The sequence below is a fragment of the Hibiscus syriacus genome, unplaced genomic scaffold, assembly GCF_006381635.1.
Source record: "Hibiscus syriacus cultivar Baekdansim isolate YM2019G1 unplaced genomic scaffold, ASM638163v2 tig00111154_pilon, whole genome shotgun sequence".
NCBI lineage: Eukaryota > Viridiplantae > Streptophyta > Magnoliopsida > Malvales > Malvaceae > Hibiscus > Hibiscus syriacus.
This window is the reverse complement of record NW_024063001.1, coordinates 1-140,999: the sequence shown is the minus strand read 5'-3', so window position 1 is coordinate 140,999 and position 140,999 is coordinate 1. Positions and strand designations below refer to the sequence as shown.

Sequence of the window (140,999 nt, the reverse complement as noted above, 5' to 3'; positions counted from 1 at the left end):
TCAATGTCGAGGGAAAACTAAAATTCAGGTAGTTTCTAAACCGAGTAGCTTTTGTTGAGGTGAATGTAGTCACTATTGTGGTGCTTGTTATGTTTGACCGGTCATTACCATGTAGATAGATCCTATATGATATGGGGTTCACTTAGAAAAATAAGGATTCAATATTGTAAGTAGTGTAAGTTATATTTTCATTGGTATGTTGATTTGCTATAAAGAATTAAATTCAAATGATAGAACTACAAATAAATAGTTAATAACATCTCACTCTTTTTAAACATACTACATATGAGACACACACAAGTAGTTTTTTTACGCTGACAGATATTAGGGATACATCCACACTGACATTATATAATCCGTTTGTTCAGTTCCGTAGGACAATAAATAAACCACTTCATATGGAATTCACAATACATAGTAATAATGTACTAACAGATGATTAATTCTCATCCTTTATTCCCTCTGAAATCCGATTTCAAACGTGAACATGGCTACCTAAGCCTCATTACCTGGAATTCTGCTTCAAGATGACCGGCTTCGATGGCACTGCCCAGGCCAAGCAGCTTCCACATAAGAATTCCCGTATTTCACGCGCTTACCAATGTGATATCTGGTAGGGATCAAGGCCTGTCCAAGAAAACAGAAACTTAGGATACCATTGTAATAGGATATGCAATTGCATAACCAAAAAACGATCAAGTATGGCCTTACCGAATCCATCGGTCAGCAGGGTGTACAGATAAACTAGATCCATGCAAATGTATGCCAAGTCCTCCTCACTGAAATCCGGGAACGCCTTTGCGTCTCCGTACTTGGTTCCGCAAGCACGTTGAGCAGCTTCTGCAAAAGCATGAGGCTAACTATTGCAACTTGATCAGCAGCTTTAATGAAACGGCCTGTATTCATGAAACGATTCGGTTAGAATGGAAAATAACTTGCTTCCATTTTTATTTCATGCAATGTGACTCTTGATCAACGTTACTGAGCGGCCCTGTCGAAGAAAAACGAGCCCGCAAAACATATTCTTCTGTCCATCTCCACCTCCGCCATTCCAAATACCACCAAATGTACAGTTCATATATGTACATGTATCGTTTATTTTAAGAGCCTGAGCGTCACCCTCCTGCATTCTTCCATGTTTGTCCCCGATGACGGAGCCGACACTTTATATTCTTTTCCGTATATGATAAGAACCTTGTTCGATAAAAAGCTCGAATACGTTAATTACATAAACGGCACATATTCGGCCATCCACAGAACATAGGATGCTACTGTATGCAAATGTTGCCAGAATCATCTGATAAATCTAACATACATACCATCAAAACCCTCCAAGATGCAAGGGTTGCCAGAAAACATCAGATGCCTCCAAACTTTCAGCTCGAGCTGCCAATAGGCCATAGTTCAAATAACTGTATGCAAAATCCCGAAGTACATCAACTAAGCTTATAATGATTATAGGATGGTTTGATTAGACTACGAGCAAACAAAAATGAAAGAGAAAAACCTGTGAACATAGAGGTATATTTTGATCCCTTTAGGTACATTGGTTTACATAATTCTCCTCTCCATCTGGTGCACTTGGAGCCTTTGAAGCAGCATCCTCGGAGATGGCATATGCCATTTGCACAGATCCACCACCAAGATCAGCTATGCCAACTGTGTCTTGGTATGTCCCTCCCAAATTCCCCAATAGGTAATTTATTGTCACCTGCAAAGGAGGATGGCGATTAAGAAGCTACGAATTCGGACACCGCCTCGACGTACGAAGATAGCAAAACATACCCACGCATAACCTTCTTTAGAGCCATCCAGAATTCTGACACCATTTGCATCCAACTTGAGAGCGCTTCTCTCTTTCAGAAGATCCCTAACCTTTAAGTAATTAAAACAACATTAGCCTGATGAAATGGAAAAATAATCAACATAGTTGGAATTTCCAAATGCAGAATTACCGCTTGCAAAATTCTGTCGGCTGCATCGCCTTCCAATGCCCTCGCCCCGTTGCCTAAGCAACAGTTAAAATCCCAATTTTCAGCAAGTTAAAGGATTCAGAATTCAAAAATATAAGCATGAACAAAGCAGCTAAGATACAACCCCCACTCTGACGGGAGTTTTTGATCGCAAATCTACAGGTACAGCGATTTCCGCCTTGTCAAGAAGAGGAACTAGTGAATTTGCTGCAGCCTGTGGATCTTCCGCATAGGAGCTCAAACCAGGTTGGAGCTGCAACAAAACAAAACCAATTAATATGCATATATACATTTTCTTCTTAAAAAGTTCAAAAATCCTACCTAATATGCTGGAAATTTTGCTTTTTTGTCCAATCTCTCAAGTAAAATTCTCTTTGAAGCGTAGAAACTCAAATCTAAATTTGAAATATGCATATATATACATTTTCCTCTAAGAAAAAAAAACTAAATTTACTAATGCAACAAAAATTATCATTTTAAAGGTACATTTCTCACGAAAAGTCCAGATTTAACGGTACAATCATATCCTGGTCGTATAAGTCCGTAAATGAGACAAGTCGAGCCTGACTCGCAAATTTTAAAATAGAGTTTGACTCAATTCGAAAACTCGCCAACCTAAATTTTTTAAGCTTGAACTCAAAGAACAAAAAAACTTGAAATAAAAAGGAAAACTTATATTTAACTCGGTGAAAGCATTCTCATCTAGGATATAACTAAAATTATTTTTTCAAGTGATGTAATATATTTTGGAGGTCATTTGGACAACACGATCTACTAAGACAACGTCAAAATCCCGCGACATCTTCTTTGTAATTGTATGCGTGAACGAAAATTTGTAACCCTGCATATCAGCTAAAAACATCCTGTCATCTGGACGACTCTAACATACACGGACGGAGGTAGGATTTTAAGTTTGGGACGAACTTGAACTTATAAAATTTAGGGGGACGAAAACAGAATTTTAATAGAAAATACATAATTATTATAAAATATATGATAATTTTAGATTTTTAGTGGAGAGGAGCGAATCCCACCCACTCCCCTAGGTCTATCCCTATCAAAATATAATGTAGCGATTATTCTATATAAGAAAATAATTTTAGATTTTTAGTGGATAGTGCTTTATTGAGTTCCTCAACTATTAAAAGTTTCAAAATAATCATCTAACTATTCCTATATTCTAAACTCCTCTTTTTATATTAAAAAATTAATGGTAATCTAAGTTGGATGATAATTTCTTGACTGAGATATGATAAACTTTTAACCTAGAATCATTTGAATTGTATAGTCGTTTGTGATTTTAGGATCAAATGTTATTATATCCCGGACAACATGTTAACGTCTAGCTCAGACTACCGTAAAATTTTTAACAGAAAAGTAAAATTTTAAACATATAAATAGTTGGGTGACTATTTTGTAACTTTAAATAGTTGAGAGACTCAACAAAGTAGCATCATATAATTAGTGAACCACTTTATAACTTTTAATAGTCAATGGAGTTAACAATATAATGTCATATAATTGAGGGATTATTTATGTAATTTATCCAAAAAGTAATTATTAAATCTAAGAACTTTGACCTGAAGTTTTCTAAGGGTCTGTTTGGTAATGCTCTCTAAAAGTATGTGTAGCTAAAAAGCATGTTTTGATTGCAAAATCAATGTCAAACATGTAAAAATTAAAAAAAAATATAGTGAAAATAGTGTTTTCAAATCAACTGCAAAAGCAATGATTTTAACTTTTTTATTTTCATATTTCCGTTTGGAAGCAAATTATAATTTTACCCCTACTAGCGTTTGGGCTCTATTTAATCATGTATTTATATTATTTTAACAATTTAATACTAATATCCTTACATAATAATTTATTACTTTTAATAAATTATTTTAATTATTTAAAAATAATAAATTCATGATTTATTTAAATATTAATATTGAGTATTAAATATAATTTTATTTTTATATAATTTTATTATAGTTTAAATTGATATAATTCATACATAATATTTTTTTGAAGTTATTGTAGTTTAAATTGATTATTCATATATGTATAAATACAACTTAAATGTTATATTTTTAATTTACAATATAATGTCTATAATAGACATTTTTCTTTTCAACTCATTTTTAAGAGTAATACCAACAATTAAATTTTAAATTGTATTTTTATACAATACTTTTAAAAGTTTATTTCTACAACATTTTTAAAATTTACTTTTCAAAATATATACTAAATTGGCCTAAAACAAGAATATTAGTACTTTTAAAAATCAATTTTCTATCTAAATATCATGTTAAAAATTTAATACTTAAATAATATTTATTTAATTATTTTTAGATTAACATTATTTTGTATCACGTCAAACATACTTTTAAAAGCACGTCCTATTATCAGAGGTGGTAAATAGATCATTCGGATCGAGTTTGGGTCGGGTTATTTTGGGTTTAAATTATATTTAGTTTAATTTTAAGTCGGATCTGATTTTGTTCGGATTTAGTTTCAGTGTATGATAAATCGGGTTGGATCGGGTATCAAGTAGGTCAATTTACGGGTCGGGTGATTATCGAATCGAGTTGTTTTTCTATTTTGATCAATATTGGACCGGTTGACTTTTGGGTTGGGTCAATATTTAATCGGTTATATTTTGGGTCGGGTCAATATCATATCGATTAATTTTTTAATCGGGTCAATATCGGATCGATTGATTTTCAGTTTGGGTCAACCTTTGGATCATGTTAATTCAGGTTGAATTTGTTAAGAGTCTAATCAAGTATTTATAAAATTATTGATATATTCTTGTTTGTTAATGTTATCATTTAGGCTTAACTTGATTATAAGTCTAATCAATTATATATAGATTTTCGATTCAGATTAATTTCGGTTCGGGTTACTTTCAGATCGAGTTAAATTAGGTTCGAGTTAATTTTGATTATGGTGTTTTCAATTCGGGTTAATTTCGGTTCCGGTTATTTTTGGTTCAAGTTGTTTTTCGATTCGGGTCAAATTGGATATGTATCTATATTAGGTCAGCTAAAATTTGGATCTGGTATGGTACTGGTCGGGTATGATTCGGGTTTCGGATTAAATTTGATCATTATATTTGGGTTAATATCGAGTATTGGGTTAGATAAATCGGTTCGATTAATCGGATTCGGGTAAAGTTTATCATGTCTAATTATCATGTTTTCGATCTACGTCACGATACTTAATCACATATTGAGTTTAAAATAAAAGAAAGGGAAAAAAGCTAAAAATGTGGAGAAAATTATACTAATTTCATTAAAAAATAAACACTTTTGATATGTGCCAAAAAGATTTTTTTTTGTTGCCCTCCGTGTAATATCCCAAAATTTTGGATAGTGATTGGAATGTAAAAATTTGAAAGTTGGAAACCAAAGTGTAAAGTTGTAAAAGTATATAGACTAAAAATGAAATATTTAAATGTTATATTTTGGGTTTTGTAAATAATTAGTTAAGCCTAATACAATTATTTTAGTGGGTTTTTATAATTTTAATTTGGAGTTTGCTAAAAGTTATTTAAGGATAAAGATTGGAAAGCTATTTGGATAGTATAGGATCGAATCGGAAGTATACAAAAATTGAAGGAAGGTAGTTTTGGGTTATAAAAATTATATTGATATTTTAATTAGTATAATTTGAAGCGAATGGTGTAATTTGGTGAAAATTTGTATTATAAAGTGGAATAGTGCAATTTAGTGATTAAATGTAATTTGGAAAATTAGAGGGTCAAAAAGAAAATTTGAGAGATGATATTTTATATTATTAAATAATATTAAAATGAAATAAAGTATTGGTATGGGAGATTTTAAAATTCATTAATGGCAATTTAGGCTTTTGGCCCAAAATGAATAAAAAAAATCATTTTTAGTTGATTTTAAATCCCAAATTAGTAGATAATTGCCTAAAAAATTCAAGAAAATCTGCTCTCTTCTCCTCCAAGCTGCCGAAACCCATAGCTAAGGTGAGCCAATTTTTATTTTTCATTTTTTATCACTTTTAGTAAGATTTAGGACTAAGATGTGAAATAGGAAATTATTATATACTATTTTCTCTACAAGATGGTATAATTATTTTTTTGTTTCATGCTTGAATGATGGAAGTAAGTGATTTATGTGGATGAAGGGGAGACTTGAATTCATTGAAATTCATTGAACTAAAGTTAGAAATGAATGTTAGTAGTGTTGTAGAATTGAAATCAAACATGAAAATTAATTGAAAACCGTTAGAAAACAAGAGTGAAGCATTCGACCATGAACTTGGTTGGTGAGAACTTGGTTGAATTTGATTTGTTTTGCTTTGAATTTGGTTGGAATGGATTGGGAATGGTGTGTTGATGACTAAATTGTGATTAAATCAAATATGAGACCATTAGGGAAAATTAGGGAGTTTCGGCCAAGGGAGAAAATTAAGGGAAAATTTATAAAATTTTCTAATGGTTTAGATTGAATGTAGGAATGATTTAGATGCTTGAAATGTTTGGAATCAAATTGGAGCTTTGTTAAGCTTTGAGGATCGTTTCGCATAGTATGGCAACTTAAAGGGTTAATATGCAATTATCGAGAAGTTAAGCCCTATGCTGAAATTTAGTATTAGAACAGTGAAATTTAGACTGATTTGGTAGAGTTTATAGGTCTAGGAACTCAATTGTAAGTTGGGTGATGAGATGGTGAAGTTGTTAAGGATATTTTACAAAGTTCAGAAATTTAAAGGATTAAAATGCAAGTTTTAGAAATTTGTGATATAATGCTGAAATTTTTATTAGAATGTGGAGTTGGATTGAAATGAAAAGTGGTGTAAGATTTGGAATTAATTTAAAAAGGTCTTGGAAATTAATTAGTGGTGATTATGCAAGTATTGAAAAGTTAAGTTGGTTATTGTAATAAATGATAACTTTTGGAATATATAAGTTAGTTGGTGATGTTAAAGTTGGGTTTCGATTGAATGATGGAAATTTTATCGAACATAGGTCAATAGCATTTCTTTTAGAATTTTTATATGAAATCGAGTTATTATATTAGTTAAAGTACTAATTTGTTTCGAAATTGATTATGTCGGGAAATCGTGTCGTAGATGGCGATCGAAAACAAATACCAAGTGAATTAAAGGAAAAAGATTAAGTTCGAGAGTACAACGAAAATAGCATTAAAGAGTAGTGAGGCTATAGGTGAGTGCGACGAAACTTTCTTTTATAATAGATAATACGAGGATGACTTGTTATGAGTTAACCTTGATTGTTTTTATTAAAAATGTTTTTAAAGTAGTATTTGAACATGGATTTTATTAAGTTGTTTATTACATAGTACGTGATTGAGTTGAGTATGAACTGCCTAATACAATATTTATGAGATTTTAATTTATTCGAATGTATGATTATTTTATGTGCAAAATAGTATATGATTTTGAATAAGCTCACTGTATGAAATTATATCAATATTTTTGGCTAACAATTTCTTTTGATATTTTTTATCAATATTTTTAAAGTAAGAACTTAAAAAAAATTAAAAATATATTTAATTTTAGAATTTATTTTTGAAATTATAATATATTTTTGAATTATATTTAAATTTATAACAAAAACTAAATATTGAATCACATTGCTTAACAATAAAATGACTTGTTTTCTGATATTGGAATTGTTGGATCTCGAAAATTACAAATTATAAAATTTACAAATTTAATCATAACTAAACAAAAAATTATTTAAAATAATTTAATGAATTAACAAATTCATAGAGTTATAATTTTAAAAGTGATTTATAATTTTAAAAATAAATTATGAATTACTACACATTTTTAATTTTTTTTAAGAGTTATTACTTAGAAATGTTGAAAATTTATCAAAGATAAATTTATTTAGGATTAAAGAGGTAAATGAGATTATTTTATTAATTTAATATATTATTTCACTAATTTAAAGATAGATAAAGTAATCGCATCTATTTTATTAAAAAAATAATGTTTAATATTCATTATATAACTTTTGAAAATTTAATATCTAAAGAAATTATTTTAGCATAGCTAGTTAAAAACTTGTAAGCCCATGTTCAAATACTACCATCGACACTTTTGGTGTCAATATGTAAATTCTTATATAAATTTCGATTATGTTTTAAGTATGTCTTAGTCTTAGACTGAGAGAGTCACCCCGATCTAAACTTTTTATACAAAAAAAGACTAATTAAAATTTTTATCCTACAAAATTAGTAGATTAATTATGAAACCACCTTTAAATTTTTAATGTTTATTTACTAAAAATAATTTATTTAGTGATGTATTTTGATATATTATATTAGTGTTGTATTTTAATCTGTTACATCAATGATGTGTTTTGATATACGATGCACAGGATCCTATGTACCTTAAACAACATATTTGGGTTTAAAGAAAACCTAAAAAAAGACAAAAATCAGAGGCAACTGTATTTTTGTCAGTGGTGCAAACAAGATCCAAATTGCGGTCGAAACAATAAACATGAACCCGACTCCCGGAACTCCCCGCATACTTCCTATCCCCAGATCTGAAACTCACCCCAACCTTCCTGCTAATCAGCTCCATCTCCTTCACCACCGTCGCATCATGCGCCGGTTTCCCGGCGTAGCGTGCAACACCAACATTACGAGCAACACGGGGATGGATACCACCAACAGAACGCCTCCATATCTTTGTATCTTGCCGGAGACGGAGGCGGGACTCGCCACCGTACTCTTCATCGAGGAGCCGTTTCCGCCGGGGGATATCGAGCCCCCGTTCATAAAGGGCGCGTGTAACGACTCCAAATCTTCCATTTTTTTCTGGATTGGGGAAGCTTCAAATTAAAGATTTTTAAGCTGAATTAAGAATATGAAATAACGGAAATAAGCAATCTACGAGAATTAACATATAATTTTGAGAGGAAGAGAAATGGTGATTCGTATTGGGGAGAAGGAAGGGCAGAGAAAGGGGCGGAGGGAATCTAGTGTTGCCTATCGAAGAGGGAGAATTTAAATGTAAAGTCCGAGGATCTAGGCTTTACAGGGAAATAATGGAGGCGGCAACATTAATTAATAAAATGTAATAATTGGAAAATTATTTTAAAATTTAGAATTCGATGTATGACCATCCAGCTCAGTTGGTAGAGCACAAGGTTCTAAACCTTGAGGTCGTGGGATCAAGTCCCACGGAGGGCATTTCATAATTTGGAGGTCTCCTACGGAAGCTGCTCTCAACCTGGTGTTGGGGGCAGCCTACTATCTAACCTCCCCCTTACCCCATACATATGGGAAAAAAGGGACATCCATCCATCTTACTAATTTTACGAATTTCAAAATATTAAAAACGTGCACGTATACGACAAAATGCAATCGTTGTTTGTGGTGGATTTCGCTGCACTCATGGATATGCGGATAGAAGGAGGGGATACGAGGTAGTCCTCTCTAACAATTTCAATTTTTTTATATATTTTAATTATTTTATATATTTTTTTATTTTTTAAAATTTTTATAAATATATACCCTTTAAACTTTTTTAAATTCGTTTCCCTAATATAAAATTTTATATTACTCTTTCATAATACTTGATATAAAATGCAGGAACTTGTCAAAAATAATATTTTATTAAAAATATTAACGATAAAAAAATATTTTTTTAAATTCGTTCGGTTAATAATGATTTAATATGTTGCCGACACATTTATTTTAAAATTCGAACGATTATTTATTTTTTTCAGAGCATTACCTAAAAATTTTGCCGACCAGAAACATATGGTCCATGCATGAACAGTTACCATACTAAATTTGCATTAAAAAAATGGGCACATCAATTTTGAGGGTAAATTATCATAGAGATCATTAAACTCTTAGGATGATTCCGATTTGACCATTATATTATGAATTCTATCAATTAGATCATCAAACTGTTAAAATAATTTCAATGAATCATCTTACTGTTAACCGTTAGAGGAAGGGATGGACGGAGTGGACTAGGGTCAGTCGTCTCATTTGAAAATTTAAAATTACTATATACTTTATTTTTTCTATATATTCTTTTATTAAAAATCTGTTTTCGTCTTCCTAGAATTTTATAAATTCATTCTCTCTCAAAATTTTAGAGGTCCGCCCCTAACATAAAATCTTGCGTCCGTCTCTATTCAATAAAATTATTATATATGATTAAACATATTTGTATAATATTACATTTGATATTCATTACTTGTATATTTTATCAATTTACTCTTAATTTTAAGGGTGTTCAGTTTAATTTAAGCGACCAAACCGAAATTAGTTGGGTGTTAATTATTGGAGAAGCTTCAAACCCAGAAAGCCTAAAATTGGAGAGGGAAGGGCCTCGTGGGGAATATTGAAGAATGAATAAATAAACTAGAGTTTAAGATAAATGGGGTAAATCAATGGATCAAAATTCTTAGGTGTTAATTATTTGGACGTGACCTACTGGCTTTGTATTTATACCAACTCCCTTTCGTCATTCTATCTTTTTCATTTCTTTTAAATTATAAACTTAACTTTCGTTAATGGAGTTGGCCCAATTCAACATGATTAAATTGGGAAAATATTTCTCTGCTGCCCTCATGGTATCCAATAAATTGGATTATGTTTTACTATTCATATACATTATAAGCTTTTCTTTTTATTTGGTTGACTATGAATTGTGAATGGCCATGCTTTAATTTTATGGTTTATCTATGGCCATGTTCTTTGTTTTCTTAACACAGATTCATTAATTGGTCAAGCTGTCAAAGATGTTCATGTTATCTTACTTTATATAGTCTAAAACTCGACATTTACTTTGAAAATATACATACATCTCTACTTAATTAGCAAAATTAAATTAATATATTTTTCTTCTTTTTTATTATATTTTGTTACGATCACAGTATGAGTGAATGGAAGTTTATTAACAATATTTTTTAAATTATTCAATTAATATAGGTGGAACTAGATGTATGTATCCTATCGAGTCAAATAAAAAATTTTGAGGTGACAAGTCGTATTTTATGACTGGAACTTAATTTGAAAATTTCCATGTCGAATTCGAATAGAGTTGTTTAATTTTCTATACACATTTAATTATTATTACTTATAATATGTGTCAATATGTGTGCACACCTTTATATCTTTTGCACATTATAATGTTAATTAATAAATCAAAAAAATGTAAAATTATAAAATATTTATATATTATATTCCAAAGAAGGATTTTTAGGGTGAAGGATTGGTGGGAGTATGAAGGAGTCAAGGAATTGATGGGAATAGACAATTTGCAAACAATTGTAGTCAAAATACCAAATTGAGTAAAGTGCAAAGTTAATTGACTAAATAAAAAATAGAGTAAATTTTTAGTAAAAAATACGAATTGAAGTTACATAGGTATTTTATAGTGATAGGGGAGCATGTGTTCAAATTTGGTAAAAAAAGACTTAAATGATGAATTAAAGAAACAAAGGAATCATGTAAACTTGAGGGATTAAATTGAAAAAAAATAAAAAAAATCTTGTTATCAAAAAGATGAATTGAAAGTACAACCCTTTTTCAGGATGATTTAGGAGCATTTGGTTTAAATTTAGTAAAAAAAAAGAACTTAAAATGAAGGATAAATTGAAGGAATAAGGAAATCAGAAACCAAATTAAAAATTTGTCAAAGTAATCAACCATTTTTGTTTTTTCGAATCACTAAAAATTTTGAAATATAAACTTGAATCGAACAAGAAAATCAACTCGATAATTCGAGTTGACTCAAATAACATGAATAACTCAACTCAAATAACTTAAATTTAAAAAAATCAATTTTTTAATAGAGATGAGCTGAGTTTTACTCACACCTTAAATGTAATAATAAAAGATTTTGTAGATGAATTTATTAGTATTGTGTTTGAATCTTGAACAGTAACTTCTAATTATTTTTTAGGTTAATAATAACAATTAGTTGTATTGAATCCAATAAAAAATCAAAATCTATTTTCTTTTATAAACCTAGAAAATATAATAAAAACTCACACAAGAAAAAATAAAAAAAGTCCAACCAAATACAATTATCATGATGATGACAAATTTTATATAATGATAGAACAATGACGATGACAAATTTGTAGATAACCATTTCGTCCGACTCTTATTTTTAATTATTTATTTTATTTTAACGTAAAGTTATTTTCATTTTTTCAAATATATTTAATATTAACATATTATAATTAATAAATTAAGTTACTTAATTAAATATAAATATAAATTAAATATTGTTATTTTTGTTACAAATTACACGTCAAACAATTACAAGCCTCAAGCTCAACTTTATAATATATGCCCAGCCAAGGCCAACAAGGCCCGACTAGTAGACCCAACACAATTAGGTTTTCTAAACCCTTCTAGCGCAACCAAAGGAAGAGTTGATTACAGCCGTCATATCGGACTACATCAACCGCTCCAGATCAAAGACGCGTTTAGGGTTTTGTAACCTTTTCACTCCAACCGCCGTCACCACTGTTGGAATAGACAAGAGCAGTCACCGATGTGTTTCTACTCGTCACTGCCGTCGCCATTGTTTCAGCCACCAACTGCAGAAAAACAAATCAAAAATCAATCAATCAAACAAGAAATCCACAAATCAACCAAATCAATCTAATCTTAAAAAATTCAAGGCATTAAAAAACCGGATTTTCCTCCCTAATCGGACGCCACATCCCTACTGTGAAATCATCACCCCTCCTCCATAGCCTCATCGAACCACCCCAAAACACGCAAGCAACCATTGTTTTAAATCACATGCAACCAACGAAAAAAAGAAGAGATTGGAAAAAGGGTCAAGCACAAAAAGTCAGATATTCGAACAAAAAGAAAATAAAAAAGAGAAAAAAATAGAGAAGAGAAAAAAAGAACTTCCATTTTTCTTTCAAACGGCCTCGTAAATTCCTCCATTAGAGCAGAAATCTTCGATAGGACTCTTGCTTGTGTATCCACAGTTTATAATTCTATTGATTTACACTATTTGATTTTGCATTAAATTGTCATGGAACTCCATTGGTATAAACTATATTTCAAATGTTTTTTGATATTTTTTGCAATCGTTTGGTTGATCACATGTTGAAATTTTGGTTAGTTAGTAGTGTTGGTGATTTCCAGCGGTGGTGAGAGGATTGAAATTAGGTTTTTTTCAAGATTTTGAGATTTTTTCAAGATTTTAGAAAAAATGATTTTTTTTAAAACAATAATTTTTTGTGTTTCTTTATATATATATATATATATATATTAAATTTAAACATGGTATGTGTAAGATAACAAAGTTCTTTAACGACTATTACATCATTTGTATTCAAAAGAGTAACATCGTAAATATTAGGTCAGACCCGTCTATTGACAAGTATAACATGTGGCACATCAAAGGGCCCCAAAATTTAGGGGCCTCACGCTTGGGGAAAAATCTACAAATCTAAAAAAATTATTTTTGTAATATTTAACAAAAAAAAATCTAATTTTCTCCAAAATTCATTTGTAATAAATTATTCTTAAAAAATATAAAAAAAACCAAATTTATGGTTTTTAAATGACAAAATTTTTTTATTTATGTTCATCATACTTTCAATCTTCTTAATTTTTTGAGTAAATTTCGACTTATTAGAAAACATTTTAAGGACTTTATTTAAAAAAGTAGCACATAGCCCACATATTTTTGAATGAAAAATTCTTTAGGTACCAAAAGTTAATAAAGAGTATAATTTAGACACTTATTTTATTGATTAAACCTTAATTATAAACAAACATTGTAACACTTTAAACTCAAATGGGCCAAACGTGCCACATTGGGCTACTAAGGCAACCCCTAATTTTCAAGACACGTTCATTTTCCTTTTAAACATACTGAATGGTATCATAAATAAAACATAATTGATTGTTATAAAACATTTATAAAGCGGAGCTCTATGACATATATTTTAAAACAAATAATATCTTGAGGTTTACAATTCAAATACATAAGTAAGGTTTTATGAATGCACATGTCCATTAAAACTACAATACAATACTTTAAAGGATGTTCTGGAAGTCCTGCTGCAGTGGTGCTCCACGAACTGCTTCAGGTACTAACGTGGCAACAGAAAACATCCGAAGGCTGAGCTTACAAAGTCCAACAGTATAATCGCTAATCTATAGCACCATTAAGAGCTCCATAAACACAAGTATGCGAAAGATATGCTACTAAGGAGTTGGTACATGTATGATCTCGACAAATGCTACCTACTTAGGGTTTTACTATTCTATCGCTGAAGTAGGGGTCTCACGCTTCTCTTAATCCTCTGCTAAGGGCTTCACCATGAGTACACCTCTAAAAGGGTCTCTAACCCTAATGATTGTAACTGCTACACATTATCTAAATGTGACATTGATACTCGTGCATTATCTGAATGCTAACCTGATTGTATTGTGCATTATTTAAATGCAATCCTAACTAGTATCTTGTCTCACATAGCTATCAGACACTAGTTGCTGAGGGAACTCGGTTTCACATATCATCAGTGCAATTCCCACTAAACTGTTGAATGATCTCTTGGTTCTCACATAGCCATCAGGCAGATCATGGAGGGGAACTCGATGTCACATAGCATTGGTTTATTTCCCCCTTAATTGAAGCATTGGCTCGATCTCATACACTGTTAAGCTAAGCTCTAAGGATATCTATTGTATTGGACTAATGCAACTACACATGCATACTTAAAGGCCCAAGGGCTATACAACATTGACATCGCTAGCCCACTTTTCACGAGTGTTCGGGCCTCGCACCCTAGTTAGCCTCTAAAGTGCTTCGCACACTAACAATGCCCCACTAGGGCAACTATGGTAACCTGACTACCCTAACATAGTTGAACTCACTAAAGTTAGGTAATCCTCTCACTAGTTGTTATCTCGCTCGTTCTCTCATCTAGAATATTATGCAAGGGTTTATTAGTATGTAACCCCTGTCACATTATTAAGTTTCTCTATTATAGGCATTCGTTACTTAATGATGTTTTAGTCAATTTCTATCTCTGGAGAAGTCTCTACATGTTTTGTGGTCTTATGACGATTATTGTGTTTGCTGCTTGTTGGTTATGATACTAGCTAGCCCGATATCTGACTCGAGTTCATTACTGGTTAGTGATACTTTGTCCGCTTTTACCACGTTTTCCCTCAATTTACCCTCGAATTAGAGGGATAACTGTACATTCACTATTCTATGTCATTCTTACATTACATGATAATCAATTTCATAGTTTGATTATTTTATCATACCACTTGTTGATACAAATTCTGCAATTTATTCTTAGATATTCAATAAGAGGCCTATAAGGGTAATTTGGTAATTTCAACTCCCAAGGATATTTTAGTAACCTCTCACACCTATGCTAGATGCTCGATCTTAACCGATATTAAACTCCTCACTCTTGAGTCTATTTGACATCTTGAAGTCACTCAATCACTTTAGCTATTGATATCAAGCCTTCGATATGAATACTCAATATTCGATATAGAGACCAGTCCTTCGGTATAGAGACCAATCCTTCAATATAGAGATTAGTCCATCAGTATGGAGACAAGTGATCTCGAGATCGAGCATCCAATCTCGATACCGAGCATCTTGTATTGATAATATAACCCTTAGTATCGATACTAAGGGGTCAATATCTATACTACTTCCCTCAGTATTGATACTCCTTATTAAACCCTAAATTTCATCCACTGATCATCCAATATCATACTCAAACCTATAAATAACTTGTTTAGGCTAGAAAAACACCCAAAATGCATCCCAAATGTCTTAGTTCGGTTTCTAATCATGTGATAAAGCTTTTGGAAATTATTTCTTAAAGTTTCATAAAAACACATTCTTTACACCTAAAACATAATTTGATCATGAATTTAAATATAAACCCTAAAATGCTCAAATTCAGGACCCATTGATTTTGGATCATATTGAATCTATTCTTAACTGGGTATTCAACCAGTTATGTGAGGTTGTTATGATTAAGTGTGATTTGAAACCAAGGCTAATTGATTTTGGATCATATTATAAGTACCATTAAGTAAAGGGGCATGAGATTTAGTTTTACTATTAATTTAGGGGCTTAATTCAGGGCCTAATGGACAATAAGGAAATTGAGTTATTTGATAAGGATTAGGGAAGAAAAGAAGTTAACATTTGTACATCTGAGCATTCTAGGGTTGTTTATGGAGTAGGTAAACCAGTAACCCCGAAGGTGGTAATTACTTCCCCTTCACCGTTTCCATTGAAAGATACTTGAAAGGTTTTGTGGAATTATGCTGCTAGAGTATCTATGACATAAGGATTAAGTTCTGTTATGAAAGTGGAATCAATTGAAAAGTTAGAACCTACTGCGGAATAAAAGATAGAAATGGATATAGTGAACGATATTGGTCACTTCACCAAAAGTGGGAGATGCTACTCTCTTGAAACCATAAAGAAATACGAAAAAGATATTTAGTGATGAACCTCCACCGATAATTAATAAGCCAGTAACCGAAGCTCAAGCATATGAGTTCATGAAATTCTTAAAGCATAGTGAATATAATGTAGTTGAACAGTTGCACAAACAACAAGCGATGATCTCAATTCTCGATTTCTTGATGAGCTCAGAAGTACATTAAAATGCATTGCTAAAAGTGCTTAACTAAACGTTTGTCCACGATAATATATCAGTGAACAAGCTGGATCAGATTAAGGGTCACATAGCTACCGACAACTACATCACTTTCACTGATGATGAGATCCTCAATGGTGAAATGGGATCTGTGAAAACTTTGAATATCACCACCAATGGTGGAATGAGATCTATGAAAGCTTGAATATCATTACGGATTGGCATTACCATGTCTTACCGGGGGTTCTAATTGACAATGGTTCTACACTTAATGTTTTGCCGACGAACACACTACAAAGATTACCAATAGATACGTCACTCATGAAGGCCTATCAAAAAATTTTCAAAGCATGGAACCCAAAGAGATGTGCTTAGGAAAATTGAGGTGTCACTGCTGATAGGACGTACCATTTACAATATTAAGTTTTTGGTTATAGATATTCACCCGACTTATAATTGTTTGCTGGGAAAGTCGTGGATTCATTCTGCAGGTGCAGTTCTTTCATCCCTACATCAGAAGGTGAAAGTTGTCATTGATAGTCAGTTGATCAGTTTGGGAACTGAGCAAGACATCATAGTTTATGTGACAACTGATGCCCCATATATTGATACAAATGAATAGGCTATTGATTGTTCTTTCTGAGCTCTGGAATTCTTCAATCAAACCTTTTTTGTTGAGGGGAGTAAAATGCCACGCCCAAGGTTGTCTAATTGTACAAAAATATCAGTATGGGAAACTCAGGGTATAGGAGCCAAAACTAAGAAAATTTTGAGAAAAAATTTGCAAGGAACTTTACGCTCGAATATTATCATACAAAAGAATGATCGATTTTGGCTTGGATTTAAGCCTGACTTCTAGAATAGAAGGAAAAAATGAGGAAAAAAAGTGAAGAAAGGAAAGCTAGACTTAAAGGAGGTAATATTACTTGGGAGCATATGTCTTTTCCGCACTTGAGGACTACTTTCAAATTTGGAGGTATGTATTATGTAGAGCAATAGATGAAAAATGCATTCGTTGAGTAGGAAAAAATTAAAGATCAAGATATGCTTGATGAGATTGTAAAATAGTTGTTCATCAATATCATTACTGGAGGTAGTAAGCATGGAAAGTTTTTGGATGAAATCCACCAGTCTTAATAGTGAAAATCTCAACAACTGAACAACAGAAGATCTCCCTATAGTTTTTAAGATTAACTCAGAGTAATACTCGGAACCAACTCTTATGCTTTTGCATGCGAGCATGAAGAGATTTTTTTGTAAGGGAAACTATGTTAATTCCACTTAATATTTAATGAAAGATTTTTTCTTCCGTTTCTCAAGTGGCAATCACTTTCATATTCATTATTTAGTTTATTCTTCATTCTTTAAATTCATTTCATAAACTTTAGTATCTTCGCCCAAATATCTATTATATTCCAAGTGTCTCAATTTTAATAGCATAAATATTTCCGAACCTAACCATGAGATAAGTTTCAAGTGGCTTATGTGTTTGAAATAGGTCAATGAGTGCAAGGATGAGGTAGAATGTGATGTTCCTAGCGAGTTATTAAGGATAGTGAAAAACAACGACAAATAAATCTTACCTTATAAGGAAGAGACCGAGATCATGAATCCGAAGACTAAGAAAGAAAAGAGAGAGGTGAAGATTGACACTACTCTGTCAGCAGAAGTAAGGCAATAACTAATAAATTTTATCCATGAGTTTAAGAACATTTTTGCCTGGTCTTATCAAGATATGTCGGGGATTGAGTACAGATATAGTAGTGCACATACTTCTGATTAGGCTTGAAGGCAAACCAGTTCAGCAAAAGCTTAGAAGAATGAGGCCAAAAATGCTAATAAAGATCAAGGAGGAAGTAACAAAGCAAATCGATGAAGGGTTACTTTAGGAGGCTAAGTATCTTGAATGGGTAGCCAACATGGTTCCATTGCAAAAAAAAAAAAAAAGGAGAAAAGTTTACATGTGTGTAGATTACATAGATCTCAATAAAGCTATCCCAAAGGATAATTTTCCTCTACCTCATATAAGCACCTTGGTGGAAAAAACTGCAAGGCATTCATAGTTCTCTTTCACGGATGACTTCTCAAGGTACAACCAAATAAAAATGAGTCAGGAAGACATGGAGAAAACACCATTTGTGACCTTGTGGGGAACCTTATGCTATAAAGTAACAAGTGTCGTAATTTTCAAATAATTAATCTCATTTTTTTGGATAATTATGCTAAAAACGTAGTATAAAATTTACAAATTTAATTATAACTAAACAAAAATTATTTATAAAATAATTTAATGAATTAAAAATTCATAGAGTTATAATTTTAAAAATATTTTATAATTTTAAAAATAAATTATGAATTACTACACATTTTTTTAATTTTTTTAAGAGCTATTACTTAGAAATGTTGAAAAATTATCAAAGATAAATTTATTTATGATTAATGAAGTAATGAGATTATTTTATTAATTTAATATATTATTTCACTAATTTAATGATAGATAAATCTCAATTATGTCTTAAGTATGCCTTGGTCTTTGCCCTGGACTGAGAGAGTCAACCTTGACCTAAACTTTTTTGTACAAAAAAATGACTAGTTAAAAATTTTATCCTACAAAATTAGTGGATTAATTATAAAACAACCTTTGAATTTTTTAATGTTTACTTAATAAAGACGATTTACTTAGTGATGTGTTTTGATATGTTGTATTTTAATCTGGTGTATTAATGATGTGTTTCGATATATGACATTATTGGATACTATATACCTTAAACAACATATTTGGGTATAAAGAAAACCTAATAAAAGAAGAAAGAAAACACAACAAATTCTAATAAAATTAAGGGTAAAGTATACAAACGGTCACTAAACTTTTCAGATGATTGCATTTAGATCCTCCAACTTTTAAAACTTACAATACAGTCACCAAACACTTAGTTCGTTTGCAATATGCTCCCTGACGGTCGTTTTATCGTCGTTAGGGTAAATTATATAAATGCTCACTGAACTTTTCAGGCACTTGCATTTAGGTTCCCCCAACTTTTAAAACTTGCAACATAGTCATCAATTATATTATAAACCCCAAATTCCAAAATACTTCAGTTACATTCTAAACCTCAAATTCCAAAATACTTCAATTACATGCCCAACTCCAAATTCATAATCCATTCTCAAATATGCCATAACAAACTGAACATGAAGCAACAACCCTAAACCCTCAAAACATAACCCTATATGCTAAATTTCCCCACCAATTAACCTAACATAATTAACAACATTTAGTTCATTTTGGGTCCATAACAATAAGGGATTATGCTGGATTTAGGTTCTAAAAGTTAGATTTAACCAACTATAAGTGAACAATACTCAATTTGATTTGAAAAAATGATTTTTCGACTTGAACTGATTAAAACAATTTGATACAAACTGACTTTGATTTGTAATTTCATAAACTCAACTTAAAAAAATAAGTTAAAATCGAGTTGTAAAATACAACTCAAATGGGCTACTGAGAGAACCCTAGATTTTCAAAACGTGTTCATTTTGTTTTTAAACGTACTAAATGGTATCATAAATAAAACATAATTGATTGTTATATAAACATTTTATAAAGTTGAGCTCCATGACAAATAATTTAAAACAAAAGAATGCATTTTGAGGTTTATAATTCAAATACACAAGTAAAGTTATATGAATACACATGTCCATTAAAGCTACAATACAGTACTTTGAAGGAGGTGTTGGAAGTTCTGCTGCGAGGGTGCTTCACGAACTGCTCCAGCTACTAACGTGTCAATAGAAAACATCTAAAGGCTGAGCTTACAAATTCCAATAGTATAATAGCTAATCTAGAGCATCATTAAGAGCTCTATAAACACAGGCATGCTAAGGACATAGTACTAAGGAGTAGGTACATACATGATCTTGACCAATGTAACCTACTTAGGGTTTTACTGTTCTATCACTGAAGTAGGGGTCTCACACTTCTCTTAATCCTTTTCTAATGGCCTCATCATGAGTACACCTCTAAAAGAGTCTCCAACCCTAATGATTATAACTGGTACACATTATCTAAATGTGACACTGATAATCGTGTGCATTATCTGAATGAAAATCTAACTGTATTATGAATTATCTAAATGCAATCTTAACTAGTATATGGTCTCACATAACTATCATAAACTAGTTGTCTAGGGAATCCAGTGTCACATAGCATCAGTGTAATTCCCACTAAACTTTTGAATGATCTCTTGGTTCTCATATAGCTATCAGGTAGATCTTGGAGGATGAACCTAGTATCATATATCATCAGTTTATTTCCCGCTCAATTGAAGCATTGGCTTGGTCTCACACCGTCAAACTAAGCTCCAAGGATATCTATTGTATTGGACTAATACAACTATATATGCATACCTAAAGGCCCAAGGACCATACAACATTGACATCGCTAGTCCACTCCTTACGAATGTTCGAGCCTCGCACCCTAGTTAGCCTCTGAAGTGCCTTGTGCATTAACAATGCCCCACTATGTCAACTATGGCAACCTGGCTATAAACTAGCATAGTTGAACTCATTAAAGTGAGGTCATTCTCTCACTAGCTGCTATCTCACTCGTTCTCTCATCTAGAATATTATGCAAGGGTTTATTAGTTTGTAACTGTTGTTTATTATTAAGATGCTATATTCTTCTCATCCAACTTAATGACATTTTAGTCATTGTGGTATTACGATGATTACTATGTTTACTACTTGTTGGTTATGATACTAGCTAATTTAATATCTAACTCGGGTTCATTACTGGTTAGCGATACTCTATCTACTCTTACCATGTTTTCCCTAAATTCACCCTCGAATTAGAGGGATAATTGTCCATCCACTATTCTCTGTCATTCTTACATTATACAATTCATCAATATCATAGTTTGATTATTTCATCATACCGCTTGCCTATGCACATTCTGCAATGATACTTTATTCTTAGATATTCAATACGAGGCTTATAAGGGTAATTTTATAATTTTGACTCCCAAGGTCATTTTAGTAACCTCTCGTACCTATGTTGATGCTCGATCTCAACCGATATTAAAATCCTCACTCTTGATTCTATTTGACATCTTGAAGTCACTCAATCACTTTAGGTATTGATATCAAGCCTTCGATATGAATACTCAATATTCTGTAGAGAGACCAGCCCTTTGGTACGGAGACCAGCCATTCAATATGGAGACCAACGGTCTCAAGATCGAGCATCATATATCAAAACTACAATCCTTATTATCAATACCAAGGGGTCAATATCTATACTCCTTACCTCAGTATTGATACTCCTTGTTGAAAAACCCTAAATTTTGTCTCGATTCATCCAATATCGATACTCAAACCTATAAATGACTTGTTTAGGCTTGAAAACACCCAAAATTCATCTCAAATGTCTTAGTTTGGTTCCTAATAACGTGTTAAAGCTTTAGGAAGTTATTTCTTAATATGTCATAAAAACACATTCTTTACATCTAAAACATGATTTGATCATGAATTCAAAGATAAACCCTAAAATACTCAAATATCTAAATATTAGTAAATTCTTTATATTTATGAAAGCTTAAATATCCAAAGATTAAAAATACACTACCTTGTTATTGGAAAGCTAAAATGAAGCTCCTTGCTTGACCACACTTTCTTCTCTTAAGATTTGGTTGATTTTCCACATTTTTTCTAGTCAACAAATATGCAAGGATTTCTAAGCATATCAAGGGTTATAAGATAATTTTGAAACATATTAGAATTCTAAAGGATTAATGAAAGATGTTCTTACCAAGACTTGAAGCTATGGAGACTTAGAGCAGAGGAGAAGAAAAGAAATGAAGAAAATAGAGAGGAAAAAGGGCAAACACACGTTTGTAATCACCAAATTTCACCATATATATTATATTTCATTACAATAAATAAAAAGAAAAGGTCAAAGAAAAGGGATAGAAATCCCTCCATATCCAGGCATTAAATGCCATGTTCTCCCTACTACAATCTCCACTCCACTGCTGTAACATACTCAACAGCTCTCAAAGTCAGTCATTTGCACCAATAATGTAACAACCACAGACCGATACAGTGACGCGATCCGATCCAAGATGTCACATTAGGGCCACCAGAGCGACCCACAGTAAAATCTTGAAAAATTTTAAAATTTCTGTTAAAACATGTAAAATCATAAAAAAATTCTAATTAAAATACAAGTTCAGAAAACCATTCATAATACAAACATAATTAAAATCATACACGTTTCAGACTCGGATATAAAAATAGAATACAACCTATATGCCCCTTAATCACATGCACCGTACTCCGTAAGTAACGCCAGTGGAACTCCAATATTGATATTGTAAGCTATACTTGATCAATTTAACCTAAAATAGTGAGTAACAAAGTGAGCTTTGGGAAGCTCAATAATACATAACTACCAAGTGATACCGAAGGACATGCAAATAATATGCAAGCATAATTTTCCTTATTGATTCAGACATCTATATATTTTTGTGACGGACTGAGGTCCCACTGATATTTTAGGTAGTAAAAGATATGAAGCTTATAGTTTAGAGGAAACTTTCAGAGAACCATGTTCAGGAGATCCGAATAGGGTGTCTAGTGTGTTCCCACAAAACCAGTAAAAAGGTACATATCTTTTTAAAACAGTAACAATTTAAAACGTATTTTTAAAACCATGGTAAAATCCTCTAACCAAACACCAATATGCAATTCCCCAGAATTGCATCCATAAGGACTTACCCTAGGCCTATTGGGCATATGTGACAATCTAAGGGAACACCTTGGGTCTATAATGTCTTGCCCTAGTCGAAGCGTAGGTGCCTACCTGAGGAGAGTGTCCTCAGGTCTATAAGGACTTACCCAAAGCACATAGTAGATGTGCCACCCTAAGGGAGTACCTTATGATCCATAAGGTCTTACCACTAGTCCCATTGAGCCTAGGAGCCCACCCAAGGGTTACCTTAGATCTGTAAGGAATTACTAACTCGATTGGTCTGAACCTATATAAGGAATTACCAGTTTGACCGAGCTGAACTTGCAGAGACTTCATACCAAATTCCATAGTACCTCGAAGAAAAACATTTTTCAGACAGTATCCAGTGGTTATAGAAAATCAATGTTTAGACATATCAATTTAGTAGAACGGTATCAGAGATCATTAACCATACATGCAACTTAAAACTTCAGTAACTCAAAAATCTCGGTAAAACACATTTAAGAACAAATAAAACAATTATATAACAAATATGAAACACACTAGATGATCCAATTATTTTTCAAATGTACTTGGAATTTATCAGGTAGGAAACCATGAAACTTTTGTAAACTGATTAAATTCATAAACAAGATCCCTATAAAAGGGTTTTATAGTTGTCAGATTCATTAGTTATCCGGGACGTGATTTATGAAGATCATATAATATTCAAATATTTCTCAGAGGCACTAAGTTATCATATAGGTATTAATAATCTTTTGTATTAGAGTTACTTGCGATTTCAGGTATGACCGGAGTGATTCCATTATTCAAGAAATCAGGGGCATTTTAGACATTAAGTTTTTGGAGAATTCTTAGCAATTTGATCTAATAAGGGAGAAACGATGATTCATGGTATTTAAAATTCGTTTTGATTTATCGGGATATCGAGCTAACTCGAACTAAACAAATCCCATCATTGTGATACCTGTCAACCGGTCAAATCGTTGCACTTCAAGGGTATTCATACTTTAATACTGACAACTCTTGTTGAACTGATCATCTTTAGAATCATCGCTGAATGGATCTTAGGGAGATGAACATGTATTCCTATGGTATTTATTTCATTTTTGTATTGCAATGATTTCAAGAAATGTCGATTTGCTTGATTTATGGTTCAAAACCCTTATGGACGATACAACATATAAGATCATCAGTGATTCCATACTTATCCAAGTTATCTGCTTATTCTAGGTCTTTGAGGTACTTAGGTCATTTAGTTGTCAAATTATCCCAATCACTTCGGAGTTTCCAGAGTGATTCAATCGTTTTCACAATTCAGAAACCTACAATACTTCCATTTAGTTTAACTTGGTCATATAATATAGTCATTTTACACTTCAGTGGTAATTCTATGATTTCATAATTAGGTAAATTTCTTTATTAAAGTTTTTAACAAGGATAAATAAAATTTAGAGATTCTGAGGTTATTTACTTTTCCAGATAATCACTGAACTTGACACCATTCTAATCAGTCTTCTGGTATCTATGCAGGTAGTCTGAGCCTTATTCAATTTAATTTATTTTATTCCGCAATCGGACCAAGTTTAGAATATTTAACTACACACATGTAACCATATTCAACCATGCATTTACCAATACCAATATGTTCCATACAACATTCATAAGGTAGTAATGTATTACCTTGATTTACAAGCCATACGATTGACCATTTAAACTCTTTTCAATAGCCCTTGAACTTTAATTCCACATCCCATAATGTAACAGATACATAACAAACGAATTTATGTTAGAACTGAACTTAATTGAAAAACCAAATTGAATCTGAAGATAAAACATTGAAAAATAACTTACCGAGTGTGAATATAGCAAAATGGACTTCGGATTTGGACTCAGAACGCAGAAAAACATAAAATATCACTTTTGGAAATTTTAACTTTTTTTTGTCAAAGTCAATTGTCAACAGTCAGACCGGTCAAAGTCAACATTTAGACCGGTCAATAGTCAACGGGTCAGGTCAAAGTCAACGGGTTGGGTCAAAGTCAAAGGGTCAGATCAGGTTGACTTAGTTCAGATCGGGTTAGATCGATCAAAATCAAAGAAATACATGGCGGCGAGGGTTGAAATCGACGAAACTTTGCGTCAAAAATTATGGCGTTAGGCATTATTTCACGACAATGGGTTTGAGGGGTTTTGGTCACGGGAGGTCGTCGGTCACGTTGGTGGTGACGACGCACACTAACGACGGTCAGATCGAACAGATTGAGAAAGGGTGGTGGCTATTAGGTTAGGAAATTTGGGGATTTTAGGGTTGATTCTCCAAGGGGTTCTGGTTTTGGGTATTAAAACCCAAAAATAAAATAATTAAAATATACATTTTATTATTTTAAACCTAAATAATAACCTAGGTCAGTCAGTAGGGGTATGGCCGACCATACTCTAGGTCACGGGTTCAAGCCTGGTTAGCCCCCTATCTCCAATTTTTTTATTTTTGCTGTCAGCTGAGTATGGGTAAATTATAGGACTGATCCCTGAATTTCCCAAACTTTCAAATTTAGCCCAGAAGTTTTAAAAAATTACAATTTAGTCCAGAAAAAACAATTAATTTATATTTTCTTTTTTTATTGAAAATTGGGATGTGACAAGAAGCAAGTAGATACAGTAAAGTATAAATGAAATGTAATGATTGGATTTTTTGTGGTGATATGGGTTATTATAAAACCCCAAAGAATGAATGTATAAAGGGATCTCGGTGGATTAAAAAAAGTGTAACCAAGGCTCTCTTATCTTCTTCAAATGCATGTAAAGGGATCGTTTCCATCATATTTTTGAAGTAATACAAACAACATTTCAAGGTATTTTTTTTATTTTGTGTGTGCATGTGGAAAATCGAAAGAACAAAAAATAAAAATGAGTAAAGAAGGGTTAGATGTTTACATGTGTCAACTAAGGGTCGTCGGAGCTCGTCGATGTTAGTTTGGGTGTCAAATGGCCATCGATTTATGGTGGCTGATGAAGATCATAACCCTTGGTGACTCACGACCGCCGTTAGAGAAAGGGAGAATAGAAGGTGATAGGAAAACTAAAACCTAAAAATGGTTAAGTTTCCAGGGTATTAAGCTTTAAAATGGCTTAGAATAGTTATAGTTTTAATTTTAGAATTAATTAAGTTTTATCCCTCCAACGTTTAGCGTCTTTTTTGCATTTTAGCCACTAAATAATGCTTAATTTTGAAATTTTTACGAATTGTAGGCCCTTTAGCTTATTTATTCCTTTTTATTTCCTTTTTAATTGCTCAGATTAGAAAAGAGAAAATTGTTCTCGTACCTTTGAACATTTAGCGTGTTTTTACATTTTAGTCCTATGTGGTGTTCTCTTTTTATTTTAAATTGTATGTCCTTATTATGTTATTTTGCATTTTTTGTGAATAGTTGATTATTTAGAAATAAATTTATGGTTAATTTAGGTTCATAACCTCCAATTTTAGCCGTGTTTTTGCATTGTAATCCATGATCATGAGTTTTATATTTTCATGGCATTATTGCATGATTTTCCCTTTTGTTCTTTGATTTGTTGGATAGAAATAGAAAATTTCTTTTCAATCCCTTTAACTTAGGCGTGTTTTTGCATTTAGATCATCTTCCTAATTCTATTGCTTTATGTCTAATGTCAATTAATTTTACTTTGGTCATTGTCTTGCAAATTGTGTATTTAGATTAGGTTTAGTCTCTAAACTATTTGATATGTTTCAATTTAGTCATTTATTTTATTAATTAACCTTATATTTGTAAATATTTTTTTGTATGTACACACCTAAATAGACTTTGTTAATATTTTCAAAAGGGATTATATGAGCCCACTGAATTTTTTACTTAAAATAAGAGTGAGTCGAGGGGAATTTCTTTTGTCTTAGAAGTTAGGCAAGATAAATTCTGTTGGTTTCATTTTCGTTTTGTGACAAATTTCGTTTGCTATTTTATGTGGAAAAGTATTTGAAGAGGATTTGGCTTGTCTTAGATGTTAGGCGAACCAAAATTTTCTGAATTTATTTTATACTCGCTAAATATTATTTTGCTATTAGTATTTTATAAAATGAAATATTCGAAAGGGGGCCTTTCTTGTTCTAGATGTTGAATGAGTTAGAAATTTTAAAATTTTTGGTTCATGCCTTCTTATTTAATTTATTTTAGGCATTAGAGACCTAGTTGAGGAACTTAGTCCTCTACCATAAGATCAGACAACATAGAATTTAGAACTTTAAGATGGTTAGTGAACTACCTTTGTGTTTTTATTCTTTGTATCAAGAATAAAGAAACATTTCATACATTTTTAATATTCCTGTCACGTTATTGAGACAAAGAATGTTCTAAAATTAATTTGACATTTGATATCTATCGTAACCGGTTTTCGTCCGGGCACGAAATATTAAATTTTGGCGGGGAAATTAATGTTAATAAATAATTTTGAAAATAATTTGTGAGTCGCCATCGGCCTTTTGGATCAGGTAGGTCGAATACCTAAAATTATCTTTTAAAATAGTTTTTAAGAAAACCATATTTAAAAGATGAACTGATCTGCGTTTTATAACCAAAAATTCGTTCTTTTTAATAATAAAAAGGGATTCGTGGTCGGTTACGTTTAGGGAAGGATTAGCACCCCTACAACGCCCAAAATTGGTACTTTTTAATTATAAATTGTCTCTTTTATTAAAATTTAAAAATTCAAAAATATATTTAATTTATAATCCTATTATTTCAAAATTATATAAAATATTTATTTATTTTTAATATCTGAAAAGAACTTCTAGGTGCCTTAAGACAGTTCTTTTCTTTGATATTGATAAATATTGATTTAAATAATATTGTTTACTTTTTAATTTTAAAATATCAGAATAAGACATCCAGTTGTATTAAGACTGTCCTTTTCTTCGATATTAAAAATAAATATTTAAAAAACTATTCATTATATGTATATTTATGAATATATAAAAATATTTAACAATATAATAAAACAAAAATATCACTAAAACAATATATTTTAAGCATTAAAATGAAAACATATAAAATAAATAACTAAATTATAATAAAAATAAAACTAAATCTAATTCCTAATTAATAATTAATTGAAATTATAGGGTTTAAAAAATTTATTTTCTAATTTAATAATTTAGTGACCAAAATGAAATTATTTAAAATTTAAACTTTATAATAGAATAAATTAAAAATATGAACTAGGGATAAAAAAATTATTTATTAAAATTAAGGGATTAAATCTGTCATTTATCCTAAATATATTATTTTAATAAAAAGGACTAAAATGAATAAAATTAAAATTCAAAGACTGAATTAAAATTATTATAAATTCAGTTTAGTGACCAAAATGTAAAATTTACAAATACGAAGGACTGCGGAAGGGATTTAACTTTTCCATAATTACGCGCATAGTCCTTCCCGAAACGACGTCGTTTGGGAAGGACTATAAATGATCCATACCGGCTGGCCCGAAGGGCCAGCCATTTCATTTCTTTTCTTCCCTCTCTCTCTCTTCTCTGAGAGAGAGAAATTTCTCTCGCTTCTCTCTAACACAGAGAGAAGCCCAGCCGGCCGGCAGCCGTTAGCCGGCGTTCATCCGCCGTCATCCACCGCCTAATGACGGTTCCGATGTTTTTTTTCGTTAAACGGCTCCTAATCGGAGCAAATCTTGAAAAATACCTTCGGTTTTCGAAGGTTTGCTGTGGAGCGTGGAGGCGCGTGGTTACTCCGGTGGTGGTGTAGCTTTCCTCGGTAAGTCTCTTCTTCCTTTTTCTCTCTTTTTTCTTCTGGTTCTTTGCTGCTGAGATCTTTGGTACTAGTTTGTTTTTTTTTCTTTCTCTGTATTTTTTTCGTTTTCTGTTTCTGTCTCTTCTTTCTGTCTCTCTGTCCTCTTTTTTTTTTCGCAGGTGGGTGGTGGCTTTTATAGCCACCACCGGTGTTCGTCTCGGACCGGTCCGAAGAGGGGGCTTCGGTGAGTCACCGGACTACCAGTGGTGACTCACCCCGTAGCCTTGCATGGACGGCTGGTATATGATCTTCTGGAGTCTTCGGTTGGGATGTGGCAGCGGCGGAGGCGGCGAGGGCTGTCGGCAGCCGCGTGGCCCTAGGGTATCAAACCCTAGGGTTTCCTTCTGGCATCATCTGGACCGTTGGATCTTATCAGATCCAACGGCTGTGAGCTGAGGCGGCTGATCAAATTAGGGTTAGGAAACCCTAACTGGAAACCCAAATATTTAGGGTTTCTGGTTGGATTTGGACCGGTTTTAGTTGGTTTGTAACTGGGCCGGTTTAATTGTAATTGGTTTGTAATTTATATGGATTTAATATATTTAATAATAATAGTAAAAATAATAATAATAATAATAATAAAAATAATAATAAATAATATTAATATGATAATAATAATATTAATAATAATAATAATAATAATATGGATAAAAAATAGTATCTTCAGCTGCCCCTCTTTGCCCATTCTTGTGTTAACAAGAATAGGGCAAAGATGAAAAGATAATAAAATTTTTTATCCATTTGACTTTACTTTGATCATAATGGAGATATTGAGTAAATTCTTCTCTCTCTCCAAATAAGTTCTTCTTATTATGAACTTTCTGCTGGGGATGATGATGACCTCCTTTCTGTGATAGAGTCATTCAAAAGGTTGAATAAGCTCTTGATGAGTTCTTCTCATTATGAACTTTCTCTTCTTTCTTCAGATAATATCAAACAAAGGTTGAACAAGCTCTTCTCATTATGAACTTCTTCTTCCTTCTTCAGATGAGTTCTTTTCATTCATGAACTTTCTCTGGCAATGTTGATCCATCAAATGATGAATTTAAACAAAAAGTTGAACAAGTTCTTCTCATTATGAACCTCTTCTTCTTTCTTCAGATGAGTTCTTCTCATTATGAACCTTCTCTGGTAATGTTGATCCATCAAATGATGAATTTAAACAAAAAGTTGAACAAGTTCTTCTCATTATGAACTTCTTCTTCCTTCTTCAGATGAGTTCTTCTCATTATGAACTTTCTCTGGAAAAGATGATCCACCAAATGATGGATTCAGGTAAAAGGTTGAACAAATTCTTCTCATTATGAACTTCTTCTTCCTTCTTCAGATGAGTTCTTCTCATTATGAACTTTCTCTGGAAAAGATGATCCACCAAATGATGGATTCAGGTAAAAGGTTGAACAAATTCTTCTCATTATGAACTTCTTCTTCCTTCTTCAGATGAGTTCTTCTCATTATGAACTTTCTCTGGAAAAGATGATCCACCAAATGATGGATTCAGGTAAAAGGTTGAACAAATTCTTCTCATTATGAACTTCTTCTTCCTTCTTCAGATGAGTTCTTCTCATTATGAACTCTACCTTGTAATGTTAATCTTTCAAATGATAGATTTGAATCTTTGCTAAAATCTTTGAAATTCCTGTTAAAAATTCAACAAGATAAAAATGAATGAAAATGCACCTATTTTTGTAAACACCTAAAATATGATGCATGAATGTTAAGTTATTTGATTTCAGATTGGTGAACTGAGTATTTCTTCAGTTGTAGAAACACAATAGATCTTTCTTCTTCAAATCAGAGAATCTATCATCTTTGACAAATACAAATATAGATATAATGTCACAAAACCTCTTGAGAATAAAACTCAATAGTATAGGCTCTTGAAAAGCTTGTATTCAGTCAACATGTTGATTCTGATAACAATTCATCTGATTATGAAGTGACCTTTCAAGATGATTTCACATATATCGATAGTTCTTCTAATACCGAGAAATCTTGACTTCTGATTCTGATGAAGAGAATAAATTGTTATACTTGACAAAAATGTGATTCTCAGAGGCTGAAACTTCAAATAGCCCTGGGTTATGATTTTTGGGAAAGGAATAAGCAAAAGAAGCTTGAAAAGAAACTTCTTTATGAAGACGATCATGCAGTTTATCTTTTAATTCCAATGATTGGTTCTATAAGTTCTGCCAAACCAGATCAGATAACTCAAAGAACACTTCCAGAAGATGCTATTGGGCACATTCATCTTCTAAATTCAATGATTGGTTCTGCCAAACCAGATCAGATAACTCAAAGAACACTTCCAGAAGATGCTATTGGGCACATTCATCTTCTAAATTCAATGATTGGTTCTGCCAAACCAGATCAGATAACTCAAAGAACACTTCCAGAAGATGCTATTGGGCACATTCATCTTCTAACTTCAATGATTGGTTCTGCCAAACCAGATCAGATAACTCAAAGAACACTTCCAGAAGATGCTATTGAGCACATTCATCTTCTAACTTCAATGATTGGTTCTGCCAAACCAGATCAGATAACTCAAAGAACACTTCCAGAAGATGCTATTGAGCACATTCATCTTCTAACTTCAATGATTGGTTCTGCCAAACCAGATCAGATAACTCAAAGAACACTTCCAGAAGATGCTATTGAGCACATTCATCTTCTAACTTCAATGATTGGTTCTGTAAAACCAGATCAGATAACTCAAAGAACATTTCCAGAAGATGCTATTGGGCACATATAAAAGGTTGAATTGTTTATAAACATGTTCAGGAAGTGCCGAATTGACAGAAAGGATCTGTAAGGCTTTTGAAGCTTATGACAATGAGCCACCTTCGAGTGTCCAGAAGTATGTTCTTGATGAGTGCTGAAAATGGAATCTAGTATGGGTTGGAAGGAATAAAGTTACTCCACTTGAACCTGATGAGGTGGAAATGCTTCTAGGTTTCCTAAAAACCTTACACAAGGATCTGTATAGAGATATGTTTCCCAGTAATATCAATGTCTTGTTTCTTTTTTTTTGCCGGAATTAGTGCTGCAAAGATCATCTTCTACTGTTTTAGTATATCTTTGAAAACAGATGTGCAAGAACTGAATGGTGATCGGTTGGAGCAATTGATGAGTAGATTTGGCGGATTCGACCTTGTTGTCGGTAGCACCACTTGTAACAATCTTGATGTTCATGGCTTTAAGCTAGTGATGATTTGCTTACTTTGTATTCTATGTATTTAAAAGTATTAACATAAAGTGATATTCAGAAATCTTTAAATTATTTCAAAATTATGTTAATTCAATAGAAAAGAATAAATTGAATTTTCAAAAATAAATTGAATCTCAAATAAATTGAACTTGAAATAGATAGAATTGTATTCAAAGTTATGGCAAGCATAAGAATAATAAAATTCAAATGTCTCAACAAATTATAAGCATAAGTATTTCTAAATTAATCAAGTTGACACAATTTAGAGTAATGATGTAAGCTTTTGTCTGGAAGATCTCAAACGTTGTCAAAATGCTTGTAGACGTGAAGTTTCTCCCAAACTGTCAAAATCTTAAGAGAGTTCAATTGCCAGATGCCTAATATCAACCTGCATTTGAGCCGCCTTTTCAGGTTTTCAACTCAAATCCTTCATTTGGTTACAAGATGCCCTTTGCGGGTTTTCACCTTGACCCCCTTTCTTTTTTTTTCTTTTTTTTTTCATTTTTCATTTTCTATTTTTTTCTTTTCTTTTTTCTTTTCTTTCTTTTCTTTTTCTTTTCTTTTTTCTTTTTTTTTTTCTTTTTTTTCTTTTTTTTTATTCTTCAAGCATAATATTTCTTGACAGAATCTGAGTTTATTGGATTTTTCAGAATTTTTCCATCCATTTTTGCCAAGATCAATGCTCCTCCGGAAAAGGCCTTTTTTACAACGTATGGCCCTTCCCAATTAGGCATCCATTTCCCACGGAAATCTTTATGTATAGGCAAGATCTTTTTTAATACTAGATCACCCTCTTGGAATTCTCTTGGATGTACTTTTTTGTCATGAGACTTCATCATCCGTTTCTGATACATCTGTCCATGGCAAATAGCTTTCAATCTTTTCTCCTCAATAAGGTTCAATTGATCAACTCTAGCTTGGATCCATTCAGATTCATCCAATTTTGTTTCTCTCAATATTCGAAGCGATGGAATCTCAACTTCAATTGGTAAGACTGCTTCCATCCCGTAGACTAAAGAAAACGGTGTTGCCCCAGTAGATGTTCGAACAGTAGTTCGGTATGCGTATAGAGCGAAAGGTAACTTCTCGTGCCAATCTTTGTAAGTTTCAGTAGTCTTTGTAATGATTCTCTTGATGTTCTTATTTGCTGCTTCAACTGCCCCATTCATCTTTGGACGATATGCCACTGAATTTGCATGTTTGATCTTGAACTGTGCACAAAGTTCGGTCATCATTTTGTTGTTCAGGTTCAGAGCATTATCTGTAATGATCCTTTCTGGTAAACCATACCGGCAAATTATTTCTTTCTTTATGAACTTGCAGACTGTGGACCTCTTAATATTAGTATATGAAGCAGCTTCAACCCATTTGGTAAAATAATCAATTGCCACAAGGATGAAACAATGTCCATTCGATGCTTTTGGTGTGATTGCCCCAATGACATCTATTCCCCACATAGAAAATGGCCAGGGCGCTGTCATTACATGTAAAGGAGATGGGGGTACATGAATCTTGTCTGCATATATCTGGCATTTATGACATTTCCTTGCATAATCAATGCAATCTGTGTACATGGTAGCCCAATAGTATCCATATCTCATTATTTTTCTGGCCATAGAAAGACCATTTGCATGTGTTCCACATATTCCACTGTGTACTTCTTCAATGACGTTTCGAGCTTCACTGGTATTTAAACATCTCAACAGCATTTGATCACTGCTTCTTCTATACATAATCTCTCCATCAAGAAAATATCCAGCAGCCATTCTTCTCAAGGTTCTTTTATCAAGTTCTGATGCATTTGGTGGATAACTTTGATTTTTGATATATTGCAGGATATCATGATACCATGGTTTACCATCTACCTCTTCTTCCACACTATAACAATGTGCAGGAATTTCATATACTTGCATTTTGATTGGCATCATATCAACTTTCTTAGTTGCTTGAAACATAGCAGCTAATGTAGCCAAAGCATCTGCCATTTGATTTTCTTCCCGAGGGAGATAATTGAATGTAACTTTCTCAAATTCTTTCACTAATTCGAGGGTAAAATTTCGGTATTCCAACAATTTGGGATCTTTTGTTTCCCATTCTCCTCGCAATTGATACACCACCAAAGATGAATCTCCATATATCTTGAGACATTTGATTTTTCTTTCTATAGCTGCTTTCAATCCCATGACACAAGCTTCATATTCCGCCATGTTATTGGTGCAAAAGAACTCCAGTCTACTTGTAAAGGGATAATAAACATTTTCAGGAGAAATTAACACTGCCCCGATTCCTCGTCCCAAAGCATTGGATGCTCCATCAAAGTAAAGCTTCCAAGTTGCAAATGCATCATTTGTTTTGACTTCTTCATTCATGGATATGCATAACAGATCTTCATCGGGAAAATTAAAGTTCAAAGGCTGATAATCATTTGATACACGACTGGCCAAAAAATCAGCTATGACACTTCCTTTTATCGCTTTTTGGTTGACATATACAATATCAAACTCAGATAATAACATCTGCCATCTAGCCATTCTGCCTGTCAAAGCTGGTGATTCCATTAAGAACTTTAAAGGATCAAGTTTGGATATCAACCAAGTAGTATGGTATAACATATATTGTTTGAGTCTTCGAGTAGTCCACACCAAAGCACAACATAATTTTTGTATTGGTGGATATCGAACTTCACAATCAGTAAATTTCTTGCTCAGATAATAAATAGCTTTTTCTTTCCTTCCTGATTCATCATGCTGTCCTAGTACACATCCCATCGAATTTTCGAAGACCGTCAAGTAGAGAATTAATGGTCTATCAGGTATTGGTGATACTAAAATTGGGGCATTGGATAAATATTTCTTAATAATATCCAAAGTTTCTTGACATTCTTCATTCCAGACTTCAGGATTGTTCTTTCGAAGTAATTTGAACACTGGATCACATTTGTCAGTCAATTGAGAAATGAACCGAGATATATAATTTAATCTCCCCAAAAAGCCTCGAACTTCTTTTTTTGTGTTGGGTGGTGGAAGATCTTGAATTGCTTTTACTTTATCTGGATCAATCTCGATTCCTTTTTTGCTAACCACAAATCCCAAAAGTTTCCCAGAATTTACCCCAAAAGTGCATTTAGCAGGGTTAAGCTTTAATTGATACTTCCTCAATCTCTGGAAAAGCTTCCTCAGATTTTGAATATGTTCTTCTTCCGTTTTGGATTTGGCAATCATGTCATCTACATATACTTCAATCTCTTTGTGCATCATGTCATGAAACAAAGTTACCATGGCTCTTTGATATGTTGCCCCTGCATTTTTCAATCCAAATGGCATCACTTTATAACAGAATGTGCCCCACATGGTTATAAATGTTGTTTTTTCCATGTCTTCAGGATTCATTTTTATCTGATTATATCCTGAAAATCCATCCATAAATGAAAACCATGCATGCCCTGCAGTATTGTCCACCAATGTGTCTATGTGGGGTAAGGGAAAACTATCTTTCGGACTAGCTTTGTTGAGATCTCTGTAATCCACGCACATTCGAACTTTTCCATTTTTCTTAGGTACGGGAACAATATTGGCTACCCATTCTGGGTATTTAGATGCCTGTAGGAAACCTGCATTGATTTGTTTCATCACTTCTTCTTTGATTTGCAACAACATTTCTGGCCTCATTCTTCTGAGCTTTTGTTGGATTGGTTTATATTCTGGATTGATTGGAAGCTTGTGTATCACTATATCTGTGCTCAAACCGGGCATATCTTGATAAGACCATGCAAAGATATCTTTGAACTCTTGAAGGAGATTTATCAATTCTTGTTTTATCTGGATTGTCAGAGTGGTACCAATTTTCACCTCTTTTATTTCTTCATCTGTTCCCAAATTCACAGTCTCAACCTCTTCCTTGTGTGGTAGAATTTGTTTGTCCTCTTTTTCTACCAATCTTAATAGTTCAGTAGGAACATCACATTCCAGTTCATCTTCACAACCATTGATTTCTTCCAGACATATAGGCTGCTCTAAATTTATCACTGGATTAAATCTAGGAATAAACATGCTATTAACATGGTGACACCTGAAAATTTAAGTCGGAACATTTCCGAAAGAATATAGTAAATTTATGAAATGTAAAAATGTAATAAAATGTAAAGAATGATTGCCATCTGAAAATTTTAAAGAAAGTTCCTTATATTTAACATAATTTCTTCAAAAAGTTTTCATATTTTTGAGCTAAACATAAAGATTAGTTCTGAATATTACTCTGCATTAATATTAAAAACTATAGGAAGATCTTCAGTGGTCCAATTGGTGAGTGTTTCTCCAGGAAGACATGGTCGAATCCTATCCAAGTATTTGCCATTTTTGTTGTCCTTCGTGATCATGTTGATAAATAATCCATTCATAGCTTCTTCAACTATGTCTTGATCTTTCGTCAACTTTTCTTCTTTAAAGGCTTCAACAAGCTGTTGTTCCACATTAATTGTTCCCCCTGATCTGAATGTTGTCTTCAACTGTGGGAAAGACATGTGTTTCCAAAAGATTTCTCCCCCTTTCAATTTTGTCTTTCTGTCTTCACATCTTCTTTTCATCTCTTTATTCTTTTGCTGAAAATTAGGCTTAAACCCTAGCCCAAAACAGTCTTTTTTCATCTTTATACTGATAGGAACTGAAATCCCTTGAAGATTCTTTCCTAGACCTCTTCCAGCTTTAGCTCCGATGCCTAAAGTTTGTTGTACCGTCATCTTGGTGCAATCAGACAATCTGGGATATGGAATTTTCCTTCCTTCTGCAACAAAGGTTGCATTTACAAATTCAAGAGCTCGAAAAGAGCATTCAAGAGCCTTATCATTGGTGTCGATATATGGAACATCGCTTGTTACAGACGCAATGATTTCTTCTTCAGCATTGACGCATATTAGTTGTCCATCAACAACAAATTTCAATTTCTGATGTAATGAAGAAGGAACGGCTCCTGCTGAGTGAATCCATGGCCTCCCTAAGAGACAATTATATGTGGGGTGGATGTCCATCACCACAAAATCAATATTGTACACGACTGGGCCAATTAACAACGATATTTCCATTTTCCCAAGCACTTCTTTTTGAGTACCATCAAATGCTCGTACCACATTCTGATAACTCTTCATGTGTGATTGATCCAGAGGCATTCTTTGAAGTGTAACTAGAGGCATCAAGTTGAGAGCAGATCCATTGTCAATCAATACTCCTGGCAATACATGACCATGACAGTGTGTCGTGATGTTCAAAGCTCTTACTGACCCCATTCCGCCTTCCGGTATTTCATCATCTGTGAACGTTATGTAATTGTCAGCGGCTATATGTCCCACAATTCTGTCAAGTTTATTGAGGGATATATCTTCGGGGATAAATGTTTGATTGAGAATTTTCATCAAAGCATTCCTATGCGCTTCTGAATTCATCAATAGATCAAGAATAGAAATTCTCGCTTGTTGTTTGTGTAGTTGTTCAACCACACTATACTCACTATGTTTTAAGAATTTCAAAAATTCTTGAGCTTGTTTTTCTGTCACAGGCTCATTGAATGCTGGAAGGGATTCATCTTCAAATACCTTCTGAGGTATTGCCACAGCTTTTCCTTTTGCTTTCACTTGTTCTGAAGCATTGGATGTTTCGGGAGAGTAACATCTCCCACTTCTTGTAAAGAAACCGACCTCGCCCACTGCTTCAGACGTCGATGTAGTACTCAAATTCTGTATTTTCTCTTCTGTTTTATCTAGAGAATCAGATCCTCCTACCATTGAAACATTGGTAGTATAATTCCAAGGTACCCTGCGGGTATCTTTGTATGGAAATGGTAGAGGAGTGGTAATAACTACTTTTGGCCTTATTGGTGCAGGAATCACCGTGGATGATTTCACATTAATGATCACAGGATCATTTATTCTTTGATTTGGTTTAGAATCCTCTGATGAGCAAACATCATCTTCTTTTTTCCCGGGTTCTTCTTCAAAGAATTCTATTTCTCTGTTGTTCATCAATTTTTGCACCAAATCTCTAAACTCAGGACATAGTTGAATTTTATGCCCTTTCTCCTGATGATATTCACAATAATTCTTGCCTTCATTCTGCTTTGGCCTGAATTGTTGTGGAATTATACCGGCTAAAGAAAGTTGTTGGAATATCCAAACAAACGGAGATTTAATTTCAGAAATGTCAGTCTTTGCTTTCTTTCTATTCTCTTCCTGAATTGCATTCACGTTTTTATCTCCATGATTTGGCAATGGATGACTTGATGCGGATGGTGTATTGAATTCCAACTTCCCAGTGTTGATCAAATTTTGAACCACCCTTTTGAATGCTAGACAGTTTTCAATAGAATGTCCTGTAATTCCTTCATGGTAAACACAGTGTGCCTTTGTATCATACCAAGGAGGGAATGGTGGTTGCATGGGAACCAAAGGATAGGGCCTTATAACATCTGCTTTTAACAGCGAATCATAGATCTCTGCATATGGTACTGGTAAAGGTGTAAAAGATAACCTTTCATTTTCTTTTCGAGATCCTCTGGACTCTGTTCGATTAGTGTTTGTTTCCTCTTTCTTAACCCTTGGCTGGGTTATTGTAACACTTTTCGATGAATCTTTGCTGTAAGAATTGGCATTGTTGACTTCATTCTCCTTTTTCCGGTACGTAGGTCTTTTGGAACTAGACCCCTCATTTGATTCAATCTTGCCGCTTTTCAAGACATTTTCAATTAATTCTCCAGAAATGACCAAATCTGCAAAATTTCTGGTTGCATTCCCCATTAGATGGTTTAAATAAGGATCCTTCAATGTATGGACAAACATCACTGTGGCCTCTTTTTCTGACAAAGGTGGTTGAACTTGGGCCGCAGTGTCACGCCATCTCTGGGCATACTGTCTGAATGTTTCATTATTCTTTTTCTCCAAATTCTGGAGAGTCCATCTATCAGGGACCATGTCTGTCACATGGCGTTACTGCTCTAAAAATGCTTTAGCCAAATCTTTCCAGGATCTAATGTTGGCTTTGGTCAATTGAGTATACCATTTTAAAGCCGGTCCTGTCAAACTATCCTGGAAGCAATGAATTAACAATTTTTCGTCCTTCACATATCCTGCCATTCTTCGACAAAACATAGTGATGTGTGATGAAGGGCATGTAGTACCGTTATATTTATCAAATTCGGGAGCTTTGAACTTGATGGGAAGGATTAAGTCTGGAACCAACCTCAACTCACTAGCATCAAACCCATAGAATGATTCAGTTATTTCCACGGATTTCATTCGCTCTTCTAAGCTCTTGATCTGTCTGGTCAGTTCTTCATTTACTTTTTGTTTCTCATTTAGCTCATTCAAATCTGGGATCAAATGCTCAGTATTCATATCTCCTATTTTCACATCTGATATAATCGGAATTTTGCTTGAAGAGGCAGGATCCACTTGTTGCTCTTCATGTGGTTTGGCTTCTTGTAATGCAGATGTACGAGCATTGATTTGGATAGGTGTAGTACCAGAATGATAAATTGGTTCTGGTGAAAAACCTAGAGGATATATGGGTTCTTGGTCGAAAGATACAGGATTTTCATGCATTTTTCCACTGATAGCCTGCCTTTTAAACATATCCTCTATTTTCTTCATCATACTGTCTTGTGAATTTGCAATACTGGCTTCAATTTTTTCCAACTTCATTCTCATTTCTTCTTGTTCTTTATGATGTTGTTCCTCAATACGCTGTATTTTATCATCCATAATTCTCTTAGTAGCTTGTCTAGTACCGTAGTGATGTAGTATTTCTCTTTTGGCCAGAGTAACTGCGATTGAAAAATCTTTTAATATTATTTTTTCAAATTTTAATTAATGAACTTTAACTTAAATAAAATAATTCATAGTGAAAATTATGAAATGAATGATGAATGTATGCAAAATGCATGTATGTAAAAAACATTGATCCCAAAAAGTTAACTATCATAGAACAACTTTCATCGGCATACAAAAGTTTCTTTATAATAGTTCATAACTACAGATACGGCATAGCTTTCTTATTAAGCTCTATAATTTCTTTCATTAACCATGACACCTTCTTTCCGCACTTAGAAACTAGATCAACTTGATGCTCAATTATTTCGGCTTCAACAGCTAGTTCCCCAACATATCTGGCAACCTCGCTCATTTGAACCATGGCCTCGAACACCATATTACTTCTTTCTTCACTTCTTTCAACATAGAACTCAGTTGACTTTTGCCATTGCTCATTCGTTCCTTCAAGAGTTTGCTCTAACTTAGTGATTCTGACTTGACAATTGTGCAGAATTTTTTCAAGATCTCTAATATGTCTTCGCAGTGAAGCATTTTCCTCATTACTTTCCTTGAGATCATTAGGTCCTAGACGAACCTTTTCTTGGAACAATGATTCTTCAAGTTGCAAAATGTAAGCATTAAACTCTGAGTTTTTGTTTCTAGACTGATCCAGATCTTTTTCCAGTTTTGTTCGTGCTTCTTGTGTTCTTTGATTAAGCTTCTGGATTTGAACATCTTTGTTTCTGCATCTTTGCATCCAATTGCTAGCCACTTCCTGCTCTACCTCCAGTCTGGTGTTGAAATTTTTCCTTTCCAGCTCCCATTTTTCTTTTTTAATATTGGATTCTTCCATCTTTTGGCCTCTGACTTCAAGTTCAACAATCAACTGGTTCATTTCAGATTCAAATCCCTTGAACATGCTATTTTTCTCGCCTTCAAATTTGACAAAGATGTCATTCTTCATCTCTTCTAAATCTTTGGCTCGATCCCTTTCTCTTTGCATTTCATTCATGATCTCGCGGTGTTCAGCCTTGTGTTTTATAATTCGCTCTCTTCTGTCAACCTCGAAATCTTCCATTTTTTGCTTTCCTTTTTCCAGGCTTTTGAGTAGACGGCTATTCTTTCCTTTTAGATCTTCAACTCGTCTTTTCTCAATGTTCAATTCTCTGGTCATCTGTACCGTCGATTGGCTGGGTCCTGATGCTTTTCGGGATTTGTATAACTCCTGGTAATTTTTCTGTAAGGCTCTGTACTCATCCTCACCTTTTTCTTTATCTCTTCTCAACATTGCACATTGTGATGAATGAAAGTCAATGTCAACCCCTAACATAGCTTTATCTTGTCTCATTTGCTCTAACTCTTTCGACCAGCCATCTTTTTCTGCTTCAAACTCAGCTCTCAAGATTTCAATCTCTGATGGAACCACCTTAATGCGATCTTCCATAGAAATATCCTCATTTTGATCTGGTAGAGGAACATTTTCGCGTTTTTTCTGACAGATCTCCAATCTTCGTAATCAGGAGTTAGCATTTCTTTTGCTGCTTTAGCTCGGATACAAAAAGTTGTTTTCCAAGCTGTAACGGCTTCCATGATATTTCTTTTATAATTTTTGCTGTGGAATGCGAACTCAGATGACTATAGTCCAGCAGTGACAGGTATAAATTGACGACCTTCATATTGTCTTATAACCAGAAGTGGAGCATATCCAATTCCTCCCCATAATCTGAGCAGCATTATCCAGTTGTAATCTCCACATCTGTAAAAGAATTCCCTTTGGATTTGCCACGGGGCGCGCCAAACAACGTCATTGCTTTGCAGATTTCGAAAGGCATTAATCCACATATCTTTCTTAATTTCTTTCGGCCATTCCTGCTCTAGAAATTCTTTTAATGGTGAGTAATCCGTATTGAAGCGTCGGTATGAAACCTTTTCCGTCCTCCAGAAATGACTACGGATCCAAAACATATAACAACTGGGTACACCCTGAGAATCGTCCACCTCCTAACTTTCTGCAAGCATTTAACGATCTGAAGGTCTCGGCTAGGATGGCAGAAACAGGATTAATCTTCTTCGGTAGCTGTTCAAACAAGTCTACCACTGCAGCTTCAATATATCCCAATACTTTTGGGAAGATGACCATACCATATATACCCAGAGCAAATAGATCGAATCGTACTTTAATATCTGGATGACTCTGAATAAGTTCTTTGATGTTGGTCCAAGCAATGCCTTCGCTTTCGCCTTTTTGTTTTGTACGGGATGCTACCCATTCTTCTCGTACCCCGGCAATCTTTGCTAATTTAACTCGAAAGGGTTGAGTTTTAATTGACTTTGAATATATTCGATTCTCCAAAGCACCTTCAAGATGTAACAAAGTTGTATATTCTTCAATAGTAGGGACCAAGTCCTCCTTATTGAAAGTGAAGCAATTGTATCCTGGATTCCAGAATTGAACTAGGGCTCTGAGTAATTCATCATCAACTTCAACATAGAGCAAATATGGGATGTCTCCGTAAGTCTGATAAAACTGCAATTTTTTGTTTGAATCCCAACTTTCCCAAATGCTTCGCAAATCTTGCATATCATTTCTTTTTAGTGAAACTGAAGCATAACTGACCAAGTCAGATACATAATCATCCTGCAGACTGTCTCCTTCTTGTCTTTGTAAATCTTCAGCCCACTGTCTTACTTCTGAGTTTAGAATTACTTGACTTGAACACTTTTTATCCATATATGAAGGCTTTCCAATGAGACAATTAACACAAGGATCAATGTCTTTTATCCTGTATGATGCAATGCAAACAGAAAAATAAAGAACACACAAAAAGAAAATAAATTAGTTTACATAAAAAATTCAATAATAACATTTATTTAATTTAAACATGCTTTTCTAAATTTAAATAATTTAAATGAACATGTAATTTAAACAATAAATAAATTAACAGGAAAGACATACTTCATTTCTCCTGTGTGTACACCTATTTTGGACAAAATTTCGGCATGACTTCTGATCGGAAGAGTTTCTAAGGTTTTTTATATGCAAGGTTTCAGATCTAGGAATAAAGGTACCCGAATTGTCTTTGTTAGTGCCCCCTTGGGTTGCTAACCCTCAATCCTAGTCCATCACAGACTAAAGTGGATCGAGTTCAATTCGAGGGGGATACATTTCTCTATGCCTGACACGGAGAATAAATTCTCACGAAGACAGAGAGCATATGAACCCCGGAAGTTAATTGCTAGGTCTGACACGGAGAATAAATTCTCACGAAGACGTCGCTTTCACTCCCACTTAAAAGGGACAACTCAATTATAGAGCTTTATGTAATGCAATGCAAGTGTTGTGTGTGAGGAGAAATGTTCAAACCTTTGACAGAAAAAAATAAATAATGATATAAAATAATTACAAATAAAACATATAAATATTATAAAAATAATAAGTAAATATAAAAATTTTGAAAAGAAAAAATTAAAAATTAAATATATAAATTTTAATTTTTTTAATTAATAGAGACAATTTATAATTGATTTTTTTTAAAAGTTTGACCAAATCCCCAGCAGAGTCGCCAAGCTGTCGTAACCGGTTTTCGTCCGGGCACGAAATATTAAATTTTGGCGGGGAAATTAATGTTAATAAATAATTTTGAAAATAATTTGTGAGTCGCCATCGGCCTTTTGGATCAGGTAGGTCGAATACCTAAAATTATCTTTTAAAATAGTTTTTAAGAAAACCATATTTAAAAGATGAACTGATCTGCGTTTTATAACCAAAAATTCGTTCTTTTTAATAATAAAAAGGGATTCGTGGTCGGTTACGTTTAGGGAAGGATTAGCACCCCTACAACGCCCAAAATTGGTACTTTTTAATTATAAATTGTCTCTTTTATTAAAATTTAAAAATTCAAAAATATATTTAATTTATAATCCTATTATTTCAAAATTATATAAAAAATATTTATTTATTTTTAATATCTGAAAAGAACTTCTAGGTGCCTTAAGACAGTTCTTTTCTTTGATATTGATAAATATTGATTTAAATAATATTGTTTACTTTTTAATTTTAAAATATCAGAATAAGACATCCAGTTGTATTAAGACTGTCCTTTTCTTCGATATTAAAAATAAATATTTAAAAAACTATTCATTATATGTATATTTATGAATATATAAAAAATATTTAACAATATAATAAAACAAAAATATCACTAAAACAATATATTTTAAGCATTAAAATGAAAACATATAAAATAAATAACTAAATTATAATAAAAAATAAAACTAAATCTAATTCCTAATTAATAATTAATTGAAATTATAGGGTTTAAAAAATTTATTTTCTAATTTAATAATTTAGTGACCAAAATGAAATTATTTAAAATTTAAACTTTATAATAGAATAAATTAAAAATATGAACTAGGGATAAAAAAATTATTTATTAAAATTAAGGGATTAAATCTGTCATTTATCCTAAATATATTATTTTAATAAAAAGGACTAAAATGAATAAAATTAAAATTCAAAGACTGAATTAAAATTATTATAAATTCAGTTTAGTGACCAAAATGTAAAATTTACAAATACGAAGGACTGCGGAAGGGATTTAACTTTTCCATAATTACGCGCATAGTCCTTCCCGAAACGACGTCGTTCGGGAAGGACTATAAATGATCCATACCGGCTGGCCCGAAGGGCCAGCCATTTCATTTCTTTTCTTCCCTCTCTCTCTCTTCTCTGAGAGAGAGAAATTTCTCTCGCTTCTCTCTAACACAGAGAGAAGCCCAGCCGGCCGGCAGCCGTTAGCCGGCGTTCATCCGCCGTCATCCACCGTCGCCGGCCACCGTCTTCGGTGGCCGGAAAAATTTTTCTTTTATCTAAACGTAGATCGGACCGTCCTAATGACGGTTCCGATGTTTTTTTTCGTTAAACGGCTCCTAATCGGAGCAAATCTTGAAAAATACCTTCGGTTTTCGAAGGTTTGCTGTGGAGCGTGGAGGCGCGTGGTTACTCCGGTGGTGGTGTAGCTTTCCTCGGTAAGTCTCTTCTTCCTTTTTCTCTCTTTTTTCTTCTGGTTCTTTGCTGCTGAGATCTTTGGTACTAGTTTGTTTTTTTTTTTTTCTTTCTCTGTATTTTTTTCGTTTTCTGTTTCTGTCTCTTCTTTCTGTCTCTCTGTCCTCTTTTTTTTTCGCAGGTGGGTGGTGGCTTTTATAGCCACCACCGGTGTTCGTCTCGGACCGGTCCGAAGAGGGGGCTTCGGTGAGTCACCGGACTACCAGTGGTGACTCACCCCGTAGCCTTGCATGGACGGCTGGTATATGATCTTCTGGAGTCTTCGGTTGGGATGTGGCAGCGGCGGAGGCGGCGAGGGCTGTCGGCAGCCGCGTGGCCCTAGGGTATCAAACCCTAGGGTTTCCTTCTGGCATCATCTGGACCGTTGGATCTTATCAGATCCAACGGCTGTGAGCTGAGGCGGCTGATCAAATTAGGGTTAGGAAACCCTAACTGGAAACCCAAATATTTAGGGTTTCTGGTTGGATTTGGACCGGTTTTAGTTGGTTTGTAACTGGGCCGGTTTAATTGTAATTGGTTTGTAATTTATATGGATTTAATATATTTAATAATAATAGTAAAAATAATAATAATAATAATAATAAAAATAATAATAATAATATTAATAATGATAATAATAATATTAATAATAATAATAATAATAATATGGATAAAAAATAGTATCTTCAATATCTTTCTAGACTTTGGAGGATTTCGAAGTTATTTAACGAGAGAATATATCTTTGATTTTTTTCATATAAACAATGTCATGAAAACTTTCGGACTTTGAGGAACACTTCTAATTTCCTTGGACGTTAGAAATTTTGAGGTGTTCTAAAGAGTTGTAAGTTCCTAGTTTTAGCGCAATTCATAAAAATCAAGGTGTCTTTTTGAATGAGATTAAATTTCAATATTCTTCTAGACATTGGAGAATGCTTAAAATCACCTATAAAAGACTTCGCCATCGAAATTTTCACAGATTAATTTATGACTTTTTAGGGTTTTCGAGCTTAATTTTGATTCTTTTAGTCGTAAGAGAATTCGAAGCTATTTTCAAGAAATTAAAAATTCTCTATTAATCTAAAAATACATTAACTGCATTCATGAGTCGAGATGAAATATTTGTGGTCAAGTAAGCGTTGTTTTTATGAGCATTGTGAGGGTGCTAACCCTTTCTCACTCGTAACTATGCCACGAACCCGATTTTGGTTTTCGTAGACCCTATACAATTTTTAGTGATCCAATCACACCTTAAACCGATTAGTGGCGACTCCCATCATTTTTCAAGTACAAAACCAATTTTTTTATTCCCTAGGTAAAAAATGATGCGAACAGTTTGGCGACTCCATTGAGAATTTTTTAGAGGACACAACGTTTACTTGCTTTCGAATACTTTCTAATATGATAATTTATTTGCATTTGTACTTTCTAATCCAATTTTGGTTTTCGTGGACCCTATTCAATTTATGTTATTTTAATTTCTCGTTTACATATTGCACTTGTAATACATGAGCTTTCTACTCGAGCTATATCCAAATTATGTGGGAGATAGTTGCTATGCCTTCATGAGTAACCCTTCATATGGGTTAGTAAACCACTTTCGGGGTACAAAGTACCTATACCTTCGTGAGTAACCCTTCGTACTGGGTATATTAAAATGCATCCACTCGAATTGAACTCGATTCGTATAAGCATGTAATGGGTGAGAATTGAGGGTCTGACAGGCCCGAAAGCAGCAAAAAGGACATTCGAGTACCCTTTACTCTAGAACCAAACCGAATATATAGAATATTGTAGCTAGCCTATCCTTTAAGTTTCCCTAAAATAAGTTCATGCACATTATTGATATTTTTTTATTGTACATTAACCCCTTTTTCCTTTATACATTGAATGTTTTGCATTATTCTCACAGGAACATCGATATTTTAAAAAGGAGTAGGATATTGAACCTGGACTATCGAGTAGCTTTATCAAGTAGTGGAGTGCACCAAACAAACCTGGAAGTCATAAAAGAGTCGGTGAAGCTTCAGCGAGAGAATGGGGATTCCTTAAAGTGATAATCAATGTTAAGCCTTCCTGAGCAAGTACACTTGGATATGTGTCTGAATGACATATCTGGGTTAACAGAAGCATGGAAGAATTAGGGAGTTATAGAATTGATGAGCTTCTCCAAGAAATATGGGGACATTGCCTTACTCCATATAGAAATGGATGAGAACGTTATTGGAGCTACCATTAGATACTAGGATCTAGCTTACAGGTGCTTTACTTTTAGTCAAGAAGACCGCACTCCCAACATTGAGGAATATGTTGTTTTACTACGTCCGGATTTACCAAATCCAGACAAAATTTACTGGAATGCGAAGAACTCAAGATTTAGGGGGAAATTGGCTAGTATTTTAGGATAGAGGGTTGAGAAATATTGACAAATACATCATCAAGAAGAATGAGAACTATTGTTTCTCATGGGACTTTCTACGTGCCTAAATTACGAAGAATAAAGATCACTTGAGAGCCATGGACCTATTTGCTTTATCTATTTATGGTTTGGTCATCTTTCCTAAAATTGTGGGGCTTGTCGAGGATGCAACGATTGACTTATCATTCAGGTGAACAAAAAGGTAAACCCTACCCCAGCTATCTTGGCAGAAACTATCAAATCTTTTAATCATTGTCAAACTTGAGAGAGTGGGTGTTTAATTGGATGTTTGCAACTCCTTTATGTGTGGACGTGAAGTCGCTTTTGGCAAAGCGAGAATACCTTGTACTGATCGAGGAATTTTTTTACAAAATCTGCAAAAGATGATGTGACTTAGAAAGCCCCTTGGATGTTCCCTATGTATATACTATATAAGTACGGAGAATGGATGTGGGTACCACTTATTAGTTTGTGGGAGTCGTCAGTTATGCTTCGTTGCTAGTACAACGTAATACAGGTCCCGACAGTTTATTCCAGTTACTCACGGCCTCTCTGAGCAAAAGATCACCTACAGAGAAGCTGGATATATGAAGCAAGTCTTGAAGTTAGCAAATGCTTGGAAAAAAACATTCAGGATGGAGTTGGACATGTATTCAAATGATGTTACACCCGAATATTTGGAATGGAGAGCAAGTAGGATGAATGGATTAAAGATTAATGTCCCTACAACCAGTTGAACAATTCACCCCTGGTATCTGGGTATCCGAGATGGAAATGGCAAAGCAAGACTTTGAGGCATAAATAAGTAGAATAAACATGGAGATCATAAAGCTACGAGAAGGACTCACCGTTGAAAAATATCAGAGAGAAGGCTGCCAAATAGAAATAGAGAAAATGAAGACCGAGCGAAAGGTGTTCTTAAAGGACATCAAGGAGTTACATCAAGAAAACAAAGGATTGAGGACTAAGTTGAAGCACGTTGGCATCTCGAAGACCCAAACAGAACGAAAGAGAGAATTGGAAGAACTGGGAGGGGAAGCAAAACGTTGGTGCAATGAAGCTACAAAACTTAAAGAAAATGTGATTAAACTTTTAGAAGAAAAAAAACAAGTTTGGAATGAGAAATACTCATAAGTTTCCCTGCATCTCTTTAAGACTCATAAATTGAATGAGGAATTAAAAGTCAAGCTGATCAATGAAAGGGCTAAAGGAGTCGAGTCAGAGATGTTTCACCAAAGAGTGATTTAGAAGCGCAACTCTAATGACATATGGAGCATATCCACCATATTTTGAGGGAATATGATAAAGAAAATTGGAAATGGAACAATTTACAGAGTTTGACTAATACGGCATGTATCGGAAGACAGATGTACCTTGAGCATCTTACAACTCAAGTATGTAAAGCATTCATCAAATCCATATGGATGGTGGAGGAGGCAAAAACATTGAGGAGAGAGTTCGTTCCTACAAGAAGATTCATGCAACAGTTACTGAATTTCCTTGAAGAAGCTGAAGATCAGTATTAGTGAGAGCTTTCTAAGGATGCAAAAAGAGGGTGATAGAGTCCATGCCAGACGAAGACTAATTTTATGTTAGTATCTTTTGTATTAGAGCTTGTAATCGATAAATATTGATGTTATCTGAACTCTGTGATCAATGAAGCTCTACTATTGTTGTCAGAATATCAATGCCTTTTTCCATTCATTTATTTATTTATCATATGTGTTCCTACAAGCATTTTTCATACATCATAATATTCACTCATTAAATAACGATATCCAAATAATAAAATAAGATTCCGATCAAGAAATCATGGCCCCCGCTAAAAACAAAAACACATCACACCCACACCCATACGACACGAGAAAAATGGCCAAAAAGTGGAGGGTAGACATGCTCAAATTGAGAAGGAACAAAATGAGTTCTAGAAGGAAATAAGAGGAGGATTTGTTGGGATCGAGGCAAATATAGCTAACTCTCATCACGACTTGCTGAAGAAAATGGAAGATATTTTCAAGAAACACATTATAGATCGAAAGAGTACCACTGAAGATCTTACCTATCCGTCAGGTTTCACGCCCCTCCATACGCATATGCATAATCCTGTACACCAAGAAATGTGCCCGCAAGCTTTCTTTGCTGCTAACAACCCTTCATTTCATCAAGGAGGAACTTCGTTCAATGTCAACTATCCTGCTACCTCTGGAGTAAGACTGACAGTCTTTCATGCTGATAATGAAGTACAAGATCTGAATGAACTATCTGAAAAGGAGAAAGCAAATGATTAATTCACTCAACATGTGAAGATTCTGGAGGAAAGAAGAAAATCCCTGGAAGTGGTTGATCCATTTTATGGGTTTGATTCAAGAGAGTTGAGTTTGGTACTTGATTTTGTTTTCCCTCCGAAATTCAAGGTATCTGACTTTGAAAAATATGATGAGACTACATGCCCTTCGTCCCACATCATGATGTCTTGTATGAGGATGTCAGGACATGTTGACAATGATAAGTTGCTTATACATTGCTTCCAAGATAGTTTGTCTGAGTCTACAACCAGGTGTTATAACCAATTGACTAGGAATCATATTAAATCATGTAGGGATTTGGTTAAGGCATTTTGGAGAAATACCATCATGTAATTGACTTGGTTATTGATATGTGGATGGAGAATAAAAATAATGAATCCTGTTAGGTATGGCTCATAAATATATCGGTAAAGAGGACAGGGGATGGAACGGAGTGAGCGAAGCGAACATCAACTGTCCTTACAAAGAAAGTATCGTAGATTGGGTTACGATTATATGGGTTGGGGTGCAGGGGCAGCGCCCTCGTGGTACGGTATAGGGTTAATTATATAATTATGTACTAGGTTTTTTTTTATTATAAATAGAGATGTAACCTAAACCTATGTGACATTGAATAAAACTTCTAGCGCCGCCTAAGCACCGATGACGTAAGCACATTGTCGAACCTCGTTAAAAAATTCTTGTGTTCTTTCATTTTCTTTTTCGATTCATCAACAATTGGTATCAGATGTCAGGAGTAAAATTCGAAGTTGCAAAATTCAATGGTCAGGGTAACTTCGGATTATGGAAAACGAGGGTGAAGGATCTGTTGGCGCAGCAAGGGATTCTGAAGGCTTTGCGACCTACAAAGCCGACGTCGATGGAGGAGGAAAATTGGGAAGAATTGCAACAGTGAGCGGCAGGAACCATACGATTATGCTTGGCGGACGAGGTCATGTATCACGTCATGCATCTGTCATCTCCAGACGAAATTTGGAGGAAGTTGGAAAGTCAGTTTAATCCTTAACGACAAAACTGTATCTAAAGCAGCGGTTGTATGGGCTGAAGATGTATGATGATCATGATTTGGCGCAACATATGAATGTCTTCAATCAAATCGTTTCTGATTTGGCTCAGATTGATGTGAAAATTGAGGATGAAGACAGAGCGATGATTTTGTTGTGTTCGTTGCCTCCCTCTTATGAACACATAGTGACTACTCTTACATATGGGAAAGAGACTATCAACGTTGAGGATATTACTGCAGCCTTGTTGGCTCACAACCAGCAAAAGCAGAATGCAGGGGAAAGCTCTCAAGCCGATAGCTTATATGTCAAGGGTAATCGAGACCGTGGACGGAAGCCAGAAAGGCATGGTCTGGCAAGCGGAATTCCAGATCCAAATCTAGGGATAAGAAGACAATTCACTGTTACAAGTGCAAGGAGGCGGGACATATCAAGCGAGACTGTCCGAAGTTGAAAAAGCTTACTGATGAGAAGCGTGATGACTCATCCAAGTCTGTGAATGTGGTCGAGGATGACAATTCTGATTGCAGTAAGGGTGATATGCTCTCTATTTCAACGACTCAATTGACGGATGTTTGGATTCTTGATTCTAGTTGTTATTATCACATCACGCCAAATAGGGAATGGTTTTCGACATACATGTCGGTTAATTCTGGTTCTGTTTATTTGGGTGATGATCGATGTTGCAATATTGTTGGTATTGGTGAGGTCAGAATTAAGATGTCTGATGGCTCTGTTCGGACGTTGAGTGGTGTTCGACATATCCCAGATTTGAAGAAGAATTTGATTTCTTTGGGCACTTTACACAAGAATGGTTTTATCCCTAAGGCTGACGAGGATAGGGAAACCATTCGGATTGTTAAATGTGCTTTGACTGTGATGAAAGGAAATATGACTGTAGGAAATATTTATAGATTGTTAGGGAGTACCGTTGCAGGTGGAGTTCGTTCTGTTGAGTCCTGTGATGATACTACAAAACTGTGGCATATGCGTCTTGCTCATCTTAGTGAACGTGGTATGGCAGAATTACACAAAAGAAATTTGTTGCATGGTGTCAAAAGCTGTAAGCTCAATTTTTGCAAGTATTGTGTTCTTGGTAAACAGACTAAAGTCCGTTTCAAGACTGCGAAGCACACAACTCAAGGGATTCTTGATTATGTGCATTCTTATGTATGGGGGCCTTCCACGACATCGTCTTTGGGTGGATCTAGGTATTATGTTACTTTTATTGATATTTTTCATGGAAAGTTTGGGTGTATTTTTTGAAACAGAAATCTGAAGTTTTTGAGAAGTTCAAGATGTGGAAAGCTGAGGTGGAAAACCAAACATGACGAAAAATCAAGTTTTTGCGGTCTGACAATGGCACGGAGTACACAGATTCACAATTTCTACACTTCTGTAAGGAGCATGGGATTCAGAGACATTTTACAGTGCGCAAGACACCACAACAGAATGGTGTTGCGGAACGGATGAACAGGTCGTTGAATGAAAGAGCCAGATGTTTGCAGTTGAATGCGAGGCTTCCCAAACACTTTTGGGCTGAGGCTATTAACATGGTGTGCTATCTTATCAACAGATCGCCAAGGGAATCATTGGCTGGGAAAGTTGCAGAAGAGGTATGGACTGGTCATGATGTTAGTTTTGATCACTTACGGACTTTTGGTTGTCCTGCTTATGTGCATGTACCTGCTGATAAGAGATCCAAACTTGATGCAAAATCAAAGGAGTGCATTTTTTTGGGTTACAAGAAAGGTGTCAAAGGATTCAAGTTCTGAGATACAGTTGCGAAGAAAATTGTGATCAATAGAGATGTCGTTTTTTATTAACAGTCCATGTTACAGCAGAAGAAAAACACGACAGTGGTGGATTTCGAGCAGTTTCCAGTTGAGAAACCAGAAACTTCTCAACCGACTTCTGGTGGTTCCACTACGGATGATTTGCAGGATTATAGTCTCGCCAGAGACAGGGTGAGATGGACGAATATAAAGCCTCCGAGCAGATTGGGTTTTTAAGACTTGGTCTCTTTTGCACTTACTGTTAGCAGTGATGATCCGGTTAATTTTCATGATGCTGTTACTAGTCAGGAAAACGATAAATGGATGGCAGCCATGGTTGAGGAGATGGAGTCTTTGAATCACAATCGTACATGAGAGTTGGTTCGCCTTCTTGAGGGTAAAAAGCTGTTTGGTTGCAAATAGGTGTATAAGAAGAAACCAACAATAACAGAAAAATAGGGGGAGAAGTTCAAGGCTTATAAAGGGTTTTTCACAGTAGAAATGAGTTGATTATGATGAATTTTTTTCTCTTGTGGTCAAGCACACTTCAATCCGAGCAGTACTTGCATTGGCGGCTAGTTGGGATTTGCATTTAGAGCAGATGGATGTTAAAATTGCTTTTTTGCATGGTGATTTAGAGTAGCAGATCTACATGCGACAACCTGAAGGTTTCACTCAACCTGGAAACAAGCATTTAGTTTGCAGATTGAAGAAATCTTTGTACGGGTTGAAACAGTCTCCGAGACAGTGGTATAAATGGTTTGACACCTATATGATCAAGATTGGCTACAACCGATGTGAGTATGATTGTTGTGTCTATGTTAAGAGCCTTGATGATGGTTCTTTTATTTTTCTGTTACTGTATGTTGATGATATGTTAATTGTTGCGAAGAACATGGATGATGTTATCGGTTTGAAAACTTTATTGAGTCAGGAATTTGATATGAAAGATTTAGGTGCTGTAAAGAAAATTCTTGGAATGAAAATTTACAGGGACAGAGACTCAAGGAAATTGTGGCTATCTCAACGGGGGTTATGTTGAGAAAATGCTAGAAAGGTTTGCGATGAGCAGCGCAAAACCAGTGAGCACTCCATTGGCAAATCACTTTAAGATCTCATCAGAACAGTGTCCTAAGACAGAAAAGGAAGATGAAGATATGGAAAAGGTTTCATATTCTAATGTTGTTGGTTGCTTGATGTATGCAATGGTATGTACTTGTCCTGATTTAGCTCATGTTGTTAGTCAAGTTTGTAAGTACATGTCTAAACCTGGTAAGCAACATTAGGAAGCAGTCAAGTGGATCTTTTGGTACTTAAAGGGTATTGTGGGACATTGAATTATTTTTTTATAGTCAGCGGGATAATCATTTGATTGTAGGATATGTGGATTCAGACTATGCAGGTGACTTAGATAATAGAAGATCTACGACAGGGTATGTGTTTACTCTTAGTGGATGGCTTATTTGTTAGAAGTCTACTGTTCAATCTGTTGTGGCACTATCTACAATTAAAGCTGAATACATGGCAGCGGCTGAAGCTACAAAAGAAGCTTTATGGCTTACTGGTTTAGTGAAGGAGTTGGGTGATCAGCAAGGTGAAGTTCAGTTGCTTTGTGACAATCAAAGTGCTATTCACTTTGGCTAAGAATCAGGTGTATCGTGCTAGAACTAAACATATTGATGTAAGGTTCCACAAGATCAGAGAGTTGGTTGCATCTGGAGAGGTTTTGTTTCAGAAGGTACATACTGATGAGAATGCCACTGATATGTTCACTAAGCCAGTTACGACAGACAAGTTCAAGCATTGCTTGGACTTGTTAAATGTTTCGAGTTGTTAAAGAAGTAAGGTAACCCAACCCACATTGAAGTTTTCAATGGGTAAGATATTTGCCAAGGTGGAGATTTGTTAGGTATGACTCATAAATATATCGGTAAAGAGGATAGGGGATGGAGCGGAGTGAAAGAAGCGAACATCAATTGTCCTTACGAAGAAAGTCTCGTACATGGGTTACGATTATGTGGGTTGGGGGCTGCGGCCCCGCGGTACGGTAAAGGGTTAATTATGTAATTATGTACCAGGTTTTTTATTATAAATAGAGATGTAACCTAAACCTATGTGACATTGAATAAAACTTCTAGCGCCGCCTAGGCACCGAGGACGTAAGCACATTGTCGAACCTCGTTAAAAAATTCTTGTGTTATTTCGTTTTCTTTTTCGATTCTTAAACAAATCCTTTAGAGAGTATGCCCAAAGGTGGCATGATGTAGCTGCCCAGGTTCAACCACCGCTACTAGAAAAAGAATCAACTATAATTTTTGTGAACACTCAGAAGGCTCCATAACTTGGACATATGCTAAGAAATGCAATTAATAATTTTTTTGACTTGGTTATTTCTAGAGAGCTAGTTGACAATACTATTAAAACTGGCAAAATTGATGCAGGAGATGGGTCCAGCTCTAAAAAGCATGTTTATAGAAAAAAAAAAGGAAAAACAAGGTGAAAAATACAAGTGCAAGCATCACGATCACTCAACCTAGAACTGAGAAAGTAGATACAAAGGAGAACAATGAACCAATGAGAGAAGCTACAAGATTGATTTTCACACTAGTGTCAGTCCCATATGCAGAAATATATGCCTCATTGTTAAAAGCGAATATGGTTCGACCATATCACTTGACTCCTCTTTATGCCCCGTATCTTTGATGGTACGATACGAATACACATTGCGCTTACCATGCTAATGTCCCATGGCACAGCATTGAAAATTGCTTGGCCTTTAAGAAGGTAGTACAAAATTTGACCAACGCTAAGAATCTGAAGTTCGATTCACCTCTACAAATACTTATCCATTACCAAATCACGGAGAACAAGGAGTGAATATGGTTGGTGATAATGGTGATAGAAGATTGAAGAAGAATGTCGCTGAAAGTAAATCCCCTCTTAACTAGGTATTCAAGCAACTATGTGAGGCCGGTATGATTGAGTGTAATCTGAAACCAAGGCCCATTGATTTTGGATCGTATTTCAAGTACCATTAAGTAGAGGGGAATGAGATTCAGTTTAATTGCGAATTTAGGGGTTTAATTCAAGGCCTAATGGACAACAAGGAAATTGAGTTATTTGATAAGGATGAGGGAAGAAAAGAAGTTGACATTTTCATATATGAGCGTTACAGGGTTGTTTATGGAGCTGGTAAACCATTAATTATTATTGTTAGACCCTGAATAATAGATCAAATGCCAAAAACCCCAAAGATGGTAATTGTTTCCACCAGATTGGAGGATTTAATTTATTTTAATATAATATATTTAGTTTCAACCAATAAGATGAAAATAAAATTAAGAGTGGTAAAGGGGCACAAGGGATTTGAACCAATAATCATTGGGAGAGAAGAGTGAAATCTAACTACTAGGCCAAGTTCATTTTTTAGTTTAAAAAATACTACATATTGTATATATCTTATTTCCTAGTATAATATTAAATTCTTAACTATAAAAATATACATTTTATTATTTTTTTAATTTATTGAATATATATTTTTTGGTTTAAAGTAGGCCAAGATTACTATTTGAGGTAAGGATATATATTTAAAATATTTTAATTCTTAACTATAAAAATATATATTTTATTATTATGTTCTTAATTTATCGAATATATATATATATGTGTGTGTTTAAGTTTATTATTTAAGTTAAGAATATATATTTAAAATATTTTAAAATATCTAAATTCTTAATTATAAAAATATATATTTTTATTATTTTTTCTTAATGTATAGAATATATATATATTTGGTTTAAATTAGGCCAAACTTATTATTTAAGTTAAGAATATATATTTAAAATATATGTTTAAATTATTAACTATAAAAATATATATTTTATTATTATTTTTCTTAATTTATTGAAAATATATTTTAAAATTTTATAAGAATAAAATTTAAATATTTAAGTTAAGATAAAAAAATATTTTATGATTAAGAATTTAAGATCATATTATGAAACAAGATATATATACAATATGTAGTCTATTTTAAACAAAAAAAATGAACTTGACCTAGTGGTTGGACTCCTCCCTTCTCCCCCAATGATTACTGGTTAAAATCCTTTGTGCTCCTTTACCACTCTTAATATTCTTTACACCATAGGGCCACACGTGTCACCCTCTAATTGATAAAAAATAAATATATTAAATTAAAATAAATTAAAATCCTCTAATCAGGTGGTAACATGTGTCATGATATTTGATATTAGTGGCACGTGACATGGTCAGATTTGAATATTAAATTTATTTTAATTTATTAAATTTAGGATCAAATTGAGATAATATATAAGTAACAGTGACCAAATATGTAATTATACTAATTTTATTAACTATCACATCAACACTTCCGTTAAATGTTAACGGCAAGTGGCCTAATTGAATGCATTTAAATAGTTGAGTGGCCTGATTGATAAGAATTAAAAAATGATGGTCAAAATGAAAATGGGATATATTTGGGTGGTCTTTGGTATATTTTACCCTGAATATTTTATTATTTTCATTAGTGCTTTTATACATGTTAGGCGTTAGGTATGTCACACATTATTACTCTTTGCTTTATATCTTTGTTGCAGATTAAGCGTATGATAAACTGTAATTAGTTTTTGAGAAATAATTTACATAGAATGGATTACTTAAAAATTGTTTTACGTAAAATGAATTACATGAAAATTATTTTACGTAAAATGAATTACCTAAATTTTTTTTGTAAAATAAATTACATTTTCTGAAAAATAATTTTTGGGAAATATTTTAGGATGTTTTGATGATTTTGTGTAAACCATTTTTACTAATTGTTTGATACACTATACTTAAATTTATAGAAAATGATTTACACAAAATGTATAAAGTTTGGTTCGATTAATATTTTAAAAAATTGATTTGATTAACTATTTAAGAAAAAAATTTCAGTTAATTTGGTTGGTAATTCAATTCAATATGTGACCGAATTAACCGTTTGAACATTCTTAATTTTAGTTATTATTATTTTATTAATATAATACTAAATTATTAAACATTATATATTATTATAATATATCTGAGTACAAATTTATATAATATTAAAAATATTATTAAAATTATATTATAATAATATTAAATATTTTAATAATTAATATTTTTATTAAAATGAAACTAAAATATTAAATTAATAATAAATAAATAAAATAACATAACATAATATAATTTTTTAGTACTTCTATACTTTAAAGTCAGGAAAATATTTTACGGAAAATCAAATGATAAAACATTTTACAGAAAATACAAAAAAACTAGGAAAATGAATTACATTAGAAAAATCAATTATACCTATCAAACATTGGAAAATGTTTTACGTAAAACAAATTACAACTATCAAACATCGGATCAAACACACCCTAAGTTTAAAAAACAAATCATTGATGAAACAGAAAGATGATTCAATATTTTGGCCAACCGATCACATCCTATTTCGTGGAACTGATTGAGCATCCATGTAAATTATAGAGATATAAGCTTCCTAACAAAACAAATGTATGCAATTGAACTGGTTGAATTACTTGCGAAACAATCTATCGCAGCTTCCGAATCGGCTTAATTAACTGAAAGTACCTTGATGCAGAATAATCCTTATTCGGCTTAATTAACTGAGAGTACCTTGAGTTTCTGCAACTAGATTGAATTTTCAGTAGCACAACGCCGTGAACTATTGGCCTCCGGCGAAACCTTTCGTTACGAGTAAATCCCGATGTTCTGCATGGAAATTTAACACTTTCACCGTGGAAGAAGCATATTAGACGAGCAGTTTCTGCCATATTTCAGGACCTCAACTTAACATACAACCTGATCACACAAAACAAATCAATAAGCTACATTTCTGATAAGTTCTGCAATTATTGCAGGAGAAATTCAAAGGAATAGATTCAGATTCTTAGAGTACAAATGTTAGAATCAAACAAAAACCTTATGATTAAACTTCAAAGTCCAACACTATGTTGTTTTGAGGCAATATAAAAAGCAATCACCTATTAGTATTTGTTCACACCGATCACGTTGAACTCTCTCTCTCTCTTACCTCCGTTACTTAAAAGTCAAAAGAAATGAACAAAAGAAGCAAAACATTCAAAAGAAATAAAACCCATTTCCCTTCCAAACAGAATTAATGAATCATATCCATTTCCCAGCAAGAAAAGACTAAGCAACAAATATCCAAGTTTCCTAGTTCAGAGAACAAAATATATTGCGTCGTTCAATCCAAAAAACTTACAACTATCACTTAGAAGGAGAAACAAATTAAAGAAAAGGTGATTTCTTTTGAATAGTAAGGGAGAACAGAACTGACCTTAACTAAATGGAGAGAAGGTTAAAAATGGTGGGTTCTTCTGCTTGTTTAAATGTTGGGCATGATTTATAAAGTAGAAGGGTGCAGGCAAGCAATGTTAGTGTAAATGAATTGTTGTGCATGACTACTGCTGTGCATGATGGTTGCACATACAGCTGATACGTTTGACACTTAGCAGTTCGTGGACAAGTAAAATTAGGGTAAGACAATGTGTGGAAACTAGACCTTTTACGTATCCAATCCCTTCTTGCTTTCTTTAACTGGGAATGTCAGATCATATAAAAGAAGAATAATTTAAACTGGGTTAGCCTTCTTTCAAACCTTAACCTCGCACCCAGACATAATAGTTAGGAGCTCACTCTATCGATAGTTATATAAAAAAATAATATTGATTTAATTAGGGTAAAACACATCATTACCCACTGAACTTTACTCTCACTTCTATTTCGCTCATCGTACTTTCGATTTTTTTAATTTCCTTACTGAACTTTCAGATTGTTTCTGTTTTGCTCACTCCAAATTATTTTATTATTATTTTCATATGATGTGTCATTTTTTTATTATTATTTAATATACAAATAATATAAAATGTAAAATAAAAATTAGCGGTGGTCATTCACTATTCATCGCGCGTTAGATGCCACCGTCGATAGTCGTAGATGTTGGTCATTTTGGACCCAAATTTCATGGGTCGTTTCTCCTCGATCCCCCGAGTCCGAATCCAACCTCCATTTTGTCGAAAATGTGTTTTGAAGTCCATGAACTAGAGATCAAAAGTGAGGAAACCGAAATGTTTCCGTCGATATTCATGAGTTTTGAGATATTTTCTTGTGAAATAACCACCATATTTAGACTCAGAGGGCCGAGACGAAACGACCCATGAAATCTAGGACCAAACGATCATCATTTATGGTGGTTGATGGTGGCATCCAAAGCCAACGAACAGTGGACATTGTTTTTATTTTATATTTTAATAATAATAATAATAAATACCACATCATGCAAAAATAATAACAAAATAGTTCAGAGTGAGAAAAATACGTACAATTCGAAAATTCAATGAAGAAATTGTAAAAATTGAAAGTACGGTGAGCAAAATATGAAAGAGAGTAAAATTCAGTGAGAAATTATGTAATTTGCCTTTTAATTTATCATATAAAGCAAGCATTTTTCTCAAACATTCTTAAATATCTAAGTAAAAGTAATTCCACTGAAAACAGAAAATCTATGCAATAAAAAGCTCCTAAAAAGGAAATCCAGAAAGAAAAACTACCCGAAGCACACAGTAACCTCAAAAACCATACCGTACAAGCAATAAAGCCCAACAGATAGAAGGCCTGATCACTCAAGCTCGTCTTTTGAGTTGAAATGAAAGTTGGGAGAATTGGGTTCCCAACTCCCACATTGTAATTTTCGTTAGATTCTTCTCCAATATTGATCTTTGATGTCTGGGGGAATCCACTGGCCTTGAAAGATGTAATCTTCAAAGTTGAATTGGTAGAACGATTGGACGAGCAAAGTGGGATGAAGCAAGGAAAGGGTTTTACAGAAACGGGTGATTTCAACCAGAAAAATTGGTTTTTTGACTTCGAAGGGAAGGGAATGAAATGAAGGGAACTGAAGTGTTCGCTTTGGGGTTTGCGTTTAAAAAGAGACCGAGTTTCATTTGAGTGAAATCTGGAAGATGAGAGTTTGAGTCAAAGAAATGAATGCTTTTGGTAGTGAAAACTTCTAGGAAACAAATGGTGTCTTTGTATCTGAAACAACGGTCCAGACGGTGGCCAAGTTCGGACATTTAAACTGAACTGGTTCGAGTACTATTCTATTTTAAGTTCGGCTTTGACAAATTAGTCCAAACCCAATGGGCTGCATAGTTTACTTATCAAAGCAAAGTTGAGAAATTTTAAATTGATTTTTAATGATATAATGATGGATATATCTTAAATTTACACAAACTTTGAACGAAAATGAAAGTGAAACAATATATGGAGTAACTGCAACCAAGGAAGAAAGCAAAACCAGACTATTACTTTCCACAATACTTCAAAACAGCATATACATGCACACTGTGGCATATCACTAGTTGATGCTTGCCATGATCAAACTATTACTATCGTTTTACAACAAAATCCGGAAACAACACAGCTAAGAGAAAGTGAGAATTTTAAGTGAAGAGAGGAAGATCATCATCATGATTCTTTTAGGTTAGAAAAGGTTCACAGCTCATGAAGTGTTGCCATATCAAACTTAAGTTGTCTTTAAGTTTGTCCAAGATCACTTCTTCCTCAACATCCTGCTCCTGAAAACAAAATTGAAAGTAATGTTACATAATCACATCTGTCTTCAAGCAATATGTCTGTAGGTTGCATGATAAAATTCGGGGTCGTTTAAAGAAATGGGGAAAACGGAAAGCAGTGCTGCTTACCGTCAGTCCTGAAAGGATTCCTTTCAACTTCAAGTAAACTTCCTCTGATGCTTCCCCGTATGTAGTTTTGAAATCAAAACGGTCGGCATGTCGTACCTTGAGTCTTATGGATGAGTTTTCATAAGCACTAGTCATTGTGTGCCAAACACCAACGACATTGTATCTATTCCCACTTGATGTTTTTCCGAAGGGCCATCTTAACCCACCTTTCACTTCTGGGTCTAGGACTGCTGAATCAATCAGATTTTGAAAGCTTTGCATCTCATCTTCCTGAAGAGTAAACGAAATAAGTGAGCTGATAAAACTAATGTCCTTAGAGACTAGAAGAATCCAAACTAACTTACAGTCATAGAAGTTAAGATTCTCTTGTGGGTCATCAACAACCTCAAATCGAGATTCATATCCAGGCATGATATGTCTATAACCATGTCACGTACCGGATTTAGTTCTACCTACACACACACACAAAAAAAATCTGTTTCATGGTATGCCTCCACAAATGGCAATATGTTGATGCATTCCATAATTTCAGATAAAAATCGAGACTGAAAAAGGAGAGTCAACATTTGGTGCATATCTTGGCCTATGGTAGTGGAAGACTTGCCTTGTAAAGCTGGAGTTTTTTATCATCGTTTAATCTACATTTGCACGAAATGGTTGAAGCTGGCTGTGTGCTATCAGACAACTACACATAAACAGGTTAAATCATTCAATAGCTAACATAATCAATTATATTGCAATAAAAAGTATAATTAAGTGGGAAAATATACCCTCAAGTAGTATATATCTTTCGTATCTGCAAAATCAACTCTAATATTTGAGGCAACTTCAGCTATAATGTTTTCCGAGTATGAAGAAGGAACATTTGAGTAAAACAATTTTCTCAAATTCCTCAACACCGTCTCACTAATGCAATCTTTACTGACACTTTCCAGGTTGACAGAAGGGCTCCTGCACCACATATATATATAAACATGTTTTAGATATTATAGTAGGTAACAAAATACTAAAACAGCGTTGTTTTAACCTCCTTCAAGGACAAATGGCTACTTAAAACACTCAATAATGTACTATATTTTAGCAGACATGACACTAGCAGCCATTAAAACTCAACAATATCTCTTGATGAAGCAAAACAAAGCGATCAATGCTTACCCTTGAAAAAGTATTTTGCCAACCCTAGCCACCATTGACAGCTTTACATCTTTCGAATCTTCGCATTCTGTTTCAGCCCTCACCTTTTCAAAGGAAGATAACAGGTCTGGCAGCACATTTTTTTGCAATAGACAACCACGGGATCCCTTTTGATTCATCTACAAAAATTGGGGACAAAAAATTGATGTAGTTTAAGAAAAGTTTTCCACAATATAAGAAATAGCTTTACTCATATTTTAGGCAATGGTGTACCAGCAACCTTTATCTGAATTATTTTTCACCAAGATTAGAGGTTTCTCAACCGTTCTTCTCTCGATAGATTCAACTGAAGCTGGTTTCAGATGAGCCGCAAGAGTGTCATTGTTTTCATCATCCAAACCAACAGCAAACCATCTGGAGATTGCATAGTTCGAATATTTTAAACAAAAAAAAATATATTTGGTTTAAATTAGGCCAAACTTATTATTTAAGTTAAGAATATATATTTAAAATATATGTTTAAATTATTAACTATAAAAATAATATATATTTTATTATTATTTTTCTTAATTTATTGAAAATATATTTTAAAATTTTATAAGAATAAAATTTAAATATTTAAGTTAAGATAAAAAATATTTTATGATTAAGAATTTAAGATCATATTATGAAACAAGATATATATACAATATATAGTCTATTTTAAACAAAAAAAATGAACTTGACCTAGTGGTTGGACTCCTCCCTTCTCCCCCAATGATTACTGGTTAAAATCCTTTGTGCTCCTTTACCACTCTTAATTTTCTTTACACCATAGGGTCACACGTATCACCCTCTAATTGATAAAAATAAATATATTAAATTAAAATAAATTAAAATCCTCTAATCAGGTGGTAACATGTGTCATGATATTTGATATTAGTGGCACGTGACATGGTCAGATTTGAATATTAAATTTATTTTAATTTATTAAATTTAGGATCAAATTGAGATAATATATAAGTAACAGTGACCAAATATGTAATTATACTAATTTTATTAACTGTCACATCAACACTTCCGTTAAATGTTAACGGCAAGTGGCCTAATTGAATGCATTTAAATAGTTGAGTGGCCTGATTGATAAGAATTAAAAAATGATGGTCAAAATGAAAATGGGATATATTTGGGTGGTCTTTGGTATAGTTTACCCTGAATATTTTATTATTTTCATTAGTGCTTTTATACATGTTAGGCGTTAGGTATGTCACACATTATTACTCTTTGCTTTATATCTTTGTTGCAGATTAAGCGTATGATAAACTGTAATTAGTTTTTGAGATATAATTTACATAGAATGGATTACTTAAAAATTGTTTTACGTAAAATGAATTACATGAAAATTATTTTACGTAAAATGAATTACCTAAATTTTTTTTTGTAAAATAAATTACATTTTCTGAAAAATAATTTTTGGGAAATATTTTAGGATGTTTTGATGATTTTGTGTAAACCATTTTTACTAATTGTTTGATACACTATAATTAATTTTATAGAAAATAATTTACACAAAATGTATAAAGTTTGGTTCGATTAATATTTTAAAAAATTGATTTGATTAACTATTTAAAAAAAAATTCAGTTAATTTGGTTGGTAATTCAATTCAATATGTGACCGAATTAACCGTTTGAACATTCTTAATTTTAGTTATTATTATTTTATTAATATAATACTAAATTATTAAACATTATATATTATTATAATATATCTGAGTACAAATTTATATAATATTAAAAATATTATTAAAATTATATTATAATAATATTAAATATTTTAATAATTAATATTTTTATTAAAATGAAACTAAAATATTAAATTAATAATAAATAAATAAAATAACATAACATAATATAATTTTTTAGTACTTCTATACTTTAAAGTCAGGAAAATATTTTACGGAAAATCAAATGATAAAACATTTTACAGAAAATACAAAAAAACTAGGAAAATGAATTACATTAGAAAAATCAATTATACCTATCAAACATTGGAAAATGTTTTACGTAAAACAAATTACAACTATCAAACATCGGATCAAACACACCCTAAGTTTAAAAAACAAATCATTAATGAAACAGAAAGCTGATTCAATATTTTGGCCAACCGATCACATCCTATTTCGTGGAACTGATTGAGCATCCATGTAAATTATAGAGATATAAGCTTCCTAACAAAACAAATGTATGCAATTGAACTGGTTGAATTACTTGCGAAACAATCTATCGCAGCTTCCGAATCGGCTTAATTAACTGAAAGTACCTTGATGCAGAATAATCCTTATTCGGCTTAATTAACTGAGAGTACCTTGAGTTTCTGCAACTAGATTGAATTTTCAATAGCACTACGCCGTGAACTATTTGCCTCCGGCGAAACCTTTCGTTACGAGTAAATCCCGATGTTCTGCATGGAAATTTAACACTTTCACCGTGGAAGAAGCATATTAGACGAGCAGCTTCTGCCATATTTCAGGACCTTAACTTAACATACAACCTGATCACACAAAACAAATCAATAAGCTACATTTCTAATATGTTCTGCAATAATTGCAGGAGAAATTCAAAAGAATAGATTCAGATTCTTAGAGTACAAATGTTAGAATCACACAAAAACCTTATGATTAAACTTCAAAGTCCAGCACTATGTTGTCTTGAGCAAATACAAAAATCAATCACCTATTAGTATTTGTTCACACCGATCACGTTGAACTCTCTCTCTCTTACCTCCGTTACTTAAAAGTCAAAAGAAATGAACAAAAGAAGCAAAACATTCAAAAGAAATAAAACCCATTTCCCTTCCAAACAGAATTAATGAATCATATCCATTTCCCAGCAAGAAAAGACTAAGCCACAAATATCCAAGTTTCCTAGTTCAGAGAACAAAATATATTGCGTCGTTCAATCCAAAAAACTTACAACTATCACTTAGAAGGAGAAACAAATTAAAGAAAAGGTGATTTCTTTTGAATAGTAAGGGAGAACAGAACTGGCCTTAACTAAATGGAGAGAAGGTTAAAAATGGTGGGTTCTTCTGCTTTTTTAAATGTTGGGCATGATTTATAAAGTAGAAGGGTGCAGGCAGGCAATGTTAGTGTAAATGAATTGTTGTGCATGACTACTGCTGTGCATGATGGTTGCACATACAGCTGATACGTGTGACACTTAGCAGTTCGTGGACAAGTAAAATTAGGATAAGACAATGTGTGGAAACTAGACCTTTTACGTATCCAATCCCTTCTTGCTTTCTTTAACTGGGAATGTCAAATCATATAAAAGAAGAATAATTTAAATTGGGTTAGCCTTCTTTCAAACCTTAACCTCGCACCCAGACATAATAGTTAGGAGCTCACTCTATCGATAGTTATATAAAAAAATAATATTGATTTAATTAGGGTAAAACACATCATTACCCACTGAACTTTACTCTCACTTCTATTTCGCTCATCGTACTTTCGATTTTTTTAATTTCCTTACTGAACTTTCAAATTGTTTCTGTTTTGCTCACTCCAAATTATTTTATTATTATTTTCATATGATGTGTCATTTTTTTATTATTATTTAATATAAAAAATAATTTAAAATGTAAAATAAAAATTAGCGGTGGTCATTCACTATTCATCGGCGTTAGATGCCACCGTCGATAGTCGTAGATGGTGGTCATTTTGGACCCAAATTTCATGGGCCGTTAATCCTCGATCCCCCGAGTCCGAATCCAACCTCCATTTTGTCGAAAATGTGTTTTGAAGTCCATGAACTAGAGATCAAAAGTGAGGAAACCGAAATGTTTCCGTCAATATTCATGAGTTTTGAGATATTTTCTTGTGAAATAACCACCATATTTAGACTCAGAGGGCCGAGACGAAGCGACCCATGAAATCTAGGACCAAACGATCATCATTTATGGTGGTTGATGGTGGCATCCAAAGCCAACGAACAGTGGACATTGTTTTTATTTTATATTTTAATAATAATAATAATAAATACCACATCATACAAAAATAATAACAAAATAGTTCAGAGTGAGAAAAATACGTACAATTCGAAAATTCAATGAAGAAATTGGAAAAATTGAAAGTACGGTGAGCAAAATATGAAAGAGAGTAAAATTCAGTGAGAAATTATGTAATTTGCCCTTTAATTTATCATATAAAGCAAGCATTTTTCTCAAACATTCTTAAATATCTAAGTAAAAGCAATTCCACTGAAAACAGAAAATCTATGCAATAAAAAGCTCCTAAAAAGGAAATCCAGAAAGAAAAACTACCCGAAGCACACAGTAACCTCAAAAACCATACCGTACAAGCAATAAAGCCCAACAGATAGAAGGCCTGATCACTCAAGCTCGTCTTTTGAGTTGAAATGAAAGTTGGGAGAATTGGGTTCCCAACTCCCACATTGTAATTTTCGTTAGATTCTTCTCCAATATTGATCTTTGATGTCTGGGGGAATCCACTGGCCTTGAAAGATGTAATCTTCAAAGTTGAATTGGTAGAACGATTGGACGAGCAAAGTGGGATGAAGCAAGGAAAGGGTTTTACAGAAACGGGTGATTTCAACCAGAAAAATTGGTTTTTTGACTTCGAAGGGAATGAAATGAAGGGAACTGAAGTGTTCGCTTTGGGGTTTGCGTTTAAAAAGAGACCGAGTTTCATTTGAGTGAAATCTGGAAGATGAGAGTTTGAGTCAAAGAAATGAATGCTTTTGGTAGTGAAAACTTCTAGGAAACAAATGGTGTCTTTGTATCTGAAACAACGGTCCAGACGGTGGCCAAGTTCGGACAATTAAACTGAACTGGTTCGAGTACTATTCTCTTTTAAGTTCGGCTTTGACAAATTAGTCCAAACCCAATGGGCTGCATAGTTTACTTATCAAAGCAAAGTTGAGAAATTTTAAATTGATTTTGAATGATATAATGATGGATATATCTTAAATTTACACAAACTTTGAACGAAAATGAAAGTGAAACAATATATGGAGTAACTGCAACCAATGAAGAAAGCAAAACCAGACTATTACTTTCCACAATACTTCAAAACAGCATATACATGCACACTGTGGCATATCACTAGTTGATGCTTGCCATGATCAAACTATTACTATCGTTTTACAACAAAATCCGGAAACAACACAGCTAAGAGAAAGTGAGAATTTTAAGTGAAGAGAGGAAGATCATCATCATGATTCTTTTAGGTTAGAAAAGGTTCACAGCTCATGAAGTGTTGCCATATCAAACTTAAGTTGTCTTTAAGTTTGTCCAAGATCACTTCTTCCTCAACATCCTGCTCCTGAAAACAAAATTGAAAGTAATGTTACATAATCACATCTGTCTTCAAGCAATATGTCTGTAGGTTGCATGATAAAATTCGGGGTCGTTTAAAGAAATGGGGAAAACGGAAAGCAGTGCTGCTTACCGTCAGTCCTGAAAGGATTCCTTTCAACTTCAAGTAAACTTCATCTGATGCTTCCCCGTATGTAGTTTTGAAATCAAAACGGTCGGCATGTCGTACCTTGAGTCTTATGGATGAGTTTTCATAAGCACTAGTCATTGTGTGCCAAACACCAACGACATTGTATCTATTCCCACTTGATGTTTTTCCGAAGGGCCATCTTAACCCACCTTTCACTTCTGGGTCTAGGACTGCTGAATCAATCAGATTTTTGAATGCTTTGCATCTCATCTTCCTGAAGAGTAAACGAAATAAGTGAGCTGATAAAACTAATGTCCTTAGAGACTAGAAGAATCCAAACTAACTTACAGTCATAGAAGTTAAGATTCTCTTGTGGGTCATCAACAACCTCAAATCGAGATTCATATCCAGGCATGATATGTCTATAACCATGTCACGTACCGGATTTAGTTCTACCTACACACACACACAAAAAAAATCTGTTTCATGGTATGCCTCCACAAATGGCAATATGTTGATGCATTCCATAATTTCAGATAAAAATCGAGACTGAAAAAGGAGAGTCAACATTTGGTGCATATCTTGGCCTATGGTAGTGGAAGACTTGCCTTGTAAAGCTGGAGTTTTTTATCATCGTTTAATCTACATTTGCACGAAATGGTTGAAGCTGGCTGTGTGCTATCAGACAACTACACATAAACATGTTAAATCATTCAATAGCTAACATAATCAATTATATTGCAATAAAAAGTATAATTAAGTGGGAAAATATACCCTCAAGTAGTATATATCTTTCGTATCTGCAAAATCAACTCTAATATTTGAGGCAACATCAGCTATAATGTTTTCCGAGTATGAAGAAGGAACATTTGAGTAAAACAATTTTCTCAAATTCCTCAACACCGTCTCACTAATGCAATCTTTACTGACAGTTTCCAGGTTGACAGAAGGGCTCCTGCACCACATATATATATAAACATGTTTTAGATATTATAGTAGGTAACAAAATACTAAAACAGCGTTGTTTTAACCTCCTTCAAGGACAAATGGCTACTTAAAACACTCAATGATGTACTATATTTTAGCAGACATGACACTAGCAGCCATTAAAACTCAACAATATCTCTTGATGAAGCAAAACAAAGCGATCAATGCTTACCCTTGAAAAAGTATTTTGCCAACCCTAGCCACCATTGACAGCTTTACATCTTTCGAATCTTCGCATTCTGTTTCAGCCCTCACCTTTTCAAAGGAAGATAACAGGTCTGGCAACACATTTTTTGCAATAGACAACCACGGGATACCTTTTGATTCATCTACAAAAATTGGGGACAAAAAATTGATGTAGTTTAAGAAAAGTTTTCCACAATATAAGAAATAGATTTACTCATATTTTAGGCAATGGTGTACCAGCAACCTTTATCTGAATTATTTTAGGCAATGGTTCGATTAATATTTTAAAAAATTGATTTGATTAACTATTTAAGAAAAAAATTTCAGTTAATTTGGTTGGTAATTCAATTCAATATGTGACCGAATTAACCGTTTGAACATTCTTAATTTTAGTTATTATTATTTTATTAATATAATACTAAATTATTAAACATTATATATTATTATAATATATCTGAGTACAAATTTATATAATATTAAAAATATTATTAAAATTATATTATAATAATATTAAATATTTTAATAATTAATATTTTTATTAAAATGAAACTAAAATATTAAATTAATAATAAATAAATAAAATAACATAATATAATTTTTTAGTACTTCTATACTTTAAAGTCAAGAAAATATTTTACGGAAAATCAAATGATAAAACATTTTACAGAAAATACAAAAAAACTAGGAAAATGAATTACATTAGAAAAATCAATTATACCTATCAAACATTGGAAAATGTTTTACGTAAAACAAATTACAACTATCAAACATCGGATCAAACACACCCTAAGTTTAAAAAACAAATCATTGATGAAACAGAAAGCTGATTCAATATTTTGGCCAACCGATCACATCCTATTTCGTGGAACTGATTGAGCATCCATGTAAATTATAGAGATATAAGCTTCCTAACAAAACAAATGTATGCAATTGAACTGGTTGAATTACTTGCGAAACAATCTATCGCAGCTTCCGAATCAGCTTAATTAACTGAAAGTACCTTGATGCAGAATAATCCTTATTTGGCTTAATTAACTGAGAGTACCTTGAGTTTCTGCAACTAGATTGAATTTTCAGTAGCACTACGCCGTGAACTATTGGCCTTCGGCGAAACCTTTCGTTACGAGTAAATCCCGATGTTCTGCATGGAAATTTAACACTTTCACCGTGGAAGAAGCATATTAGACGAGCAGCTTCTGCCATATTTCAGGACCTCAACTTAACATACAACCTGATCACACAAAACAAATCAATAAGCTACATTTCTGATAAGTTCTGCAATTATTGCAGGAGAAATTCAAAGGAATAGATTCAGATTCTTAGAGTACAAATGTTAGAATCAAACAAAAACCTTATGATTAAACTTCAAAGTCCAACACTATGTTGTTTTGAGCAAATATAAAAAGCAATCACCTATTAGTATTTGTTCACACCGATCACGTTGAACTCTCTCTCTTACCTCTGTTACTTAAAAGTCAAAAGAAATGAACAAAAGAAGCAAAATATTCAAAAGAAATAAAACCCATTTCCCTTCCAAACAGAATTAATGAATCATATCCATTTCCCAGCAAGAAAAGACTAAGCAACAAATATCCAAGTTTCCTAGTTCAGAGAACAAAATATATTGCGTCGTTCAATCCAAAAAACTTACAACTATCACTTAGAAGGAGAAACAAATTAAAGAAAAGGTGATTTCTTTTGAATAGTAAAGGATAACAGAACTGACCTTAACTAAATGGAGAGAAGGTTAAAAATGGTGGGTTCTTCTGCTTATTTAAATGTTGGGCATGATTTATAAAGTAGAAGGGTGCAGGCAGGCAATGTTAGTGTAAATGAATTGTTGTGCATGACTACTGCTGTGCATGATGGTTGCACATACAGCTGATACGTGTGACACTTAGCAGTTCGTGGACAAGTAAAATTAGGATAAGACAATGTGTGGAAACTAGACGTTTTACGTATCCAATCCCTTCTTGCTTTCTTTAACTAGGAATGTCAGATCATATAAAAGAAGAATAATTTAAATTGGGTTAGCCTTCTTTCAAACCTTAACCTCGCACCCAGACATAATAGTTAGGAGCTCGCTCTATCGATAGTTACATAAAAAAATAATATTGATTTAATTAGGGTAAAAAACATCATTACCCATTGAACTTTACTCTCACTTCTATTTCGCTCATCGTACTTTCGATTTTTTTAATTTCCTTACTGAACTTTCAGATTGTTTCTGTTTTGCTCACTCCAAATTATTTTATTATTATTTTCATATGATGTGCCATTTTTTTATTATTATTTAATATAAAAATAATTTAAAATGTAAAATAAAAATTAGCGGTGGTCATTCACTATTCATCGGCGTTAGATGCCACCGTCGATAGTCGTAGATGGTGGTCATTTTGGACCCAAATTTCATGGGCCGTTTCGCCTCGATCCCCCGAGTCCGAATCCAACCTCCATTTTGTCGAAAATGTATTTTGAAGTCCATGAACTAGAGATCAAAAGTGAGGAAACCGAAATGTTTCCGTCGAGATTCATGAGTTTTGAGATATTTTCTTGTGAAATAACCACCATATTTAGACTCAGAGGGCCGAGACGAAGCGACCCATGAAATCTAGGACCAAACGATCATCATTTATGGTGGTTGATGGTGGCATCCAAAGCCAACGAACAGTGGACATTGTTTTTATTTTATATTTTAATAATAATAATAATAATAAATACCACATCATACAAAAATAATAATAAAATAGTTCAGAGTGAGAAAAATACGTACAATTCGAAAATTCAATGAAGAAATTAGAAAAATTGAAAGTACGGTGAGCAAAATATGAAAGAGAGCAAAATTCAGTGAGAAATTATGTAATTTGCCCTTTAATTTATCAAACTTATTCTTAATAAATGTGAGTATTAAATCGAGCTAGTAAATTTTTTAAATTAATCAAGTTAACAAGTCGTATTATATAATTTAAATTTCATTTAAATATTTTTGAATTAAAGTAAGTTAAATCATTCGAATTTTTGTTTAAATTTAATTGTTCGTATTAGCAAAAGAAATTCTTTCATAAACAATTAATTCGATAAATGATTTTGTAACAAATGGTAAATTTCCAGTAAAAAACTTAATAATAAATAATAAACTCATAATAAATATTGTATAACTTAATTCTCGTCATCAAACATTTATCCCCCACGCCAAAGTCACACAGAGAGAAGTTAAATCTGTCAAAAACATGGTTTAGTTTACCTAGTTTTCCATCTCTAAAACAAATGAACATAGCAAGTGCAACAAGCTCATGAATTGCAGCATATACAAAATCCTTGACAAGGCTGAGGTTAAAGGAGTTGGGAGGGTCGGTTTCCATTGTGTAGTACTACAGTCTAACATCACCCGTCATTGCTGTTATCGCCGTCGTTCTCCGAGCTCAAATCTCCTTGATTTATCATATTCATTATAGCCTTTGTGGCTTGACCGACAGCATGAGAAGTTTTTCTGGCAGCCCCTGCAACAACAGGCTGTAAAGAGATGACAGGCAAACTAGCCCGTTCTTGTATGATCGCTGGATAAAAGAAATCGGTATCAAGCCTTCGATTTCAGGGTTGCAGGATAAAGGGGGAGGGGAGGTTCAAGAGCAACTTTTGGACTTACATATTGTCTGCTGGCGAGCAAGTGACCCGATCTGCCGAATTCCAGCTCTAGCGGCCTGCACAGCTTTAGCCGATTTGTTGACACCATCTGCAATCTCTTGGCTATGTGCCAAAGTAGCAAATTGAAGCATTATACACAAGACCATAAAAGCTATGCGAACATGAAAAAGAAATGAGAACCTTTCATCCTAGATGGGAGAAAGATTCCCAATATGATTCAGAATGTCGCGGTCGATTTTAAAAATTATGTCTCAGTTCCAAGAAAATCAGAATTCGATTGTCACCTTAAATCACTTAGTTCGAGTGTAAGATCACTGATCTCCATGCCTGAGAGCCTGATCGCAGCCATGGTGCCGAGAAGCTCCTCTCGCGCTGTATCTGCTAGCTTGGAAAGAGAAACCGCGGCTCTTCCCAGTGCCTGCAAAACCAGCAAAACCAGCAAAACAAAAAGAAATAAACATATAAATTGCAGACCACACTTAATCACATCACAATCTGGTTGAACAAGCTTGAATTGTCCTGTGAATCTTGACAGTTCGACTCACGAGGGACAGATACAATGTGCGAAAACTTACAACGAGAGTTGGAACAGCTGCAATGACCATACTTGTAAACGCCACAGATGCCTGCATGCACACAAGTGATTGCTAAACAGAAAATCTTAACATCAAACATATTGCTTGATACTTGGTACCATTCAAGACAATATAATGAACAAATCAATATGGAAAATTTCAACACCAAACACTTAAATTCTTCCTGATATGCATCAACAAAATCTATTTAGTTCGCAATCATTAGCCCCAAAAATATGCTAAGCAAGCTAGAAACACCACTACAAAGAAGATGCTAAACATGTACTAAACCCATAGCCACAATCAATCATATAAAGCAAGCATTTTTCTCAAACATTCTTAAATATCTAAGAAAAAGCAATTCCACAGAAAACAGAAAATATTTGCAATAAAAAGCTCCTAAAAAGGAAATCCAGAAAGAAAAACTACCCAAAGCACACAGTAACCTCAAAAACCATACCGTACAAGCAATAAAAGCCAACAGATAGAAGGCCTGATCACTCAAGCTCGTCTTTTGAGTTGAAATGAAAGTTGGGAGAATTGGGTTCCCAACTCCCACATTGTAATTTTCGTTAGATTCTTCTCCAAGATTGATTTTTGATGTCTGGGGGAATCCATAGGCCTTGAAAGATTTAATCTTCAAAGTTGAATTGGTAGAACGATTGGACGAGCAAAGTAGGATGAAGCAAGGAAAGGGTTTTACAGAAACGGGTGATTTCAACCAGAAAAATTGGTTTTTTGACTTCTAAGGGAATGAAATGAAGGGAACTGAAGTGTTCGCTTTGGGGTTTGCGTTTAAAAAGAGACCGAATTTCATTTGAGTAAAATCTGGGAGATGAGGGTTTGAGTCAAAGAAATGAATGCTTTTGGAAGTGAAAACTTCGAGGAAACAAATGGTGTCTTTGTATCTTAAACAACGGTCCAGACGGTGGCCAAGTTCGGACATTTAAACTGAACTGGTTCGAGTACTATTCTATTTTAAGTTCGGCTTTGACAAATTAGTCCAAACCCAATGGGCTGCATAGTTTACTTATCAAAGCAAAGTTGAGAAATTTTAAATTGATTTTGAATGATATAATGATGGATATATCTTAAATTTACACAAACTTTGATCGAAAATGAAAGTGAAACAATATATGGAGTAACTGCAACCAAGGAAGAAAGCAAAACCAGACTATTACTTTCCACAATACATCAAAACAGCATATACATGCACACTGTGGCATATCACTAGTTGATGCTTGCCATGATCAAACTATTACTATCGTTTTACAACAAAATCCGGAAACAACACAGCTAAGAGAAAGTGAGCATTTTAAGTGAAGAGAGGAAGATCATCATCATGATTCTTTTAGGTTAGAAAAGGTTCACAGCTCATGAAGTGTTGCCATATCAAACTTAAGTTGTCTTTAAGTTTGCCCAAGATCACTTCTTCTTCAACATCCTGCTCCTGAAAACAAAATTGAAAGTAATGTTACATAATCACATCTGTCTTCAAGCAATATGTCTGTAGGTTGCATGATAAAATTCGGGGTCGTTTAAAGAAATGGGGAAAACGGAAAGCAGTGCTGCTTACCGTCAGTCCTGAAAGGATTCCTTTCAACTTCAAGTAAACTTCCTCTGATGCTTCCCCGTATGTAGTTTTGAAATCAAAACGGTCGGCATGTCGTACCTTGAGTCTTATGGATGAGTTTTCATAAGCTCTAGTCATTGTGTGCCAAACACCAACGACATTGTATCTATTCCCACTTGATGCTTTTCCGACGGGCCATCTTAACCCACCTTTCACTTCTGGGTCTAGGACTGCTGAATCAATCAGATTTTGAATGCTTTGCATCTCATCTTCCTGAAGAGTAAACGAAATAAGTGAGCTGATAAAACTAATGTCCTTAGAGACTAGAAGAATCCAAACTAACTTACAGTCATAGAAGTTAAGATTCTCTTGTGGGTCATCAACAACCTCAAATCGAGATTCATATCCAGGCATGATATGTCTATAACCATGTCACGTACCGGATTTAGTTCTACCTACATACCAAAAAAAATCTGTTTCATGGTATGCCTCCACAAATGGCAATATGTTGATGCATTCCATAATTTCAGATAAAAATCGAGACTGAAAAAGGAGAGTCAACATTTGGTGCATATCTTGGCCTATGGTAGTGGAAGACTTGCCTTGTAAAGCTGGAGTTTTTTATCATCGTTTAATCTACATTTGCACGAAATGGTTGAAGCTGGCTGTGTGCTATCAGACAACTACACATAAACATGTTAAATCATTCAATAGCTAACATAATCAATTATATTGCAATAAAAAGTATAATTAAGTGGGAAAATATACCCTCAAGTAGTATATATCTTTCGTATCTGCAAAATCAACTCTAATATTTGAGGCAACTTCAGCTATAATGTTTTCCGAGTATGAAGAAGGAACATTTGAGTAAAACAATTTTCTCAAATTCCTCAACACCGTCTCACTAATGCAATCTTTACTGACACTTTCCAGGTTGACAGAAGGGCTCCTGCACCACATATATATATAAACATGTTTTAGATATTATAGTAGGTAACAAAATACTAAAACAGAGTTGTTTTAACCTCCTTCAAGGACAAATGGCTACTTAAAACACTCAATAATGTACTATATTTTAGCAGACATGACACTAGCAGCCATTAAAACTCAACAATATCTCTTGATGAAGCAATAACAAAGTGATCAATGCTTACCCTTGAAAAAGTATTTTGCCAACCCTAGCCACCATTGACAGCTTTACATCTTTCGAATCTTCGCATTCTGTTTCAGCCCTCACCTTTTCAAAGGAAGATAACAGGTCTGGCAGCACATTTTTTGCAATAGACAACCACGGGATACCTTTTGATTCATCTACAAAAATTGGGGACAAAAAATTGATGTAGTTTAAGAACATTTTTCCACAATATAAGAAATAGCTTTACTCATATTTTAGGCAATGGTGTACCACCAACCTTTATCTGAATTATTTTTCACCAAGATTAGAGGTTTCTCGCCCGTTCTTCTCTCGATAGATTCAACTGAAGCTGGTTTCAGATGAGCAGCAAGAGTGTCATTGTTTTCATCATCCAAACCAACAGCAAACCATCTGGAGATTGCATAGTTCGAATATACAATCTTTCCACTCCTATCAGCATTAGACTTTGAAGCCCTTAACTGTACATTCCTATTAAATCTGGGAGCAAGCGACTCTGGAGTCGGAGTCGACCTATCCGAATCCTTCGAATGTCGCTTGTGTGGAGGGATGTAAGCCATGTATGATGCTCGATTCCAACACCTACAGGAAACAACCATTCCTAAGGAATTTCATAGCAATGATAATATACTTATAAAACCTTAGACAACATGGGAAACAATGTCCAGTTTTAACCAAAACACAAATAATCCAACAAAATCTAATAAGAGAAATCTTAACTAAGATAAATAGATTATGTCAAAATGACAACATTAAACATGATGGAACATGATAAATACCTTAGTGAGACACAAAACTCAATTTTTTTAGCAGCAAAATATGAAATTTTCGGGGAAAAAAGACAGTATACCCATAAATAACTAAAAAAATAATAATAATCTTCATTCTTTCTTTAAGCACCCATAATTTTATAATTCAGAAAGCTAACAAATAGGTTTCGCAAGGAAAAAGAGAGACATTTACCAGAGAATTCAACAGCTTTTGACTATTGGGTTAACGCCAAATAAGGGAAACAAAAAGAAAGGATTTTGATTCTTGAAGATCAAAGAGTGATGGTTTGGGGTTTGTATCTGGTTGAAACAGAACAGATGATTGGTGTATCTATACTTACTTCCAACTACTTAAATTGCAAGAAGTTCCTCTGAAATATGGAAAAGTAAATACGAAGTGCTTTCCTCATAAGTTATTGCTTTTTTATTTTTGGAAAAAGTACAGCATTAGTTCTTAATTTATTCCCTTCATATCATTTTGATCACCCAATTTTTCTAAAATCTCAAAATTTTATTTTAATGTTCCCAAAATATACATAAAAATATATAATATTTATAAAAAGTGCTTTTCTCGGGGTTAAATGACATATTTCTCTTACATAAGACAAGATATGCTGATGTCATAGTGTCTTTCAACACAAATATAAGATTTTATGTTAAAGAAACGTATTTATAAAAAATTTAAGGTATAATAAACTAATAAAAATTTAGAATAATGAAAATATATTTTTAATTAAAAATATAAAAAATCTGAAATATATAAATATTTTTAAGAAAGCAATTACCAAGTAAAATATAAAGTATATTAATTCTCAAGGAAGCATCCTTGTTGACGAAGCACTTATCTAGAAGAGAATGAAAATGCATGCAGAGGAGGAAGACTAAGGGACTCATGCTGAGTGAAGAAGGTGCTGTGGGGACTCGGGGGAGAGAACACATAGCATAATACACAAAAATTAGGGTAAATTAAAATATCATGTCACATATTACTAATATCAAATATCATAAAACGTGTCACCACCAGATTGGAGGATTTAATTTATTTTAATATAATATATTTAGTTTCAACCAATAAGATGAAAATAAAATTAAGAGTGGTAAAGGGGCACAAGGGATTTGAACCAATAATCATTGGGGGAGAAGAGTGAAATCTAACTACTAGGCCAAGTTCATTTTTTAGTATAATCTTAAATATACATTTTATTATTTTTTTAATTTATTGAATATATATTTTTTGGTTTAAAGTAGGCCAAGATTATTATTTGAAGTAAGGATATATATTTAAAATATTTTAATTCTTAACTATAAAAATATATATTTTATTATTATGTTCTTAATTTATCGAATATATGTGTGTGTTTAAGTTTATTATTTAAGTTAAGAATATATATTTAAAATATCTAAATTCTTAATTATAAAAATATATATTTTATTATTTTTTCTTAATGTATATAATATATATATATATTTGGTTTAAATTAGACCAAACTTATTATTTAAGTTAAGAATATATATTTAAAATATATGTTTAAATTATTAACTATAAAAATATATATTTTATTATTATTTTTCTTAATTTATTGAAAATATATTTTAAAATTTTATAAGAATAAAATTTAAATATTTAAGTTAAGATAAAAAATATTTTATGATTAAGAATTTAAGATCATATTATGAAACAAGATATATATACAATATGTAGTCTACTTTAAACAAAAAAAATGAACTTGACCTAGTGGTTGGACTCCTCCCTTCTCCCCCAATGATTACTGGTTAAAATCCTTTGTGCTCCTTTACCACTCTTAATTTTCTTTACACCAGAGGGCCACACGTGTCACCCTCTAATTGGTAAAAAATAAATATATTAAATTAAAATAAATTAAAATCCTCTAATCAGGTGGTAACATGTGTCATGATATTTGATATTAGTGGCACGTGACATGGTCAGATTTGAATATTAAATTTATTTTAATTTATTAAATTTAGGATCAAATTGAGATAATATATAAGTAACAGTGACCAAATATGTAATTATACCAATTTTATTAATTGTCACATCAACACTTCCGTTAAATATTAACGGCAAGTGACCTAATTGAATGCATTTAAATAGTTGAGTGGCCTGATTGATAAGAATTAAAAAATGATGGTCAAAATGAAAATGTGATATATTTGGGTGGTCTGTGGTATAGTTTACCCTGAATATTTTATTATTTTCATTAGCGCTTTTATACATGTTAGGCGTTTGGTATGTCACACATTATTACTCTTTGCTTTATATCTTTGTTGCAGATTAAGCGTATGATAAACTGTAATTAGTTTTTTGAGAAATAATTTACATAAAATGGATTACTTAAAAATTGTTTTACGTAAAATGAATTACATGAAAATTATTTTACGTAAAATGAATTACCTAAATTTTTTTTGTAAAATAAATTACATTTTCTGAAAAATAATTTTTGGGAAATATTTTAGGATGTTTTGATGATTTTGTGAAAACCATTTTTACTAATTGTTTTATACACTATAATTAATTTTATAGAAAATGATTTACACAAAATGTATAAAGTTTGGTTCGATTAATATTTTAAAAAATCGATTTGATTAACTATTTAAGAAAAAAATTTCAGTTAATTTGGTTGGTAATTCAATTCAATATGTGACCGAATTCACCGTTTGAACACTCTTAATTTTAGTTATTATTATTTTATTAATATAATACTAAATTATTAAACATTATATATTATTATAATATATCTGAGTGCAAATTTAAATAATATTAAAAATATATTATAATGATATTAAATATTTTTATTAAAATGAAACTAAAATATTAAATAAATAAAATAATATAATTTTTGAGTGCTTCTACACTTTAAAGTCAGGAAAATATTTTACGGAAAATCAAATGATAAAACATTTTACAGAAAATACAAAAGAACTAGGAAAATGAATTACATTAGAAAAATCAATTATACCTATCAAACACTGAAAAATGTTTTACGTAAAACAAATTACAACTATCAAACATCGGATCAAACACACCCTAAGTTTAAAAAACAAATCATTGATGAAACAGAAAGCTGATTCAATATTTTGGCCAACCGATCTCATCCTATTTCGTGGAACTGATTGAGCATCCATGTAAATTATAGAGATATAAGCTTCCTAACAAAACAAATGTATGCAATTGAACTGGTTGAATTACTTGCGAAACAATCTATCGCAGCTTCTGAATCGACTTAATTAACTGAAAGTACCTTGACGCAGAATAATCCTTATTCGGCTTAATTAACTGAGAGTACCTTGAGTTTCTGCAACTAGATTGAATTTTCAGTAGCACTACGCCGTGAACTATTGGCCTCCGGCGAAACCTTTCGTTACGAGTAAATCCCGATGTTCTGCATGGAAATTTAACACTTTCACCGTGGAAGAAGCATATTAGACGAGCAGCTTCTGCCATATTTCAGGACCTCAACTTAACATACAACCTGATCACACAAAACAAATCAATAAGCTACATTTCTGATAAGTTCTGCAATTATTGCAGGAGAGATTCAAAGGAATAGATTCAGATTCTTAGAGTACAGATGTTAGAATCAAACAAAAACCTTATGATTAAACTTCAAAGTCCAACACTATGTTGTTTTGAGCAAATATAAAAAGCAATCACCTATTAGTATTTGTTCACAACGATCACGTTGAACTCTCTCTCTCTTACCTCCGTTACTTAAAAGTCAAAAGAAATGAACAAAAGAAGCAAAACATTCAAAAGAAATAAAACCCATTTCCCTACCAAACAGATTTAATGAATCATATCCATTTCCCAGCAAGAAAAGACTAAGCAACAAATATCCAAGTTTCCTAGTTCAGAGAACAAAATATATTGCATCGTTCAATCCAAAAAACTTACAACTATCACTTAGAAGGAGAAACAAATTAAAGAAAAGGTGATTTCTTTTGAATAGTAAGGGAGAACAGAACTGACCTTAACTAAATGGAGAGAAGGTTAAAAATGGTGGGTTCTTCTGCTTGTTTAAATGTTGGGCATGATTTATAAAGTAGAAGGGTGCAGGCAGGCAATGTTAGTGTAAATGAATTGTTGTGCATGACTACTGCTGTGCATGATGGTTGCACATACAGCTGATACGTGTGAAACTTAGCAGTTCGTGGACAAGTAAAATTAGGATAAGACAATGTGTGGAAACTAGACCTTTTACGTATCCAATCCCTTCTTGCTTTCTTTAACTGGGAATGTCAGATCATATAAAAGAAGAATAATTTAAACTGGGTTAGCCTTCTTTCAAACCTTAACCTCGCACCCAGACATAATAGTTAGGAGCTCACTCTATCGATAGTTATATAAAAAAATAATATTGATTTAATTAGGGTAAAAAACATCATTACCCACTGAACTTTACTCTCACTTTTATTTCGCTCATCGTACTTTCGATTTTTTTAATTTCCTTACTGAACTTTAAGATTGATTCTGTTTTGCTCACTCCAAATTATTTTATTATTATTTTCATATGATGTGCCATTTTTTATTATTATTTAATATAAAAATAATTTAAAATGTAAAATAAAAATTAGCGGTGGTCATTCACTATTCATCGGCGTTAGATGCCACCGTCGATAGTCGTAGATGGTGGTCATTTTGGACCCAAATTTCATGGGCCGTTTCGCCTCGATCCCCCGAGTCCGAATCCAACCTCCATTTTGTCGAAAATGTATTTTGAAGTCCATGAACTAGAGATCAAAAGTGAGGAAACCGAAATGTTTCCGTCGAGATTCATGAGTTTTGAGATATTTTCTTGTGAAATAACCACCATATTTAGACTCAGAGGGCCGAGACGAAGCGACCCATGAAATCTAGGACCAAACGATCATCATTTATGGTGGTTGATGGTGGCATCCAAAGCCAACGAACAGTGGACATTGTTTTTATTTTATATTTTAATAATAATAATAATAAATACCACATCATACAAAAATAATAATAAAATAGTTCAGAGTGAGAAAAATACGTACAATTCGAAAATTCAATGAAGAAATTAGAAAAATTGAAAGTACGGTGAGCAAAATATGAAAGAGAGCAAAATTCAGTGAGAAATTATGTAATTTGCCCTTTAATTTATCAAACTTATTCTTAATAAATGTGAGTATTAAATCGAGCTAGTAAATTTTTTAAATTAATCAAGTTAACAAGTCGTATTATATAATTTAAATTTCATTTAAATATTTTTGAATTAAAGTAAGTTAAATCATTCGAATTTTTGTTTAAATTTAATTGTTCGTATTAGCAAAAGAAATTCTTTCATAAACAATTAATTCGATAAATGATTTTGTAACAAATGGTAAATTTCCAGTAAAAAACTTAATAATAAATAATAAACTCATAATAAATATTGTATAACTTAATTCTCGTCATCAAACATTTATCCCCCACGCCAAAGTCACACAGAGAGAAGTTAAATCTGTCAAAAACATGGTTTAGTTTACCTAGTTTTCCATCTCTAAAACAAATGAACATAGCAAGTGCAACAAGCTCATGAATTGCAGCATATACAAAATCCTTGACAAGGCTGAGGTTAAAGGAGTTGGGAGGGTCGGTTTCCATTGTGTAGTACTACAGTCTAACATCACCCGTCATTGCTGTTATCGCCGTCGTTCTCCGAGCTCAAATCTCCTTGATTTATCATATTCATTATAGCCTTTGTGGCTTGACCGACAGCATGAGAAGTTTTTCTGGCAGCCCCTGCAACAACAGGCTGTAAAGAGATGACAGGCAAACTAGCCCGTTCTTGTATGATCGCTGGATAAAAGAAATCGGTATCAAGCCTTCGATTTCAGGGTTGCAGGATAAAGGGGGAGGGGAGGTTCAAGAGCAACTTTTGGACTTACATATTGTCTGCTGGCGAGCAAGTGACCCGATCTGCCGAATTCCAGCTCTAGCGGCCTGCACAGCTTTAGCCGATTTGTTGACACCATCTGCAATCTCTTGGCTATGTGCCAAAGTAGCAAATTGAAGCATTATACACAAGACCATAAAAGCTATGCGAACATGAAAAAGAAATGAGAACCTTTCATCCTAGATGGGAGAAAGATTCCCAATATGATTCAGAATGTCGCGGTCGATTTTAAAAATTATGTCTCAGTTCCAAGAAAATCAGAATTCGATTGTCACCTTAAATCACTTAGTTCGAGTGTAAGATCACTGATCTCCATGCCTGAGAGCCTGATCGCAGCCATGGTGCCGAGAAGCTCCTCTCGCGCTGTATCTGCTAGCTTGGAAAGAGAAACCGCGGCTCTTCCCAGTGCCTGCAAAACCAGCAAAACCAGCAAAACAAAAAGAAATAAACATATAAATTGCAGACCACACTTAATCACATCACAATCTGGTTGAACAAGCTTGAATTGTCCTGTGAATCTTGACAGTTCGACTCACGAGGGACAGATACAATGTGCGAAAACTTACAACGAGAGTTGGAACAGCTGCAATGACCATACTTGTAAACGCCACAGATGCCTGCATGCACACAAGTGATTGCTAAACAGAAAATCTTAACATCAAACATATTGCTTGATACTTGGTACCATTCAAGACAATATAATGAACAAATCAATATGGAAAATTTCAACACCAAACACTTAAATTCTTCCTGATATGCATCAACAAAATCTATTTAGTTCGCAATCATTAGCCCCAAAAATATGCTAAGCAAGCTAGAAACACCACTACAAAGAAGATGCTAAACATGTACTAAACCCATAGCCACAATCAATCATATAAAGCAAGCATTTTTCTCAAACATTCTTAAATATCTAAGAAAAAGCAATTCCACAGAAAACAGAAAATATTTGCAATAAAAAGCTCCTAAAAAGGAAATCCAGAAAGAAAAACTACCCAAAGCACACAGTAACCTCAAAAACCATACCGTACAAGCAATAAAGGCCAACAGATAGAAGGCCTGATCACTCAAGCTCGTCTTTTGAGTTGAAATGAAAGTTGGGAGAATTGGGTTCCCAACTCCCACATTGTAATTTTCATTAGATTCTTCTCCAAGATTGATTTTTGATGTCTGGGGGAATCCATAGGCCTTGAAAGATTTAATCTTCAAAGTTGAATTGGTAGAACGATTGGACGAGCAAAGTAGGATGAAGCAAGGAAAGGGTTTTACAGAAACGGGTGATTTCAACCAGAAAAATTGGTTTTTTGACTTCTAAGGGAATGAAATGAAGGGAACTGAAGTGTTCGCTTTGGGGTTTGCGTTTAAAAAGAGACCGAATTTCATTTGAGTAAAATCTGGGAGATGAGGGTTTGAGTCAAAGAAATGAATGCTTTTGGAAGTGAAAACTTCGAGGAAACAAATGGTGTCTTTGTATCTTAAACAACGGTCCAGACGGTGGCCAAGTTCGGACATTTAAACTGAACTGGTTCGAGTACTATTCTATTTTAAGTTCGGCTTTGACAAATTAGTCCAAACCCAATGGGCTGCATAGTTTACTTATCAAAGCAAAGTTGAGAAATTTTAAATTGATTTTGAATGATATAATGATGGATATATCTTAAATTTACACAAACTTTGATCGAAAATGAAAGTGAAACAATATATGGAGTAACTGCAACCAAGGAAGAAAGCAAAACCAGACTATTACTTTCCACAATACATCAAAACAGCATATACATGCACACTGTGGCATATCACTAGTTGATGCTTGCCATGATCAAACTATTACTATCGTTTTACAACAAAATCCGGAAACAACACAGCTAAGAGAAAGTGAGCATTTTAAGTGAAGAGAGGAAGATCATCATCATGATTCTTTTAGGTTAGAAAAGGTTCACAGCTCATGAAGTGTTGCCATATCAAACTTAAGTTGTCTTTAAGTTTGCCCAAGATCACTTCTTCTTCAACATCCTGCTCCTGAAAACAAAATTGAAAGTAATGTTACATAATCACATCTGTCTTCAAGCAATATGTCTGTAGGTTGCATGATAAAATTCGGGGTCGTTTAAAGAAATGGGGAAAACGGAAAGCAGTGCTGCTTACCGTCAGTCCTGAAAGGATTCCTTTCAACTTCAAGTAAACTTCCTCTGATGCTTCCCCGTATGTAGTTTTGAAATCAAAACGGTCGGCATGTCGTACCTTGAGTCTTATGGATGAGTTTTCATAAGCTCTAGTCATTGTGTGCCAAACACCAACGACATTGTATCTATTCCCACTTGATGCTTTTCCGACGGGCCATCTTAACCCACCTTTCACTTCTGGGTCTAGGACTGCTGAATCAATCAGATTTTGAATGCTTTGCATCTCATCTTCCTGAAGAGTAAACGAAATAAGTGAGCTGATAAAACTAATGTCCTTAGAGACTAGAAGAATCCAAACTAACTTACAGTCATAGAAGTTAAGATTCTCTTGTGGGTCATCAACAACCTCAAATCGAGATTCATATCCAGGCATGATATGTCTATAACCATGTCACGTACCGGATTTAGTTCTACCTACATACCAAAAAAAATCTGTTTCATGGTATGCCTCCACAAATGGCAATATGTTGATGCATTCCATAATTTCAGATAAAAATCGAGACTGAAAAAGGAGAGTCAACATTTGGTGCATATCTTGGCCTATGGTAGTGGAAGACTTGCCTTGTAAAGCTGGAGTTTTTTATCATCGTTTAATCTACATTTGCACGAAATGGTTGAAGCTGGCTGTGTGCTATCAGACAACTACACATAAACATGTTAAATCATTCAATAGCTAACATAATCAATTATATTGCAATAAAAAGTATAATTAAGTGGGAAAATATACCCTCAAGTAGTATATATCTTTCGTATCTGCAAAATCAACTCTAATATTTGAGGCAACTTCAGCTATAATGTTTTCCGAGTATGAAGAAGGAACATTTGAGTAAAACAATTTTCTCAAATTCCTCAACACCGTCTCACTAATGCAATCTTTACTGACACTTTCCAGGTTGACAGAAGGGCTCCTGCACCACATATATATATATAAACATGTTTTAGATATTATAGTAGGTAACAAAATACTAAAACAGAGTTGTTTTAACCTCCTTCAAGGACAAATGGCTACTTAAAACACTCAATAATGTACTATATTTTAGCAGACATGACACTAGCAGCCATTAAAACTCAACTATATCTCTTGATGAAGCAATAACAAAGTGATCAATGCTTACCCTTGAAAAAGTATTTTGCCAACCCTAGCCACCATTGACAGCTTTACATCTTTCGAATCTTCGCATTCTGTTTCAGCCCTCACCTTTTCAAAGGAAGATAACAGGTCTGGCAGCACATTTTTTGCAATAGACAACCACGGGATCCCTTTTGATTCATCTACAAAAATTGGGGACAAAAAAATTGATGTAGTTTAAGAACATTTTTCCACAATATAAGAAATAGCTTTACTCATATTTTAGGCAATGGTGTACCACCAACCTTTATCTGAATTATTTTTCACCAAGATTAGAGGTTTCTCGCCCGTTCTTCTCTCGATAGATTCAACTGAAGCTGGTTTCAGATGAGCAGCAAGAGTGTCATTGTTTTCATCATCCAAACCAACAGCAAACCATCTGGAGATTGCATAGTTCGAATATACAATCTTTCCACTCCTATCAGCATTAGACTTTGAAGCCCTTAACTGTACATTCCTATTAAATCTGGGAGCAAGCGACTCTGGAGTCGGAGTCGACCTATCCGAATCCTTCGAATGTCGCTTGTGTGGAGGGATGTAAGCCATGTATGATGCTCGATTCCAACACCTACAGGAAACAACCATTCCTAAGGAATTTCATAGCAATGATAATATACTTATAAAACCTTAGACAACATGGGAAACAATGTCCAGTTTTAACCAAAACACAAATAATCCAACAAAATCTAATAAGAGAAATCTTAACTAAGATAAATAGATTATGTCAAAATGACAACATTAAACATGATGGAACATGATAAATACCTTAGTGAGACACAAAACTCAATTTTTTTAGCAGCAAAATATGAAATTTTCGGGGAAAAAAGACAGTATACCCATAAATAACTAAAAAATAATAATAATCTTCATTCTTTCTTTAAGCACCCATAATTTTATAATTCAGAAAGCTAACAAATAGGTTTCGCAAGGAAAAAGAGAGACATTTACCAGAGAATTCAACAGCTTTTGACTATTGGGTTAACGCCAAATAAGGGAAACAAAAAGAAAGGATTTTGATTCTTGAAGATCAAAGAGTGATGGTTTGGGGTTTGTATCTGGTTGAAACAGAACAGATGATTGGTGTATCTATACTTACTTCCAACTACTTAAATTGCAAGAAGTTCCTCTGAAATATGGAAAAGTAAATACGAAGTGCTTTCCTCATAAGTTATTGCTTTTTTATTTTTGGAAAAAGTACAGCATTAGTTCTTAAGTTATTCCCTTCATATCATTTTGATCACTAATTTTTCTAAAATCTCAAAATTTTATTTTAATGTTCCCAAAATATACATAAAAATATATAATATTTATAAAAAGTGCTTTTCTCGGGGTTAAATGACATATTTCTCTTACATAAGACAAGATATGCTGATGTCATAGTATCTTTCAACACAAATATAAGATTTTATGTTAAAGAAACGTATTTATAAAAAATTTAAGGTATAATAAACTTATAAAAATTTAGAATAATGAAAATATATTTTTAATTAAAAATATAAAAAATCTGAAATATATAAATATTTTTAAGAAAGCAATTACCAAGTAAAATATAAAGTATATTAATTCTCAAGGAAGCATCCTTGTTGACGAAGCACTTATCTAGAAGAGAATGAAAATGCATGCAGAGGAGGAAGACTAAGGGACTCATGCTGAGTGAAGAAGGTGCTGTGGGGACTCGGGGGAGAGAACACATAGCATAATACACAAAAATTAGGGTAAATTAAAATATCATGTCACATATTATTAATATCAAATATCATAAAACGTGTCACCACCAGATTGGAGGATTTAATTTATTTTAATATAATATATTTAGTTGCAACCAATAAGATGAAAATAAAATTAAGAGTGGTAAAGGGGCACAAGGGATTTGAACCAATAATCATTGGGGGAGAAGAGTGAAATCTAACTACTAGGCCAAGTTCATTTTTTAGTATAATCTTAAATATACATTTTATTATTTTTTTAATTTATTGAATATATATTTTTTGGTTTAAAGTAGGCCAAGATTATTATTTGAAGTAAGGATATATATTTAAATATTTTAATTCTTAACTATAAAAATATATATTTATTATTATGTTCTTAATTTATCGAATATATGTGTGTGTTTAAGTTTATTATTTAAGTTAAGAATATATATTTAAAATATCTAAATTCTTAATTATAAAAATATATATTTTATTATTTTTTTCTTAATGTATATAATATATATATATTTGGTTTAAATTAGGCCAAACTTATTATTTAAGTTAAGAATATATATTTAAAATATATGTTTAAATTATTAACTATAAAAATATATATTTTATTATTTTTTTTCTTAATTTATTGAAAATATATTTTAAAATTTTATAAGAATAAAATTTAAATATTTAAGTTAAGATAAAAAATATTTTATGATTAAGAATTTAAGATCATATTATGAAACAAGATATATATACAATATGTAGTCTACTTTAAACAAAAAAATGAACTTGACCTAGTGGTTGGACTCCTCCCTTCTCCCCCAATGATTACTGGTTAAAATCCTTTGTGCTCCTTTACCACTCTTAATTTTCTTTACACGAGAGGGCCACACGTGTCACCCTCTAATTGGTAAAAAATAAATATATTAAATTAAAATAAATTAAAATCCTCTAATCAGGTGGTAACATGTGTCATGATATTTGATATTAGTGGCACGTGACATGGTCAGATTTGAATATTAAATTTATTTTAATTTATTAAATTTAGGATCAAATTGAGATAATATATAAGTAACAGTGACCAAATATGTAATTATACCAATTTTATTAATTGTCACATCAACACTTCCGTTAAATATTAACGGCAAGTGACCTAATTAAATGCATTTAAATAGTTGAGTGGCCTGATTGATAAGAATTAAAAAATGATGGTCAAAATAAAAATGTGATATATTTAGGTGGTCTGTGGTATAGTTTACCCTGAATATATTATTATTTTCATTAGCGCTTTTATACATGTTAGGCGTTTGGTATGTCACACATTATTACTCTTTGCTTTATATCTTTGTTGCAGATTAAGCGTATGATAAACTGTAATTAGTTTTTTGAGAAATAATTTACATAAAATGGATTACTTAAAAATTGTTTTACGTAAAATGAATTACATGAAAATTATTTTACGTAAAATGAATTACTAAATTTTTTTTGTAAAATAAATTACATTTTCTGAAAAATAATTTTTGGGAAATATTTTAGGATGTTTTGATGATTTTGTGAAAACCATTTTTACTAATTATTTTATACACTATAATTAATTTTATAGAAAATGATTTACACAAAATGTATAAAGTTTGGTTCGATTAATATTTTAAAAAATCGATTTGATTAACTATTTAAGAAAAAAATTTTAGTTAATTTGGTTGGTAATTCAATTCAATATGTGACCGAATTCACCGTTTGAACACTCTTAATTTTAGTTATTATTATTTTATTAATATAATACTAAATTATTAAACATTATATATTATTATAATATATCTGAGTGCAAATTTAAATAATATTAAAAATATATTATAATGATATTAAATATTTTTATTAAAATGAAACTAAAATATTAAATAAATAAAATAATATAATTTTTGAGTGCTTCTACACTTTAAAGTCAGGAAAATATTTTACGGAAAATCAAATGATAAAACATTTTACAGAAAATACAAAAGAACTAGGAAAATGAATTACATTAGAAAAATCAATTATACCTATCAAACACTGAAAAATGTTTTACGTAAAACAAATTACAACTATCAAACATCGGATCAAACACACCCTAAGTTTAAAAAACAAATCATTGATGAAACAGAAAGCTGATTCAATATTTTGGCCAACCGATCTCATCCTATTTCGTGGAACTGATTGAGCATCCATGTAAATTATAGAGATATAAGCTTCCTAACAAAACAAATGTATGCAATTGAAATGGTTGAATTACTTGCGAAACAATCTATCGCAGCTTCTGAATCGACTTAATTAACTGAAAGTACCTTGACGCAGAATAATCCTTATTCGGCTTAATTAACTGAGAGTACCTTGAGTTTCTGCAACTAGATTGAATTTTCAGTAGCACTACGCCGTGAACTATTGGCCTCCGGCGAAACCTTTCGTTACGAGTAAATCCCGATGTTCTGCATGGAAATTTAACACTTTCACCGTGGAAGAAGCATATTAGACGAGCAGCTTCTGCCATATTTCAGGACCTCAACTTAACATACAACCTGATCACACAAAACAAATCAATAAGCTACATTTATGATAAGTTCTGCAATTATTGCAGGAGAGATTCAAAGGAATAGATTCAGATTCTTAGAGTACAAATGTTAGAATCAAACAAAAACCTTATGATTAAACTTCAAAGTCCAACACTATGTTGTTTTGAGCAAATATAAAAAGCAATCACCTATTAGTATTTGTTCACAACGATCACGTTGAACTCTCTCTCTCTTACCTCCGTTACTTAAAAGTCAAAAGAAATGAACAAAAGAAGCAAAACATTCAAAAGAAATAAAACCCATTTCCCTACCAAACAGATTTAATGAATCATATCCATTTCCCAGCAAGAAAAGACTAAGCAACAAATATCCAAGTTTCCTAGTTCAGAGAACAAAATATATTGCGTCGTTCAATCCAAAAAACTTACAACTATCACTTAGAAGGAGAAACAAATTAAAGAAAAGGTGATTTCTTTTGAATAGTAAGGGAGAACAGAACTGACCTTAACTAAATGGAGAGAAGGTTAAAAATGGTGGGTTCTTCTGCTTGTTTAAATGTTGGGCATGATTTATAAAGTAGAAGGGTGCAGGCAGGCAATGTTAGTGTAAATGAATTGTTGTGCATGACTACTGCTGTGCATGATGGTTGCACATACAGCTGATACGTGTGAAACTTAGCAGTTCGTGGACAAGTAAAATTAGGATAAGACAATGTGTGGAAACTAGACCTTTTACGTATCCAATCCCTTCTTGCTTTCTTTAACTGGGAATGTCAGATCATATAAAAGAAGAATAATTTAAACTGGGTTAGCCTTCTTTCAAACCTTAACCTCGCACCCAGACATAATAGTTAGGAGCTCACTCTATCGATAGTTATATAAAAAAATAATATTGATTTAATTAGGGTAAAAAACATCATTACCCACTGAACTTTACTCTCACTTTTATTTTGCTCATCGTACTTTCGATTTTTTTAATTTCCTTACTGAACTTTAAGATTGATTCTGTTTTGCTCACTCCAAATTATTTTATTATTATTTTCATATGATGTGCCATTTTTTATTATTATTTAATATAAAAATAATTTAAAATGTAAAATAAAAATTAGCGGTGGTCATTCACTATTCATCGGCGTTAGATGCCACCGTCGATAGTCGTAGATGGTGGTCATTTTGGACCCAAATTTCATGGGCCGTTTCGCCTCGATCCCCCGAGTCTGAATCCAACCTCCATTTTGTCGAAAATGTATTTTGAAGTCCATGAACTAGAGATCAAAAGTGAGGAAACCGAAATGTTTCCGTCGAGATTCATGAGTTTTGAGATATTTTCTTGTGAAATAACCACCATATTTAGACTCAGAGGGCCGAGACGAAGCGACCCATGAAATCTAGGACCAAACGATCATCATTTATGGTGGTTGATGGTGGCATCCAAAGCCAACGAACAGTGGACATTGTTTTTATTTTATATTTTAATAATAATAATAATAAATACCACATCATACAAAAATAATAATAAAATAGTTCAGAGTGAGAAAAATACGTACAATTCGAAAATTCAATGAAGAAATTAGAAAAATTGAAAGTACGGTGAGCAAAATATGAAAGAGAGTAAAATTCAGTGAGAAATTATGTAATTTGCCCTTTAATTTATCAAACTTATTCTTAATAAATGTGAGTATTAAATCGAGCTAGTAAATTTTTTAAATTAATCAAGTTAACAAGTCTTATTATATAATTTAAATTTCATTTAAATATTTTTGAATTAAAGTAAGTTAAATCATTCGAATTTTTGTTTAAATTTAATTGTTCGTATTAGCAAAAGAAATTCTTTCATAAACAATTAATTCGATAAATGATTTTGTAACAAATGGTAAATTTCCAGTAAAAAACTTAATAATAAATAATAAACTCATAATAAATATTGTATAACTTAATTCTCGTCATCAAACATTTATCCCCCACGCCAAAGTCACACAGAGAGAAGTTAAATCTGTCAAAAACATGGTTTAGTTTACCTAGTTTTCCATCTCTAAAACAAATGAACATAGCAAGTGCAACAAGCTCATGAATTGCAGCATATACAAAATCCTTGACAAGGCTGAGGTTAAAGGAGTTGGGAGGGTCGGTTTCCATTGTGTAGTACTACAGTCTAACATCACCCGTCATTGCTGTTATCGCCGTCGTTCTCCGAGCTCAAATCTCCTTGATTTATCATATTCATTATAGCCTTTGTGGCTTGACCGACAGCATGAGAAGTTTTTCTGGCAGCCCCTGCAACAACAGGCTGTAAAGAGATGACAGGCAAACTAGCCCGTTTTTGTATGATCGCTGGATAAAAGAAATCGGTATCAAGCCTTCGATTTCAGGGTTGCAGGATAAAGGGGGAGGGGAGGTTCAAGAGTAACTTTTGGACTTACATATTGTCTGCTGGCGAGCAAGTGAACCGATCTGCCGAATTCCAGCTCTAGCGGCCTGCACAGCTTTAGCCGATTTGTTGACACCATCTGCAATCTCTTGGCTATGTGCCAAAGTAGCAAATTGAAGCATTATACACAAGACCATAAAAGTTATGCGAACATGAAAAAGAAATGAGAACCTTTCATCCTAGATGGGAGAAAGATTCCCAATATGATTCAGAATGTCGCGGTCGATTTTAAAAATTATGTCTCAGTTCCAAGAAAATCAGAATTCGATTGTCACCTTAAATCACTTAGTTCGAGTGTAAGATCACTGATCTCCATGCCTGAGAGCCTGAGAGCCTCCATGGTGCCGAGAAGCTCCTCTCGCGCTGTATCTGCTAGCTTGGAAAGAGAAACCGCGGCTCTTCCCAGTGCCTGCAAAACCAGCAAAACCAGCAAAACAAAAAGAAATAAACATATAAATTGCAGACCACACTTAATCACATCACAATCTGGTTGAACAAGCTTGAATTGTCCTGTGAATCTTGACAGTTCGACTCACGAGGGACAGATACAATGTGCGAAAACTTACAACGAGAGTTGGAACAGCTGCAATGACCATACTTGTAAACGCCACAGATGCCTGCATGCACACAAGTGATTGCTAAACAGAAAATCTTAACATCAAACATATTGCTTGATACTTGGTACCATTCAAGACAATATAATGAACAAATCAATATGGAAAATTTCAACACCAAACACTTAAATTCTTCCTGATATGCATCAACAAAATCTATTTAGTTCGCAATCATTAGCCCCAAAAATATGCTAAGCAAGCTAGAAACACCACTACAAAGAAGATGCTAAACATGTACTAAACCCATAGCCACAATCAATCATATAAAGCAATCATTTTTCTCAAACATTCTTAAATATCTAAGTAAAAGCAATTCCACAGAAAACAGAAAATATTTGCAATAAAAAGCTCCTAAAAAGGAAATCCAGAAAGAAAAACTACCCAAAGCACACAGTAACCTCAAAAACCATACCGTACAAGCAATAAAGGCCAACAGATAGAAGGCCTGATCACTCAAGCTCGTCTTTTGAGTTGAAATGAAAGTTGGGAGAATTGGGTTCCCAACTCCCACATTGTAATTTTCATTAGATTCTTCTCCAATATTGATCTTTGATGTCTGGGGGAATCCACTGGCCTTGAAAGATGTAATCTTCAAAGTTGAATTGGTAGAACGATTGGACGAGCAAAGTGGGATGAAGCAAGTAAAGGGTTTTACAGAAACGGGTGATTTCAACCAGAAAAATTGGTTTTTTGACTTCGAAGGGAACTGAAGTGTTCGCTTTGGGGTTTGCGTTTAAAAAGAGACCGAATTTCATTTGAGTGAAATCTGGGAGATGAGAGTTTGAGTCAAAGAAATGAATGCTTTTGGAAGTGAAAACTTCGAGGAAACAAATGGTGTCTTTGTATCTTAAACAACGGTCCAGACGGTGGCCAAGTTCGGACTTTTAAACTGAACTGGTTCGAGTACTATTCTATTTTAAGTATGGCTTTGACAAATTAGTCCAAACCCAATGGCTGCATAGTTTACTTATCAAAGCAAAATTGAGAAATTTTAAATTGATTTTGAATGATATAAAGATGGATATATCTTAAATTTACACAAACTTTGATCGAAAATGAAAGTGAAACAACATATGTAGTAACTGCAACCAAGGAAGAAAACAAAACCAGACTATTACTTTCCACAATACTTGAAAACAGCATATACACGCACACTGTGGCATATCACTAGTTGATGCTTGCCATGATCAAACTATTACTATCGTTTTACAACAAAATCCGGAAACAACACAGCTAAGAGAAAGTGAGCATTTTAAGTGAAAAGAGGAAGATCCTCATCATGATTCTTTTAGGTTAGAAAAGGTTCACAGCTCATGAAGTGTTGCCATATCAAACTTAAGTTGTCTTTAAGTTTGTCCAAGATCACTTCTTCAACATCCTGCTCCTGAAAACAAAATTGAAAGTAATGTTACATAATCATATCTGTCTTCGAGCAATATGTCTAAACGTTGCATGATAAAATTCGGGGTCGTTTAATGAAATGGGGAAATTGGAAAGCAGTGCTGCGTACCGTCAGTCCTGAAAGGATTCCTTTCAACTTCAAGTAAACTTCCTCTGATGCTTCCCCGTATGTAGTTTTGAAATCAAAACAGTCGGCATGTCGTACCTTGAGTCTTATGGATGAGTTTCATAAGCACTAGTCATTGTGTGCCAAACACCAACGACATTGTATCTATTCCCACTTGATGCTTTTCCGAAGGGCCATCTTAATCCACCTTTCACTTCTGGGTCTAGGACTGCTGAATCAATCAGATTTTGAATGCTTTGCATCTCATCTTCCTGAAGAGTAAACGAAATAAGTGAGCTGATAAAACTAGTGTCCTTAGAGACTAAAAGAATCCAAACTAACTTACAGTCATATAAGTTAAGATTCTCTTGTGGGTCATCAACAACCTCAAATCGAGATTCATATCCAGGCATGATATGTCTATAACCATGTCACGTACCGGATTTAGTTCTACCTACACACACACCAAAAAAAAAATATGTTTCATGGTATGCCTCAACAAATGGCAATATGTTGATGCATTCCATAATTTCAGATAAAAATCGAGACTGAAAAAGGTGTTGACGAAAACGGGTAAAGAAAACAAAAGAACACGAGAATTTTACGAGGTTCGGCAATGTGCTTACGTCCTCGGTGCCTAGGCGGCGCTAGAAGTTTTTATTCAATGATATTTTAGGTCTAGGTTACATCTCTATTTATAATAGAAAACCCTGGTACATAATTACAAAATTAACCCTGTACCGTACCGCGGGGACTGCGCCCCCGCACCCCCAACCCACATAATTCGTAACCCCACAACGAGACTTTCTTTGTAAGGACAGTTGATGTTCGCTTCGCTCACTCCGCTCCATCTCCTGTCCTCTTTACTGGTATATTTATGAGCCATACCTAACAAATCTCCACCTTGGCGAATATCCTGCCTCTTGAAAATTCAATGTGGGTTGGGTTACCTTGATTCTTTAACAACTCGAAACATTCAACAAGTCCAAGCAATGCTTGAACTTGTCTGTCGTAACTGGCTTAGTGAACATATCAGCGGCATTTTCATCAGTATGTACCTTCTGAAACAAAACCTCTCCAGATGCAACCAACTCTCTGATCTTGTGGAACCTTACATCAATATGTTTAGTTCTAGCACGATACACCTGATTCTTAGCCAAGTGAATAGCACTTTGATTATCACAAAGCAACTGAACTCCACCTTGTTGAACACCCAACTCCTTCACTAAACCAGTAAGCCATAAAGCTTCTTTTGCAGCTTCAGCCGCTGCCATGTACTCAGCTTCAGTTGTAGATAGAGCCACAATAGATTGAACAATAGACTTCCAACAAATAGGCCCTCCACCAAGAGTAAAGACATACCCTGTCGTAGATCTTCTATTATCCAAGTCACCTGCATAGTCTGAATCCACATATCCTACAACCAAAGGATTATCCCGCTGACTCCCAAAAACAATTCCATGTCCCACAGTACCCTTTAAGTACCGAAAGATCCACTTGACTGCTTCCCAATGTTGCTTACCAGGTTTAGACATGTACTTACAAACTTGACTAACAGCATGAGCTAAATCAGGACAGTACATACCATCGCATACATCAAGCAGCCAACAGCATTAGAATACGGAACCTTTGCCATATCTTCAGCTTCCTTATCTGTCTTGGGGCACTGTTCTGATGAGAGCTTAAAGTGATTCGCCAATGGAGTGCTAACTGGTTTTGCGCTGCTCATTGCAAACCTTTCTAGCATTTTCTCAACATAACCTCGTTGAGATAGCCGCAGTTTCCTTGAGTCTCTGTCCCTGCAAATTTCCATTCCAAGAATTTTCTTTGCAGCACCTAAATCTTTCATATCAAATTCCTGACTCAATAAAGTTTTCAAACCGATAACATCATCCATGTTCTTCGCAGCAATCAACATATCATCAACATACAGTAATAGAAAAATAAAAGAACCATCATCAAGGCTCTTAACATAGACACAACAATCATACTCACATCGGTTGTAGCCAATCTTGATCATATAGGAGTCAAACCGTTTATACCACTGTCTCGGAGACTGTTTTAACCCGTACAAAGATTTCTTCAATCTACAAACTAAATGCTCGTTTCCAGGTTGAGTGAAACCTTCAGGTTGCCGCATGTAGATCTGCTCCTCTAAATCACCATGCAAAAAAGCAGTTTTAACATCCATCTGCTCTAAATGCAAATCCCAACTAGCCACCAATGCAAGTACTGCTCGGATTGAAGTGTGCTGACCACAGGAGAAAAGATTTCATCATAATCAACTCCTTTCTGCTGTGAAAAACCCTTCGCTACCAAACGAGCCTTGAACTTCTCCCCCTCTTTTTCTGTTGCTGCTGGTTTCTTCTTATACACCCATTTGCAACCAATCGGCTTCTTACCCTCAGGAAGGGGAACTAACTCCCATGTGCGATTGTGATTCAAAGACTCCATCTCCTCAACCATGGCTGCCATCCACTTGTCGTTTTCCTGACTAGTAACGGCATCATGAAAAGTAACTGGATCATCACTGCTAACAGTAAGTGCAAAAGATACCAAGTCTTCAAAACCCAATCTGTTCGGAGGCTTTATATTCGTCCGTCTCACCCTGTCTCTGGCGAGACTATAATCCTGCAAATCATCCGTAGTGGAACCACCAGAAGTCGGTTGAGAAGTTTCTGGTTTCTCAACTGGAAACTGCTCGAAATCCACCACTGTCGTGTCTTGCTTCTGCTGCAACATGGATTGTTCATCAAAAACGACATCTCTACTAATCACAACTTTCTTCGCAACTGGATCCCAGAACTTGAATCCTTTGACACCTTTCTTGTAACCCAGAAAAATGCACTCTTCGATTTTGCATCAAGTTTGGATCTCTCATCAGCAGGTACATGCACATAAGCAGGACAACCAAAAATCCGTAAGTTATAAAACTAACATCATGACCAGTCCATATCTCTTCTGCAACTTTCCCAGCCAGCGATGCCCTTGGCGATGTTGATAAGGTAACACGCCATGTTAACAGCCTCAGCCAGAAGTGTTTGGGAAGCCCCGCATTCAACCGCAAACATCTGGCTCTTTCATTCAACGACCTGTTCATTCGTTCCGCAACACCATTCTGTTGTGGTGTCTTGCGCACTGTAAAATGCCTCTGAATCCCATGCTCCTTACAGAATTGTAGGAACTGTGAATCTGTGTACTCCGTACCATTGTCAGACCGCAAACACTTGATTTTTCGTCCTGTTTGGTTTTCTACCTCAGCTTTCCACAGCTTGAACTTCTCAAAAACTTCAGATTTCTGTTTCAAAAAATACACCAAACTTTCCGTGAAAAATCATCAATAAAAGTAACATAGTACCTAGATCCACCCAAAGACGATGTCGTGGAAGGCCCCCATACATCAGAATGCACATAATCAAGAATCCCTTGAGTTGTGTGCTTCGCAGTCTTGAAACGGACTTTAGTCTGTTTACCAAGAACACAATACTTGCAAAAGTCGAGCTTACAGCTTTTGACACCATGCAACAAGTTTCTCTTGTGTAATTCTGCCATACCACGTTCACTAAGATGAGCAAGGCGCATATGCCACAATTTTGTCGTATCATCACAGGACTCAACAGAGTGAACTCCACCTGCAACGGTACTCCCTAACAATCTGTAGATATTCCCTGCAGTCATCTTGCCTTTCATCACAGTCAATGCTCCTTTAACAATCCGAATGGTTTCCCTATCCTCGTCAGCCTTAGGGATAAAACCATTCTTGTGCAAAGTGCCCAAGGAAATCAAATTCTTCTTCAAGTCTGGGATATGTCGAACACCACTCAACGTCCGAACGGAGCCATCGTGCATCTTAATTCTGACATCACCAATACCAACAATATTGCAACATCGATCATCACCCAAATAAACCGAACCAGAATTAACCGGCCTGTATGTCGAAAACCATTCCCTATTTGGCGTGATATGATAAGAACATCCAGAATCAAGAATCCAAGCATCCGTCAATTGTGTCGTTGAAATAGAAAGCATATCACCCTCACTGCAATCAGAATTATCATCCTCGACCACGTTCACAGACTTGGATGAGCCATCACGCTTCTCATCAGTCTGCTTTTTCAACTTCGGACAGTCTCGCTTCATATGTCCCGCCTCCTTGCACTTGTAACAGTGAATCGTCTTCTTATCCCTGGATTTGGATCTGGAATTCCGCTTCCCGGACCCTGCCTTCTCTGGCTTCCGTCCACGATCTCGATTACCCTTGACATATAAGCTATCGGCTTGAGAGCTTTCCCCTGCATTCTGCTTTCGCTGGTTGTGAGCCAACAAGGCTGCAGTAATCTCCTCAACATTGATAGTCTCTTTCCCATATGTAAGAGTAGTCACCATGTGTTCGTAAGAGGGAGGCAACGAACACAACAGAATCATCGCTCTGTCTTCATCCTCAATTTTCACATCAAGCCGAGCCAGATCAGAAACGATTTGATTGAAGACATTCACGTGTTGCGCCAAATCGTGATCGTCCTGCATCTTCAGCCCATACAGCCGCTGCTTCAGATACAGTTTTGTCGTTAAGGATTTGGACATAAACTGACTTTCCAACTTCCTCCAAATTTCGTCTGGAGACGATAGATGCATGACGTGATACATGACCTCGTCCGCCAAGCATAATCGTATGGTTCCTGCCGCTCGCTGCTGCAATTCTTCCCAATCTTCCTCATCCATCGACGCCGGCTTTGTAGATCGCAAAGCCTTCAAGATCCCTTGCTGCGCCAATAGATCCTTCACCCTCGTTTGCCATAATCCGAAGTTACCCTGACCATCGAATTTCGCGACTTCGAATTTTGCTCCTAACATCTGATACCAATTGTTGACGAAAACGGGTAAAGAAAACAAAAGAACACGAGAATTTTACGAGGTTCGGCAATGTGCTTACGTCCTCGGTGCCTAGGCGGCGCTAGAAGTTTTTATTCAATGATATTTTAGGTCTAGGTTACATCTCTATTTATAATAGAAAACCCTGGTACATAATTACAAAATTAACCCTGTACCGTACCGCGGGGCTACGCCCCCGCACCCCAACCCACATAATTCGTAACCCCACAACGAGACTTTCTTTGTAAGGACAGTTGATGTTCGCTTCGCTCACTCCGCTCCATCTCCTGTCCTCTTTACTGGTATATTTATGAGCCATACCTAACAAAAGGAGAGTCAACATTTGGGTGCATATCTTGGCCTATGGTAGTGGAAGACTTGCCTTGTAAAGCTGGAGTTTTTTATCATCATTTAATCTACATTTGCACGAAATGGTTGAGGCTGGCTGTTTGCTATCAGACAACTACACATAAACAGATTAAAATCATTCAATAGCTAACATAATCAATCATATTGCAATAAAAAGTAAAATTAAGTGGGAAAATATACCCTCAAGTAGTATATATCTTTCGTATCTGCAAAATCAACTCTAATATTTGAGGCAACTTCAGCTATAATGTTTTCCGTGTATGAAGAAGGAACCTTTGCGCAAAAAATTTTCTCAAATTCGTCAACACCGTCTCACTAATGCAATCTTTACCGACACTTTCCAGGTTGACAGAACGGCTCCTGCAACACACACACACATATATATATATATATATAAACATGTTTTAGATATTATAGTAGGTAACAAAATACTAAAACAGCGTTGTTTTAACCTCCTTCAGGGACAAATGGCTACTTAAAACACTCAATAATGTACTATATTTTAGCAGACATGACACTAGCAGCCATTAAAACTCAACAATATCTCTTGATGAAGCAATAACAAAGTGATCAATGCTTACCCTTGGAAAAGTATTTTGCCAACCTTAGCCACCATTGACAGCTTTACATCTTTTGAAACTTCGCATTCTGTTTCAGCCCTCACCTTTTCAAAGGAAGATAACAGGTCTGGCAGCACATTTTTTGCAATAGACAACCACGGGATCCCTTTTGATTCATCTACAAAAATTGGGGACAAAATATTGATGTAGTTTAAGAACATTTTTCCAAAATATAAGAAATAGCTTTCCTCATATTTTAGGCAATGGTGTACCACCAACCTTTATCTGAATTATTTTTCACCAAGATTAGAGGTTTCTCGCCCGTTCTTCTCTCGATAATTCAACTGAAGCTGGTTTCAGATGAGCAGCAAGAGTGTCATGGTTTTCATCATCCAAACCAACAGCAAACCATCTGGAGATTGCATAGTTCGAATATACAAACTCTCCACTCCTATCAGCATTAGACTTTGAAGCCCTTAACTGTACATTCCTATTAAATCTGGGAGCAAGCGACTCTAGAGTCGGAGTCGACCTATCCGAATCCTTCGAATGTCGCTTGTGTGGAGGGATGTAAGCCATGTATGATGCTCAATTCCAACACCTACAGGAAACAACCATTCCTAAGGAATTTCATAGCAATGTTAATATACTTATAAAACCTTAGACAACGTGGGAAACAATGTCCAGTTTTCACCAAAACACAAATAATCCAACAAAATCCAATTAGAGAAATATTAACTAAGATACATAGATTATGTCAAAATGACAACATTAAACATGATGGAACATGATAGATACGTTAGTGAGACACAAAACTAACTTTTTTTAGCAGCAAAATATGAAATTTTCGGGGGAAAAGACAGTATACCCATAAATAACTAAAAAATAATAATAATCTTCAATCTTTCTTTAAGTACCCATAATTTTATAATTCAGAAAGCTAACAAATAGGTTTCGCAAGGAAAAAAGAGAGATATTTACCAGATAATTCAACAGCTTTTGATTATTTGGTTCACGCCAAATAAGGGAAAGAAAAAGAAGGATTTTGATTCTTGAAGATCAAAGAGTGATGGTTTGGGGTTTGTATCTGGTTGAAACAGAACAGATGATTACGGCGTGATATGTTAAATAAGTGATTAATTAAAATTTAGATCGATTATATTATATCATTTAACCGAAAATATTATCAAATATAATAATATATTAGGTAGCGCTTATATAATGTAATAGGTAACGCTTATATTGATCTATTTTCTAACTAAACAGGTATATTTAAACCAGTAACATTGTAAATTTACCTATTACATTATAATTATCAGTTTTGATGTTTTTGAGACTAATACAATTTTAAATGTATCGACACTTTATGCGTACACCTCGTTGTACTTTCATTTTGGGAAAAAAATATCGACACATATTTAAAGAGTGTCGATACATAATGTAAACCTATTTGTTAATTAACCAGTATATTTTTACCGGTTAAAGTGTAAATTTATCTGTTTCTGGGTTTTTGGTCTTTGAGAAACTGATAACATGGTGTGTTTCCAATGTTATTCTTTTGTTACTGCAAAGTTTTTGTTCTTTACTTACTGGGTTTTGTTTAAAATATCCAACTTTTTGTATTAAAAAATGAAAATTCTGAAATAAAAATGACCACACAAGCACACTTTTTTACTACCGGTTTTGTTATTTCGAGACCGATTTTATCATATTTTTACCTGTTATATTGTTATAGATCGATACATTTTTATAAAGTATCGACACTTTATTGGCGCTATAACTTCTTCTCTTTTAAATTCCAAAAGTGTCGATACTTATAATAAAGTATCGACACTTTCAACATATCTGGTAGTTCTTTACCGGTTTTTCATATTTGTCATATTTTTATCTGCTATATTATTATGGATCGATACATTTTTATAAAGTATCGACACTTTATTAGCGCTATAACTTCTCTTTTAAATTCCAAAAATGTCGATACTTATAATAAAATATTGACACTTTATAGCGCTATAACTTCTCTTTTAAATTCTAAAAGTGTCGATACTTATAATAAAGTATCGACACTATCAACATATCCGGTAGCGCTTTACCTGTTTTATCATTTATAAACCGGTTTTGTCATTTTTTACCTGTTATATTGTTATAGATTGATACATTTTTATAAAGTATCGACACTTTCAATATATCCGGTAGCACTTTACCTGTTTTGTCATTTATAGACCGGTTTTGTCATTTTTTACATGTTATATTGTTATGGATCGATACATTTTTATAAAGTATCGACACTTTCAATATATCCGGTAGCGCTTTACTTGTTTTGTCATTTATAGACCGCTTTTGTCATTTTTTTACCTATTATATTGTTATGGATCGATACATTTTTATAAAGTATTGACACTTTCAATATATCCGGTAGCACTTTACCTGTTTTGTCATTTATAGACCGGTTTTGTCATTTTTTTACCTGTTAGATTGTTATGGATCGATACATTTTTATAAAGTATCGACACTTTTAATATATCCAGTAGCGTTTTACCTGTTTTGTCATTTATAGACCGGTTTTGTCATTTTTTTACTGTTATATTGTTATGGATCAATACATTTTATAAATTATCGACACAAACCGACAAGTTAAGTTTACAGGTTGCCAAATTTTTTAATATTTCTTCACGATTTCCACCTATTACATTATTATTACTCGATATTTCCGGTAGCGCTAAACCGAATTTTCAAATATCTTTTAATGTATTCAGTAATGCCGTATATTAGTCTGCATTTTCTGAGACAATCCCAAAGGAAAAAGAAATACGAAGTGCTTTCCTCAGAAGTTATTGCTTTATTTATTTTTGGAAAAAGTACACCATTAGTTCTTAATTTATTCCATGCAGATCATTTTGATCACCAAATTTTCTAAAATCTTAAAATTTTATTTTAATGTTTATTAACAATAATCCCAAAATATACATATAAATATATAATATCTATAAAAGCGAAAAAAGCAAGAGTGTTTTTTTTGGGGGTTAAATGACATTTATCTTACATAAGCAAGATATGTTGTCGTCGTAGTGCCTTTTAACGACGGATATAAAAATTTTATGTTAAAGAAACGTATTTATAAAAATTTTAAGGTATGATAACTTATAAAGTTGTAGAATAATAAAAAAATATTTTAATTAAAAATATAAAAAAAATCTAAAATATATAAAAAATATTAATATTTTTAAGAAAGCAATTACCAAGTAAAATATAAATTATATTAATTCTCAAGGAAGCATATTTGTTGACGAAACACTTATCTCGAAGAGAATGAATAAGGCATGCAAAGGAGGGAGACTAAGGGGCCCATGCTGAGTGAAGAAGGTGCTGTGGAGACTCGGGGGAGAAATAACACACAACACAGCATAATACACAAAAAAAGTAGGGTAAATTACAGAGTCGGTCATTTTTGTTTCTCTTTTTTAAACCTATGGTCACTCGATCCAGAAACTTCAATACATGGTCACTTTTATTTATTTTTAAATAATAAGTGGTCACTTAACTTGTCGATCCATAAACATGTAGTCACTGAGACTTTAACAGCCGTTAAACCATTAACAACTGGATGACTTTGCACAATAATTAAACAAAATATAAAACATGGCATATCCAGTCCACTGGATTATATGTGGATTAAAAATGAGGAGATTAGTTGACCGACGATTTGACATCATTAGATTAATGTCACGCCCCCAGAACTTCGACGCCTCACACCGTCGGAATATCAGAGTCAAGGTATGACGGGTCGTACGGCCTTAGACGCTTTAGACGCTCCTCGGTCTTCTCGGCGACTAAGTAAGCCTTACCCAAGCTAAGTGAGTGTGCTAACTCACAAAGGTTGGAACCAAGCCCTCAAGTCTTCGGATTGTGGAAGCTTTAAACACCAACGTGGCTACTTGGAGCCACAAGGTCGGACTATCGTGTGGAAGTGCTAACACGAAGGTGGCTACTCCTGGCCACCGAGATAGGCAACAAGAACAAAGAAACTAAGAACTCAGAAAGAATAGAGCAAATGCCTCAGAGCTTTATTACTCTCTCACAAAGAGAAGAATGGAATTGGGTCATTACAAATGAGGAGGAGAGCTCTCTATTTATAGTTGATCTCCCTCTCAATCAATGGCCTAGATCATTTTACATCAACGGCTAAGATTTGCCCAATTAATGACAAATCCCCTAAATCAAGGAATTACAACCAAATCCTTCCTAATTACATCAATTAGTAGGATTCTTTCCTTGGATAGGTGTTCACACTGGATATGGTAAGATTTTCCCACAATATCTTCCTGATTTTGTTGCCTCTTGCCATATTTACCGAGCTTCTGTGATCATCTTCAGATATGATGCCACTTTCCTTTTCTGTACGACCAATGTGAACGGGCTCCATAGCATTCTCCAAGCGATGGGCCAAGTCTGGTGGATTTGGCAAGCCCGATAACAATCTTGAGATTCCCTTTCGGACTCTTGCACCAATGTCTTGGCAAGCCCGATCCTCTGTCTTGAACCTCTCTGTCGGACACTTGCACCAGTGTCTCGGACCCAAGTTCCTAGCCCGTGACACTCTCCCCCACTGAACTTAGCGACGCCCTCGTCGCTGCACTCAACGATCTTGGGCAACACCACTTTGGATACTTTTCCTTGCCTTGGCTTATTGCGGTCCTCCTATACGAACTGCTTGCCTTGGCTTCTACCGCATGTAACTTCACGATCCCTCGCGCCATACTTCACATCAATCTTGGTTGCTTTTCGACGCCTCCACTTGCTCACGTCCCCTCATAAGGACTCAACTTCCCATAATGGCTGTGCTCGCTTCGGCTCTTGCCGCCAAGTGATGAAATGGGCTAATATGCCCACAAGTGCATCTCTTCCATAGGAACTTCTTCCTACAAGTCTTGATTTGCCTCGGCTTGGACCTCCTTGTCCCTTGCGGCAAAGTCTTGGATCCCATCCAAACTTTGTTCCATCCGCGTTAAGAGTTAGGTCTTGCCTGACCTACACTCACTTAAAATTGCAAATCAAGCTCACAAGAACACAAGAATAGTGTTGAGATGTACCTTCCCCTCTGATTAGTTGGCATTTACTCAAAATTTTACGTCATCCCTTCTTGCTCCATGAAGTCTGACACTCCCCGCATTGAACCCTTGTCGTTGGAGTTCTTTGCGCCATCCTGTATCGGCACTTTCTCACGGCAAAGTCCGATGCCCCTCCTTGCTTTCTCCCTTCTAACACGAAGGTTGGAGCTCGCTTCCCACCTTTGAAATGGGTGGTGTCTCCACGGTTGTCTTGTCCCTCAACGTCTTGGCTCCCTTCGACTCTTGTCTATGAGTCTTTGAAGGATTGTTCCTCTCTTGAACATCCTCGGTAAACCCTTGTCTCGACTCCTTGGACATGGTCAACTCGGTCTGCCCTTGGCCTCTACTTGCTTTGGCAGAAATGAACCGTATTGAGCCAAGTCGTAATGCCCTTTCGATCCTTGGTTCGTCCTCTTCTTTGGACAACACGATCCTGGGCTCATCCGTTACCTTGGATGACTCGACTCCCCTCGGGTAATCTTAACACTGTTGCACCTCAAGTTTACGCCCCTTCGCTTGCTCGACTCTTACCCTCGGCTTAGCATCTGTGTCACTTGAACTAGTGCACACATCATCACCAGATCCACCGTCTGGTTCATTGTTGAGTGGACTTATTCTTCCACTCGAGGAACAACATTCCCATCCTTCGACTTACCTTCATTGTGGGATATCTTGCCGCTACCCTCGGCTCTCGGATTTGGTTTGGAAGTCTTGTTCTTCTTGACTCCAAACTCTTTGATGGACTCTGCGGTTGTCAAGGCTTCAGATAGCTCCCTGACTTCCCTTCGCTCCAACGTCCTCTTTGCCCACGGCTTCAATCCGAACATGAAGGTGAAGAATCCCTCTTCTTCAGTCAAACTTGGGACTTTGAGCATGAGTCTTCTAAATCGGCTCACATACTCTTTAAGTGTCCCCTTATGCCTGAGGCGCCTCAGCTTGGACCACGCCTCCATCCTGGCATGCTGTGAGCGAACCTGCTCACTTTGTACCCTCGGCTTGATGACTTTATCATTCGCTATCTCACCGGGTCCTTTCCTGTGCTCGACTGCTTTGACACCCGCAGTCTCGTCACGTCTCGATCCTGGGTGATCTACTTGACAGTTTGTAGTCGCTCCACGCTTGCCCCTTGACTCGGCTACTTTGAAAGATGTAGCCTCATCAAGTCTTGCGCCTGACTGATTGCTCGATCATTCGCAATTGCATCTGGCTTTCTTCTTGGCTCGATCGCCTCATCCTCGACAGCCTTGCCTTGTCTTAATCCTTGCTTGGCCGCATTGATCCCATCAATCGGACAAAGTCTTTCCCTTGACTTGGCAGCTTGAACTCTTCTGCCTCCGCCAATGCTTGCTACTCCTCCTTCTCCCATCCTCTCCATGATGGTTGTAAGGCGACGCTTCTCGGGACATCCTCTAATCAAGTGAGGACCATCACAGAAGTAGCACTTGAGCTTCTCCTTGCTCGCCTTCTTCTTTTCCCCAGACTTGGCCTTGCCATTCTTTCCCGATGGCTTTCCTTGGTCGCGAACAGTCGTTGGCTCAACTTGGCCACTCAAGAGCTTTCTATACCATCTCCCCGCTGCACCATTTCCTGGTCTCTCCCATTATTGCCACTATCCCTGGGCATGGGCCTGGACGACACATTACTACTTGGCTTGACATCAACAAGCTCAGTTAGCGTTCCGGCTACAGCTATGGCTCCCGAAAGTCTCTGGGCATCACCTTGCTCTTCCCCGAGCATCACCCCTAGTCTAAGTCCTTCCAAGAAGGTCTTGAGCACACCCTATTCACTCATTGCTCCCTTGCATATGAGTAGCTCCCTCTTGAGCTCATTCACCTCGCTTCTCAAAGCCGCTACCTCGGCTTCTTGGGCATTCCTCCCTCGAACCATCTCCAACTCATCTAGAACTCGTTGCGTCTCGACCTTGAATCTGCCCTCCATGGACTCTAATCGATCAAGGCGGGACTCCACAACACCCTGGGTCTGCTTGGCCTCATCCTCGACTTGTTCAAGTCTACCGACCCTTTGTTCCCACAAAGTTGAGATATGCTCTAGATTAATGAGCCTCTCTGTGTGGTCAGCAATACATTCCATCCAGTAGGCCCATTTCTCGTACAGTGAGAGTTCTTCTCGTTGTTCCTCATTAAGACTCTCCTCGTCTTCATGAGAGAACGTATCGTCTCGCTCGGACATGCCTTCGGCGTCACCCTTGAGCCTCTCTACCTCGAGAACCGGCTCCCCTTGGTGTGCTATCGTTGCCTCGAGCATTCCTTGCGAACTCATCACGGTATCCTCATGCTTGGACACCGACGATGCTCTTGAGCCCAACGGACTCTCTTCTCGTTTCCCACCATGACACTCCTTGCCTTTGCGTGCGGAAACTCCTCTTTTCTTGTGCCCCATTTCAATTATCAAGTAAATTGATTGAATGTAAGTAAAACAAACTTACCCGGTTTTGCACCTTCCACCAAACTTGGTCGAAACGATCGTTGTCTGCTCACAACGAAACGCTCTGATACCACTTGTCACGCCCCCAGAACTTCGACGCCTCACACCGTCGGAATATCAGAGTCAAGGTCTGACGGGTCGTGCGACCTTAGACGCTTTAGAAGCTCCTCGGTCTTCTCGACGACTAAGTAAGCCTTACCCAAGCTAAGTGAGTGTGCTAACTCACAAAGGTTGGAACCAAGCCCTCAAGGCTTCGGATTACGGAAGCTTTAAACACCAACGTGGCTACTCGGAGCCACAAGGTCGGACTATCGTGTGGAAGTGCTAACACGAAGGTGGCTACTCCTAGCCACCGAGATAGGCAACAAGAACAAAGAAACTAAGAACTCAGAAAGAATAGAGCAAATGCCTCAGAGTTTTATTACTCTCTCATAAAGAGAAGAATGTAATTGGGTCATTACAAATGAAGAGGAGAGCTCTCTATTTATAGTTGAGCTCCCTCTCAATCAATGGCCTAGATCATTTTACATCAACGGCTAAGATTTGCCCAATTAATGACAAATCCCCTAAATCAAGGAATTACAACCAAATCCTTCCTAATTAAATCCATTAGTAGGATTCTTTCCTTGAATAGGTGTTCACACTGGATATGGTAAGATTTTCCCACAATATCTTCCTGATTTTGTTGCCTCTTGCCATATTTACCGAGCTTCTGTGATCATCTTCAGATATGATGCCACTTTCCTTTTCTGCACGGCCAATGTGAACGGGCTCCATAGCATTCTCCAATCGATGGGCCAAGTCTGGTGGATTTGGCAAGCCCGATAACAATCTTGAGATTCCCTTTCGGACTCTTGCACCAATGTCTTGGCAAGCCCGATCCTCTGTCTTGAACCTCTCTGTCGGACACTTGCACCAGTGTCTCGGACCCAAGTTCCTAGCCCGTGACAATTAACCTGACCCTGTTCTTTTGGATTCAAAACCCTTTTTATGATAATCAAACAAAAGAACAAAAAACTTTTGGGATTCAAACATTTCATGGGTAAACTACATTGAGGGAAAAATCAAAAGCATTCGAGGAAAAAAACTATAAGGGAGAAAATTATGTGGGAAGAACTATCTGTTGAGTGCTTTGAGGGTTTAAATCAAATCTGTTAAGGGTTGATCCTATGAGGATTGATAATCTCATGTATTCTCTGGGTAAAATCTAAACTTTTTGGGGTATTCTTTGGGTAAAAGCATTAACAGTTTCTCTGGGTGTTTATCATTCATTGTATTCTCTGTTTAAGGTGGGCTCTAATCTCTTGATATTCTTCGTCTGTATATATTCTGTGGGTATTCTCTTTAATCAAATTGGTTTGTTTTTTGTTGGTTTCAAAATATGCTGAAAAATAGGCTTCGAGACAAGGGGATAATGTGATGGAGTATGATAAGTGATTCCTTTTTTTGTCTGTATATACTAGTGTTTTCCTCCTTTTTTTCTATAGGTTTCTTTGATGTTGTATATAAAGCATAAACTGTTTGTTTGTACTTGTTCTTTCAACTATTTTTGTCTTCATAAAGTGTTTTCAACTATTTTTTGTTCATTCATGTCCATAATTTAATAATTTTGTTTTGTTTGTGTGATATGTTTGATTCTTCGAAAGCTTGGAATGCTTGTATGCTTACTATTGCATTTTAGAAAGTAACCACTATTAAAATATATTATTGTTGGGTTCAAGAATATAAAATATGGAATATTTGTCTTCTTGTGTTCTTTTATTGTTGAGTTTAGAGTCTACTGCTATAAGAAAATATATTATGTTTGCTTTTATTGTTGGCTTTTATGTCAAGTACTTGTGTCCACACATATTTATTTATTGTTGGCTTTTACGTGCTGTTCATATCCTGATTTAGAAAAATTTACTGTTGCAATTCATTATGATGAGAATTTTATGTTTTTGCATATAGGAAAATACACTTATAATAGAAAAATACACTTCCCAATTTGTTGCGTATTTTGATCTTGTTGATTGTGATACATTCTCTATGTTAGAAGTATGTGATATGATAAAAAAGTTTGGTTTGGGTGGTTCTTATGAAATGTATTGGCGAGTACCATATGTAACACCTTACACCAGTATGACACACAGTCGACCAATAAGAGTGTCATACGGGACCACTAGAGTGGCTAACCAAAAACTTTCTTCAATATACTAAATGGAAACATCCATTTATAAATTATTCAAGATAAAATAAATAACAACATTTATATAAATTAGTTTACATTCGGGAGCTCCCAAAATAATTTCTTCAAAATATAGACTATTCATTTAAAATAAGTTACGACTCGATTATTACAAAACAAGGTTACAAATATACATGCCCTCTAATAATAAACCGAGACATACTCTGCTCTAAATGCTGGTCTGGTATACTCTAGATAAAAACTCTTCAACTGCTCCACCTATGAATATGCGTAAGGATACAAATTCCTAACACTTAGTTAACTAGCCCATTGTCACACTAACAACTAAAACATATTAAAAATGGTTCATTTGCATGCTCAACAACTGATAAAATAATATATTGAGTATACTCGCATACTCACTCTCTACTCTATGATAGACATCATGGTGTGACTGAGGGATTTATGTATCTCGGAGCTCACACACCCCTCTAGTCTATCGAGGATAAGGCTCGAAATCTCTGCACCAGACACAACACCCTCGATTAGCCCACCCCTTGTGAATGTCAGATATTGCGCCTTAGCTAGTCAATTTAAAGTGCCTTGTGCACTACCTAAGGATATCTGGACTGCATCTATACTTCGTCACCCTTACTACTTCTAAAGAAACTCGAGTGTCTGAATCGTTTCCCGAGTATCAAGCAAGGCTAGTTTTATGTCATCCTGATTGATCTTGTTTTTATGTGTAATTAATAAATATTATTGTTCCACTCGTAGTCTTATTTGAGAGTATTTAAAGCTTTTTGGGAAACCTCACTTGCCTCTACACTTTCTCTTGTTTTAAAGTCCATAACATATACTTGATATCGATACTGAACTTACAATATCGATACCTTTTCTGAGTTATTGATACCCTAATGCAAACTCTCTTGAAAAAAAATAGAGGAGTATCGATACTTGGACCTTAGGTATCGATACTCCCTAGAGTACCGATACCAAAATGTTATTCTGGAATATGGGTCTCGATACCAAGCACCTCAGTCTCAATACCAAATCCTTAGTATCGATACTCCTTCAAATGATATCGATAATGCACTCATAAACTTTAAAATTTTTAGGCCTGAACAAGAACAATATCGATACTGATCCCTCCCCTCGAAAATGCCTTATTTAGGCACTTAAATTCACTCACATTTCTACCTTTATGTTTCCCAAATGTTCTTAGTGTTTTATGTACTCATATAGGGTCATAAATAAGGCTTTAAACATATTAATAATATAAAATATAGTTTCTACCATGAACATGCTCATCAAGCTTTAGATTTCAACTTCATGATATGATACACTTCTAATGACCCACTTAAAAGTATGGAGGAGTTGTTCATGTGGTTACCTTGAATTTCTTAGCTAATGGCAAAGCTACCAACTCACTCAAGTGGTGCTTTCTCATTTCCCTTAGCTTTTGAATTTTCTCCCACTTTTTTCAATAAACAAAATTAAGAAAAAAGATTACTAACTTAGCTAGATAGGTTGGGATTTAAAACACTTCTACAACTTAAATCTTACCAAAAACAAGCTAGAAACTAAAGATTCTCATAAACCCCTCAAAAACCCATTTTGGCAACTATGGTTAAAATCTTATAATGAGGAGCTTAAATTGAAGCTAGCATGATGATGATTAATAATCTTACCTTGGATTAACCAAACTAGATTTGTAATACTTGGAAATCTTGCTTTTGGAAGGGAAGAGGAAGAGAAAATGATGAAAGAAATATGAAAGAGGTTTGGTGGGATGTTTGGGGAGTGGTTCACGTAAACACCATAAAATAAGGGGGAGTTTTCAGCTTTCAAATACAAATGGGTAAATTGCATTTTTAGTCCATTTGACTATAAAATCAAACAAAATCACCCTTAACCCTTGGGTCCAACTCAAGCCCACTCCCAAATTAGCTAAGTCCAAATTTTTTATTGGGTTATTTGGTTTGATTTATATGTCTCGGGTTGCCCCGAACTACTAACTTAGGTTTCGGGGTGTTACACTAGATGTTGCTTTAACTAAAAATTCCATCAGGTCATTAAAAACTTATTCTGATTGTATGAAAATGTTTAACAACCTGCCTAGTAATAAATACATTCAGATTTTATCTGGTGCAAAATATTGCTGGAGATAGTGATAGCTGAGAAATAGATGTTCAGGAAGAAGCTGAGGAGGAAGCTGAGTAGGAAGTTGAGGAAGAATTTGATGAGGAAGTTAAGGAATAAGGTTAGGAGAAAGAAAAACGATGTAGAACAATTTAAGGGTAGTGATACTAAATTAGGGTTTGATGAAGGTGATCAGAAGAATGAGAATATAAGAATTAGGGTTCAAAGAGAAATGGATGGGTTTGGACCTGATGGCGTGAGATTAAATCCCAAGTTAGAATCATATAATGACAAATCTGAAGAACTTGATAGTGATCGTGATTCTGACTCAGATGGTTCTAGGTTTCTTGAGTTTAATATAAAAATTGGCATGATGAACCCTAAATTTAGAACAAGTTTAATCTTTCATAATAGGATTATGATAAAGGAAGCCTTAAGGCAATATGGGAGGGTGAATAGGGTTCAAGTTAAACTTAGGGTTAATGATGCCAAAAAACTTCAAGCAGTTTGTAAGAAAACTTGTTCGAAATGGTTTTCATCTCAGTTAGTCCGGCTACTCATGAAGCTACACGATACTAACCTCGAAACTCGCATAACAATTCCTAAAAATCATGGAGAATCGTTGGTTTAGAAAGGATTTTAAAACATCAAATTCTACATTGAAGATGATAAAATTTTCATCGTTGAAGAAACTGATGATGACATCAGAGCATATTCAATGGACCATTCATCGATGTCCGAGTCCGAAACTGAGGTTGAAACCAGGCCGAGAATCAGTACACTGTAGAGGCCGGTGAGTTTAAATGCATTCAATATCATTTTATTCTCCCGGAGTTTCAATTTATCTGGGCTGTTCGAGGAAGAAGGTGAAGGTTCGAGGTTCGTCACTGATGCTCCAGTATGGAAGATTATATCGAAACTAGAAGAGATAACAAAGGTGGTTTGTTTTACGATGAGGAAGAAATATTTTAGATTGAGTTTGAAGCGTTCAAGAGAATGTGTTAAATGACCATTGACAATTGTGGCTGAGATATTCGAGCTAACACTATCATTGGTTTTCGTTTAAGAAGACGGTGGGTTGTGAACTACAATGTTTTACACATTATTTATGTATATATTGCTTGGGTTTTTGTATTTGATTAATTTTTTTTGAAGAATAAGAAAATGAAGAAGAAGGAGAAAAAGGAGAGTTGATGGAGGTAACGTGCCACATCAGCCCTAAATGGAAGGTAATGGCAGGATCTTACTGAAAACGAACTAAAAGTTTGATGACTGTATTGTAAGTTTTAAAAGGTGGGTGATCAAAATACAAGTGCTATAAAAATTTGGGGACTATTTATATACTTTACCCTTAATGCTATTATGACAAGGGAAAATAAATGTTTATTAGTCAAAGTTAGCAAACATGTTATATGGGTGTTGGGTGGCCCGTGATCAACCCGATTCGAAGTAAAATAACAATGTTTTTAAACAAGGAGAAATCATCTTTGTGTCATCCCTATTTTCCACGTTATTCAATTTAGTACCAAAGTTGAAATTAATTTCATAATTTTATCTCAAAAGATTTAATTTTTTAAGTCCCTAATTAATCAATTAATTATATCTATATTTATTTTGTGATTTTTTTGAGGAAACAAATCAAGTGAAGGCCATAAAAGGGACTTGAAAGCTCAACTAGTAAATTTAAGATTATTTGAGGAAACTAATCGGAGACGAGATCGGAAGAAATTGATTCAAAAGAAGAATTTAAAGACCAAATTTCGAAGTGTTATACGTATAGATTCATGAACAATCTCACAATTTGGCGAGAATAAAGGAGCAAATATTAGAATCTTATCTTTTGATTATTTTCCTTTTAATGAAATTTATTTTATTTACCAAGACTAATCTTGTTGAATTATTTTTCTAATTTTAGAATTAACAGATTTCAAAGAGATGGTAACTCAAAATAGTGAATGTCACGGTAAATTATATAATCACTATGATTCAAGTTGATAAGGAGCAGACATGAGCTAAAGGTGTGTTAAGGGTGAATAAGTGTGCTTGGTTGTTATATTTCAACCTATGGGGCCAGATAATTTAGGTGTATTGCCTTTTTATCTATGTTTGTTATGCATGAAAATTGTTCATTCCTGATTATTGTATGCATATGAAAGAGGAATTTTAAGCATAAATAGTTATGAGACCTTCATAAAAAATGATTGATTGAAAAGTTGTGTTATAGAGTGAGAGTGCATGTCTAAGAGTGGGTTTGGAAAAGACTTGGTATTTAAGCGTGTCTAGTGTGTCACCTATATTTTTCTAGAGACCTACTTGGTGCATTGTTCGTTTCTATACTCACTTTTAAATTCATAAAATATTATGAAAAGTTTACACGCTTTGTAACTTAGAGAAGGTTAAAAAGTGAAATTTGATAGTTTTATTAAGATAAGACTTTTAGTCATAGTAATTGAATTGTCAGTGGTCTCTTTAAAGTCAATATTTTACTAATATGATATTATTAATTTAGACACCATAAGATTAGAGAATGTAGGGGTAGCTGTAAATAATTGTCTACCTTATGAATGATATAGAATGTGGGGTGTACTAAAACAAATCTATGATTTCATATTTTGTGTTCTGAATCATAAAAATTGTATGAGAATGACTCTTTAAGTTGCATAAATCTAAGAGAATTTTAATTATCTTAATATGGAAATTACAGATGATATATGTGAAATCATAATATGTATATGTTTATTAAGTAGAACAACTTTTGTGAAACCTAGTGAAAATTGTTTTAGTAGTTCTATTGTGAAACTTGAGATGATAAATCTTGATTTAGTCAGACAAGATGTTGAATACCTTAGGAAGCTACCTTGTTAAGAATCCTTAAAAGAGAAATATGCTTATCCTTTGTGTTTTTACGTTACTCATGAGATAACATATGAATGATTTAAACCAAATCTACAATGATAATAAAAAACATGAGTTCGTAAAATAAAGAGATAGTACTTAAGTTGAATTACGAGAGGATAAAAGAGGATGATTTTAATCTCTTAACTTAAGAGTCGAGGGGAACTTATATTAAGCCCATTTGATTGAAGAATTATTGGTTCATAGCCCTAGTTTTGGGTGGTTCTAGTGAGAAGGACTTAATGAATCCACTAGTGTGAAATAATGTGTTTTACACTCTCAATGAATTCATAGCCCAAAATGTGGGTGATCATAGTGAGAAGGACTTGATGGATTCACCAATTTGAGATGTCGAATTTTATGCTATTAATAAGGTCATAGCCCAGGATTCGGGTGGTTCTTATTGAGACGGGCTTGATGATTTACCAAATTGATAGAATAAACTATTATATGTTCTTAATAAACTCATATCCCATGTTTTAAATGGTCTTTGTGAGACAGACTTAATAAATTCATTGAATCTTAAAATGAGAGGTTGAGCTTTCTTATTGCTCTTAATGATTTTACATCCCTAATTTGGGTGGTTTATATTGAGATAGACTTGATAAAATCACCTACGTAAGTTTAAAGGATTAGTCACATTCTATGAAATACTTTTGGGCATCTTTTCTAGAGCCTTACCAGCATCCTAAGGTATATTTGGCCAAAAATTAATGATCTATCGCGAAACTAACTTGGTGAAGAAATTATTCGTGTGTTGTGAGTTTACCCTTGTTTTAACAAGTTCCAGATTCGTTCACTTGTTAAGAGAAGAATTTTTCATTCCACTATATATTAGTTCCAAATACGTTCACTAGTACTTAAGCAACTAATTTCGTTGGTGCTCTTTTCGCATTCAAATTTTCATACTTATTTGCATTAGTGGGGGATTGTTTGTAATGCAAATAGTGGAGAGATTTTTTAGGGAGAATGTTACCTATTTTTAGTGAGTAGTTGGAGTAGGTTGTTGTTATTTGATAACTTTATCCCTCTGTTACTCCTATAAAAGAAATCTCTCTCCCTAATTAGAACACAAAAACTGATAGTTTCATTATTTCTTTTTTCAAAAGTTTCTTATTGAAGAGTGCAACACAAGTGGGTTCCACTTCCTCACTTCGGGTGTATGAGGTCTAATAGATTGTGTTAACCTTAGGGAGCAACATCCATTTCGAGATTACACCAATCTGGGTGAAATTGCTTCTAAGGTAGCGGCTTCCATACCAGGACATAGTAAAACCATTTGATCTCCTTCGTTATTTGATTATTATTTGTTAGTCAATATTAACATAATTGTTTTGCAACAATATTATTTCCTTACAAGAAACACCACTACAAAAAGACTATAGTTGTAATAAACCCATAACCACATTCAATCATATAAAGCAAGCATTTTTCTCAAACATTCTTAAATATCTAAGCAATTCCACAGAAAATAGAAAATCGATGCAATAAAAAGTTCCAGAAAAATAAATCCATAAAGAACTACCCAAAATACACAATAACCTCAAAAACCATACCGTACAAACAATAAATGCCGACATGTAGAAGGTTTGTGTTAGGATTTTCGGAAGCTCGAAATGATAACCGGAACGATTTGCAAAGAGGGGTCGGAACGGTTTTGTGTTTAGGGAGTAAGGATATTACTATTCATAAAAACATTTTTGTGCTCAATTTTAAATTAAAAGAACTTTGAATTATTTTGTAAATTTTGAATAAATTCAATTAAGTCCAAATACATTTTGTAAATTCAATTCAAGTCCAAAAACCATTTTGCCTTAAATTGTTATATCGAAACATAGTTCAACAGTTTGATCACTAAAACTCGTGTTTTGAGTCAAAAGAAAAGTTGGGAGAATTGGGTTCCCAACTCCCACATTGTAATTCTCATCAGATTCTTCTCCAATGTTGATTTTTAATGTTTGGGGAATCCATCGGCCTTGAAACTTGTTATCTTCAAAGTTATATTGATAGAACGATTGGATGAACAAAGTGGGATTAAACAAGAAGAGGGTTTTGTTGAAACAGGTGATTTTCAACAAAAAAAAATTATTTTTTTAACTTTTAAGGGAAAAAAAATGAATAGGAAGTGTTTGTTTTGAGATTTGATTTTAAAAAAGAGACCAAGTTTCATTAGAGGGAAACCTCAAATATGAGATGTAACCTCTAGCTTTGGAGATCACTATAATTCAAATTAACGAAAATCATGAAATCTTCATAATATAGCATGCTTCGACAGATAATTGATGTAAATCCGTAAACAAAAAATAAGAGTTCATAAAATATATTATAAACCGAGTTTAAAATCCAAAACAAAAAAAAAATGCTCCAAATCTTCGATATAAACATAGAAAATTAACGGATAAAAATAAAATAGAGTTTAAAATCGTCCATACAATATCTATATGAAAATGTGTGACTAGTTGATCCTCAAGTACCAGTCGTAATCCTAAAAACCAAAAGGATATGAAAAAACAAACTATAAAAGTGAGCTATAAAGCTCATTATGTTCTCTACCTGATACAAATATATGATGTGTAAATCAAATGGCTGTCCCTTTTTCCCATATGTATGGGGTAAGGGGGAGGTAAGATAGTAGGCTACCCCCAACACTAGGTTGAGAGCAAAACAAACTATAAAAGTGAGCTATAAAGCTCATTATGTTCTCTACCTGATACAAATATATGATGTGTAAATCAAATCATAGACAATAATAAATTAAAGTGCACTACAAGAATATTGTAACAAAAATTTCACACAGCATTACCTTTCGTCGCGGATAAACATGATGGGATGTTACCATTTGAAGAGGTACCTAAATTTGAGTACAAAATTCAAGATGAGGAAAATGGCCTTCGAAGAGGATCCCTTTCAGATACAAAAATAAGGATGGAGATATAACTCTCCAAAGAGAATCCTAGTCAGATACATAAATCAGGATGAGGTTATATTCCTCCGAAGAGGATCCCAATCAGATACCTAAATCAATCTGTGGATATAGCTCTCCGAAGATGATCCCAAATAGAAACATGATGGGGATGTTAACTTTCATTGAGGATCACATGCAAAAATAGGATGAGGATATTACCCTCGGTAGAGGATCCTATGCATATAACAAAAATGCATCAATATACAGATTAAACGCGGTGCAGTATTATCAAAAATTAGATATATTACAAATAAACACAATTAGAATATGAATATGCGTACAAATAACATAATACAACATAATAGCATAAAATATTAAATGTATCAAACAAGTCAAAGGGACACACCTATAGTAGCTAACTAATAACAACTAAGTCTTACGCTTTCCATGGTCGATAATATTAGGTTTTGCAGAATGGTGACGCATATCTCAAGACGAACGTGCATAATCAAACTAGGCTGAGTGGAAGTGATCAAGATCTACTAGAGAATGATGCAGAGACACGTGATCACCTTCAAAATATGATACCAAAAAGTGAGTCCAAAATCTTATAATTTACTTAACTTATTTGTAACTTTAAGCAACAAGGTCAAAATTTAACAAAATAAATTACAGAAACGAGTTCAGGATATCGAAAAACATAAATATATGAGTTAACAAAAAAGTTGACGAAAAAAGTCAACGGTTAAAATCAACAATCAAAGGTCAATGGTCAAACGGTTCGATTAGTGATTCGATCAGTAGTTTAGGGCTGGTTCGAGGTAAGACTACTTTGATCTATTCAGTTAGATCGATCCAACGGTTTGAACCGCCTTAACAGTCTTACACGCACACAACGACACATGAGGCACACTACGACTGCAAAAAATTACCAAAAATTACAAAAACTATTTTACGGGGAGTCACTTATAAAAATTGGTTTCACGAAAAGATCGAAGAAGATGGGGTTTTAACAAAACTCCAACATTTGAACCTTCCTCGGTTTCACATGACAACTACGAATAGCGAACCAATGATACCTAACAAACAGGGACGATGAGACGAACAACAGGGTGCCAGTGATGACAACCACGACGACCAGACGCCAACAGAAAGACCAAAAACGCACAATGATGGTTAGGTGGTGGAGAGAGAAAGAGAGAGGGCTTGAGAGATAATGACAAACGGCTAAGAGAAAAGAAAAGAAAAAAAAGTGGGAGCTTAAACCATAGAAAAATTGGGTAAATTAATCCCTTAGCCCATGAACTTCCATAAATTTACGAAAAAGCACTGAAATTTATAAACTTTCAAATTTAACTCAAACTTTGGGGTGTGACATGAGAGTTTGAGTCAAAGAAATGAATGCTCTTGGAAGTGAAAATTCAAGGAAAGTTCGGACTTCTAAACTGAATTGGTTTGAGTAGTATTCTATTTTAAGTTCGGCTTTGACAAATTAGCCCAAACCCAATGGGCTGTAGAGTTGACTTATCCAAGCAAAGTTAAGAAAACAATTTGGAGATTTTAACTTGATTTTAAATGTTATAATGATGGACATATCTTGGAGTAATTGTAAGGGTTGCAATGAGGAAGAAAGCAAAAGCATACTATTGTCATTTCCATGATACTTAAAATCTGCATATATATGCACATTGTGGCATATCTCTAGTAGATGCCTGCCATGACCAAACTATAACCATCGTTTTTCAACAAAATCCAGAAACAACACAGCTAAGAGAGGAAGATCATCATGATTCTTCTATGCTAGAAAAGGCTCGCAGCTCAAGAAGTGTTCCCATATCAAACTTAAGTTGTCTTTAAGCAAGTCAAAGATCCCATTGTTTCCAAATCCTGCTCCTGAAAAAAATAATCGAAAGTGATTTCCATAATCATCTGTTTTCGAGTAATATGTGTATAAATTGCATGATAAAGTTACAGGTCGTTTAACAAAATCAGGAAAAGGGCAACAAGTGCTGCTTACCACCAGTCCTGAAACGATCCCTTTCAACTTCAAGAAAACCTCCTCCGAGGCTTCACCGTATGCGGTTCTGAAATCAATCTGTCAGCATGTCGTACCTTGAGTCTTATGGAAGGGTTTTCATAAGCACTAGTCATTGTGTGCCAAACACCAACAACATTGTATCTGTTCCCACTTGATGCTTTTCCGGATGGCCATCTCAACCACCATTCACATCTCTGTCCAGGACTGCTGAATCAATCAGATTTTGAATGCTTTTCATCTCATCTTCCTGAGATTAAACGAAATAACTCAGACGGTAAAACTAATGTCACTGGAGATCAATAGGATCCAAACTAACTTACAGTCATAGAAGTTAAGATTCTCTTGTGGGTAAGCATCAACCTCAAATCGAGATTCATATCCAGGCATGATATGTCAATAACCATGTCACGCACTTGATTTAGTTCTACCTGCAAAAAGAAAAGATTCTGTTTCATGGTAAAACGAGAGAAAAACTGGGGGACATTCACAAATAGCAATATGTTGGTCCATTCCATAATTGCAGATTAAATTCGAGACTGCATAAGGAGAGCCAACATATTGGGTGCATATCTTGGCCTATGGTAATAAAAGACTTGCCTTGTATAGCTGGAGCTTTTTATCTTCTTTTACTCTACATTTGCACGAAATGGTTGAAGCTGGCTGAGTGCTATCAGACAACTACACATAAACAGATTAAAATCATTCAATTGCTAAAATAATCAATCATATCACAACAAAAAGTAAAGTGGGAAAATATACCTTCACATGGTATACATCTTTCATATCTGCAAAGTCAACTCCAATCTTCGAGGCAACTTCAGCTATAATGTTTTTCGAGTATGAAGAAGGAAGACTTGTGTAAAATGATTTTTTCAATTCCGTCAATGCCGCCTCACTAACACAATCTTTACTGATACCTTCCAAGCTAAAAGATGAGCTCCTGCACCAATATTGAAAAGCAGGGTTGCTTTGATCTCCTTCAAGGAAAAATAGTCCTGAAAACTAATCCATAAGACTCAAAGGTAAAATAACGATTCTTAATATCTTACCTTGAGTCTTATGGATTAGTTTCCATAAGCACTAGCCATTGCTAAGATAAGGATCATTTGCTTTCGAGGAAGCAATAGCAAAGTAATCAATGCTTACCCCTGAAGAAGTATTTTGCCAAACCTAGCAACCATTTCTAGCTTTACATCTTTCGAATCTCTGCACTCTATTTTGGCCCTTGCCTTTTCAAAGGAAGATAATAGGTATGGCAGAACATTTTCTGCAATAGATGACCACGGGCACCCTTTTGCTGCATCTACGATAATTGGGGACAAAAAATGTAGTTTCAGAACACATTTCCACAATATAATAAATAGCTTTCCACATTGTTTTAGGAAATGATGTACCACCAACCTTGATCTAAATTATTTTTCACCAAGATTAGAGGTTTCTTGCCCGTTCTTCTCTCGATAGATTCTACTGAAACTGGTTTCAGATGAGCAGCAAGAGTGTCATTGTTTTCATCATCCACACCAACAGCAAACCATCTGGAGATTGCATAGTCCGAATATACGATCTTTCCACTCCTATCAGCATTAGACTTTGAAGCCCTTAACTGTGCATTCCTATTAATTCTGGGAATCAGGGACTCTGGAGTCAGAGTCAACCTATCCGAATCCTTCCAATGCCGCTTGTGTGGATGGATGTAAGCCATGTATAATGCTCAATTCCAACACCTATAGGAAACTACCATTGTTAAAGGAGTTTCATGGCAATGATAATGTACTTATAAACCTTAAACAACATTGGAAACAATATCCAGTTTTCAACAAAACACAAATAATGAAACAAAATCTAATAACAGAAATCTTAACTAAGATACATAGATTATGTTAACATGATAAAAGTAAACATGACAGATATGTTAGTGAGACACAAAAGTCATTTTTTTAGCAACAAAATATGAAATGCTTGAAAAAGAAAACAAAGCAAAGCCTTTAAGTACCCATAAAATAACTCAAGTAAAACAATCTTCAATCTTTCTTTGAGTACCCATCAAAGAGGCATCATTTTATAATTCAGAAAACTAACAAATAAGTATTGCAAGGAAAAAAGAGAGATATTACCAGAGAATTCAATGGCTTTTGAATCTTGAAGATCACAGAGAGATGGTTTGCGGTTTGTATCTTGTTGTAAGAGAACAGATGATTGGTGTTTTTATACTTGAACTTACTTTCAACTACTTAAATTGCAAGGTCCTTTGAAAAAAAGGGGAAAAAAATGCACAAGAACTTTCCTCAGAAGTTGTCGCTTTATTTTTTGCGGCGAAGTACACCTTTAGTTCTTAAATTATTCCCTGCATATCATTTTGATAACCAAATTAACTTAAATTATAAAATTTTATTTTAAATAACAATAACTCCAAAAAAATGTATTTACAAATTTATAAAAACTATAATATTTTTAAAAATAGAAAAAAATGAAAAAAGGTTTTTCTATTTTGTAATTATTTTAAAAAAGCAAAGGCTTTTCTATTTTAAAAATAGTTGGTCCTCTTAAAAATTTTAAATTATTATATATTTTAGATATTTTTATATTTTTTATTGATAATTTATTTTCGTCTCTCAAAAATTTCAAAAATTTATCCATTTTAAAATTTTAGAAATTCAATTTCTATTAAATATCGAGTTTGATCCTACATGCTTGAGTGAAGAAGGTGCTACCACATGGTAGAGAGGAGAGTCTAAGGAACAACATAGAATGGACACAAACGAAGATGTTATAAAAATCAAAATATTTTTTTGTTGTCCGCAACCTAAAATACTAACTTTTTTTCCTATATATTCGGTTGAACAAAAAATAATACATTATTAACAAAATATTAGAAAAAAAATTAAAACTTTAAGTTGTGTCTAATTGAAAATATTATATTTTTTTATAACATTTTCGGTTGTACCCATTTACTGTTGTACTTTAGCCTTAAATTAGGTTGATGTAGTATGAATAAATTAAACAAATGTAGATATAAATGTTGTGGATGTTCATTTCTAAAATGATGAAACTATTTGAATGACCCTTGATATGCTGGATTGTATTATGATGAAGTCATAAATGCTCAATCTATTTGAATGACCCTTCTTACTCTTACATGATAGAATCGGAGCATTTCATGTGACAAAAAATTAGTAACTTTTTTTGGTTACAAGGAAACACTGCACTAGCAGTGAAGGCTTTGAGATTTATTCATTCTATCTCAGAGCAGGCTGCTTCGAATCTCCTCAAGAGGGGCAGTTAGGATCGTCAGACCAGGCCCGTTATTTTGGTCAACATGAGCAAAGGCATCGGCTGTACCATTGGCATCCCTACTAATGAAGCTAATCTGGTTACGAGGATAATCTTTGGGAAGATGACATGAAATGAGAATTGACATTGAGCACAAAACTCTTTTTTTTTTCTTTACAAATTTTAAATATAATTTTAATCCTATTCAGAGTGAGGGAAAAGAGAATTCTAGGTAAATTAAGAGAAGTTTTCCTAATGAGTATAGAATCCACAACTTAATGGAATATGAAATATGAGGGAACAAAAACTCTTTATTCTTAAAAGTAGAAAACTTTAAATATATTTATCTTAAATTCCTGTCCAGCTCAGTTGGTAGAGCACAAGGCTCTTAACCTTGTGGTCGTGGGATTGAGTCCCACGGAGGGCATTTCATAATTCGGAGGTCTCCCACGGAAGCTGCTCTCAACTGGCGTTGGGGGCCTACTATCATACCTCTCCCTTATCCCATTATATATGGGAAAAAGGGTCAGTAGCTTTAAATATATTTATCTTAATAGCCTTACAAACTAAATCATTCGAGATTCTTAAATCAAATTGGAATAATTAAAAAACAATGAAGATGAAATTAATTAATAATTTTAGTCGGTGATGGATTGAAGGGGGCATTTGAGATAGTCGTTTCCTTAGAATTTTTAAATTACTATATAATTTAATTTTTTTATATTTTTTATTGATAATATGTTTTCATCCCTAAAATTTTACAAAGTCATAATCACCTAAAAGTTTACTCCTAACATAAATTCTTGCATCTTTCTTTGTTTTTAGCGATAAAGGGTGTGTTGAGTTAATCGATCGACAGAATTAGCCAAGAGGGGGGTGAATTGGCAATTAAAAATTCGGTGGAAGCTTTTGCAGAAAATTGAAAAGATTTGCACAACGATTTAGAGTGGTTCGACTTTCTCAATCAAAGTCTACGTCCACTACCTTAGCTATCCACACTAAGGATTTTCCAACAAATTCACTAATTTGTTCTTTCTTTTGAGGCCAAAGAGATAACCTTACAACACCCTCAAGAATATACCCCAATTCTTGAGAACACTCTTTTCCCAAAGAGAAGATTACAAATTTGCAAACTTACAAGGAAAACCTCACAAGGTAAGATGTTTGCACAATTCTAGAACAAGAAAAGAACACTCAAAGATAATTACAAATGAGCACAAATGGTGTTCTTGAAAGCAAAATGAATATTGAAAGGAAAATTGGCTTGATTTGTACAAACTTGGTGTTTGATGCTTTCTCTCTTGTTTCTCTATAATTTCTTGTTGATCAAGGGCTTCAGAACTTGTTTAAATACACCTTGAATCACTTCTGAACGTTGGGGATAATTAATGAAGATAATATAGCCGTTTTAGTGTGAAAACAATTAATAAAACAGCTTGGAGCGTGGGGGGAATCGGTTCCTCATTATAGGGAATCGGTTCCCTAAGTGTAAAATTCAAATATTTCGACCGTTGAACAGGGGGAATCGGTACCCCCTATGGGGGAATCGGTTCCCTCCGAGCATTCTGGAAATCTCGGAGCCAAACCATTCAGGGGGGAATCGGTACCCCTTGGGGGGAATCGGTTCCCTCTGAGCAATCTGGAATTTTTGGTTTTGAAATGGTTCGAAATACTTTGAAAGATTATTTTGAAATTATTTTAAGATTAAAACTTAATTTTACACTTAAGTAAGGATTAAAAATGATTTTTGAAATATTTTGAGTAATGTTTTGATATTCGAATAATTATATCGAATATACTTAGAAAATCATTTAACTTAATTTGTTATATCGAAATATCAAAATGTTTTCAACAATCTCCCCCTTTTTGATATAACAAAACATTTTAGTAATTTTAAGATTTTGAAATCAAGTTTTGAAATTACTCCCCCTTACTTTAACACTTCTCCCATTTATCATTTTAAAAACACACTTAAAACACACTTCCCCCTTTTGTTAAATCAAAAAGATTCAAATAAGCGTGAAAAATATGTAGTCAGTTGATTAGGTATATGTATACATAAGCTGCTAAGATCACAATCAAGAGAACCGTTAGCCATTAGTTCCATAATCAATATTCATAAATAATATGATATGGTAAAATTGGTCATATTGCTAATAATGATGTAAATGATGCAATAATGAATAAATCACACCAAACATATAAGTTCACACCATCCATAAATCCAAACAAATTCATAATCCACAAATTCAAACATTCCAAAATATTCAAAATGTTAAAATAATAAGTTTGGAAAGTAAAACATTTAATCACATATCCGGATCAGGAGGAAAAAAACGAGCTCGCATAGCGGCCATTTCGTTAGTGAGGTCATTAATACGTGCGTTGGTTGCTTCATTATTTGCACGCATTTCCCTAAGAATTTCTAATTGTTGAGCTCCCATTGTGGATAAATGGGACTCTATAGAATTAAAGCGCGAATCCATGGTCGCATATCGGTAATCAAATGTCTCCATAAAAGATTGAAAATATGGAGGCATTTGAGTCGATATTTGTGCTTGCTCTTCGGGCTGCTCCTCGGGCTGCTCAGGTTCATCTTCAGCTTCATCGATGTCTCGCATTAATTGCTCGAGATCTTCGTCAGCTTCGGGTGGAGCTTGTGAAGAACTAGCTCCCGGAGTAGTTGCAGAAGATCGAACCCATTCACCGGTTTCTTTATTTTTGACCCATCCCGCTCTTGTTAAAGAAAGAAGATTGATTTGTTTCTTAAGAGGAAAAGCGGCATCTAGACCAACTCGAAGCTCGGCTTTAGAAAAGAGATTACTAAGGATACAACCGTAAACTAGTGAAGAACAGAGTTTCTTATTTGGCACTAGGTTAACGGTTTCAACGATCTCAGCAAAGATAATCTCGGAAAGGTTTATTTTATGTTGTGTTCAAAACAATGCAACCACCATAGGTCTAAAGCTCTAAGAGTATAATAACGACCCCCGGATGGTCGAAAACCACCAAGTGATCATGAGATGAAGAAACGCTCATGAAGATCTAGAACACTTGCACTATCATTCCATTTATATCGTGAGCCTAAAACTTGTTTTTCATTTGATAAACCTTCATTATCCAAGCCTAAGGCATTGGCTATGTAATCCGGATCAAGATGAAAATATTGACCTAGGAGGTAGGAACGTACTCCTATGGTTTTGGTCTTGTCACGATTTTGATACAAACGGCATTACAGTAGAAGATACGAACAAGTTGATCATAGACAACGGGTTCAAGTTCGAAAAGTTTATCAAATTTCCATTCGTGCAAGATAGGGAGATATTTAAAGTTAATAGCAACCATAGCTTGAAGAGATGGGATACGTTCTTCCCTAATCTTATACGAGTCAAAATATTGGTAAAACCAATAACGATAATCTTTAGGACCCGGTTGATTGAAACAAGAATTTTGGATAGTCAAGTTAGGATCAAGATTTGGAATAGGATTTTGAGGAATAGGAGGAGGATTTGGAGGTGGATTTGGTTGACGACTAGAACGACTAGATGAAGACCTAGCACGTTTAGGATTAGACATGGTGAAGGAAATCGGAATTGATTGGATAACCTGCAATTTTAAAAACAAATGTATACAATTTAATTAATCCTAAAACTCAATTGAGTCCTCAATATTTCAAGGTTCTCTAAATCAATCCTAATGGGCAAAGTTTTTGAAAAACTTTTGAAAAATATGGTTTTGAGAAACAATATATATAGTTTTCATAACAACAACATAATTTAATCAAAACACAATAATTTGAAAATTAACATTTTTTTATTTCGAAAATTTAAATTTTTTTTTGGAAAATTCTTGTGTTTTTGATGAAATTAGTTGTAACATCTAGTTTCTAATCACTAAACAATCAATGCCCGATCACTATTTCAACCTAGAACTTGAAGATATTAATTTTTTATCCATATTATTATTATTAATATTATTATTATTATTATTATTATTATTACTATTATTACTATTATTATTATTATTATTATTATTATTATCATTATTATTATTATTAAATATATATTAAACATATATATATAAATAATAATTACAGACCAATTACAACTGGACCGGCCCAGTTACAAACAAACCAGAACCGGTCCAAATCAAACCAGAAACCCTAAACATTTGGGTTCCAGTTAGGGTTTCCTAACCCTAATCTAAACCAGCCGCCTCATCACAACCGTTGGATCTGACACGATCCAACGGTCCAGATTGCCCCAGATGGAAACCCTAGGGTCTGATACCCTAGGGACACGCGGCCGCCGTTGCTATCTCGCCGCCTCCGTCGCTGCCACGTCCCAACCGAACGCTCCAGAAGCTCCAACGCCAGCCGTCCACGCCACGGCTACGGGGTGAGTCACCACTGGTAGTCCGGTGACTCACCGAGACCCCCTCTTCGGACCGGTCCGACGGCTACAACGGTGGTGGCTATAAAAGCTACCACCCCAACCTGAAAAAAAAAGAGGACAGAGACAGAGAACGGGACAGAGAGACAGAAAAAAAAAGAGAGAGACAGAAAAAAAAAACAGAGAAGATACAAACTTTTACCAACGATCTCAGCAGCAAAGAACCAGAAGAAAAAAAAAAGCAGTAAAAGGAAGAAGAGACTTACCGAGGAAGCCTCGACCACCGGATCTCGTCAGAACCTTCGAAACATCGAAGGTATTTTTGTAGATTCGCTCCGATTAGGAGCTTTTTAAGGGAAAAGAACACCGGGACCGTCCTTAGGACGGTCCGATCTATCTATTAGTATAAAAATAATTTTTTCCGGCCACCGGATGCGGTGGCCGGCGGTGACATTCACGGCGGCACACGGTGGCCGACCGGTGACCGGCTTCCCTCCGATGAGGGAAGCTAGAGAGAAGGCAGAGAGTTTTAAAACTCTCTCAGTTTAGAGAGAGAGAGTGAAATGAAAAATGAAGGCTGGCCCTTCGGGCCAGCCGGTTTGGACCATATATAGTCCTTCCCGAACGACGTCGTTTCGGGAAGGACTATGCGCGTAATTATAAATAGTTAAACCCCGTCCGCAGTCCTCCGAACTTGTAAACTTTACATTTTAGTCACTAAATTGAATTTATAATATTTTAATTCAGTCTTCGAATTTTAATTTCTTTATTTTAGTCCTTCATATTAAAATAATATATTTAGGATAAATTACAGATTTAATCCATTAATTTTAATAAATAATATTTTAATCCCTATAATTTTGATTAATTATGAATTAGATTTTTAATTTTATTTTTATTGTAATTTAGTCAGTTATTTTATATGTTTTCATTTATTTTATTGTTTTTAAATATATTATTTTAGTAGTATTTGTATTTTTAATTTATTATATTGTTAAATATTTTTATATTCATAAATATATAATAAATAGTATTTTTAAATATTTATTTTTAATATCGAAGAAAAGGACAGTCTTAATACAACTGGATGTCCTATTCTGATATTTTAAAATTAAAAAGTAAACAATATTATTTAAATTAATATTTATCAATATCAAAGAAAAGAGCTGTCTTAAGGCACCTAGAAGTTCTTTTCGGATATTTTTAAATAAATAAATATTTTTTTATATAATTTTGAAATAATAGAATTATAAATTAAATATATTTTTGAATTTTTAAAATTTTAATAATAGAGACAATTTATAATTAAAAAGTACCAATTTTGGGCGTTGTAGGGGTGCTAATCCTTCCCTAAACGTAACCGACCCCGAATCCCTTTTTATTATTAAAAAGAACGAATTTTTGGTTATAAATGCAGATCAGTTCAAATTTTTTAATTGATGTTTTCTTAACTCTTTTAAAAAAAAAAATAATTTTTAGGTATTCGACCTACCTGACCCAAAGGCCGATGGCGACTCCCAAATTATTTTCAAAACCATTTATTCACATCACTTTTCCCGCCAAACAAATAAATTCGTGCCCGGGCGAAAACCGGTTACGACAGCTTGGCGACTCCACTGGGGACTGGTCAAACTTTTAAAAATCAATTATAAATTGTCTCTATTAATTAAAAATTAAAAACTATATATTTAATTTTTTCTTTCTTTTCAAAATCTTTATATTTACTTATTATTTTCATAATATTTATATGTTTTATTTTATTTGCAAGTATTTTATTTCATTATTTATTCTCTGTTGAAGGTTTGAACATTCTCCTCACACACAACACTTGCATTGCATTACATAAAGCTCTATAATTGAGTTGTCCCTTTTAAGTGGGAGTGAAAGCGACGTCTTCGTGAGAATTTATTCTCGTGTCAGACCTAGCAAGTAACTTTCGGGGTTCATATGCTCTATGTCTTCGTGAGAATTTATTCTCCGTGTCAGGCATAGAGAAATGTATCCCCTCGAATTGAACTCGATCCACTTTAGTCTGTAATGGACTAGGATTGAGGGTTAGCAGCCTAAGGGGGCACTAACATGGACAATTCGAGTACCTTTACTCCTAGATCTGAAACCCTGCATATAAAAAACCTTAGAAACTCTTCCAATCCGAAGTCATGCCGAAATTTTGTGCAAAATAGGTGTACACACAGGAGAAATGAATTCTGTCTTTTCTGTTAATTTATTTATTGTTTAAATTACATGTTTATTTAAATTATTTAAATTCAGAAAAGCATGTTTAAATAAAGAATTTATGTAAATGTTATTATTAAATTTCTTTATTATGTAAACTAATTTATTTTCTTTTTGTGTGTTCTTTATTTTTCTGCTTGCATTGCATCATACAGGATAAAAGACATTGATCCTTGTGTTAATTGTCTCATTGGAAAGCCTTCATTTATGGATAAAAAGTGTTCAAGTCAAGTAATTCTAAACTCAGAAGTAAGACAGTGGGCTGAAGATTTACAAAGACAAGAAGGAGACAGTCTGCAGGATGATTATGTATCTGACTTGGCCAGTTATGCTTCAGTTTCACTAAAAAGAAATGATATGCAAGATTTGCGAAGCATTTGGGAAAGTTGGGATTCAAACAAAAAATTGCAGTTTTATCAGACTTACGGAGACATCCCATATTTGCTCTATGTTGAAGTTGATGATGAATTACTCAGAGCCCTAGTTCAATTCTGGAATCCAGGGTACAATTGCTTCACTTTCAATAAGGAGGACTTGGTCCCTACTATTGAAGAATATACAACTTTGTTACATCTTGAAGGTGCTTTGGAGAATCGAATATATTCAAAGTCAATTAAAACTCAACCCTTTCAAGTTAAATTAGCAAAGATTGCCGGGGTACGAGAAGAATGGGTAGCATCCCGTACAAAACAAAAAGGCGAAAGCGAAGGCATAGCTTGGACCAACATCAGAGAACTTATTCAAAGCCATCCAGATATTAAAGTACGATTCGATCTATTTGCTCTGGGTATATATGGTATGGTCATCTTCCCAAAAGTATTGGGATATGTTGAAGCTACAGTGGTAGACTTGTTTGAACAGCTACCGAAGAAGATTAATCCTGTTTCTGCAATCCTAGCAGAGACCTTCAGATCGTTAAATGCTTGCAGAAGGCTAGGAGGTGGACGATTCTCAGGGTGTACTCAGTTGTTATATGTTTGGATCCGTAGTCATTTCTGGAGAACAGAAAAGGTTTCATACCGACGCTTTAATACGGATTATTCACCATTAAAGGAATTTCTGGAGCAGGAATGGCCTAAAGAAATTAAGAAGATATGTGGATTAATGCCTTTCGAAATCTGCAAAGCAATGACGTTGTTTGGCGAGCCCCGTGGCAAATACAAAGGGAATTCTTTTACAGGTTGGTGATTACAACTGGATAATGCTGCTCGGATTATGGGGAGGAATTGGATATGCACCACTTCTGGTTATAAGACAGTATGAAGGTCGTCAATTTGTACCTGTCACTGCTGGACTACAGTCATCTGAGTTCGCATTCCACAGCAAAAATTATAAAAGAAATCATGGAAGCCGTTACAGCTTGGAAAACAACTTTTTGTATTCGAGCTAAAGCAGCAAAAGAAATGCTAACTCCTGATTATGAAGATTGGAGATCTGTCAGAAACGAAAATATTCCTCTACCAGATCAAAATGAGGATATTTCTATGGAAGATCGCATTAAGGTGGTTCCATCAGAGATTGAAATCTTGAGAGCTGAGTTTGAAGCAGAAAGAGATGGTTGGTCGAAAGAGTTAGAGCAATGAGACAAGATAAGCTATGTTGGGGGTTGACATTGACTTTCATTCATCACAATGTGCAATGTTGAGAAAAGATAAAGAAAAAGGTGAGGATGAGTACAGATCCTTACAGAAAAATTACCAAGAGTTATATAAATCCCGAAAAGCATCAGGACCCAGCCAATCGACGGTACAGATGACCAGAGAATTGAACATTGAGAAAAGACGAGTTGAAGATCTGAAAGGAAAGAATAACCGTCTACTCAAAAGCCTGGAAAAGGAAAGCAAAAAATGGAAGATTTCGAGGTTGACAGAAGAGAGCGAATTATAAAACACAAGGCTGAACACCGCGAGATCATGAATGAAATGCAAAGAGAAAGGGATCGAGCCAAAGATTTAGAAGAGATGAAGAATGACATCTTTGATAAATTTGAAGGCGAGAAAAATCATGTTTAAGGATTTGAATCTGAAATGAACCAGTTGATTGCTGAACTTGAAGTCAGAGGCCAAAAGATGGAAGAATCCAATATTGAAAAGGAAAAATGGGAGCTGGAAAGAAAAATTTCAACACCACTTGAGGTAGAGCAGGAGGTGGCTAGCAATTGGATGCAAAGATGTAGAAACAAGGATGTTCAAATCCAGAAGCTTAATCAAAGAACACAAGAAGCACGAACAAAACTTGAAGAAGATCTGGATCAGTCTAGAAATAAAAACTCAGAGTTTAATGCTTACATTTTGCAACTTGAAGAATCATTGTTTCAAGAAAAGGTTCGTCTAGGACCTAATGATCTCAAAGAAAGTAATGAGGAAAATGCTTCACTACGAAGACGCATTAGAGATCTTGAAAAAATTCTGCACAATTGTCAAGTCAGAATCACTGAGTTAGAGCAAACTCTTGAAGGAACGAATGAACAATGGCAAAAGTCACTGAGTTCTATGTCGAAAGAAGTGAAAAAGAAGCAATATGGTGTTCGAGGCCATGGTACAAATGAGCGAAGTTGCTAGATATGTTGGGGAATTAGCTGTTGAAGCCAAAATAATTGAGCATCATGTTGATCCAGTTTCTAAGTGCGGAAAGAAGGTGTCATGGTTAATGAAAGAAATTATAGAGCTTAATAGGAAAGCTATGCCTTATCTGTAGTTATGAAATATTATAAAGAAACTTTTGTATGCCAATGAAAGTTGTTCTATGACAGTTAACTTTTTGGGATCAATGTTTTTTACATACATGCATTTTGCATACATTCATCATTCATTTCATAATTTTCGCTATGAATTATTTTATTTTTAAGTTAAAATTCATTAATTAAAATTGAAAAAATAATATTAAAGATTTTTCAATCGCAGTTACTCTGGCCAAAAAGAAATATTACATCACTACGGTACTAGACAAGCTACTAGGAGAATTATGGAGGATAATACAGCGTATTGAGGAACAGCATCATAAAGAACAAGAAGAAAGAATGAAGCTGGAAAAAATTGAAGCCAGTATTGCAAATTCACAAGACAGTATGATGAAGAAGATAGAGGACATGTTTAAAAGGCAGGCTATCAGTGGAAAAATGCATGAAAATCCTGTATCTTTTGACCAAGAACCCATATATCCTCTAGGTTTTCCACCAGAACCAATTTATCACTCTGGTACTATACCTATACAAATCAATGCTCGTACATCTGCATTACAAGAAGCCAAACCACATGAATCAACAAGTGGATCCTGCCTCTTCAAGCAAAATTCCGCTTATATCAGAGGTGAAAATAGGAGATATGAATACTGAGCATTTGATCCCAGATTTGAATGAGCTGAATGAGAAACAAAAAGTAAATGAAGAACTGACCAGACAGATCAAGAGCTTAGAAGAACGAATGAAATCCGTGGAAATAACTGAATCGTTCTATGGGTTTGATGCTAGTTAGTTGATTTTGGTTCCAGACTTAATCCTTCCCATTAAGTTCAAGGCTCCCGAATTTGATAAATATGATGGTACTACATGCCCTTCATCCCACATTACTATGTTTTGTCGAAGAATGGCAGGATATGTGAAGGACGAGAAATTGTTAATTCACTGCTTTCAGGATAGTCTGACAGGACCGGCTTTAAAATGGTATACTCAATTGACCAAAGCCAACATTAGATCCTGGAAAGATCTGGCTAAAGCATTCTTAGAGCAGTATCGCCATGTAACAGACATGGTTCCTGATAGATGGACTCTCCAGAATTTGGAGAAAAGAATAACGAAACATTCAGACAGTATGCCCAGAGATGGCGTGACACTGCAGCCCAAGTTCAACCACCTTTGTCAGAAAAAGAGGCCACAGTGATGTTTGTCCATACATTGAAGGCTCCTTATTTAAACCATCTAATGGGAATGCAACCAGAAATTTTGCAGATTTTCATTTCTGGAGAATTAATTGAAAATGTCTTGAAAAGTGGCAAGATTGAATCAAATGATGGGTCTAGTTCCAAAAGACCTACGTACCGAAAAAGGAGAATGAAGTTAACAATGCAAATTCTTACAGCAAGGATTCATCGAAAAGCGTTACAATAACCCAGCCAAGGGTTAAGAAAGAGGAAACAAACACTAATCGAGCAGAGTCCAGAGGATCTCGAAAGGAAATGAAAGGTTGTCTTTTACACCTTTACCAGTACCATATGCAGAGATCTATGATTCGTGTTAAAAGCAGATGTTATACGGCCTTATCCTTTGGTTCCCATGCAACCACCATTTCCTCCTTGGTATGATACAAAGGCACACTGTTTACCATGAAGGAATTACGGGTCATTCCATTGAAAACTGTTTAGCATTCAAAAGGGTGGTTCAAAATTTGATCAACACCGGGAAGTTGGAATTCAATACACCATCTGCATCAAATCATCCATTGCCAAATCATGGAGATAAAAACGTAAATGCAATTCAGGAAGAGAACAGAAGAAAGCAAAACTGACATTTCTGAAATTAAATCTCCGTTTGTTTGGGTATTCCAACAACTCTCTTTAGCCGGTATAATTCCACAACAATTCAGGCCAAAGCAGAATGAAGGCAAGAATTATTGTGAATATCATCAGAAGAAAGGGCATAAAATTCAAGTCCTGAGTTTAGGGATTTGGTGCAAAGTTGATGAACAACAGAGAAATAGAATTCTTGAAGAAGAACCAGGGAAAAAGAAGATGATGTTTGCTCATCAGAGGATTCTAAACCAAGTCAAAGAATAAATGATCCTGTGATCATTAATGTGAAATCATCTACGGCGATTCATGCACCAATAAAGCCAAAAGTAGTTATTACCACTCCTCTACCATTTCCATACAAAGATACCCGCAGGGTACCTTGGAATTATACTACCAATGTTTCAATGGTAGGAGGATCTGTTTCTCTAGATAAAACAGAAGAGAAAACAGAGTTTGGGTACCACATCGACGTCTGAAGCAGTGAGCGAGGTCGGTTTCTTTACAAGAAGTGGGAGATGTTACTCTCCCGAAACATCCAATGCTTCAGAACAAATGAAAGCAAAAGGAAAAGCCATGGCAATACCTCAGAAGGTATTTGAAGATGAATCCCTTCCAGCATTCAATGAGCCTGTGACAGAAAAACAAGCTCAAGAATTTTTGAAATTCCTGAAACATAGTGAGTATATGTGGTTGAACAACTACACAAACAACAAGCGAGAATTTCTATTCTTGATCTATTGATGAATTCAGAAGCGCATAGGAATGCTTTGATGAAAATTCTCAATCAAACATTTATCCCCGAAGATATATCCCTCAATAAACTTGACAGAATTGTGGGACATATAGCCGCTGACAATTACATAACGTTCACAGATGATGAAATACCAGAAGGCGGAATGGGGTCAGTAAAAGCTTTGAACATCACGACACATTGTCATGGTCATGTGTTGCCAGAGTATTGATTGACAATGGATCTGCTCTCAACTTGATGCCTCTAGTTACACTTCAAAGAATGCCTCTGGATCAATCACACATGAAGAGTTATCAGAATGTGGTACGAGCATTTGATGGTACTCAAAAAGAAGTGCTTGGGAAAATGGAAATACTTGTGCTAATCGGCCCAGTCGTGTACAATATTGACTTTGTGGTGATGGACATCCACCCCACATATAATTGTCTATTAGGGAGGCCATGGATTCATTCAGCAGGAGCCGTTCCTTCTTCATTACATCAAATTGAAATTTGTTGTTGATGGACAACTAATATGTCAGTGCTGAGAAGAAATCATTGCGTCTGTAACAAGCGATGTTCCATATATCGACACCAATGATGAGGCTCTTGAATGCTCTTTTCGAGCTCTTGAATTTGTAAATGCAACCTTTATTGCAGAAGGAAGCCAAATTCCATATCCCAGATTGTCTGATTGCACCAAGATGACGGTACAACAAACTTTAGGCATCGGAGCTAAAGCTGGGAGAGGTCTAGGAAAGAATCTTCAAGGGATTTCAGTTCCTATCAGTATAAGATGAAAAAAGACCGTTTTGGGCTAGGTTTAAGCCCAATTTTCAGCAAAAACAAGAGATGAAAAAAGATGTGAAGACAGAAAGGCAAAATTGAAAGGAGGAGAAATCCTTTGGAAACACATGTCTTTCCCACAGTTGAAGACAACATTCAGATCAGGGGAACAATTAATGTAGAACAGCTTGTTGAAGCCTTTAAAGAAGAGAAGTTGACGAAAGATCAAGACATAGTTGAAGAAGCTATGATGGATTATTTGTCAACATGGTCATGAATGACAACAAAACTGGCAAATACTTGGATAGGATTCGACCATGTCTTCCTGGAGAAACACTCACCAATTGGACCACTGAAGATCTTCCTATAGTTTTTAATATTAATGCAGAGTAATATTCAGAACTAATCTTTATGTTTAGCTCAAAAATATGAAAACTTTTTGTTATCTTGTAAAAGAAATTATGTTAAATATAAGAAATTTCCTTTAAAATTTTCAGATGGCAATCATTCTTTACATTTTCTTACATTTTTACATTTATTTATTTCATAAATTTACTATATTCTTTCGGAAATATGTCCGATTTAAATTTGCAGGTGTCACAGTGTTAATAGCATGTTATTCCTAGATTTAATCCAGTGATAAATTTAGAGCAGCCTATAGTCTGGAAGAAATCAATGGTTGTGAGGATGAACTGGAATGTGATATTCCTACTGAACTATTAAGATTGGTAGAAAAAGAGGACAACAAATTCTACCACACAAGGAAGAGGTTGAAACTGTGAATTTGGGAACAGATGAAGAAATAAAAGAGGTGAAAATTGGTACCACTCTGACAGTCCAGATAAAACAAGAATTGATAAATCTCCTTCAAGAGTTCAAAGATATCTTTGCCTGGTCTTATCAAGATATGCCCGGTTTAAGCACAGATATAGTGATACACAAGCTTCCAATCAATCCAGAATATAACCGGTTCAACAAAAGCTCAGAAGAATGAGGCCAGAAATGTTGTTGCAAATCAAAGAAGAAGTGATGAAACAGATCAATGCAGGTTTCCTACAGGCATCTAAATACCCAGAATGGGTAGCCAACATTGTTCCCGTACCAAAGAAAAATGGAAAAGTTCGAATGTGCGTGGATTACAGAGATCTCAACAAAGCTAGTCCGAAAGATAGCTTTCCATTACCCCACATAGACACATTGGTGGACAATACTGCAGGACACGCATGGTTTTCATTTATGGATGGCTTTTCAGGATATAATCAGATAAAAATGAATCCTGAAGACATGGAAAAAACAACATTTATAACCATGTGGGGCACATTCTGTTATAAAGTGATGCCATTTGGATTGAAAAATGCAGGGGCAACATATCAAAGAGCCATGGTAACTTTGTTTCATGACATGTGCACAAAGAGATTGAAGTATATGTAGATGACATGATTGCCAAATCCAGAACGGAAGAAGAACATATTCAAAATCTGAGAAAGCTTTTCCAGAGATTGAGGAATATCAATTAAGCTTAACCCGCTAAATGCACTTTTGGGGTAACTTCCGGAAAACTTTGGGATTTGTGGTCAGCAAAAAGGAATCGAGATTGATCCAGATAAAGTAAAAGCAATTCAAGATCTTCCACCACCCAATACAAAAAAGAAGTTCGAGGCTTTTTGGGAGATTAAATTATATATCTCGGTTCATTTCTCAATTAACTGACAATGTGATCCAGTGTTCAAATTACTTCGAAAGAATAATCCTGAAGTCTGGAATGAAGAATGTCAAGAAACTTTGGATATTATTAAGAAGTATTTATCCAATGCCCCCATTTTAGTATCACCAATACCTGATAGACCATTAATTCTCTACTTGACGGTCTTCGAAAATTCGATGGATGTGTACTAGGACAGCATGATGAATCAGGAAGGAAAGAAAAAGCTATTTATTATCTGAGCAAGAAATTTACCGATTGTGAAGTTCGATATCCACCAATACAAAAATTATGTTGTGCTTTGGTGTGGACTACTCGAAGACTCAGACAATATATGTTATACCATACTACTTGGTTGATATCCAAACTTGATCCTTTAAAGTTCTTAATGGAATCACCAGCTTTGACAGGCAGAATGGCTAGATGGCAGATGTTATTATCTGAGTTTGATATTATCTATGTCAACCAAAAAGCGATAAAAGGAAGTGTCATAGCTGATTTTTTGGCCAGTCGTGTATCAAATGATTATCAGCCTTTGAACTTCAATTTTCCCGATGAAGATCTGTTATGCATATCCATGAATGAAGAAGTCAAAACAAATGATGCATTTGCAACTTGGAAGCTTTATTTTGACGGAGCATCTAATGCTTTGGGACGAGGAATTGGGGCAGTGTTAATTTCTCCAGAAAATATTTATTATCCCTTTACAAGCAGACTGGAGTTCTTTTGCACCAATAACATGGCGGAATATGAAGCTTGTGTCATGGGGTTGAAAGCAGCTATAGAAAGAAAAATCAAATTTCTCAAGATATATGGAGATTCATCGTTAGTGGTGTATCAATTGCGAGGAGAATGGGAAACAAAAGATCCCAAATTGTTTGGAATACCGAAATTTTACCCTCGAATTAGTAAAAGAATTTGAGAGAGTTACCTTCAATTATCTCCCTCGAGAAGAAAATCAAATGGCAGATGCTTTGGCTACATTAGCTGCTATGTTTCAGGCAACTAAGAAAGTTGATATGATGCCAATCAAATGCAAGTATATGAAATTCCTGCACATTGTTATAGTGTGGAAGAAGAGGTAGATGGTAAACCGTGGTATCATGATATTCTGCAATATATCAAAAATCAAAGTTATCCACCAAATGCATCGGAAATTGATAAAAGAACTTTGAGAAGAATGGCTGCTGGATATTTTCTTGATGGAGAGATTATGTATAGAAGAAGCAGTGATCAAATGCTATTGAGATGTTTAAATACTAGCGAAGCTCGAAATGTCATTGAAGAAGTACACAGCGGAATATGTGGAACACATGCAATGGTCTTTCCATGGCCAGAAAAATAATGAGATATGGATACTATTGGGCTACCATGTACACAGATTGCATTGATTATGCAAGGAAATGTCATAAATGCCAGATATATGCAGACAAGATTCATGTACCCCCATCTCCTTTACATGTAATGACAGCACCCTGGCCATTTTCTATGTGGGGAATAGATGTCATTGGAGCAATCACACCAAAAGCATCGAATGGACATTGTTTCATCCTTGTGGCAATTGATTATTTTACCAAATGGGTTGAAGCTGCTTCATACACCAATATTAAGAGGTCCACAGTCTGCAAATTCATAAAGAAAGAGATAGTTTGTCGATATGGCCTACCAGAGAGGATCATTACAGATAATGCTCTGAACCTGAATAACAAATGATGACCGAACTTTGTGCAAGTTTAAGATCAAACATGCAAATTCAGTGGCATATCGTCCAAAGATGAATGGGGCAGTTGAAGCAGCAAATAAGACATCAAGAGAATCATTACAAAGACTACTGAAACTTACAAAGATTGGCACGAGAAGTTACCTTTTGCTCTATATGCATACCGAACTACTGTTCGAACATCTACTGGGGCAACGCCTTTTTCTTTAGTCTACGGGATGGAAGCAGTCTTACCAATTGAAGTTGAGATTCCATCGCTTCGAATATTGAGAGAAACAAATTGGATGAATCTGAATGGATCCAAGCTAGAGTTGATCAATTGAACCTTATTGAGAGAAAAGATTGAAAGCTATTTGCCATGGACAGATGTATCAAAAATGATGTCTCATGACAAAAAGTACATCCAAGAGCATTCCAAGAGGGTGATCTAGTACTAAAAAAGATTTTGCCTATACATAAAGATTTCCGTGGAAATGGATGCCTAATTGGGAAGGGCCATACATTGTGAAAAAGGCCTTTTCCGGAGGAGCATTGATCTTGGCAGAAATGGATGGAAAAATTCTGAGAAATCCAATAAACTCAGATTCTGTCAAGAAATATTATGCTTGAAGAAAGAAAAAAGAAAAGAAAAAAAAAGAAAAAAAAAAAAAAAAAAGGGGGGGTCAAGGTGAAAACCCGTAAAGGGCATCTTATAACCAAAGGAAGGATTTGAGTTGAAAACCTGAAAAGGTCTCAAATGCAGGTTGATATTAGGCATCTGGCAATTGAACTTTCTGAAGATTTGACAGTTTGGGAGAAACTTCACATCTACAAGCATTTTGACAACGTTTGAGATCTTCCAGACAAAAGCTTACATCATTTCTCTAAATTGTGTCAACTTGATTAATTTAGAAATACTTATGCTTATAATTTGTTGAGACATTTGAATTTTTATCATTCTTATGCTTGCCATAACTTTGAATACAATTCTATATTTCAAGTTCAATTTATTGGAGATTCAATTTATTTTTTGGAAATTCAATTTATTCTTTTCTATGACTTAACATAATTTTGAAATAATTTAAAGATTTCTGAATATCACTTTATGTTAATACTTTTGAATACATGGAATACAAAGTAAGCAAATCATCACTAGCTTAAAGCCATGAACATCAAGATTATTACACGG

The 140,999-nt window shown here is 34.3% G+C and overlaps 5 protein-coding genes and 1 pseudogene across 5 annotated transcripts; all 6 read right to left on the bottom strand.

Moving 5' to 3' along the window:
* Window positions 1-522: 522 nt before the first annotated feature.
* Window positions 523-8,994, bottom strand: LOC120154956 (annotated as a pseudogene).
* A 63,449-nt stretch (window positions 8,995-72,443) lies between these two features.
* On the bottom strand, window positions 72,444-73,860 carry LOC120154954. The gene is made up of 4 exons (XM_039166560.1): window positions 73,493-73,860; window positions 73,202-73,335; window positions 72,919-73,019; window positions 72,444-72,829 (listed from the first exon to the last, which is right to left on the bottom strand). Exons 1-4 carry the CDS (start codon window positions 73,547-73,549, stop codon window positions 72,657-72,659), a joined length of 465 nt encoding a protein of 154 aa, XP_039022491.1. The 5' UTR covers window positions 73,550-73,860; the 3' UTR covers window positions 72,444-72,656.
* A 791-nt stretch (window positions 73,861-74,651) lies between these two features.
* Window positions 74,652-77,337, bottom strand: LOC120154953. The gene is made up of 8 exons (XM_039166559.1): window positions 77,182-77,337; window positions 76,478-76,800; window positions 76,220-76,376; window positions 75,834-76,014; window positions 75,668-75,748; window positions 75,413-75,520; window positions 75,069-75,338; window positions 74,652-74,942 (listed from the first exon to the last, which is right to left on the bottom strand). The coding sequence occupies exons 2-8, from the start codon at window positions 76,776-76,778 to the stop codon at window positions 74,844-74,846; spliced, it is 1,197 nt and encodes a 398-aa protein (XP_039022490.1). The 5' UTR covers window positions 76,779-76,800; window positions 77,182-77,337; the 3' UTR covers window positions 74,652-74,843.
* Window positions 77,338-82,417: 5,080 nt separating this feature from the next.
* On the bottom strand, window positions 82,418-84,412 carry LOC120154955. Its single transcript, XM_039166562.1, has 6 exons — window positions 84,347-84,412; window positions 83,927-84,211; window positions 83,467-83,517; window positions 83,176-83,309; window positions 82,893-82,993; window positions 82,418-82,803 (listed from the first exon to the last, which is right to left on the bottom strand). The coding sequence occupies exons 1-6, from the start codon at window positions 84,410-84,412 to the stop codon at window positions 82,631-82,633; spliced, it is 810 nt and encodes a 269-aa protein (XP_039022493.1). The 3' UTR covers window positions 82,418-82,630.
* Window positions 84,413-84,625: 213 nt separating this feature from the next.
* Window positions 84,626-87,314, bottom strand: LOC120154952. The gene is made up of 8 exons (XM_039166558.1): window positions 87,158-87,314; window positions 86,455-86,777; window positions 86,196-86,352; window positions 85,808-85,988; window positions 85,642-85,722; window positions 85,387-85,494; window positions 85,043-85,312; window positions 84,626-84,916 (listed from the first exon to the last, which is right to left on the bottom strand). The coding sequence occupies exons 2-8, from the start codon at window positions 86,753-86,755 to the stop codon at window positions 84,818-84,820; spliced, it is 1,197 nt and encodes a 398-aa protein (XP_039022489.1). The 5' UTR covers window positions 86,756-86,777; window positions 87,158-87,314; the 3' UTR covers window positions 84,626-84,817.
* Window positions 87,315-92,387: 5,073 nt separating this feature from the next.
* LOC120154950 lies at window positions 92,388-122,684 on the bottom strand. Its single transcript, XM_039166557.1, has 14 exons — window positions 122,607-122,684; window positions 121,894-122,216; window positions 121,639-121,795; window positions 121,252-121,432; window positions 121,090-121,170; window positions 120,813-120,920; window positions 95,147-95,263; window positions 94,793-94,868; window positions 94,529-94,566; window positions 93,897-94,202; window positions 93,437-93,487; window positions 93,146-93,279; window positions 92,863-92,963; window positions 92,388-92,773 (listed from the first exon to the last, which is right to left on the bottom strand). The coding sequence occupies exons 2-14, from the start codon at window positions 122,192-122,194 to the stop codon at window positions 92,601-92,603; spliced, it is 1,824 nt and encodes a 607-aa protein (XP_039022488.1). The 5' UTR covers window positions 122,195-122,216; window positions 122,607-122,684; the 3' UTR covers window positions 92,388-92,600.
* Between the last annotated feature and the right edge of the window lie 18,315 nt (window positions 122,685-140,999).

What these genes read in the sequence shown, in the direction of transcription:
- LOC120154954 (XM_039166560.1), bottom strand. Translation starts at nt 73,549, where the DNA reads ATGCAGGCATCTGTGGCGTTTACAAGTATGGTCATTGCAGCTGTTCCA. An exon ending in CAGCTGTTCCAACTCTCGTT is followed by an intron (nt 73,336 to 73,492) that starts GTAAGTTTTCGC and finishes CTGGTTTTGCAG; the next exon opens with GCACTGGGAAGAGCCGCGGT. An exon ending in CTCGAACTAAGTGATTTAAG is followed by an intron (nt 73,020 to 73,201) that starts GTGACAATCGAA and finishes TTTGGCACATAG; the next exon opens with CCAAGAGATTGCAGATGGTG.
- LOC120154953 (XM_039166559.1), bottom strand. Translation starts at nt 76,778, where the DNA reads ATGGCTTACATCCCTCCACACAAGCGACATTCGAAGGATTCGGATAGG. An exon ending in GGCAAAATACTTTTTCAAGG is followed by an intron (nt 76,015 to 76,219) that starts GTAAGCATTGAT and finishes TATGTGGTGCAG; the next exon opens with GAGCCCTTCTGTCAACCTGG. An exon ending in AAAAACTCCAGCTTTACAAG is followed by an intron (nt 75,521 to 75,667) that starts GCAAGTCTTCCA and finishes TTTGGTATGTAG; the next exon opens with GTAGAACTAAATCCGGTACG.
- LOC120154955 (XM_039166562.1), bottom strand. Translation starts at nt 84,412, where the DNA reads ATGTCCGAACTTGGCCACCGTCTGGACCGTTGTTTAAGATACAAAGAC. An exon ending in ACACCATTTGTTTCCTCGAA is followed by an intron (nt 84,212 to 84,346) that starts GTTTTCACTTCC and finishes TCATTCCCTTAG; the next exon opens with AAGTCAAAAAACCAATTTTT. An exon ending in TGCTCGCCAGCAGACAATAT is followed by an intron (nt 82,804 to 82,892) that starts GTAAGTCCAAAA and finishes TCTTTTATCCAG; the next exon opens with CGATCATACAAGAACGGGCT.
- LOC120154952 (XM_039166558.1), bottom strand. Translation starts at nt 86,755, where the DNA reads ATGGCTTACATCCCTCCACACAAGCGACATTCGAAGGATTCGGATAGG. An exon ending in AAGATATATACTACTTGAGG is followed by an intron (nt 85,723 to 85,807) that starts GTATATTTTCCC and finishes GTTTATGTGTAG; the next exon opens with TTGTCTGATAGCACACAGCC. An exon ending in GAATCTTAACTTCTATGACT is followed by an intron (nt 85,313 to 85,386) that starts GTAAGTTAGTTT and finishes TTTACTCTTCAG; the next exon opens with GAAGATGAGATGCAAAGCAT.
- LOC120154950 (XM_039166557.1), bottom strand. Translation starts at nt 122,194, where the DNA reads ATGGCTTACATCCATCCACACAAGCGGCATTGGAAGGATTCGGATAGG. An exon ending in CAGCTGTTCCAACTCTCGTT is followed by an intron (nt 93,280 to 93,436) that starts GTAAGTTTTCGC and finishes CTGGTTTTGCAG; the next exon opens with GCACTGGGAAGAGCCGCGGT. An exon ending in TGCTCGCCAGCAGACAATAT is followed by an intron (nt 92,774 to 92,862) that starts GTAAGTCCAAAA and finishes TCTTTTATCCAG; the next exon opens with CGATCATACAAAAACGGGCT.